The sequence below is a fragment of the Mobula birostris genome, chromosome 27 (genome assembly GCF_030028105.1).
Source record: "Mobula birostris isolate sMobBir1 chromosome 27, sMobBir1.hap1, whole genome shotgun sequence".
Classification (NCBI taxonomy): domain Eukaryota; kingdom Metazoa; phylum Chordata; class Chondrichthyes; order Myliobatiformes; family Myliobatidae; genus Mobula; species Mobula birostris.
In genome coordinates this window covers 46,786,185-46,930,363 of record NC_092396.1, presented here as the reverse complement: position 1 = coordinate 46,930,363, position 144,179 = coordinate 46,786,185, and the positions used below count along the sequence as shown (strand labels likewise).

General features: G+C 45.0%; 1 protein-coding gene and 1 long non-coding RNA gene across 9 annotated transcripts; one reads left to right on the top strand and one right to left on the bottom strand.

The window, feature by feature from the left end:
- Nucleotides 1-50,934: 50,934 nt before the first annotated feature.
- On the bottom strand, nucleotides 50,935-115,096 carry patl2 (PAT1 homolog 2). Of its 6 annotated transcripts, none has more exons than XM_072245353.1 (16): nucleotides 115,018-115,096; nucleotides 113,245-113,335; nucleotides 105,050-105,297; nucleotides 104,334-104,483; nucleotides 103,729-103,868; nucleotides 96,166-96,240; nucleotides 95,909-96,047; nucleotides 95,706-95,823; nucleotides 91,722-91,819; nucleotides 90,726-90,779; nucleotides 90,067-90,209; nucleotides 89,801-89,951; nucleotides 89,440-89,574; nucleotides 79,459-79,556; nucleotides 79,013-79,162; nucleotides 50,935-53,259 (listed from the first exon to the last, which is right to left on the bottom strand). In XM_072245353.1, exons 1-16 carry the CDS (start codon nucleotides 115,045-115,047, stop codon nucleotides 52,233-52,235), a joined length of 2,847 nt encoding a protein of 948 aa, XP_072101454.1. In that variant the 5' UTR covers nucleotides 115,048-115,096; the 3' UTR covers nucleotides 50,935-52,232. The 6 variants fall into 6 exon arrangements, with proteins under 6 accessions (XP_072101454.1, XP_072101459.1, XP_072101456.1 ...); XM_072245358.1 differs by lacking the exon at nucleotides 115,018-115,096 and adding an exon at nucleotides 114,901-114,966; XM_072245355.1 differs by lacking the exon at nucleotides 104,334-104,483.
- LOC140188752 (uncharacterized) lies at nucleotides 114,686-143,380 on the top strand. 3 transcript variants are annotated; one of them, XR_011883378.1, is made up of 4 exons: nucleotides 114,686-115,159; nucleotides 125,279-125,370; nucleotides 130,012-130,159; nucleotides 142,604-143,380. It is a non-coding gene; the product is annotated as an uncharacterized lncRNA (long non-coding RNA). The 3 variants fall into 3 exon arrangements; XR_011883379.1 differs by lacking the exon at nucleotides 142,604-143,380 and adding an exon at nucleotides 134,157-134,203; XR_011883377.1 differs by lacking the exon at nucleotides 142,604-143,380 and having other exon boundaries at nucleotides 130,012-130,596.
- The last annotated feature ends 799 nt before the right edge of the window (nucleotides 143,381-144,179 follow it).

Sequence of the window (144,179 nt, the reverse complement as noted above, 5' to 3'; positions counted from 1 at the left end):
AATCTGTTTTCACCTTGACACAAAGAGTCTTTTTCTGTTGATCAGTGTCAAAAAAAGCCAAATTAAATCCACTGATTCAATGTTGTAAAACAATAAAACTTGGGCGGGGGGAGTGAATATTTTATATAAGCACTGGATGTGGATGTGGATGTGTGGAAGAGAGTGTGAGTATAACTTTCTGATTGAGTGTGAGTGCGCATGTGAATGAGTGGTGAGTGAGAGTGATGCACATCCATGCATGTGTGTATATGTGTGAGAGAGAGAGAGAGGAGAGAGAGAGAGAGAGAGGGAGAGAGAGAGAGGTCTGCATGGGAGACGGAGATCATCTGCATATGTGTGCTTTCTCCTTCCTTCTCTCTCCCCTCTCTCTTCTCAATCTCCTCTGTCCACTCTCTCTGTACTCTCTCCCTTTCTCTCTCACTCTCCCTTTTTCTGTCCTTCCCTCCTTCTCTCTTGCCACACTGTGTCTGAATCCATCAGAGTGAAGGTCCCTTCACAAACTCCAATGGTCAACTCTCCTGTTGAGCTGTATGTTACAGGAGCAAAAATCCAAAAGAACAGCTGAAAGGAATGCTGGAAAGTTGGGGCGAATGTGAACTTCCTTTTTGGCAGTGGACTGCAATGATTTTCTTCTTGAAAGAAATCTGATTTACAAGATTTGGAACTATGTTTTTGAGTGCTGTGTGAGCGACAGTGACTGGCAGATTGCCAAGGATGGTTACTAAACTGTAATGGAAGCTGTGAATTGATTCCATCTTTAACAATGATAAACTCCCTCCTACCTGGATTTCTTCTCCCGAGATGACTGGGTGAAGAGCCTTCAGTGACTCCTTGGACCTTTGTGTGGTCTGGAGGAAGCTGTGTTGTGAAGTATTCATATATTCCTGCTAATCTTGGGAAAGCTCCCCTTTTCTGCTTTGGAGGACTAATTAATGGTGTGTTCCACTGGTTGCCTGACCAAGGAGCACGAATCTGTCATCAAGTGACTTGAGAAAGGCAGATATTGGGAGAAGAAGGAAGCACTCAGAGACTTGTAGATTGACAGGTGTTGAGGTGTTGATGTGATGTTGCAGGATTTGCACCTCACTTTCCCTTCTACTCTCCAGAACAGTGGCGAGGAATCCACAAGCAATTCATCTGTCATGGATCTAGTGGGAATTCTTCAAGCATCCGTCACCAGATCCATCCAGAGTGGATGCTCACAAAATTTTGTGGGAGGACCAATCTGAGGTCAGCCCCAACGATGTTGAGTGGCTGGATTCTGCCCTATCATTACAGGAACAGACCAGTACCCTCAACCACCTAGGGAGAGTAGGTTTGGGTCTGGATGGGCTTGCTGTTGAAATCCTCAGTGCCTCCTGAGAGTCAACTACACCAAGGTCTTGGGGGAAGCTTGGCCTCTGGTGTGGGATAGTCATAGTCCTGCTGCCCAAGAAGGGGAAAATGGTACTGCGGAGCTCAGGACAAGATCTTTGCCCAGCAATGGCCAATTTTCTGGGCTCCATTCTGGTTCAGATCAACACTGACCAGTCCCGTATGGTTCCAGGACAATCCATTTGGAACAACTACCTTAGTCTGGGACCTGAAGCACCTTTCTTGGGGGTATGAGAGGGTGGTTACTGGTCTCTCATTCATCTTTCTCTCTCAATCAAGGTCAAGTTGATTGTCATTGCCATTTAACTATATGCATGTATACCACCATCTGAGACAACATTTCTCCAAAGGAACACACACAGCCTGCTGGAGGAACTCAGCAGGCTAGGCAGCATCTTGCCTGACCTGCCGAGTTCTTCCAGAATTTTATGTGTGTTTGCAACATTTGCTGATTCTTTCGTGTTTGCAACATTTCTCCGGACCAGGGTGTAAAGCACAGTAGTACACATAACACGTAACACACATATAACACTCAGTAAAGTAAGAATTAAATCTAAAAAAGAATTACACATAGATAAAGAAAGTAAAGTTTATAACTTAAGTATTTAGCGTACAGTACAAATTATCTGATGACACTTCAAATACAATGTGGCAGGGAATTCAGAAGCTTAATGGCCTAGAAGCTGTTTCCCATCCAGACCATTCTTGTTTTTATGCATTGAAGTCTTCTGCCTGATAGTAGAATGTCAAAGAGGATGCTGGTTGGATTGGTGGGATCCTTGATAATAATAAGGGCCCTACATATGCAGTCCCTGACAAATGTCCCTGATGGATGGTAGGAAGACACCTATGATCCTGTCAGCCGTTCTCATAGTCCTTTGTAGGGACTTCTGGACCGATGCTCTGCTCCTCCCATACCTGATGGAGATGCAGCTTGTCTGGTCACTCTCAATGGTGCTCCTGTAAAATAGGTGGGGAACTGGTGGTGTAGGAGTCTCACTTGCCTCAATCTGTTCAGAGAATGGAGGCACTGCTGTGTTTTCTTTATTCAGGGAGGTGATATTGAGGGACCAGGTGAGGTTGTCTATGATATGAACTCCCAGGAACTTGGCGCACTTAACTCTCTCTATGGAGGAGCCATGTATGCACAGAGGAAGGTGGTTCATCTGCACCTTCCTAAAGTCCACAATCACTTCCTTGGTTTTCTCCATGTTTAGACTTCAGTTCAAGTTTTCGTTTATTGTCATTTAGAAATGCATGCATTAAAAAATGATACAACGTTCCTCCAGAATAATATCACAAGAAAATACAGGACAAACCAAGACTAAAACTGACAAAACCACATAATTATAACATATAGTTACAACAGTGCAAAGCAATACCATAATTTGATAAAGAGCAGACCATGGGCACAGTAAAAAAAAGTCTCAAAGTCTCGATAGACTCATCATCCCACGCAGGCGGCAGAAGGGAGGAACTCTCCCTGCCATGAACCTCCAAGTGCTGCCAATTTGCCGATGCAGCACCATTGGAAGCACCTGAGTGCAGCGGACTCTGAGTCCGTCCAAAAACTTCGAGCCTCTGACCAGCCCCTACAACACAGCCTCTCCAAGAACCATCCTCTGCCAAGGGCTTCGACACTGCCCCGGCCGCCGAGCAACAAGCAAAGCCGAGGACTCAGGGCCTTCTCCTCCGGAGATTCTGGACCACACAGTAGCAGTAGCAGCAAAGCAGACATTTCAGAAGTTTCACCAGATGTTCCTCCGTGCTCTCAGGTCTGTCTCCATCAAATCAGGATTGTGCATGGCACCCTACTTGACAAATAACAGACGTCACCACTGCAGTGGCCGCTGCGAGCTGCGTCGCGCCACCATTTTCCCCATCTTAGGTCGTTCTTCTCACAGCAATCCACCAGCTGCTTCATTTCCTCTCTGTACTCTGTCTCATCATCGTTGTTGATGAGGCCAACCACTTTTGTGTCATCCACAAAATTGATGATATAGTTTGAGCTGAATTCTGTGACAGAGTAATGCATCAGCAGTGTGATTAGCAGTGGGCTGAACACACAGCCGTGGGGACCAGGAGAAGACATTTGATAGGATATCTCATGAACATCTCATCAGGACTCTGCCCACATTCGGATTTGGTCCACGTTGTGTGGCCCATGTCTTATTGTTTTACACTGCTCCAAAGTTCCTCATGAAGATTAATGGTTCCATGATGGTGCCTTCACTTTAAGGGATGGGGTAGAGGTGTCCCATGTTGAAGCAGTTGCACTCTATTTGTGTGGAGCCATTCCTGTGTCTTCTTCGGAAGAGGTTGACAGGTCTGGTTCTGCAAGAACCAGACATGCAGGCCATCCTATTGGCTTACTCCGATGTCATTCTTTTCTCATTGACTGACCCTATTAACCTGTAGAGGATACATAAGTCCCAAAATGTTTTCCTGCTGCATCCCCTGCCAGGATCAACTGGAAGAATTGTTCTTGGTCTTCTGATGGGTCAGTGGCAGCTGGAGCTGAGACCATATTTGTGTACTACACACCTCCAAGACATAGTGGCCAAGTCTCTGGGACTAAGTCTGTCTCTGAGGCACAGAAGAAAAGGGCGGGGGGGGGGAGGTGGGAAAGGCAAGCACTAGTGATAGGGGATTCTTTGTTGAGGAGAACATACAAGAGGTGCTGTTGTCAAGAACAAGATTACTAGATGATACGTTGCCTCCCAGGAGTGAGGGTCAGGAACATCTCAGATCAAGACCATAGAACTCTTAAGAGGGAGAGTGAGCAGTCAGATATCATGGTCCACGGCCAAACCAATGACATAGGTAAAAAGGGTGATGAGATCCTGCAGAATTAGTTCAGGGAATTGGGTGCTAAGTTCAAAGACAAGACTCCAGGGTTGTGATCTCAGCTCGTGGGGCCAAAAAATAGGAAGATAATGCAGTTTAATTCTGACTAAAGAAGTGATGCGGGAGGAGGGCTTCAAACTTCTAGGCCAATTGAGTCTCTTTCAGGAAAGGTGAGAACTGTTCAGACAAGACAGTTTGCACCTGAGTGGAGAAGGACTAATATCCTTGCTGGAAGGTCTGAGGTGCTTTAAGTAGAGTTTCAGGGGGGTGGGAACTAGAATGCCAATGCAGGTATTGTTAAAACGTGATACAAAGACTGGGATTGCAAGGTTGAGTATGGTGGAAATGATATTCTGAGTTGTGTCTGTTTCAATGGTGTGGTTAAGGTGGATGAGGTTAGAGCATAGATCAGCATGTGGAATTATGACATTGTAGCCATCAGTGTGACTTGATTGCAGGAGGGGCAGGACTAGAAGTTCAATGTTTCAGGGTTCTTTTGTTTAGACTGGGAAGGAGGGGTGGCATTACTAGTCAGGAAAATTGTCTGCAGTTCTCAGACAGGACAGACTGCAGAGGTAATCTATTGAGGTTATATGGGTAGAACAGAAGAATAAGAAATAGATGACCACATTAATGGGGTTATATTATAGATCAGTGGTCCCCAACCACCGGGTCGCGGACTGGTACCGGCCCGCGAAGCATGTGCTACCCTTCCTCATTCCCTGTCATGCCCACTGTTGAGCTTCAACACACACGAGGTCATTACCTGCGCGTCATCCATGTCAGCGCGGGAAGGAGATCAACTCCTCGAGCTTGTAAATGACGGCGAACTGAAAAGTGTGTTTGATATAACATCTCTGCCAGCATTCTGGATCAAAGTCAAGGCTAAATATCCTGAGATAGCCACAAAATTACTGAAAACGTTGCTTCTATTTCCAACATATCTCTGGAATGATTGCAACGAAAACTAAGTTGTGGAATAGACTGGACATAAGGAACCCCCTTTGAGTATCGCTGTCTCCCGTCACCCCTCAATGGGACCGTCTTGTTGCAGGAAAACAAGCCCAGGGCTCCCACTGGTTCAACGATATTGGTGTGTTGCAAAGATTTTATATGTTCATACGGGGAAAATATGCGCTGTGTGTTTAATATCCAAACGTTACTTAAAATGTTATGATGCTATTGACTTATAAGTGACTTATATAACCATATAACAATTACAGCACAGAAACAGGCCATCTCTGCCCTTCTAGTCCATGCCAAACGCTACTCTCACCTAGTCCCACTGACCTGCACTCAGCCCATAACCCTCCATTCCTTTCCTGACAATATACCTATCCAATTTTTCTTTAAATGATAATACCTAACCTGCCTCTACCACTTCTACTGGAAGTTCGTTCAATATTTACTTCAAGCTCCCCTGTCCTCCCCGATAATTGACTATATTCATTTGAGGAAAATATGCGCTGTGTGTTTACAGTAATATTAAATTCGTTAGATAAACCCTTTCAGAATCGAAATTGAGTGTATTATCACCTATATTCCAGTCGTGATTAACACCCTCCCCCCACCCGAACAGAATCGTTAAAAACGATTTATAGAAAAAAAGCGGCACGTACACGCATGTGCACACAGGTGCCCGTGCAAGGCTTCATGGTCATGGTAGTCTTTCTTGGGGTAAACACAACGTACTTGACTGCTACTCTTGTCCGTTGGCAACCCTACCCGCCCCCCCCCACCCGGGGTCGGCTGGTCCGCAAGAATATTGTCAATAATAAACCGGTCCGCAGTGCAAAAAAGGTTGGGGACCCCTGTTATAGATCACCCAATAGTTAGTAGGGTTTAGAGGAGCAATACTATAGAGAGGTTGCAGACAGCTACAAGAAACATGTGAACATGTGGTGTGATAGTGGGTCATTTTAAACTTTCCCTATATCAGCTGGGGCTCCCATAATGTTAAAAGGCAGGGTGAGATAGAGCTTGTCAAATGTGTTCAGTAAAGTTTCCTTAATCAATATATTGAGATTGCAACTAGAGAGAGTGCAATACTGGGCCACCTATGAGGGAACAAGACGGCAGGAACAGAAGTGTGTGCAGGAGAACACGTTGGATCAAGTGATCATAATTCCATTATGTCAAGATAATTGAGGAGAACTGTTCCTTAGGTTGAGGTTCTAAACTGGAGAAAAGCTATTTTTGATAGTATCAGAAAAATTCTGTTAAGTGTGGATTGGGACAAGTTGTTTTCTGATAAAGATGTGCCTGTTAAGTGGGAGGCCTTCAAAAGTGAAATTTTGAGAGTACAGAATTTGTATGTTTCTGTTAGAATAAAAGGCAAAGCTAGAATAAAAGGTTTAGGGAAGTTTGGTTTAAGTGAGATATTGATGCCCTGGTTAGGAAGAAGAAGGAAGTGCATCTCAATTATAGGCAACAAGGAACAAATAAGGTACATGAGTGTAAGAAATGCAAAAGAACACTTAAGAGGGAAATCAGGATAGCAAAAAGAAAGCATGAGGCTGCTGGAAGCAGACAAGATGAAGGAGAATCCTGGGGCCTCTACAGATATATTAAGAGAAAAAGGATAGCAAGGGATAAAATTGATCTCTGCATGGAACCGAAAGAGATGGGGGAGATATAAAATAGAACATTTGCATCTACATTTTCTGGTGAGATAGACACAGAGTCTATAGAAGTGAGGCAAAACAGCATATACAGATTACAGAGGAGGAGGTGGCTGTTCTCTAAAGGCAAATTAGGGTGAATAAATCCCCAAAACCTGACAAGGTGTTCTGTCGGAGCTCGTGGAGGCTAGTGCAGAAATTGCAGGGGCTCTGGCAGAGATATTATAAAGTCCTTAGCAATGAGTGAAATGCCAGAGGATTGGAGGATAGCTAATGTTGCATTGTTGTATAAGAAAGCCTCTAAGATGAAGACAGGGAATTATAGGCTGATGTCAATAGAGGGTAAGTTTTTGAAAGCTACTCTAAGGGACCAGATATATAAAGTCAAAGTAAATTTATTATCAAAGTGCATACAGTATATGTTACTATATATATTCTTGTGGGCTTTTACAGTAAAGAAATACAATAGAATAAATGAAAAACCACACACAAAGTCTGACAAACAACCAATATGCAAAAGAAAGCAAACTATGCATATACAACAATAATAATAATCAGCAGCAGCAGCATCATAATAAGGCTAAAGCAATTAATTCAAATAGTAGAACTACTTCAAAAAAATTATAAACATGAACTTTGGACTAGGTAAGTGCAGAACATTAAACATAAAGAAAGGTGCTATAGTACTAGTAGAATATAAAACAGAGCCACAGGATACAATACAACCAATGGATGAATTGTGAAAATTTGGGATATCAGCAAGCAAAGAAAATCAATCACACTGCAATAAAGGGGAAACTTTTGACAGAATTTACTTCAAGACTTAAGAAAATCTGTCAAACAGAGGTCAATGATAAAAATATATCAAAGGCAATAAACACTTCAGCTATACCCATATTAATGTACTCTTTTGGCATAATATTTTAGTCTAAAGCCAATCTGGAAAATTTACATAGAAAAATAAAAACTGAAATGAAAAATTTTAGAAAACACTATGTACACTTGAAAACTTGTAAGGGTATATTTTCATCAATGAAAAGGATTCAGCACTCCATGCAAGCATATGCAATTCTGATAAGTATACATCACTAAACTCAAATGAAAGCATAACCCAGAAAAATGAAGAAATTATCACTACAAAAGAAAAAGTTGCAAATATATTGTTTGATTAAGCATTCTTTATTTATATAATTCATTATGATTTTATGTAAAAATACATAAATTGCCTTCATCATGACACTAGCATATGAATGACTGCTTGCTTGAATGAGTGCTTGCTTAAAGTAAAGAATGGACAGACTCGCATTCCTGGCTCTCTTGTCTTTCTTCCAATTTGTTTAATGTTTTGGAGTTACAAAATATAAAAGTCTGGTTATAATACTACAGGATAAACAAGCAAGAACAACTTACTGAATAGATATAGTCATTCCAAACACACAAATCAGGAAGTGAAAAACACCACAAATATGCTGAAATTACTGAAAGACTATGAACATGAACTGGGTATACATTGTCTCAATAGTATTATCTCCAAATGATATCATCACAAAGTCACTAAACAATAGCATTAAACAATTAGGCTTGCCTTGCAATATCTGTGTAAATCTTCAGAAAACCACAATACTGAACACCAGCAGAATAGTCCAAAATTTCCTAGCAACTAAGAAATGAATGTGCTTGGTTAAGCCCTACATCCACTGAATCTCCTTTTTCTATTATTTCACATTATTTCCTCAAAGTATTCCAATTGATTTATCAGGCAAGATTTCCCTTAAAGAAATCATGCCAACTTTGACCTATTTTGTCATGTACCTCTAAGTACCCCAAAACCTCATACTTAAAGTAGACTTCAACGTCTTCCTGACAACTGAAGTCAGGCTAACTGGTCTTTAATTTCCTTTCTTCTGCTTCCCTCCCTTCTTAAAAATGAGTGGCATTTGCAATTTTCCAGTCTTTTGGAACCATTCCAGAATCTACTGATTCTTGAAAGTCATTACTAATGCCTCTACAATCTCTTCAGCTACCTCTTTCAGAACCCTCGAGTGTAGTCCATCTAGTCCAAGTGACTTATCTACTTTCAGAACTTTCAACATCCAAAACACCTTAGTGATAACAATTACACTCACTTCTGCTCCAACAATTTCAAATTTCAGATACACTGCTAGCATCTTCCACAGCGAAGGCTGATGCAAAATACTAATTGAGTTCATCCACCATTTCTTTGTCCCCAATTACTACCTTTCCAATGTCATTTTGCAGTGGTCCAATATTCACTATTGCCTCTCTTTATATCTGAAAATATTTCTGATATCCTCTTTTATTTTGCTGGCTAGCTTTCCTTCGTATTTCATCTTTTCTCTCTTGTATTGGTTTTTTTACTTTCCTTCTGCTGGTTTTCAAAAGCTTCCCATCCTCTAACTACTAATTTTTGCTAAATTATATGCCCACTCTTTTCTTATTATGCTGTCTTTAACTTCCCTCGTCAGCCACAGTTGCCTGATCCTTTTACAATACTTCTTCATCTTTGGAATGTATTTATCCTGCACCTTCCGAATTGCTCCAGAAACTCTAGCCATTGCTGTTCTGTTGCCATCCCTGCTTGTGCCCCCTTTAAATCAACTTTGGCCAGTTGCTCTCTCATGCCTCTGTAGTTACTCTTTACTGCACTGTAATACCGATACATCTGGCTTTACTCCTCCCTCTCCAAGTCAAGTCAAGTCAAACTACAATGTGAGTTCTATTATGTTACCTTAATCAAATTTGGTTCATTACACAACACTAATCCAGAATTGCCTTTCTCCTAGAGATCTCAACCACAAGCCACTTTAAAAAGACATCTCGTGGGCGTTCTTCAAATTTCCTCTCTTGGGATCCAAAAGTAACCCAATTTTTCAATCTATCTGCATATTGAAATCCCCCATAACTGTGCTCTTTTTAGATGCCTTTTCTCTTTCCCATTGTAATTTGTACCCTACAAGCCAATTACTATTCAGGGCCCTGTACTTAACTCCCATCACGTTCTTTTTACCCTTGCAGTTTCATAACTCTACCCACATGGATTCTACACCATCCAATCCTATGTCATCTCTTTCCAAGGATTTTATTTTATTTCTTTTACCAAAAGAGCAACCCCGCTGCCTCTGCCTACCTGCCTGTCCTTTTGCTATAATGCGTATGCTTGGATGTAAAGTTTCAACTCTGATCTTCCTTCAGCCACGACTCAGTGCTGCCCACAAGATCATCAACCTTATTCTGTACTCTGTCTGTCTGAACATTGACTCTGCCTGTTTCTTGATTCTGGTTTTTGGATTTTTCTGGATGTTTTGATCTCTGCCAATCTCTAACTGTGCTACAAAATCATTAACCTTATTCTGTATACTCTACATTCAATATAAGAGCTTCAGTCGTGTATTCATCACCCTTTTCGATTTTGTCCCCATGTTACACTTCAACTCATCAAACTGACTGCAATTTTTCCCGATCATGCTGTGCTGAACATGTACTTACTTCAGAAATTACCTAGGGTTATCCATAGCCCTCTATTTTTCTAAGCTCCATGTACCTATCCAAGAGTCTCTTGAAAGACCCTATCGTATTCACCTCTACCACCGCCGCTGGCAGCCTATTCCACACACTCACCACTCTCTGCATAAAAAACTTACCACTGACATTTCCTCTGTACCTACTTTCAAGCACCTTAAAACTGTGTTCTCTTGTATTAGCCATTTCAGCCCTGGGAAAAAGCCTCTGACTATCCACACGATCAATACCTCTCATCATCTTATACACCTCTATCAAGTCACCTCTCATCCTCTGTTGCTCCAAGGAGAAAAGGCCGCGTTCACTCAACCTATTCTCATAAGGCATACTCCCCAATCCAGGCAGCATCCTTATAAATCTCCTCTGCACCCTTTCTATAGTTTCCACATCCTTCCTGTAATGAGGAGATGTCAGTACCTCCAGTTGAACTCTGTCTTTTTGTGTGTTTCCCCCCCAGCTGTCAGTCTGTAGTTTTGTATTACCATGTGCTCCTGTCCCTGCTCCTGCTCTACTCCAGCCTCTGTATTACTGAGTACTCCGTCTCTCATCTGCTTCTCATTATTACCTGTATTACTGCCACCTGTGTCTCATTGTGCTCCAACTATCATCTGCCTCTCTGTTTATTGCTCAGTGTATTTCAGTCCTGTGTTTTCACCTGTTTGTTGCCAGATTGTGCCAGTGAATTTTCCTGAGTCTTTCCGGCATTTATAACTGTACTCTGTCTCTCTGAATATTGACTCTGCCTGTTTCCTGATTCTGGTTTTTGGATTTTTCTAGATGTTTTGATCTCTGCCTGAACTTTGACGCTGACTTTGTTTGCACCTTGGGATTGTACTCTGTCTGTCTGAATATCGACTCTGCCTGTTTCCTGATTCTGGTTTTGTGGATGTTTTGATCTCTGCCTGAATTTTGATGCTGACCTTGTTTGCACCTTGGGATTTGTTACTTAATTAATATCCGGTTGGAGGCGCAGTGAGATCAGCGCTGGACTCCAGAGTGAAGGTTTCCGAGTTCGAATCCAGGTCGGGCTACCCCCCGCACCCCCCACCCCACACCGAGTATGCTTTCCATCTGTGCCAGGTTGAGTGTTGAGCTAGCTACTCGGCCTCGTATAAAAAAAACCAAAAAAACAAGGGTCAAGTCAGGAATGTTCATAACATGACCCAGTTAATCCTGACACCACGTGCCAGACAAGAATGACTGAATGTCTGGTATAACATGCTTAAAAAAAATAAACTTTGTGCACAGTACTGGGTCTGTGATTGGATCCCTGCTCCAGTGCCCTGACAATACAATCTGGACATAACGGATCCAGCAGACCCCGGTCGTCTGAGAGCTGCCCTGGAACAACAGGGAGTGATGCTGGGGAGACACCAGAACCAACTGGACTCCATGTTCAGGGCAGTGGAGTCGCTTTCTGCCAACGTAGCTGATCTTGTGGCCCAGACTCAGTCACTCCAGCTGTCCCAGAGCACCCATCAACATTCTGCGACTGCATCTTCTGCCCCGCCCTCTGTATTCTCGCTCACTCCTCCCGTCCAAGAGCCCTGTCTGCCTCCTCCAGAAAAGTACTCAGGTGAGGCTGGTACCTGCTGCTCTTTTCTTTCACACTGCACCCTCATTTTTGAATTGCAACCAGCAACATTTCGGACTGATCAAGCCAAGGCAGCCTACATCATCACCCAACTGTCCAGTTGGGTGAGAGAATGGAGAATAGCCATCTCGGAGGCAGGCTCCCCTGTCTGCAGTAGTTTTCAGTTTCTGAGGAAATGAGAAAAGTGTTTGATCGCTCCAAACATAGGAGAGAGGCTGCCCGTGAAATGCTGCACATGCACCAGGGGCTCAGATCTGTGTCAGATTACGCCATAGAATTCCGGACCCTAGCCACCTCCAGCGGCTGGAACTCGGAGGCACAGCACGACACCTTCCAAAGACATCAAAGATAAATGCGAGCTCCAAGCTGCTTGTCAGTCTACATTGCCTTGCCATTTGCCCCGTCTACAATTCCCGTTTCAGAGCCCGAAGCTATGAAGGTTGACTGTACCCACCTGACGCTGACTGAAAGACAAAGGAGAATCAGCACCCGTTCCTGTCTGTACTGTGGCCAACCAGACCACTTTATCTCCACATGCCCTCCGTGACACCACTCGCTTTCATACCTGCTTCTCTGGAGTGGAGCGCCCAAGGCGTGCAGGCTCCGTCTTGGTTGATTCCAGTGTGGAGGGGTGTTTTATCGATGCTGGCTGCCCAATGGGGATTACCCACGTCTGTTCTCCAATCACCATTAATGGCCAATGCCTTGAACTGTCAGAGACTGGCTAACATCACCCATGCCACGGGCACAGTGAGTCTCAGCTTATCCGGCAACCATCATGAACAGTTAACCCTTTATGTTATTGACTCTCCTCAAGCTCCCATTGTCCTGGGACATCCCTGGTTAGTTAAACACAACCCTTCACATCGACTGGCTCTCACTCCCACTGCCTCTGCCATGCTCAGATCCCCTTGTCTCCAAGCCCAGATCCCTCCAAGGAATTTCCCGACCTTAGTGTCATCCCTCCTGAATACATGGACCTCAAGGCTGTGTTCAGCAAGTCTCGGGCCGTTTCCCTACTGGCTCATCGTCCATATGATTGCGCCATTGAGCTCTTGCCTGGCACATCTCCCCCAAGGGGCCGCCTGTATTCCCTGTCCGTACCTGAAACAGAAGCCATGAATAAGTACATTCAAGAGTCTCTGGCTGCAGGCATCATTGGGCTGTCTTCCTCCCCTGCTGGTGCTGGTTTTTTCCATGCATTGATTACCGGGGACTGAATGAAGTCACTGTTAAGAACCGTTGCCTTCTTCCGCTCATGACTTCGACACGAACTACTACAAGGAGCCTCAGTTTTCACCAAGCTTGATCTCTGTAACGCTTACCATCTTGTCCGCATCCCTGAAGGGGCCAGCTGGAAGACTGCCTTCAATACCACCTCAGGCCATTACGAGTATCCAGTCATGCCATTCGGTCTCACCAATGCCCCTGCCATCTTCCAAGTCCTGGTAAATGACGTTCTCAGGGACATGCTGAACCAATTTGCTTTTGTGTATCTTGATGATATTTTGATTTTTTTTTTCTCCGTCCCTTGCTGAACACACAGGTCATGCCTGCAAAGTTCTCCAGTGCCTTCTGGAGAACCAACTCTTTCTGAAGGCTGAGAAATGCGATTTTCATCGCAATGCAGTCTCTTACCTGGGGTATGTAATTTCAGGCGGTTCCGTTCAGATGGACCAACAGAAGGTCAAGGCAGTGGTCAAATGGCCCCAACCCTCGACCCGTCGGGAGTTGCAACACTTCTTGGGCTTTGCTAACTTCTATTGCCGCTTCATCAGAAATTACAGTACACTGGCTGCACCACTCACTGCTCTTACCTCATTGGCTGTCAGATTCTCCTGGTCCCCTGCTGCTGAAAAAGCATTCTCTGACCTGAAGGAACATTTCACCTCTACCCTCATCCTGATTGACACCAACCTGCAGTTCATCGTGGAGGTGGATGCGTCTGACACTGGCGAAGAGCTGTTCTCTCTCAGCACCTGGCCGAGGATAAGAAGGCACACTCCTGTGCCCTCTCTCACAGAGTGGAATTACAATGTCGCAAACCAGGAGCTGCTGGCTGTGAAGCTAGTTCTGGAGGAGTGGAGGCACTGGCTGGAGGGAGCAAAGGTGCCATTCTTAGTCTGGACTGATCACAAGAACCTGGAATATATCCGTACAGCCAAGGGTCTCAACTCCCGTCAAGCTCGTTGACCCCTGGTTTTCTTCAGATTCAATTTTACTCTGTCCTCCTGCCCCAGTTTCAAGAAAGAAAACCTGATGCCCTCTCCCGGAGATTTCCTTCCTCTGAGACCCCTGAGGTGCCCGATGTCATCCTCCCTGCTCACTGTGTCGTTGGTGCAGCGCAATGGGACATTGAATCCATTGTGCAAGCTGCTCAACAGAGTGAGGCAGCCCCTAGTCATTGCCCCACTGACCGTGTTTATGTTCCCAGCTCTGTCTGCTCACAGGTATTGCAGTGGGGTCATTCTTCCCTGTTATCCTGTCACCCTGGAACCAAGCGTACTGAGGCCTTCATCAGTCCGCAGTTCTGGTGGCTCTCCATGGGAGCTGACATCCGCAACTCTGTCTCAGCCTGGTCAGTCTGTGCTCAAGGCAAGAACTCTAACCGGTCACCTGCTGGTCTGTTACAACCCCTGCCTATCCCCAAGGGACCCTGGTCCAACGTTGCCTTGGATTTTGTCACCGGTCTTCTCCCACCAGATGGTAATACCACCATTCTCAGAGTAGTTGATCATTTCTCCATGTCTGTACACCTCATTCCTTTACCTAAACTCCCCTCGACCAAAGAAACAGCCAAATTGCTAGTACTGCATGTTTTTAAATTACATGGTTTACCTGTAGATGTTGTGTCAGACAGGGGCTCTCAATTCACATTCAACGTCTGGAGGGCATTCTGTAATCTTCTGGGTGCCTCTGAATCTGTCTTCAGGATTCCACCCACAGACCAATGGCCAGACTGAGTGGGCCAACCAACAGCTAGAGACTGTATTGCAGTGTCTGGTCTCCCAGAACCCCTCCGCAGCTACCCTGGGCCGAGTATGCCATAAACTCTCATCTGTCCTCATCCACTGGTCTGTCCCCTTTCGAGTGTTGCCTTGGCTACCAACCTCCACTGTTTCCTGCCCAGGAGGAGGAGGTTGGTGTTCCATCTGCTGAGGCATTCATCCACTGTTATCAGCGGGTGTGGAGGCACACTTGCTCTGCCCTTCTCCGTGCCCCTGCCAGGGGCAAGCATCAAGCTGACCGTCATTACTCCAAGGCCCCACGTTACCGCCAGGGACAGTGTGTATGGCTTTCAACCCAAGACCTGCCCCTCAAGGTGGATTCTGTAAGCTCATCCCTCGCTTCATCAGCCCCTTTCCCATTGCTAAAGTCATCAGCCCTCCTGCCGTCTGTCTCAAGCTCCCCTCCACTCTCCGCCACATTCATCCCACCTTCGATGTGTCCCGTATCAAGCCTTTCATGAGCCACCCCCTGTGTCCTGTCCCCCCCTCCCCCAACAGCTCATTGATTGGTCAGAGGCCTTCACGGTGCATCCACTGCTGGATGTTCGTCGCCGGGGCCATGGCCTCTAGTGCCTTGTGGAGAGGTGCTAGGTCCCCACCCATAACATCCTGGACTCCTCTCTCATCAGGGACTTCCAGCACCCAGTTCTACCTGCCGTGATGCCAGGAGGTGTCCATGGGAGGGGGGAGTGGTGGATACTGTCAGTACCTCCAGATGAACTCTGTCTTCTTGTGTTTCCCCCTGGCTGTCAGTCTGTGGTTTTGTATTGCTATGTGCTCCTGTCCCCACTCCTACTGTACTCCAGCCCCTGTATTGCTGAGTATTCATCTCTTATCTGTTTCTCATTATTACCTGTATTGCTGCCACCTGTGTCTCATTGTGTTCCACCTATCATCTGCCTCTCTGTTTATTGTTCAGTGTATTTCAGTCCTGTGTTTTCACCTGTTTGTTGTTAGATTGTGCCAGTGAATTTTCTTGAGCCTTTCCAGAATTTGTATCTGTACTCTGTCCATCTGACTATCGACTCTACCTGTTTCCCAATTCTGGTTTTGGATTTCTCTGGATGTTTTGATCTCTGCCTGAACTTTGACGCTGACTTTGTTTGCACCTCGGGATTTGTTACTCAATTAATATCACTGTGTGCATATTGCTGGGTCTGCAATTGGATTCCTGCTCCAGTGTCCTGTCAGGATACCAGAACTGAGCACAGTACTCCAAGTGGGGTCTGACCAGGGTCTTATATAGCTACAACATTACCTCTCAGCTCTTAAACTCAATCCCATGGTTGATGAAGACCAATGCACCGTATGCCTTCTTAACCAGAGTCAACCTGCACAGCAGCTTTGAGTGTCCCATGCACTTGGACCCCAAGATCAATGGGGACAATTAAGCAATCAATCTCTACTCCCTTTCTTGAATGAGGGAACAACATCTGTAACCCTCCAATCCTCCGGAACCTTTCCCGTCCCCATTGATGATGTGAAGATCATTGCCAGAGGCTCAGCAATCTCCTCCCTCACCTCCCACAGTAGCCTGGGGTACATCTCGTTTGGTCCCGGATACTTATCCAACTTGATGCTTTCCAAAAGCTCCCGCACATTCTCTTTTTTAATGTCAATATGCTCAAGCTTTTCAATCCGCTGTAAGTCATCCCTACAATCACCAAGATCCTTTTCTGTTGTGAATACTGAAGCAAAGTATTCATTAAGTACCTCTGCTATCTCCGCTGGTTCCATACACACATTTCCACTGTCTCACTTGACTGGTCCTATTCTTTCACCTCTTATCCTCTTGTTCTTCACATACTTGTAGAATGCCTTGGAGGTTTTCCTTGATCCTGCTCACCAAGGCCTTCTCATGGCTAAGCTCCTTCCTGCTAGCATTATAATCTTCTAGATCTCTATCATTGCCTAGTTTATTTGTACCTTTCATAAGCTTTTCTTCTTGACAAAATTTTCAAGTCTTTGCACACCACGGTTCCTGTACCTTACCAGCTTTCCCTGTCTCGTTGAAACAAAACTTCTCAGAATGCCACACAAATGTGGGGGTAGAAGGGTGAGTTGGCAAGTTTGCAGACGACACAAAGGTTGGTGGTGTTGTAGATAGTGTAGAGGATTGTCAAAGATTGCAGAGAGACATTGATAGGATGCAGAAGTGGGCTGAGAAGTGGCAGATGGAATTCAACCCGGAGAAGTGTGAAGTGGTACACTTTGGAAGGACAAACTCCAAGGCAGAGTACAAAGTAAATGGCAGGATACTTGGTAGTGTGGAGGAGCAGAGGGATCTCAGGGTACATGTCCACAGATCCCTGAAAGTTGCCTCACAGGTGGATAGGGTAGTTAAGAAAGCTTATGGGGTGTTAGCTTTCATAAGTCGAGGGATAGAGTTTAAGAGTCGTGATGTAATGATGCAGCTCTATAAAACTCTGGTTAGGCCACACTTGGAATATTGTGTCCAGTTCTGGTCACCTCACTATAGGAAGGATGTGGAAGCATTGGAAAGGTTACAGAGGAGATTTACCAGGATGCTGCCTGGTTTAGAAAGTATGCATTATGATCAGAGATTAAGGGAGCTAGGGCTTTATTCTTTGGAGAGAAGGAGGATGAGAGGAGACATGATAGAGGTGTACAGGATAATGAGAGGAATGGATAGAGTGGATAGCCAGCACCTCTTCCCCGGGGCACCACTGCTCAGTACAAGAGGACATGGCTTTAAGGTAAGGGGTGGGAAGTTCAGGGGGGATATTAGAGGAAGGTTTTTTACTCAGAGTGGTTGGTGTGTGGAATGCACTGCCTGAGTCAGTGGTGGAGGCAGATACACTAGTGAAGTTTAAGAGACTACTAGACAGGTATATGGAGGAATTTAAGGTGGTGGGTTATATGGGAGGCAGGGTTTAAGGGTCGGCACAACATTGTGGGCCGAAGGGCCTGTACTGTGCTGTACTATTCTATGTTCTATGTTCTAATACCCCCTGAACATTTGCCACATTTCTGCCACACATTTCCCTGAGAACATCTGTTCCCAATTTATGCTTCCAAGTTCCTGTCTGATAGCCTCATATTTCCCCTGACTTCAATAAAATGCTTTCATAACTTATCTGTTCCTATCCCTTTCTAATGCTAGAGTAAAGGACATAGAATTATGATCACTATCTCCAAAATGCTCTCCCACTGAGAGATCTGACATCTGACCAGGTTATTTTCCCAATACCAGGTCTATTTCCCAATGCCAGGTCATGTAAGCCTCTCCTCTTGTAGGCTTATCTGCATGTTGTGTTAGGAAACCTTCCTGAACACACCTGACAAACTCTACCCCATCTAAGCCCCTTGCTCTAGGGAGATGCCAACCAATATTTGGGAAATTAAAATCTCCCACCATGACAACCTTTCAAGAAGTTATCTCCCTATCTGCTCTTGTTACTATTGGGTGGTCTATAAAAAGAAAAGTAGAGCTATTGACCCCTTCCTGTTTCTAACTTCCACCCACAGAGACTCAGTAGACAATCCCCCCATGAATTCCTCCTTTTCTGCAGCTGTGACATTATCTTTGATCAGTGCCACACCCATACCTTCTTTGCCTCCCTCCCTGCCCTTTCTGAAACATCTAAAGCCTGGCACTCTAAGTAACCATTTCTGCCCTTGAGCCATCCAGGTCTCTGTAATGGCCACAACATCATAGCTCCAAGTACTGATCCACGCTCTAAGTTCATCCGCTTTGTTCATGATGCTTCTTGCATTAAAATAGACACATCTCAAACCATTGGTCTGAGTGCATCCCTTCTCTATCACCTGCTTATCCTCCCTCTCGCACTGTCTCCAAGCTTTCTCTATTTGTGAGCCAACCACCTCTTCCTCCGTCTCTTCAGTTCGGTTCCCACATCCTAGCAATCCTAATTTAAAGTCTCCCCAATAGCCTTAGCAAACCTCCCTGCCAGAATATTGGTCACCTTCAGATTCAGCTGCAACCTGTCCATTTTGTACTGTTACGTAACCAGCAACAATGAATATCAATCGAGAGAGGTTATATAAAAACAAACAAACTTTTGTTAAACATGGATAAACAATAAAAAACGAACGAAAACCTTAACTGGAAGTTAACCGCTATGCGGCCATTCAACAAATCGTCACTCAGCACTGGTTCTTAGAGTGATAAATGCAAAAACAGTTCTTAAAGCAGTAAAGCCAAATACAGTTCTTAAAATGGTAAATTCGAAAGTCCAACAGATTTATACGGTCAATTGGGAGAGACTTCTCTAGAGAAGGATTTCTTCATAGACGCGACTTCCCTGCTGGTTCTGTCCAAAGGATTCACGAGGAAGGAAATAAACGGCTTAAAACAACTGACCTTAATTTCTAGAGAGCACTTTGCATGAACTTCCTTGCTCTTTTGGCAAGAGTTATCCTTGATGCTAGTCACTACTTCTTCAACAAAGACTCAATAAGGTCGATCCTTTATTAAACTGCCGAACGATACCAACCTCCCTTAATCCTTCAGGTCCTGTACTTCGATAAAATCTTCACTCTCCAATACTACTGAAAAGGTACAACAACAAATCTAGCAGAAATTGCCAGTCCAGCACTGTTATACCTTGCAACAGAACGTAACACTCCGTTCTCAAAATGAAACTGCGTCATAAAACAAATACAAAATGGAATGGAGACACTGACAAACGTTCTAGCTGGAAAACTAACTGCGTAACCAGAGGTCTTCCCTTTTATACCCATGGTGAACATGTCATCATGTGACCTCACATCGGCGGGAAAATTACATCAGGTGACCTCCAAAAGACTATTACATCATTCTCAAGAAAGTCACAAGATCTCCTTGAGGTACGTAACAGTACAGTTCACACCTACCCCAAAAGAGATCCTAGTGATCCAGAAATCTGAATCCCTGCCCCCTGCTCCAATCCCTCAGCCACATATTTATCCTCACTGTCACATGGCACAGGCAGTAATCTCGAGATTACTATCTTTGAGGTCCTGCTTCTCAACTTCCTTCCTAACTCCCTGTAGTCTGTTTTCAGGACCTCCTCCCTTTTCCAGCCTTTGTCGTCGGTACCAATATGTACCACAACCTCTGGCTGTTCACCTTCCCACTTCAAGATGTACCACAGCTTCTGGCTTCCCACTTCCCACTTTGTGGTCGTGATCAGAAACATCCCAAAGCCTGGCACCTGGGAGGCAAACTACCGTCCGTGTTTCTTTCTTGCGTCAACAGAATCACCTGTCTGGCCCCCTAACTATAAAGTCCCCAGTCATTGCTGCCATCCTCTTCTTTTCCCTGCCCTTCTGTGCCCAGGGCTAGACTTCGTGCCAGAGGCATGACCACCGTTGCTTCCCCTCCAACAGTACTCAAACAGGAGTACTTATTGTTAAGGGGACAGCCACAGGGGTACTCCCTAGTATCTGACTCTTGCCCTTCCCCCTCCTGACTGTTACCCACTTATGTCTTCCGAGGCCCGGGTGTGACTACTTGCCTATAGTGCTTCTCTATCACTTCCACACTTCCGCTGACCAGACGAAGGTCATCGAGCTGCATCTCCAGTTCCCTAGGGAACTGCAGCTCGACACACCTGGCGCAGGTAGGGCCTTCCGGGAGGCTGAGAGTCTCCTAGACATCCCATATCTGACACCCAGTGCAGAACACTGGCCTCACAGACATACTTCCTGTTTCTATTCTTCACAGGTAACTTACCTTGCCTCGCTCTATTATCACCTAAGCCCCGTTGAGCCAAAGCCCTCCTACTCTGTCTCCCTCTACTCTGATGCCTGCTCTATAAAGCTGTATTCCTTTTTAAACTCTTCCCGCTGGTTTAACTCACTGACATCCGTGTACGTGTGCAGTTGTGCCTCGAACATCTGCTTGTCCTTCCTCACAGTCTCATCTATTTGTCTACCAACTGCCCATCCTCAGACTTATCAGTCCAGTTCTCATTCCCCTGCCAGATTAGTTTAAACTTTCCCCAACAGATCTTAGCATATCTCTCTGCAAGTATTTTGGTCCTCTTTGGGTTCAGGTGTAACCCATCATACCATCCTCAGAACAATGATCCAGGAGACTGAATCCATGCCCCCTGCACCAAATCCTCAGCCACACATTCACCTGCCAAATCATTCTATTCTTACCCTGACTGGCACATAGCACAGGCAGCAATCCAGAGATTACTACCCTGAAGCTCCTGCCTGATCCCCTATGTTCTCTCTCCAGTACCTCAGCCTCTTTCTGACCTATGTTGTTGTACCAATATGTGCTACAGCTTCTGGCTGCTCACCTTTAGAAGGCTGTTAACCTGATCCAAGGCATCCTTGACCCTGGGAGGCAAAATACTATCCAGGTGTCTTTTCACATCTGCAGAATTTCCTACCTTCTCTCTAACTATGGAATTCCCTATCACTACTGCACTCCTCCCCCCCATCCTTCCATTCTGAGCCACAGAGCCAGACTCAGTGCCAGAGTCTCAGTTACTGAGGCTTCCCCTGGTATGTTGTCCCCTCGATATTAGAGGGAGAAGGATGAGAGTGGGATGTAAGGGAGGGAGGGGTGGAGAGAAAATAGTGAGATTATAATTCACTCCTGGGAATCTGTTATGCTTTATGTAAACCCCAAACCCCTGGATTAGATCCCACATATATATTATTCTATGTCTATAAACCCCCAAATGTCTGAATTAGACTTTAGCCTGTAACCCACCCAGGGGATCTGTCATTCTATGTATAAATTCTCCATACCTGGATTAGGTCCAGCTTGAAATGCTCCCTCAGAGATCTGTTATTATAGATATATATCCGTTATGGACAATCTGGCACACCATCTCCATGACCTACCCACAGAATAAGCCGTGGAGCACCCTTTCAAACAGACTAGTTCTGCTCCACTGTCACAATGATCCTACTAAATACAATAACCATATAAAACAGTTCATCTCTCTGTGACGGGAGAGCACACATCGTAGAACAATAGTCTCTGCTTTATTATTCTGTACATTATTATTGCACATTGGTATATTATTGTGTATATTATTATTCTGTACTTTATTATTAGTTAAGTGTGTTTTTAAATGTTGCTGCTGTAACAAAATAATTTCCCACTCAGGATCAATAATGTATCTATTATTATTATTATTATTATTATAGATACTTATATATGAACCCTCCAAATCCCTGCATTATATCCAAAACTGTATCTCATTCTAGAGGATAGATTATTCAATAAATAAACAAAGATAAGGTGACAGGGGGAAGGATCGGTTACAGAAACATGAACGGGGGAAAGTAGGTGAGGAAAGGACTCAGAAATGGGGAGGTGTATAGAGAAGGAAGAGAGTCATAATGGAGGGAGGGATCATGCAGATGGAGTGGGCTGGGCTGTAATAGAAGGAGGTGCTTACAGAGAAAGTGTGTTGGTAGATAATAAAGTGCAAGAACGTAACTAGACAGATTGGCAGGTCAAGAGACTGTTTTATTGTACGCAAAGACCATTCAATAGTTTGACAACAGTGCAATAGAAGCTGTCCTTGAGCCTGGTGATTCAGGCTCTCAGGAGAGACAAGAAAATGGTCATGGTGGGTGAGATCTTTGATTATGCTGGCTGCTTTATCATGGCAGTGAGAAGTATCAGTACAGTTATTGCAGGGGAGGCTGATTTCTGTGATGTGCTGAACTGTGTCCACAGCTCTTAACAATTCCTTGTGATCATATACCGAGCAACTACCATATCAGGGTGTGATGTTTCCATACCGGATGCTGTACATGTGTATCAACAAACATTGAGGAAGTAGACCATAAGACATAGGAGTCGAAATACTCCTATGCTCTGCTGGTAAAGAATGGCATAAATTAGTAGAAAGATGTGATATAGGATCAGAAGATGTTGAATCCTAGTGGGTTGAGTTCAGAAACTGCAAGAGGACATTGATGGCAGCTACATACAGACCTCCCAACAGTAACTGGGATGTGGACCAACATTGCAACAGGAAATAGAAAAGGCATGTCAAAAGGTCAATGTTATGATAGTCATGGAAGATTTCAAAATGCAGATCGATTGGGGAAAATCAGGTTGGTACTGGATCTCAAAAGAGTGAGTTTGTTGAATGCCTACAAGATAGCTTTTTAGTGTAGTTTATAATTGAGCCTACTAGGGGGATCAGCTACACTGGATTCACTGTTACATAATAAACTGGGAGTGATTAGGGAGCTTAAGGTAAAAGAACTCTTAGGAACCAGTGATCACAATATGATTGAGAACTTGAAATTTGATACAGAGTAAGTAATTTACAGTGGTATAAGAGAGGTGTTGACCAAAGTAAATTAGGAGATGCTGGCAGAGATGACAGCAGAACAGCAATTACATGAGTTTCTGCGCAAAATGAGGAAGGTGCAGCATAGGTGTATTCCAAACATGAAGAAATGCTCAAATGGCAAAATAGTACAACTGTGGCTGACAGAGGAAGTCAAAGCTAATGAAAAAGCAAAAGAAAGGGCATACAACAAAGCAAAAATTAGTGGGAAGATAGAGGATTGGGAAGCTTCTAAAAACCTACAGAGGGCAACTGAAAGAATCATTAGGAGGGAAAAAATGAAATATGAAAGCAAACTGCCAAACAATATCAAAATGGATAGTAAAAGCTTTTTCAAGTATGTAAAAAACAAAAGAAAGGTGAGAGTGGATACAGGGCCACCAGAAAATCAGGCTGAAGAAATAATAACGGGGGACAAGGAGTTGGCAGATGAACTAAGTGAGTATTTTGCATCAGTCTTCACTGTGGAAGACACTCGTAACGTGCCAGATGTTGAAGGGTATGAGGGAAGAGAAGTGAGTGCAGTTACTATTACAATGGAGAAGGCGGTCAAGAACCTGAAAGACCGAAGGGTACATAAGTCACCCAGTTCAGATGAACTGCACTCAAGGGTTACAGTAGAGACTGTGTTGACATTAGTAATGATCTTTCAAAAATCATTGGACTCTGGCATAGTGACAGACAACTGGAAAATTGCAAATGTCACTCCACTCCACAAGAAAGGAGGAAGGCAGCAGAAAGGAAAATTATAGACCAATTAGCCTGACCTCAGTGGTTGGGAAGATGTTGGAGTCAATTGTTAAGGAGAAAGTTATGGAGTACTTGGCGACACAGGACAAGATAGGACAAAGTCAGCATGGTTTCTTTAAGGGAAAATCTTGTCTGACAAACCTGTTGGAGTACTTCGAAGAGATTACAAGTAGGAAGATAAAAGGGGAGGTTGTATATTTGGACTTTCAGAAGGCTTTTGACAGGTGCCACACATGAGTCTGCTTACCAACTTCAGAGCCAATGATATTACAAGAAAGTTACTAACATGGTTTTTATGCTACATATTAATGATTTAGAATGATGGAGGAGACTCTTAGGAGGAGACAATAGCGCCGAATGGTGACTCCTTGGCTTGTATCCTTGGATACAGCTCTATTTCCATCTATCTTTCCCTTTTAGGGTTCTTTTGAAGACTCTGACCTGGAGTTACACGCTGACTTTGGTTCTTTGCGGGATTGGGACCAGCTCTTGGGGTTTCACGACTGGCCGTTATTCAATATGCCAAGGATGCAGCCTAGAGACCCAAGATCTTTAGGCACAGAGCTTGGAAAAAGTGATGCAATGGACTTTTAACATCGTAAAGTTGTCTTTGTCTTTGCAAGTCTGTGTCTTTGTTATTGCTTTGCTGCATGCTTGAGTGCTGATGTTTTTTTTGCTGGTGGGGGAGAGGGGATAGTTTCTTTACTGCTGCTTACATGTGGGAGGGGGAGCTAAGGGGACTTTGGGGTTCTAACATTTAATGGTCATTCATTCTTTGGGAGCACTCTGTTTTTGTGGATGGTTGTGAAGAAAAAGCATTTCAGGATGTATATTGTATACATTTTTCTGACATTAAATGTACCTTTGAAACCTTTGAAAACTTTGCCAAGTTTGCAGATGATACAAAGATTAATAGAGGGGCAGGTAGTATTGAGGAAACAGGTGGGCTACAAAACACAGACAGATTAGGAGAATGGGCAAGAAAGTGGCAAATGAAATACCATGTTGGAAAATGCATGGCCATGAACTTTGGAACCAGAAATAAGTATGCAGACTATTTTCTAAACAGAGAAAAAAATCAAAAAATCTGAGATGCAAAGGGACTTGGGAGTCATTCTGCACAACACCCTAAAGGTTAATTTGCAGTTTGAATCAGTGGTGAGGAAGGCAAATGCAATGTTAGTATTCATTTCATGAGGTCTAGAGTACAAGAACGGGGATGTGATGCTGAGGTTTTATAAGGCACTGGTGAGGCCTCACCTTCAGTATTGTGAACAGTTTGGGGCTCCTCATCTGAGAAAAGATGTGCTGGCATTGGAAAGGGTTCAGAGGAGGTTCACAAGGATGATTCATGGAATGAAAGGGTTATCATATGGGGAATGTTTGATAGCTCTGGGTCTGTACTCACTGGAATTTAGAGGATGGGGGGAGCTCATTGAAACCTTTCAAATGTTGAAAGGCCTAGACAGAAAAGATGGGGAAAGGATGTTTCCCATGGTGGGAGAGTTTAGGTCAAGAGGGCACAGGCTCTGGATAGTGGAGTGTCCATTTAAAACAGAGATGTGGAGAAATTTCTTTAGCCAGAGGGTGGTGAATTTGTGCAATTTGTTACCACAGGTAGCTGTGGAGGCCAAGTTGTTGATTGTATTTAAGGCAGAGCTTGATAGGTTCTTAATTGGACACAGCATGAAAAGTTATGGGGAGAAGGCCGAAGAATGGGACTGAGGAGGGGAAAAAAGGATTGACTGGCAGAGCAGACTCAATGGGCCAAATGGCCTAGTTCTACTCCTATGTCTTATGGTCTTATAGTCTCAAAAAACCATTCAACCCAGTGAGTTTGCTCTGCCATTCCATCACAGGTGATTTATTATCCCTCTCAACCCCGTTCTCCCGCCTTCTTCCTGTAACTTTTGAGGCACTTTCTGATTAAGAACCTATCAACTTCACTTTAAATATACCAAATGACTTGGCCTCCACAGCAGTCCACAGATTTAACACCCTCTGGCTAATTTATTCCTTCTTATCTTTGTTCTAAAGGTTTGTCCTTGTCTTCTGATTCTGTGTCCTCTAGTCCCAGACTCCACCACCAAAGGCAACATGCTCTCCACATGCAATCGGCCTTTCAATATTTAATAAGTTTCAATGAGATACCCCTCTCCCCCTTATTTTTCTAAATTCCAGTGAGTACAGGCCCACAGCCCAGTAGATGTGTTTATGAGCATTCCTGGCTATGGCGTTTACATGCTTGAATCAGCACAGGCTGTTGATGATATCATTTCCAAGGAACTTGAAGCTCTCAATATTCTCAACCTCAGCACCATTGATGTAAATAAGAGCATGTGCACTGCTCCCTTACCTGAAGTCAAGCTTTTTACTTTGTTGACATTGAGCAGAAAGTTGGATTATATTATGAGAACACTCAGTCCTCTTTTATTGTCATTTAGAAATGCATACATGCATTAGGAAATGGTACAATGTTTCTCAATGTGATATCACAGAAAACAAAACAGACCAAAGACTAACACTGACTAAACCACATAATTATACCATATAGTTACAACAGTGCAAAGCAATACCATAATTTGATGAAGAACAGTCCATAGGCACAGTAAAAAAAAAGTCTCAAAGTCCCCGAGTCAATCGACCCCCGAGTCCCCGATAGCGGTGGCAAAAGGGAGAAACTCCCTGCCATAAACCTCCAGGCACCGTCAACTTGCCGATACCTTGGAAGCAGCCGACCACAGCCGTCCCTGAGTCCATCCGTCCGAAAACTCCGAGCTTCCGAGCAGCCTCCCGAGCGCCATCCCCTGCTGAGCGCCTTCGACCTCTGACACTGTGTCACTAGATTCTCTATTTCTGTCTTGTACTCCAACTCATTCTATTTGAGATATGGCCCACATTGGAGGTATCATCTGCATATATATAGTTAGAACAGAATCTAGCAACAGATTCATGAGCATACAGGAAGCAGAGTAGGTGGCTGAGAGTACAGCCTTGAGGACAATACTGGCAGAGCTGTTGCTATCTATCCTTACTGATTGCATTCTGTTGGGCAGAATGTCAAGGAAGGTGTTGTCCAGGATTTGGAGATGAACTCTCTTAGAAGTTTGTGCTGTTGTTAGTAAACCAGTCTGAAAGGTAGGTCCTGATGAAGGGTCTCAGTCTAAAACATCAACTGTTTATGCTTTTCCATAGATGCTGCCTGGCCTACTGAGTCCCTCCACCATATTGTGTGTGTTGGTGTAAGGTAGGTGCCTTTGTTATGTAGATGTTGCATACATGAATGCAGGCCAGGATAATGGCATCTACTGTAGACCTGATTTAGTAGTGGGCAAAACGCAGTGGGTCAAGATTTTCTGGGAATAAAGACAACTGGAGGGAGGATAAAAGAGAAAGGGTTCAAAAACAGAGGAAGAGATGGGGTGAGAGAAAAGAGAGGAGGTGTCTTTCAGTCCCTCACTCTCAGGGGGATATCTGTACACTGACCAGTTTTCAGTCCCTCCCTTTGGGATGACCTATACACTGACCAGTGTCTGTCGGTCCATCTCCTAAAGGGGAACTTTAGTTTACAGACCAGTGTTTCTTTGTCCGTCTGTCTCTCTCTCTCTCCCCCCCCTTCCACCCCCTCCCCCTTCCTCTCCCTCTCCCTCCCTCTCTCTCTCTCTCTCCCTCTCTCTCACCCCCCCCTCTCTCCCCCTCTCTCTCTCCCCCTCTCTCTCTCTCCCTCCCTCCCTCTCTCCCTCAGGGGGAGTTTTGTACACTGACCAGTGTCTGTCAGTCTCTCTCTCTCTCTCAGAAGGATATCAGTAAACGGTGTCTGGAGTCCCTCATTCTCAGAGGGTCATTGACCTCCTCTGAGAATGTTCCCACTCTGGAACCCTCTCTCCCCCTTTGATATAACATCACCTTATGGTGTCACAATCCCTGACCCGTCATGACCAGTCACTGCTGAGAACATTTCAGTCCTCTTACAGACTGGCTTGAGTCAGGAGGCCGTGTGTGTGCCGCCAGAGGTAAGCCTCACACATCCCTTGAGGTTGTCAGCCCTCTTCCTCTCTCTGTGGTGAAGGCAGTGCTCCCATGAACCCGTTGTTCTCAAGTGCAAATCAGTGACACAGGCAGAACATTAGAGTCTGGCACTTCAGACCATCTGGGCAGAGGTGGGAATTTTACCCAAGGGTCCGCAAACTAAGAGCCTGTGTCTGCTGCACTCCTCTGTCACCCTGTCACCCCTCAAGTGTTAGAGCAACTGATCTTGGCTCAGTTCCCAACATATGGTTTGACCAATGCCCAACACCGTTCTCATTGGTCGTCCTTACATCTGTACAAAATTCTTTAAATCAGGAGACCTAAATATTATTCAGTGTACAGATCTCCCCCTAGGGAGAGGAAGACAAGGACACTGGCCAGTATACAGATCTCTCCCCAAGAAAGGAAGGAAGGAAATACTGGTCAGCATACACATCTCCTTCTGAGGGAGAGGAAGTGTGAGATATCGATTGGTGTATTAATCCCACTGAGGAGGGAGATGGGGAGACGTGAATCTTGACTGGTGACTGACATCTCTTCCACTTGCCCTGCTGTTAGGTGACTCGGAATCTCGGAGGAAAGTTATCGCCAGGATGTCGCTGGGCAGCCGATCAGAGAGAGGGATTCCAGCCGAGGAGAGGGACCTGCCAACGGGGTCACCCACGCTAGCCCCTTCAGACCCTACTATCCACAATGCCCTGGGCTTTCTCAGCCTGCCGCTGCCACCCCATCCACAGGACTCCCCCTCCTCCCCTGCATCGGCCCTCACCTCCTTGCCTAGCTTGACCCACCATCCTATTTCTGGCTCTCACTCTCAGCCTGGCTGGGAACGGGACTTCCCATCAGTAGTGAGTACTTCCTCCACCCAGCCCTCAGGACAGGTTTCGGAGATTGACTCAACTGCAAATGTAACCTCAGGTCAAGGATCAGTGGGCTCCCCATCATTGGACCAGCCCTTGCGTCAAGGATTAGGTGGGCATTCCCCATTGGATGAGCAGTTACGCCAAATACCAAAGGAAAGCTTGCCATTGCATGATCAACTAGATCAAGGATCAAGAGGGCATCTCTCTTTGGATGCACAGTTGGGTCTAACATCAAGGGAGCTCTCACCACTGGATGAGCAGCTGTATCAAGGGTCAAGGGAAAGCTTGTCATTGGACAAGCAGTTGGGCCAAGGGTCAATTGGAAGCTTGCATTTGGATGAGAAGATGAGTCAAGGGTCAAGTGGGCACTCCTCACTGGATGAGCAGTTGAATCAAGGGTCAAGCGAAAGCTTGCCATTGGATGAGAAGTTGGGTCAAGTGTTAAGAGGGTATACCCCACTGGATGAGCATTTGGGCCAAAGGTCAAGAGGACATCTGTCATTGGACAGGCCAAACCCCCTCTGGTTGACCCCCTTCTGGGTGATCGAGGACTTCCAGGCCCCCCGCCCACTGCCCCCTGGTACTCCCCTGTCCTCAGTCAGGATGCTTCAGCCAGTGGAGGCCCCCCTTTTCCCAAGCACCCAACAGTCTCACTCCCTTGATCCTGGAAATATGGGGGTTTTGAGGGGGCTTCATATCCTCCAACCCCCACCCCAGCCCCAGGTGAGGGACAGCGAAATGATGGATGTCCCACAGCAGGACCTGGAATTTTGGGGGACGTTCTATTTCGCCGGTGCCCACAGGGCTCGGGAACTCCTCCTGGAGAGGAGTGTAGCTGGTCACCCTTAAATAAAAACCCTCATTCATTAAAGGTGCTTCAGCGTTCCACTTCTCAGGTTTTGGATGAACTACTTAGTGGTAGGAAGGTAGAGGGTGGTAACGCACACCATGAATGGTAGGAACTACTGAGAAACAGAGGGATCTCAGTGTACAAGGTAGGACACACATGGTGAATGATCAGAAACATTGAGGAACAGAAGGACCTGATCCTGGTGTACAAGGCTGGGGCACAGATTGTGAATGGTCAGGAGCATCAAGGATAGAGAAAGCAACACACACAAATGCTGGAGGAACTCAGCAGGCCAGGCAGCATCTATGGAGGGACAGACACAAAATTCTGGAGGAACTCAGCAGGCCAGGTAGCACCTGTGGAAAAGAGTAAACAGTCAACGTTTTGGGCCGAGAACCTTCATCAGGACTGGAAAAAAGATGAGGTCAGAGCAAGAAGTTGGGAGGATTTAAGAAAGAACTACAAGGTGGTAGGTGATAGGTGAAACCGGGAGCTGGGGTGGGGTGAAATAAAGAGCCAGGAAATTGATTGGAGAAAGAGATAACGGACTGGAGAAGGGGGATTCTAACAGGAGAGGGTAAAAGACCATGGAAGAAAGGGAAGGGGAGGAGCACCAGGGTGAGGTGATGGGCAGGTAGGGTGATAAGGTGAAAGAGGGATACCGGAATGGGGGGAAGGTGAAGGGGGGAGCAATTGCTGGAAGTTCGAAAAATCGATGTTCATGCCATCAGGTTGAAGGTTACAGAAACAGAATATAAGGTGTTACTCATCCAACCTGAGTGTGGTCTCATCACAACATTAGAGGAGGCCGTGGAATGGAATGTTGGAATGGGAATGGGAAGTAGAATTGAAATGGGTGGCCACCAGAAGATCCCACTTTTTTCTGGCAGATAGAGCATAGGTGCTCGGTGAAGCGGTCTCCCAATCTACCGATATACAGGAGGCCACACGGGGGGTACCAAATGCAATAGATGACCCCAACTGACTCACAGGTGAAATGTCGTCTCACCTGAAAGGACTGTTTCGGACCTTGAATGGTAGTTTTGGGCAGGTATGTTGCTTGTTCCACTTGTAAGGCTAAGTACCAGGAGGAAGATCAGTGGGGAGGACGAATGGACAAAGGAGGTGGGTAGGGAGTATCCCTGTGGAAAGTGGAAAGTGGGGGGCAGGGAAAGAGGCTTGATGGTGGGATCCCATTGTAGGTGGCAGAAATAATAGATTTGATGTCTCTGGTGTGGCTTCCTGTATATCAGTGAGACTCGCGGCGCCGAGGCTGTGAACTGATCTGCCGGCTGTGTGTTTCTGCTGGTGTGAAAACTTGGGACCAAGGCACAGCTTGGGCCTACTCTGCCTGCTTCGGGAGCAGAACTGGGACTCCATCTGGTTCAGGATACTGGTGGCTTGCTTATATTGTTTCCATAATGTGTCTGTTTTTTTTTTCTCTCTTTCTCTGCACAGTGGTTTTTGTTTCCTTTATTTTCATTGTTTTATTCAAGTTTCTTGCTTCATGGCAGCTGATAAGCAAGCAATTTAAATGTGTATAATTTATACATTTTTTGATAATAAATATGCTTTTAATCTTGAATCATGAATGTATAGCAACGATCTGGATGATAATTTATTTATTGAGATACCCCACAGAGAAGGCCCTTCTGGCTATCTGAGCTGTGCTGCTCAGCAACCTCAATTTAACGCTCAGTTAATCACAGGAGAATTTACAATGACCAATTAACCTGCCAACCAGTACGTCTTTAGTCTGAGGGAGAAAACCAGGGTGCCCAGAGGAAATCCACGCAGTCATGGGGATACAAACTCCAGTGTCCTTGTCTTCCTCTCCCTCAGGGGGAGATCTGTACATTGAATAGTGTCCCTTAATCCTTCTCCCTCATGGGGATTTCTGTACACTGAACCCCTTTCCAATAATATTTAGGTCTCCTGATTTAAAGAGTTGTGTACAGATGTTGGGTGCGACAGGACGCCAGTTGTTCAGACATGTTATCTTGGTCTTTTTTAGGTACAGAAACAATGGTGGATGTTTTGAAGCAGGAGGGCACTCTACACTGGGAGAGGGAGAGATTAAAAATGTCTGTAAACACACCTGCCAGTTGTGCCATGCATATCCTGAGTATCCATCCTGAGATGCCGTCCGGTCCCGCAGCCTTGCGACTGTCCACTCATTGGAAACACCTGCGTACTTCAGCCTCGGTGATGACCGAGGTGCAGGTCACTTTGGTGGCTCTCCTCAGGGGCTCAGTGTTGGCGACGTTGAACCGAGCGTAAAAAAGATTTAGCTCATCTGGGAGAGAGGCAACGATGTTAGAAACTCCACTGTGCTTAGCTTTGTAGGCTGCGATGGTGTGTAGACCTTGCCATAAGCCACGTGTGTTGTTGGTGGACAGTTGTGTCTGGATCTTGTCCCTGTATTGTAGTTTTGCTGCCTTGATGACTTTGCGTAGATCGTTGCTGCATTTCTTGAGTTCCTGCTGATTACCGGCAACATAATTTCTGTGTTGCGCAGTAAATGTTGATGGAACTGGAACTGTTGATCCAGGGTTTCTGGTTTGGATAGACCCTAACCAATTTTTGGGGGAACAACGTCCTCAATGGACTTCTGGATGAAACTCGTGACCCCTTCTGTGAACTTGAGACATCCTCATCACAAAGACATTCTAGTTGACATCATCAAAGCAGTCCTATAGCATGGACACTGAATGGTTGGAACAACAGTGGACGGTTTTAACTATGGCCGCCTCTGGTTTCAGCTTCTGCCTGTACAGGGGCAGAAGCAGATGGAGGAGTGATCCGACTTTCCAAGCGGCGGACGGAGGAGCGCTCTGTAAGCATTGTGGAAGCAAGAGTAGCAGTGATCGAGTATGCTGTCTCCCGTGTGCTCACCTGGATGCGTTGACAAAACTTCAGGGAGACTTTAGTCAGCGACGCTCGATTAAAGTCTTCAGTGACAATGAAAGCAGCCTCCAGGTGTAGTCTCCAGGGTATATTCAAGTAAAATAAATACATATATACAACCAAATGAAACAACATTCCTCTGCACCACAGTGCCCCCGCAAAACATACATCACACATAGCACATAAACCAAAATATTACCATAAATAAGTTAATAAAATAAATTTCAAAATTTACTGTTTACCTGTTACAGTAGGTTAATTGGTCATTGTAAATTGACCAGTGATTTAATGGTTTGGCTCAGATTAAATTGGGAATTTCTGGGCAGCATGGCTCAAAGGGCCAGAAGGGCCTACTCCACATTGTGTCTCAATAAACACTTAAAACCAGTCACTTTGGGCAGATGAGTCTCATCAACCATGGTTGGCAGCTCACCTAGGAGAAGGAAAATTCTGATCTCAATCTCCACTGTCTTGTTGCTATATCTTCTCATGGGGAAGACCAAGGGAAAACTCAGAGCTGGATTCCCTAAGGCAGTCCTACACTGAGTTCAATGGTGACTAGCAACTCCTGCAACTCCTAGGTCCTTCTGTTCTACAACACTCACTGTGCAGCACCTTGTACTTGTCCAGATTAAGCTCCATTTGCCATTCCTCAATCCATTTATCCAGTCGGTCAACATTTTTCTGAAATTTTCGAGAACCATTTTTACTGTGTTTGTCTCATCTGTCTAAAACAGTGTTTTGGTGTTATCTGCAAGCTTACTAATACTGCCTTCTACATTCTCATTCAAATCATTAACATACTGTAGATAAGTTATAGAGCACTAGAGAACAGAAACAGGCACTTCAGCCCATCTGGTCTGTGCCAAGCTGTTATTCTGCCTAGTGCCATTGATCTGCACCTGGACCATAGCCTTTATACTCCTCCCATCCAGGTATACATCCAAATTTCTCTTAAGTATTGCAGTTGAACCCACATCCACCACTTCACTGGCAGCTGTTCCACACCACCCTCTGGGTGAAAAAATTCCACTTTAGTATTAAATATTTCAGCATTCAATATTAACCTATGACCTCTAATTCTAGTCTCACCCACCCTCAGTGGGAAAAGCCTGTTTGGATCAACACTCTCTCTACCTCATAATTTTCAATAAATCTCTAAGATCCCTGCAACTCAGGGCCTCAACTTTCTAAACTTTCGCTGCATTATTTCAAGCTTACTGATATCTTTCCTGTAGGTGGGTGATCAGAACTGCACAGAATACTCTAAATTCAGTCTCACCCATGGAGGAGGTCTGTGTGAGTGCCTTAGTAGTAATGGCAGCTCACCACAGCCAGGGTTTTTAATGCTGGAGTGCACTTCCACTTCCCAAGGGAGCTCACTGCCATTGTGATTTCATTGCTGTTTACACTTCCCTCCCCTATTTTAGTGCCGGGGAAGCACTGCAGGGGCTGTATGGTGCCATCAAAGCCACTAGTGCTGGTAACTTCAATCATGCCAATTTAAAAAAAGTCCTAATGTTTTACCAGCACATCAACTTTGCAAGCAGTGGAGAGAATTTATTAGACCTGGTTTATACCAACGTTTAAGGCCCTCACTTCTGATACTTAGACCACATATCCATTTTGCTAATCCCTGCATATGGACCACCAGTTAAATGAACCAAACCAGTTTTACAGGGAGATCAGGATCTGGCCAGAAGGTGCCAGCAGCACTTCAGGACTGCTTCGAAAACACGGACTGGAGCATATTCAGGGAGGCGATACCTACGATCATCATGTCAACATTGATAAATATGCAGGATTGGTGACTGGCTACATAGTAAAATGTATTAAGGATGTTACTGTGATTAAACACTACACTGCCAGGGCAAACCAGAAACCATGACTGACTGCAGAGGTTTGTGTACTTCTTGGCGGTCAGGATGACTCTAAGATCAGCAACAGCCGTACTCTCCTGTGCCATCAGGAAGGCAAAGTATGAGTATGCACAGAAAATTCACACTTTTTTGAGACATGAGGGACACGCGGCGCATGTAGTAAGGCATACAAAGTATAGCTCATTGGAAGTGCAATGACAGAGGAGACCCCCTTCCTGATAGGCTGAATGCCTTCTATGCACGCTTTGATGCATTGAATGATGTGCCACAACGAAAGCCAAGGATCCTAGCCATGAAAAGCTGCAGGGCCAGACAACATACAGCAACTGGTCAGGTGCTGAGGGACCGTGCAGCCTAGCTAACTGAGGTCTTAATGTATGTTTTATTTTTAACTTCAAACCATTAAACTAAATCAAAAGAAAACACAGAGTCTTAAATGTGAGTCTAATTTTGAGTTTACTTTAAGCGAGGTGCACACTATGCTAGTGTGATGACGTATGCAATTCATGTATTTTTACATCTAGCCTGTAATGAATTATTGAAATGGACAAGAATGTTTAAGCAAAATATATTTACCAGATTACTGAAATATTGCTTAAATATTAAATACGCAACACTGCTCCCTGCTTAGCTATTAACTCCAACTCAAGAGAGAATGCATCTCAATTATGTACACCATATGTTATGTAATACAACTACTATGTACAAACATCCACAGCACAGTAAATTCTAATTTGTCCCATTCAGGCCTAAGGATTTAATTGATGTGGAGGATTTCTTACTCTTGTGGGATAACATCTTTCCTGACAAGGGAGGTCATTCTGCTTGGCAGGAGAGACATGGCTGTGAAACCAATCTCAGGTTCTGGGGTCTCCTCCATGGCAGTTGCAATTGACCCTGAGACTACAGAAAGTGGTTCAGAGAGTGATAACCACCTTTTTTGTCATTTACTCAGCTTTTCTCTCCGGACCTACTTCAATCCTTGTTTCTCTGCTGGCACAAGGAAATCTGCAGATGCTAGAATTTCAAGCAACACACATAAAAGTTGCTGGTGAATGCAGCAGGCCAGGCAGCATCTATTGGAAGAGGTACAGTCGACGTTTTGGGCCGAGACCCTTCGTCAGCTTTGCTTTTAGATGAATGCAAATTGTGGCTGGATCTCCAATCAAATTGTAGTTGTCACTGCCAATCACGCCCCCCTCCTGTTTTTACCACATACAAGCTCAATGTGGCTTGTTGGTTGTTGTATTTCACTGTGATGATTGTTATTCCCATAAGAGTTATCTTTTCTCCAGTATAAGTTCTTACTTGGATATCCGCCGGCTTCAGTTTAGATTCTTTGAAATGCTGTTCAAACTCATTTTGTGCAATGACTGAAACAGTTAAAACTGTGTCCAATTCCATTTTAATTAATTTGCCATCCACCTCTGGCATAAGCCATATTGCTTGTCTATTGTTAGTTTTCACAATGTAAGTCATTAGGCTAGTCAGTCCTGTGTCACTCTTATCATTATCAGCTTTTCATCAACAGCATGAAGATTTGTGCTCTTTTTGAAACTGTAATTTGACTTTATTTTATCTTTTTCTCTTCCACATGCTCTTTGTGTGTGTCTGGTGTATGTGAGCCCATGCCACAATGGTAACACAATTTGTTCAGCCAGGCAGTACACCATCTAGATGCTGCAATTTTGTTCATGCTGACTTTCATTCCTGACTGCAACTCAATTGTGCCTGTGCCTGCAGATTCCATTGAAACAGCAATTTCAACTGCTCTCCTGCTGGCATGGGAGCAGTAAGCATTGGACCAGAAGTCCCTACAAATGACTGTGAGAATAGCTACCATCTATCAGGGTCATTTATCAGGAGTGTTGCATATGCAGAGCCCTTACTGTTATTAAGGATCCCACCCATCCTTCCAACATCCTCTTTGACTTTCTACCATCAGGCAGGAGACTCCATTGCATAAAAAGAACAGTCAGGATGGGACGCAGTTTCTTCCCTCCGGACATTAGGCTTCTGAACTCCCTGCTGCATCGTATTCAAAGTGCAGTGACAAGTTAGTCTGTTCTGTACTTTACAATGTTTAATTTTATGCACTTTAATTTGTTTATTTATGTGTAATTCATCTGTAGATTTTACCCTTACTTTCATAATTTATTGTGTGTTATGTGTACTACTGTGCTTTACACACTGGTTCAGAGAAACGTTTCATTTGACATAATACTTTTATATAGCTATATGACAATAAACTTGACTTGACTTGACTTGACTTTTAAATGTAAATTGTGCTTCAGTTAGGATATATTTTTGGATCCTAAGAGTCCACAAACCAAACAGTCTCTCAGTGTATCAATAAGTCCATTGATGAACTGACAATGCTCAGACAACTTCTTCAATTCAGCCACATATGCTGAAATGGACTCTCCTTCTTTTTGATCCCAGTTATGAAATCTAAAGTGTTCTGTAATCCACTATATCTTTGGTTCAACATGTTCTTTCATAACTTTTACAATAGCAGCAAAGCTCATTTCTACTGGTTTGGTTGGAACAGTCAAACTTTGAAGCAAACTGTATGCCATCTGCATGACCCAATGCAGTCAGCAAAATTGGTATTTGATATTGGCTATATCATTTGCTTCAAAATAGTGTTCAATTTGCACAGTATATAAAATCCCATTATCTGTAATCAAACATGTCTATCTTTTCTGCTTTTTTTTAATACAGTCATACAGTCATAGAAAAGTACAGCACAGAAACAGGCCTTTCAGCCCATCTAGTTCATGCTTAACCATTTAACTACCTACTTCTATCGACCTGCACTGGGACCATTGCCTCCATACCCCTACCATCCATGTGCCTATCTAAACCTCTCTTAAAAGCTGAAATCAAGTTCGCATGCACCACTTATGGCTGGCAGCTCTTTCAACACTCTCATGACCTTCTGAGTGAAGATGTTTCCCCTTATGTTCCACTTAAACTTTTCACCTTTCACTCAACCCATGACCTTTGGTTCTAGTCCACCTAACCTCAGTGGAAAAAGCCTGCTTGCATTTACCCTATCTACAACACTCATAATTTTATATACCTCTATCAAATATCCTCTCAATCTTCTACATGGTACTGTACATGGTTTCCTGAAAGTGGCATCACAAGTAGACAATGCAGAGTATAAGACGTCGACCGCCATGAGTCAGTTACTCAGTATTGAATTCAGTTTTGGACATAGGTTCATTGAGCAAGACTGCACAGATATAGGTCCTGCTGACCAACAATTCCACACTGCCCATGGTGCCTACGTGGTTAATCTCAGTTCCCATGTTTAGCCATGTTCCTCTATGCCCAAGGCCCCATGTGCCTGAGTACTTAAATGATACAATTGCACCTGCCTCAGCTACTTCTTCTGGCAGCTCATTCTGTATACTCACCACCCTCTGCATGAAAACGTTGGCTCTCAGGTCTCACTTAAATCTTTTTCTCTCAGCTTAAATATGCCTCCAAGTTTTGGACTTCCCTACTCTGGGAAAAAAAATCTGTATTCCTCTCATAATTTTCAACATTTCTATAAGGTTGAACCCCATTCTTCTTTGTTTCAAGGAGCAATGACCTAGCCTGGCCAGCCTCCCCCTGTAACTTAGGCCCCCTAGTTCTGGCAACATCCACATATTGTCTGCTCTCTTTCCAATTTTTCCCATAGCAGGACAACCGAAACTGTACACGGTTTGGCCTCAATAATGACTGATACAGCTGCAACATAATATTCTAACTCCTACACTCAACGTCCTGACTGATAAAGGTCAGCACACTAAACACCCTTTCTATCAGCATATACCACCGCTTTCAATGAACTGTGCACTTGTACTTCAAGGTCTCTGTTCCACTACATTCCATTGTGCCCTACCATTCATAGTATCAGTTCTCAACTGGTTTGACTTTCCAAAATGCATCACCTCCGTTATCTGTATTGAAATCCATTTGGTACTGAAGTTCAAGTTCAATTGTCATTCAACCATACATACTCATACTCACAAAACAGAATAAAGACAGAATAGCATTAGTCGGGGGCCCAGGTACACATCACAGTACCAACCGTTACACACAGCACAAGGCACAAACATCACATAAGAGAGCAGTAAAATACAGTCACACAAAAAAAAACTTAGTCCAAGCCTGAGTCCATGAATGTTGCAGCAGTCTGCAGCTTGTTTCTGCCGCGCGAACACTGGGGAGTGGCGGCAGTACTGACTGCAACATGATGCTGCACCACAGTGCTTCTGGCACTCCAGTGAAGTTGCCGAATCTGACACCTCCCTCTGGGCAGCTGCAAACAGTCGACACCATGACTTGAGACTGAGGCCATGCAGCTACCCTACTGTCCACCAATGAACTGTACTTGCAGCAATCCACACCAACAATGTCCAACAGGGTCTTGCGATCACAAGAAAAGTAGCCAAGATGATCAGTCACTATCAGAATGCACACCTCCTTCATGCACTTCTCTGCCACAGATGGTCCGCACCAACTCCTTCAGTTATTCCACCAGTGCACAACTTACTGCTGGAGTAGATCTGCAGTACTTTAAATTCTCAATGTCCAGCAGGGTCTTGCGATCATAAAAAATACATTTAAAAAAGACAATAACACCTCCTCAGGCAATACACATAAAAGTTGCTTGTGAACGCAGCAGGCCAGGCAGCATCTCTAGGAACGTGTACAGTCGACGTTTCGGGCCGAGACCCTTCGTCAGGACTAACTGAAGGAAGAGCTAGTAAGAGATTTGAAAGTGGGAGGGGGAGGGGAGATCCGAAATGATAGGAGAAGACAGGAGGGGGAGGGATGGAGCCAAGAGCTGGACAGTTGATTGGCAAAAGGGATATGAGAGGATCATGGGACAGGAGGCCTAGGGAGAAGGAAAAGGGGGAGGGGGGGGAAGCCCAGAGGATGGGCAAGGGGTATAGTGAGAGGGACGGAGGGAGAGAAAAAAGATGTGTGTATATAAATAAATAACAGATGGGGTACGAGGGAGAGGTGGGGCATTAGTGGAAGTTTGAGAAGTCAAAGTTCATGCCATCAGGTTGGAGGCTACCCAGTCAGAATATAAGGTGTTGTTCCTCCAGAACAACTGTCTGCCAGAGAAAGCAGGATCTCCCAGTGGCTACACATTTTAATTCCACGTCCCGTTCCCATTCTGATATGTCTATCCACAGCCTCCTCTACTGTAAAGATGAAGCCACACTCAGGTTGGAGGAACAACACCTTATATTCTGTCTGGGTAGCCTCCAACCTGATAGCATGAACATTGACTTCTCTAACTTCCGCTAATGCCCCACCTCCCCCTCGTACCCCATTTGTTATTTATTTATATACACACATTCTTTTTCTCTCTCTCCTTTTCCCCCTCTGCCCCTCTCACTATACCCTTTGCCCATCCGCTGAGCTTCCCCTCCCCCTTTTCTTTCTCCCTAGGCCTCCTGTCCCATGATCCTCTCATATCCCTTTTGCCAATCAACTGTCCAGCTCTTGGCTCCATCCCTCCTCCTCCAGTCTTCTCCTATCATTTTGGATCTACCCCTCCCCCTCCCACTTTCAAATCTCTTACTAGCTCTTCTTTCAGTTAGTCCTGACGAAGGGTCTCAGCCCGAAACGTCGACTGTACCTGTTCCTAGAGATGCTGCCTGGCCTGCTGCGTTCACCAGCAACCTTTATATGTGTTGCTTGAAATTCCAGCATCTGCAGATTTCCTCGTGTTTGGGGTTTTAAAATAACACCTCCTCACTTACTCAGGTACCAGAGGATTGGAGCATAGCCAATGTTGTTCCACTGTTTAAAAAAGGCTCTTATAAACCAGGAAGTTATAGGCCGGTGAGTCCAACATCAGTTGTGGGAAAGTTATTGGAAGGTATTCAAAGGGACCGGACGTATACATATTTGGATAGACATGGACTGATTGAGGATAGTCAGCATGGCTTTGTATGTGGTGGGTCATGTCTAATCAATCTTATAGAGTTTTCGAGGAAGTTACCAGGAAAGTGGATGAAGGCAAGGCAGTGGATGTTGTCTACATAGACTTTAGTGAGGCATTTGATGTGAGCCTGGTCAAGAAGCTTAAGTCGCTCGGCTTTCAGGATGAGATAGTAAATTGGATTAGACAGTAGCTTTGTGGGAGAAGCCAGAGAGTGGAGGTAGATGGTTGCCTCTCTGACTGGAGGCCTGTGACTAGTGGTGTGCCACAGGGATCAGTGCTGTGGGCCTTGTTGTTTGTCGCCTGTATCAATGATGTACATGATAATGTGGTTAATTTGATTAGCAAATTTGCAATGGCACCAAGATTGGGGGTGTAGTGGACAGAGAAGAAGTCTATCGTGGCTTGCAGAGGGATCTACATCAGCTGGAAAATTAGCTTGAAAATGGCAGATGGAATTTAATACAGAGAAGTGTGAGGTTTGCATTTTGGTAGAACCTACCAGTCTTACACAGTAAATGGTAGGGCACTGAGAAGTGTGGTGGAACAAAGGGATCTGTGAATACAGGTCTGTAATTCATTGAAAGTGGTGCCACAGGTAGATAGGGTCATAAAGAAAGCCTTTGACACATTGGCCTTCATACTGTAAATCAATGTATTGAGTACAGGAGATGGGATGTTATGTTGAAATTGTATAAGATGTTGGTGAGGCCTAATTCGGAGTACTGTGTGCAGCTTTGGTCACCTACCTACAGGACAGATGTAAATAAGGTTGAAAGAGTACAGAGAAAATTTACAAGGATGTTGCCAGGTCTGGACAACCTGAGTTATAAGGAAAGATTGGATAGGTTAGGACTGTATACTTTAGAATGTAGAAGACTTGATAGAGGTATACAAATTATGAGGGGTATATGAATGAATGAATGAAATTTATTTCGGTCAGTACAAACATATCAAAAGCATCATTTTCAACTATGATTTCATAGGACAAAATTACAACAAAAAAACATAGATATTCTTTAAAAACAGATCAAAGGGTGTAGGCTGAAGCTACAGCTTATTACACCTACCCTTCTTACTTATACAACAACATATCTGGCGTCAATCATCACATCAAAACAAAAAATTTCATAATCTTTTAACATAAAACCCAATTCCAAGTATCGTTTATTTACATTACTCCCATTTATTTTAAATCATGTAAATTTTATATTTGTTCATTAAATTATTTTTAAATAACTTTTTAAACTTGTTAAGTGTGGTGCATGTTTTTAAATTCTCACTACAACTGTTCCATAGGTTCACCCCTCTGACTGAAATACAATGATTTTTCACATTTGTTCTTATCCTTTGTTTCTGAAATGTACATGTTCCTCTCAAATCATGTTGACTTCCTCTCATTTTAAACAACCTTTGGATACTTTGTGGAAGCTGTCCATTTTTTACTTTATACATAATTTGTATTATTTTAAAATCTACGGAATCCCTGAATTTTAAAGTGTTTAGTTGAATAAATAGTGGCTCATAATAACGTGTCTTATTTACAATTCCTATGACTTAGATGCAGTGGATGTTGTATAGACGCAGTGGATGTTGTACAGATGCAGTGGATGTTGTAAAGATGCAGTAGATGTTGTATACTTGGATTTTCAGAAGGCCTTTGACAAGGTGTCATACATGAGGCTGCTTAACAAGATAAGAGCCCATGGAATTATGGGAAAGTTACATACATGGATAGAGCGTTGGCTGATTGGCAGGAAACAGAGAGTGGGAATAAAGGGACCCTATTCTGGTTGGCTGCCAGTTACCAGTGGTATTCCACAGGGGTCCGTGTTGGGGCCGCTTCTTTTTACGTGTACATCAATGATTTGGATTATGGAATAGATGGCTTTGTGGCTAAATTTGCTGATGATACAAAGATAGGTGGAAGGGCTGGTAGTGCTGAGGAAACAGAGAGTCTGCAGAGAGACTTGGATAGATTGGGAGAATGGGCAAAGAAGTGGCAAATGAAATACAATGTTGGAAAGTGTATGGTTATGCACTTTGGCAGAAGAAGTAAATGGGCAGACTATTATTTAAATGGGGAGAGAATTCAAAGTTCTGTGATGCAACGGGACTTGGGAGTCCTTGTGCAGGATACCCTTAAGGTTAAGTTGGTGGTGAAGAAGGCGAATGCAATGTTGGCATTCATTTCTAGAGGAATAGAGTATAGGAGCAGGGATGTGATGTTGAGGCTGTATAAGGCACTGGTAAGACCTCTCTTGGAGTACTGTAGGCAGTTTTGGGCTCCTTATTTAAGAAAGGATGTACTGACATTGGAGAGGGTTCAGAGAAGATTCACTAGAACGATTCCGGGAATGAGAGTGTTAACATATGAGGAACGTTTGTCCGCTCTTGGACTGAATTCCTTGGAGTTTAGAAGAATGAGGGACCTCATAGAAACATTTCGAATATTGAAAGGCATGGACAGAGTGGATGTGGCAAAATTGTTTCCATAGTGAGGGAGTCTAGTACGAGAGGGTATGACTTAAGGATGGAAGGGCGCCCATTCAGAACAGAGACGCGAAGGAATTTTTTTAGTCATAGGGTGGTGAATCTATGGAATTTGTTGCCACGGGCGGCAGTGGAGGCCAAGTCATTGGGTGTATTTAAGGCAGAGATTGATAGGTATCTGAGTAGGCAGGGCATCTAAGGTTATGGTGAGAAGGCGAGAGAGTGGGACTAAATGGGAGAACGGATCAGCTCATGATAAGATGGCGGAGCAGACTCGATGGGCTGAATGGCCGACTTCTGCTCCTTTGCCTTATGGTCTTATGGTCTTATGGACTTTCTTTTGGAGTAGAAAAATTGAGTTTGTATTTGTTTTGTATGTATTTCCCCACACCTCTAAACAGTAAGTCATGTATACCAGTGACTATAAGTGAACAGTATAATGTGTACAAGAATTCCTGATTTAAGAAATCTTGCGCTTTGTACAGTACTGCAATAGATTTTGACATTTTTGCTTTGACATTATTTATATGTATAGATAGGGTAAATGCAAGCAGGCTTTTTTCACTGAGGTTGAGTGGGACTAAAATCAGAGGTCATGGTTTAAGAGTGAAAGGTGAAAAGTTCAAGGGGAATATGAGGGGAAACTTCTTCAATCAGAGGGTCATGAGAGTGTGGAATGAGCTGCCAGCACCAGTGGTGCATGCGAGCTCAATTTCAACATTTAAGAGAAGTTTGGATAGGTACATGGAAAGCAGGGATATGGTGGGCTATGGTCTAGGCTGATGTGCAGGTCGATCAGTAGGCAGTTTAAATGGTTCGGCATGGACTAGATATGCTGAGGGGCCTGGTTCTGTGCTGTATTTCTGTATGACTCCATGACTCCTCAGCCTACTTCCTCAAATGATCAAGATTCCCCTGTTATCTACAATAAAATTTGTAATTATCAAATTTAATGTCAACTATAAACATACTGATCAATTCCTATGCATTGGCATCCAAGTGAATAAAGTTAAGTGGATGGTTTAGCGCTATATAACATACAAGCTCCCTTATCTGCTAACTGACTACCCCTCTGTAAAAACTACTGTTATCCACGTTGGCTAACATTCTCATCTGCTCAAACATGACTTTAGTAGTCTCTTTGAATAAGTGGCAAGGGCATTTTTAACTCTGGACCAATTCCCATTCTGGGTCACGGCTCTGGGCATTTTAGCAGGCTGCTTAGTTTACATGACTCCAGCAGCCCAATTAGCAATGAGGTTTCTCACAGGTCGATGACACTTGTTTAAAAGTACAGAAAGAACAAGTGGGGCAGCCACTGTTGAGAGTAGGCGTGTCAGGCTCGAAAGAGCTGTTGGTTCTGAGTAAATTTCTGGTTTGGTTCCCTTTTTTTCTCTTACTGTACCTAGTGTAGCAAATAGCTATTGTGTGTTCTTCATGCCCGGATATTGGAGTCCTGGGAGACCCAGAGTCTCCCAGGGAACTACATCTACACTGTGCATCCAGCTGAATCTCCTTGAAGACCGTGTTAGGGATCTGGAGCAACAGCTGGATGACCTCCATCTTGTACAGGAGAGTGAGGAGATAATCAATCAGAGTTATAGGGAAGTAGACACCCTGAAGTTGCAGGAGGTGAGTAGCTGAGTGACTGCCAAGAGAAATGGAAATGTGAATAGGCAGTTAGCACAGAGCACCCCGATGGCCATACCCCTCAATAATTAGTATTCCGTTTTGGATACTGTTGTGAGGGTATACCTCCCAGGGGAATGCCACAGAGACTGGATTACTGGCACTGAACATGAGTCCGTGGTGCAGAAGGGAAAGAGAGAGAAGAGGGGAGCAGTATGATAGGGCATTCGATCAGGGAAACAGAAAGGAGATTTTGTAGACATGAACGGGACACCCAAATGGTATGTTGCCTCCCAGCTGTCAGGGTCAGAGTTGTCTGAGATCATGTCCACAGCGTTTTGGAGAGGGAGGGAGAGCATATTGGTACCAATGAAATAGGAAGGAAAATCAAAGAGGTCCTGAAAAGAAAATTTAAAGAGCTGGGCAGAAAACTGACAAGCAGGACTTCTAGGATAGTAATTTCTGGGTTGCTGCCAGTGCGGGTAAAAGCAGGTTGATTTGGCAGATTAATGTGTGGCTGATAAGCTGGTGCAGGGGACGGAGCTTCAGCTTCTTGGATCATTGGGATCTCTTCTGGGGGAGGTATGACCTGTACAACAGTGATGGGTTGCACCTGAACCCGAAGGGGAGCAACATGCTCGCGGGCAAGTTTTTTAGAACTGTTGGGGACTGTTTAAACTAATTTTGCAGGGGAGTGGGAACCAGACTGGAGGGATTCAGGAGAGGATGGCTGGTAAAAAAAAAAGCAAAGATAGCTTGCAGTCAAACTGTCAGGAAGAGCAGATCAATGATAGGACAAAACTGCAGCCAGCAGAGTGACTATCAGTGCATTAGGAATGCAGAATCAAAAAGGGTAACAAATACAGTACTCACAGTGTTATATCTCAATGCACGGAGTATAAAAAATAAGGTGTATGATCTTGTTGCACTATTACAGGTTGCCAGGTATAATGTTGAGCCCATCACTGACTCGTGTCTGAAGGATGGTTGTAGTTGGGAGCTGAATGTCCAAGGTTACACGTTGTATCAGAGGGATAGGAAGGTAGGCAGAGAGGGTGGTGTGGCTCTGCTGATAAAGAATGGCATCAAATCACTAGAAAGATGTGACACAGGATCGGAAGACGTTGAATCCTTGTGGGTTGAGTTAAGAAACTGCAAGGGTAAAAGGACCCTGATGGGAGTTATATACAGACCTCCCAACAGAAGCTGGGAAGGGAAATAGAAAGGTGTGTCAAAAGGGTCACGGGAGATTAATTGGGAAAATGAGGTTGGTAATGGATCTCAAGAGAGTGACCTTGTTGAATGCTTATGAGATATCTTTTTTGAGCAGTGTGTCATTGAGCCTACAAGGGGATCAGCTATACTGGATTGGGCGCTATTAATGAACCGGAGGCGATTAGGGAACTTAAGGTAAAAGAACCCTTAGGAACCAGTGATCACATATGATTGAGTTCAACTTCAAATTTGATAGGGAGAAAGTAAAGTCTGACATAGCAGCATTTCAGTGGAGAAAAGGAAATTACAGTGGTATGAGAGAGGTGCTGGCCAAAGTAAATTGGAAGAGATGTCAGCAGAGCAGCAACAGCATAGGTTTCTGGGAAAAATGAAGAAGGTTCAGGATAGATGTAGTTCAAAACAAAGAAATACTCAAATGGCAAAATAGTACAGCCGTGGCTGACAAAGGAAGTCAAAGCTAATGTAAAAGCAAAAGAGAAGGCATACAACAAAGCAAAAATTAGCAAAAAGATAGAGGATTAGGAAGCGTTTTAAAAACCTACAGAAAACAACTAAAAGAACTATTAGGAGAGAAAAGATGATATATGAAAGTAAGCTAACAAACAATATCAAAGTGGATAGTAAAAGCTTTTTTTCAAGTATGTAAAAAAAGAGAAATGAGAGTAGATATAGGACTGCTATAAAATGAGGCAGGAGAAATAATAACAGGGGACAAGAAGATGGCTGATGAACTAAATGACTATTTTGCATCATCTTCACTGTGGAAGGCACTAGCAGTATACCAGATGTTCAAGGGTGTGAGGGAAGAGAAGTGAGTGCAGTTACTATTACAAGGGAGAAGGTGCTCAAAAAGCTGAAAGACCGAAGTCACCTGGACCAGATGAACTGCACTCTAGGGTTCCGAAAGAAGTAGTGGTAGAGATTGTGAAGGCATTAGTAATGATCTTTCAAACATCATTGGACTCTGGCGTTGTGTCAGAGGACTGGAAAATTGGAAATGTCACTCCACTCTTTAAGAAAGGAGGAAGGCAGCAGCAAGGAAATTATAGACCAGTTAGCCAGACCTCAATGGTTGGGAAGATGATGGAGTCAATTGTTAAGGATAAGACTATGGAGTACTTGGTGACACAGGATAAGAAAGGACAAAGTCAGCATGGTGTCTGTAAGGTAAAGTCTTGCCTGTCGAACCTGTTGGAATTCTTTGAGGAGATATAGTGAATGTTGTATATTTGCACTTTCAGAAGGCCTGAGACAAGGTGCCACACATGCGGCTGCTTACCAAGTTAAGAGCCCATAATATTACAGGAAAGTTACTAGCATGGTTAGAGCATTGGCTGATTGGTAAGGGGCAGCGAGCGGGAATAATAGGATCCCCTTCTGGTTGGCTGCCAGTGACTAGCTGTGTTCCGCAGGGGTTGGTGTTAGGACCACTTCTTTTTATGCTGTATATCGATTATTTAGATGATGGAATAGACAGCTTTGTTGCCAAGTTTGAAGATGATATGAAGATTAGTAGAAGGGCAGGTAGTGTTGAGGAAACAGGCAGGTTGCAGAAGGATTTAGACAGATTAGGAGAATGGGCAAGAAAGTGGCAAATGAAATACCAAGTTGAAAAATACCTGGGCATGCACTTTGGAGCCAGAAATAAATGTGCAGACTATTTTCTAAACAGAGAGGAAATCCAAAGATCTGAGATACAAAGGGACTTTGCAGAACATCCTAAAGGTTAACTTGCAGGTAGAGTTGGTAGTGAGGAAGCCAAATGCCATGTTAGCAATTCATTTCAAGAGGTCTCGAATACAAGAACAAGGATGTGATACTGAAGACACTGGTGAGGGTGAGGCCTCATCTTGAGTATTGTGAACAGTTTTGGGCTCCTCATCTAAGAAATGATGTGCTGGCATTTTAAAAGGGTCCAGAGGAGGTTCACAAGGATGATTCCTGAAATGAAAGGGTTATCATATGAGGAACTTTGACAGCTCTGGGTCTATACACGCTGGAATTTGAAAGGATATTGGGGGGGTCGGGGGAATCGCACATGTTGAAAGGGCTCGACAGAGTCGATGTTGAAAGGATGTCTCCCATGATGGGGGAGTCTAGGACAAGAGGGCACAGCCTCTGATAGTGGAGCATCCATTTAAAAGATATACAGATAAATTTCTTTCGCCAGAGGGTGGTGAATTTGTGCAATCTTTTACCAGAAGCAGCCAGGTTGTTGGGTCTATTTAAGGCAGAGCTTGATAGGTTCTTGATTGGACATGGCATCAAAGCTGGGGTGTGGGGCTGAGTAGGGGAAAAAAGGATTAACCATGATTGAATGGTGGATCAGACTCAATAGGCCAAATGGCCTAATTCTGCTCTTATGCTTTATTGCCTTATGATTGGCTTCCGATGCAATGTATAGCACTGAACTTTGGCTTCATGTTTAATCTACTTTGGGAATATGCCACATTTTTCACACCCATTGGTCTTTACCCAAACAGTTTGGGCTCACAGATGCTTTCCACAAACATTCCACTGCACTCTGGCAAACCTATGTGTATGATTATTTACAATCAATCCTTGCCTAACCACATCCTTCTCACTGTTCACCAGTTTGGTCTATATCCTATACAGACCATTGTTACTGGAAGGGTCCCTAGATTGAACTATTAAAGTATTAACAGAAATAACCTTCTACTCTTAAAATTTACTTTCCTTGCAGCAAGTGTCTGTCCTGTGGGAGGCGTGGCTTATTCTGATTGTTAAAAGTCGCCTCTCTCATGATTGGGTAGTTTAGAAACTGCAGCTGATTTTCCCATTGGATAGCTGCCTAGCATCCAGTTTCAAATATCCTAGATATATTATTTTCTTTACAGCAAGTGGTGCACTTAGCCATTGGGAAGGTTTGCTCTGTGCGCGCTTTTAACTAAGTATGTTTGTTGAATATTCAGCTTTGTAGTTTCTGTAACTTGGAAAACATGAAAGCTTAGTTGAATTTTTACTGTCTGTAAATAAATGGTTAATAGACTTATTTGCTGTCAGTGCTTCTGTCGCACTTTCTAGACCCGCGAACCTGATTCCACATTACGGTGTCTAACTTAGCCACTCATTGAAAGCCGCTCCCCGTGGGAGGCAGGTACTGACAAGAGCAAGGAGCATTGCATCCCCTCCCACGCGCTTCTGTTTAGCTTATGACGTCATGGCGCAGATAGAGTTTCAATCTAGCACGAGGTAACTATGTACCCTTTTATTGGTCTTTGGGTCAGAATGGACCAGGTAGTTGAGGGTGCCATGGTAGGTGGTATGCTGCAGTAAGGAAAGGCTGTGTGCACACTTTAGATAAGTATGTTTCCACTGTGTGTATGTATAGTGTAGTGACAGAACCTCGGAATAGAAGGGTGTTCTTTCACAACAGAGATGAGGAAGAATTTCTTTAGCCAGGGTGTGGTGAATCTGTGGAATTCGTTGCTGCAGGCAGCTGTGAAAACCAAGTCATTGGGTATACTTAAGGCAGAGGTTGTTGGATTCTTGATTAGTCAAGACATGAAGGGATATGGGGAGAAGGTAGGTGATTGGGGCTGAGAGGGAAAATGATAAAATGACAGAGCAGACTTGCTGGGTCAAATGGCCTGATTCTGCTTCTATATCTTATGGCTACATGGTCTTATGTTTTGTCCTGTCGCTTCGCCCGCTCAGTTCAGATAAGTATTTGTAACCAAGCTTAGCTTGAAGGGTTTTCGGAAAGTTTAGTGTCCATCTTGTCTTGTAAACAAATAGTTAAGTTTCTATGTAAGAAAGTTAAACTTTGTTGTCAAGCTTGACTAAATTATTACTAAATTTTCTATGTTTCTAAATAAGTATTGCTCAAGACTTGAGTCATGAGGGTGACAGGATAGATGCAGACGCTACCTCGCTTGTGCAAGTTAGCAATAGATCATGCCAGTTAAGAGGTTTTGTTACCATTTGTCTGAAATTATCTAGCTAATAGAAGAACTGACTGTAGACATGCAAATCTAATTTTGTGTATCACTTGGTAATATTTATAGACTTGCTGATACCCAACCAGTGCTTCTTGAAATCACTGACCAAGGATGTTTAGCTGTTGGCTATTGCCCAATATTTACTGTATGAATTTAAGATGTGATCTGACATTGATGAACATCTCCCCATGATCACGTATTAAAAGATTTAACCTTATACCGAGGTCTGCCTTTTTATTTCTGATCCCTAACAGAGTGAAGTCTCTCACAGTAATTTTGTGATGAAATTCTTTTACAGTAAAATACAATAGATCTGGGTAAATTCTTCGACAGTAATTTGGCGGCAAGGAAAGGATCCCGATGAGAAGGGATTCCGAAACCTTCCACAAGACTTGCTAGAATTGCTGGAGAGGATAGCGGTCAAGACCAGAATAGGGTGTAAGAATGGTGCCGGAGCTGCCCCTCACCGGCTACTGACCACCCCTGTCATACGGCGGTGGCTGGGAACGGACCCAAGTGCAAGACACAGACACTGAAGGGCTAGGGACAGGACTAGGATACAGGGTGAGGGCGAGGACATGGACACGAAAACCGGAAACCCGGAACAGGACTGGACAAGAGAGCTAGGAACCCGGGCTTGGACTCTGAGCCAGAGACTGGACAAGGACCCAGGACCTGGGTCTTGCCTCTGGCTTGGACCCCAGAACTAGGCAAGGATGAGGCTTGGCAGGCAGGCAGGACGAGGCTTGAGACTAGAGGCGAGGCTTGACAGGAGGCTGGAGTCTTCAGGCTTAAGGCTAGGCAGGAGGTTGGAGTCTTCAGGCTTGAGGCTAGGCAGGCTCCTCCTGGGCAGGGTGTGGATCACCACCCGACGGAGGCATGGGACAGGAAGGGACAGAACCAACCGCAGGTAACGGCAAGACGTCCTGTCTTACCTGGATGGAGGCAAGGGACAGGAAGGGAGCTAGGTACAGGTTGGCTCCAGGACAAGACTGGTTGAAGGTTGTCTCTCAGAATGGAGAGCAATTACTAGTGGTGTGCCACACAAGTCGATGTTGGGTTCCTTGTCATTTTTATTTATATAATATACAGTATATAATATAGCAGCTTATTTCTTCATACAGACGATGTAGTTCAAGTGCTTTATGGAGACCAGAACTGTGATAACCACTTCTAAATACTAGGTACTTCAAATATCAAAATTTCCAGCAGAACTTAACTGATTAAATTATTTTTCATGGTTTAAAAGACTATTAATTAACGTCATATACTCATATACAAATCATCACTTTATAGAAAATTAAGATGTCCCAATAAACATTTTGTGAAGTAGGGTGTCATTATGAGGAATTGTAGGACATAGAAGTGGACAGAGAATATGAACAACAGAGTTCAAAAGGTTAATAATTAACTGCACATCCTTGCTACAACATCACCAGATCAACATCCTGGGTATAACTACTGAAATGAAAGGAACTTTGTGCAGTTGGGTTGTGTCGGATTTTTCATCTTTATCTACGTGCATCTGACCTCTATGTGACAGAGAAATTGTCGACAAGAACAAAAAACATGGGACTATAGGAAAAAGAATATTTACAGTACAAGGATGTTGCAAGGACTCAGGGACCTATGCAACAGAGTAAGGCTGTTCAGGTTAGGACTTAATTCCTTGTAGTGCAAGTTACTGGCACAATTCCTGTCTCTGTATCCTACATCATAAGTCACCACACACAGATTTAGTCTCTATATCCCAAATGGTGTCTTATTGCACACAGATCCAGTACAGGGTGTTATACCACGTTATGAGTTCCTGTCTTCAGAGGAAGGGAGAGAGTGAAGGGACAGTGGGCAGAAAGGGGAAAGAATGAGAGAAGGGAAGGCAGAGAGGGGAAAGAATGAGAGAAGGGAAGGCAGAGAGGGGGAAGAATGAGGGAAGGGAAGGCAGAAAGAGTGAGGAATGAGTGTGAAGGAGAGAGGAGTAAGGATAGACAAGGAGGTTGGAGTAAGAGACCCAAGACCAACGAAGGCAGGGAGAGTGAAGGGCAGGTGATAGCAGAGAGCATAGGCAGGGAGAGTGAGGAATGAGGGGAGAAAGAGAGAGCAGAGGGGAGTGACAGGAAAGGAGGGAGTGGATGGAGAATGAGGGGAGAAGGAGAAAGGGGGAGGGAGGAAAGATGGATAGGCTCAGAGGGAGGAATGGGGTGGAAGTAGAAGGGTCAAGGGTGTGAAGGCAGAGAGGAAAAAGGGCAGTGAGGCGTGTGCTGTGTATTTCTATATCAGTAATATTGTAAACATATTGTTTGATAAAGCATTATTTATTTGTTTACATAATTCATTACGAATTATATATACACAAGTATAAAAGTCACCACTAGCCCTGCCCTTACCAACTACCAACAGGATGCCGTCCCGCTGAGCTTGGGGGCTGGCTGGAACGGGCTGTCAGGGGGCAAAGCCGGCCCCGGTGTTTCGGGGGGCGAGGGCAACCCCGAGTCTTCGCTGAAGCGGCGATCAAAGAGGCTGGCTAGCGAGCGGCGGAGACCAGCGCCCACCTCTCGGCTGGGTAGCACGTAGGCCAATGGAACTAGGCAACTTTTGACGTCGAGCAGGCAGACGGAGGAGTAGGCGGCCAGGTAAGCCCTGTAGCAGAACAACGGTCTAGCGGCCCAGCGCGCCTGGTAGTAGGTGAAGACAAAGACATGGTAGGGTGCCCAGCACGGCAGGAAGGCAGCGGCGTGAATGATCACGGCAGCCTGCAGGCGTGAGGCCTCCCGAGGCAGCGCCACGCCTCCCCGGCAGCCCACGTATGCGCTGGCCACGGAGAAGATGGTCATGGGAGTGCAGAAGCCCAGGATGAAGTCCAGCCAGATGGCGACCCTTTGCGGCACCCCATCCGAGTGGAAGCGCGCCAGCCCGTAAAGGACGCCTATGCCCAGACCCAGGACCAAGGAGGTGAAGCAGGCGAAGAGGGCTGGGGCCCGCGAGCGACCTAGCCGCCACCAGTGTGGAAAGGCGAGGGCAAGCGCCCTCTCGGCGCTCAGCCAGGCCAGCAGGAAGGCACTGCTGCTGTTGCAGGCCGTCATCAGGCAGCGGATCACCAGCAGCGTGCCGCCGGCTGAGATGCCAGCCAGCCGGCAGATGGTGTGTAGTGCCTGCAGCAACAGGAAGAGGAAGTCAGCCGTTATCAGGCTGATGACGTACAGGGCGAAGCGCGGCCGGCTGCGGGAGCGGGCACGGGCGCGGGACGGTTGCCGGGCCCCGCACACGTACCGCAGGGCCAGGCCGTTCAGGGGCAAGCCGACCACGGCAGTGAGCAGCAGCAAGCCTGAGATAGTGCGGGCGTGCGGCGGCAGTCGCTGGAGTTCGGTGCTGTTCGAGTTGTTGCTGAAGCACATCGAAGACATCGGGCAATCCGTCCTGGGTAGCAGAGAGGGACAGTAGGGGGATGTTTAGGGGTAAGCGGAGAGGGGGAGGAGTTGGGTGGAGTGGGGGTTGGGGACGGGGGGAGAGTGGGGGATGGGGATGGGGGAGAGTGGGGGATGGGGATGGCGGGAGGGGGATGGGGAGAGTGGGGGTTGGAGATGGCGGGATGAGAAGAGTGGGGGTTGGGGGATGGCGGGAGGGGGATGGGGAGAGTGGGGGTTGGGGATGGCGGGAGGGGGATGGGGAGAGTGGGGGTTGGGGATGGCGATGGGGAGAGTGGGGGTTGGGGATGGCGGGAGGGGGATGGGGAGAGTGGGGGTTGGGGATGGCGATGGGGAGAGTGGGGGTTGGGGATGGCGGGAGGGGGATGGGAAGAGTGGGGGTTGGGGTGGCGGGATGGGGAGAGTGGGGGTTGGGGTGGCGGGATAGGAAGAGTGGGGGTTGGGGATGGCGGGATAGGGAGAGTGGGGGTTGGGGATGGCGGGAGGGGAATGGAGAGAGTGGGGGTTGGGGTGGGGAGAGTGGGGGTTAGGGATGGCAGGAGGGGGGAGAGTGGGGTTTAGGGATGGGACGGCGGGAGGGGAAGAATAGGTGTTAGGGATGGCAGGAGGGGGAGAGAGTAGGGGTGGGGATGGTGGGGGGAGAGTGGTGTTAGGGATGGCAGGAGGAGGGAGTGGAGAGTGGAGTTTTGGGATGGGGAGAGGGGAAAGTGGGGGTTAGGGAGTGGAGGGTGGGGTTTTGGGATGGGGAGAGGGGAAAGTGGGGGTTAGGGATGGCGGGGGGGAGTGTGGGTGTTAGGGATGGGGGAGGGGATGGCAGGGGGGAGAGAGTGGCGGGGGGGGTGGGTAGATTGAGTCCGAGAGGGTGGAGGGATTGAGGGGGTGAGAGAAGGGAGGGCAGAGGATGGTCACTGTCTACTCAAGAGAACTCTCCCACACCCCACCCACCACTCCCCCTCTTCCCTTTTCCACACCACTCTACAACACCTAGATTCCCTCCCACTTCTACTTCCTGTCTCTCCTTTCTTGCTCTGCGTCTCCACCCTTCTCTCATCCATGTCATTAATGACCAATTTGCCTACTGATCTGTATGTTTCTGGACTGTGGGAGGAAACTGGAGCAGCTGGAGAAAATGCATGTGGTCAAGGGCAACATTTGAACCTCGGTCGCTGGTATAGTAAAGCATTGGAGCATCTGTACCTCCCACCCCCCTCCCCTGTATATTCAATAGATTTCCATCAGATTCCCATCATTCTAAACTGCAGTGAGTACAGGCCCAGAGCAATTAAATGCTCTTCATACATTGACCCTTTCATTCCCAGAATAATTCCTGTAAACCTCTTCTGGAGCCTTTCCAATGTCAGCACATCTTTTCTTCGATAAGGGGCCCAGAACTGCTCTCAATACTCTGTGCAGTCTGACCCATGCCTTATAGAACCTTGGTTTTATTTCCTAGTTTTCTCAAAAGGAATGCCTTTGCCTAATGCATTTGCTTTCTTACCACTGACTCAGTCTGCAAGTTAACCTTTAGGGAATTGTGGAAATGTACTTCTTGTAGCAAAATGACATTTTGTCTGGAGCAAAATGGAGCCTGTATTGTACCAGAGTGCTTTGCTAAGTGCTTGTGCAATGTTATGCCAATGGACCTTGAGTATATGACAAAGTGCAGAAAGATAAACCGATTCGGTTACTGGAAGAATACTAAGTACATTAACAGAATGCACCCTGTCATTGAACCGGCATGGGTAGGTGACCATAAGACATAGGAGCAGAACTAGGCCATTTGGCCCATTGAGTCTGCTTTGCCATTCAATCATGGCTAAAGGATTATTTCCCTCAACCCCATCCCCCAGCCTTCTCCTTGTAACCTTTGATGCCATGTGCAATCAAGAACCTATTCTAAATGACAATAAATGAGGACTGAGTGTTCTCATAATCTAATCTAATCTAATCTATCAAGCTCTGCCTTAAATATGGCAAATGACCTGGCCTCCGCAGCTGCCTGTGGTAACAAATTCATCACCCTCTGGCTAAAGAAATTTATCTGCATCTTTGTTTTTAATGGACCCCCTCTATCCAGAGGCCCTCTTGTCCTAGACTCCCCCCACCATGGAAAACATCCTTTTCACATCTACTCTGTCTAGGCCTTTCAACATTTGAAAAGTTTCAATGAGATCCCCTCTCATCCTTCTAAATTCTAGCCAGTACAGAGCCATCAATATTCTTCATATGATAACCTCTCATTCCCAGAATCATCCTTGCCTCTGAACCCTCTCCAATACCAGCACCTTTTCTTAGATGAGAAAGTTTAATTCAGAGAAGGAAGTCTGAGAACCGGAGCGGGAGTGCGGAGGAAGCCTTTTTTGAATTTTTCGTTTTTTTTCATTGGCATTGACAGAGGCGGGACTGTGCAGGTGTGTGATATTGGGGAGTGAAGCACGGAAGATTTAAAAGGAACACAGCCTTATTCAGCGGGCAGTGTAGTTTGTGGGCTGCGGAGGGAGCTGGGAGTAGAGTGAAGGCCTAAGGGCTTTGGCTCAACGGGCTTAGGCGGAAACGGGCGAGGCGAGGAAGGTTTGGTATTCATTTTTTGTTGTTATTTGAGGGAAGGGGTAAGTATGAGTGCGAGGGCAGCTTGTTGTTCTCAGTGCCGGAAGTGGGAGGTAGTGGAGTCTCCCAGCCTCCCGGACATCCACATCTGCGCCAAGTGAATCGAGATGAAGCTACTAAGAGACCGCATTAGGGAACTGGAGCTGCAGCTCGATGACCTTCGTCTTGTCAGGGAGAGTGAGGAGTTACAGGCAGGTGGTCACACCAGGGCCATGGGAGGCAGACAAGTGGGTCACGGTTAGGTGGGGGAATAGGAAGAATCAGGTAATAGAGAGTACTGTGGCTGTGGCCCTTGACAATAAGTACTCCTGTTGGGGGGGGGGGGGGACAGCATACCTGGGGGAAGCAACACTGGCCGTACCTCCGGCACAGAGTCCGGCCCTGTAGCGAACAAGGGTAGAGAACGGAAGAGGAGGGCAGTAGTAATAGGGGACTCAATAGTTAGGGGGGGTCAGACAGACGATTCTGTGGACGCAGTCTGGAGACCCGGGTGGTAGTTTGCCTCCCTGGTGCCAGGGTCCGGGATGTTTCTGATCACGTCCAAGAGATCCTGAAGTGGGAGGGAAAGGAGCCAGAGGTCATGGTACATATAGGTACCAATGACATAGGTTGGAAAAGGGGAGAGGTCCTGAAAGAAGAATATAGGGAGTTAGGAAGGGAGTTGAGAAAAAGGTAGTAATCCCGGGATTACTGCCTGTGCCATGCGACAGTGAGGGTAGGAATGCAATGAGGTGCAGGATAAATGCATGGCTGAGGGATTGGAGCAGGGGGCAGGGATTCAAGTTTTTGGATCATTGGAACCTCTTTTGGTGCAGATGTGACCTGTACAAAAAAGACAGGTTACACTTGAATCCTAGGGGGACCAATATCCTGGCGGGGAGATTTACGAGGGCTACTGAGGTGACTTTAAACTAGAATGGTTGGGGGGAGGGAATCAAATTAAGGAGACTAGGAGAGGGGAGGTTGGTTCACAAATGGAGAAGGCAGGTAGGCGGTGTGTGAGGGAGGATAGGCAGGGGACAGAGATCGGGAGCACTCAGACCGAAGGTGTAAGGGAAAAGGAAGAAAAAGATAACAAAGTTGTTTGCTCCATTAAGGATAAACAGAGAGTGGGAGGTGGAGAGTTTCTAAAATGCATCTATTTTAATGCTAGGAGCATTGTAAGAAAGGTGGATGAGCTTAGAGCATGGATTGATATGTGGAAATATGATGTTGTAGCTATTAGTGAAACGTAGTTGCAGGAGGGGTGTGATTGGCAACTAAATATTCCAGGATTTCGTTGCTTCAGGTGTGATAGAATAGGAGGGGCAAGAGGGGGAGGTGTTGCATTACTTGTCAGAGAATATATAACAGCGGTGCTCTGGCAGGATAGATTAGTGGACTCGTCTAGGGAGGCTATTTGGGTGGAATTGAGGAATAGGAAGGGTGTTGTGACACTTATAGGGGTCTATTATAGACCAACTAATGGGGACCGAGAACTGGAGGAGCAAATTTGTAACGAGATAGCAGATATTTGCAGTAAGCACAAGGTTGTGATTGTGGGAGATTTTAATTTTCCACGCATAGACTGGGAAGCCCATTCCGTAAAAGGGCTGGATGGTTTGTAGTTTGTCGAATGTGTGCAAGATAGTTTTTTGCAGCAATACATAGAGGTACCAACTAGAGAAAGGGCAGTGTTGGATCTCCTGTTAGGGAATGAGATAGGGCAGGTGACGGAGGTATGTGTTGGGGAGCACTCGGGTCCAGTGATCACAATACCATTAGTTTCAGTGTAATTATGGAGAAGGATAGGACTGGACCCAGGGTTGAGATTTTTGATTGGAGAAAGGCTAACTTTGAGGAGATGCGAAAGGATTTAGAAGGAGTGGATTGGGACAATTTGTTTTATGGGAAGGATGTAATAGAGAAATGGAAGTCATTTAAAGGTGAAATTTTGAGGGTACAGGATCTTTATGTTCCTGTTAGGTTGAAAGGAAAGTTTGAGAGAGCCGTGGTTTTCAAGGGATATTGGAAACTTGGTTCGGAAAAAGAGTGGGATCTTCAATAAATATAGGCAGCTTGGAGTTAATGAGGTGCTCAAGGAATATAAAGAATGATCTTAAGAAAGAAATTAAAAAAGCTAAAAGAAGATACGAGGCTGCTTTGGCAAGTAAGGTGAAAATAAATCCAAAGGGTTTCTACAGTTATGTTAGTGGCAAAAGGATAGTGAGGGATAAAATTGGTCCCTTGGAGAATCAGAGTGGATGTCTATGTGCGGAGCCAAAAGAGATGGGGGAGATTTTGACCAATTTCTTTTCTTCAGTATTCACTAGGAAGAAGGATATTGAATTGTGTAAGGTAAAGGAAACAAGAAGGGTAGTTAAGGGAAGTATGACAATTAAAGAAGAGGAAGTACTGGCACTTTTAGGGAATATAAAAGTGGATAAGTCTCCGGGTCCGGACAAGATATTCCCTAGGACCTTGAGGGAAGTTAGTGTGGAAATAGCAGGGGCTCTGACAGAAATATTTCAAATGCCATTAGAAACGGAGATGGTGCTGGAGGATTGGCGTATTGCTCATGTTGTTCCATTGTTTAAAAAGGGTTCTAAGAGTAAACCTAGCAATTATCAGCCTGTGTGTTTGATGTCAGTGGTGGGTAAATTGATGGAATGTATTCTTAGAGATGGTATATTTAATTATCTGGATAGACAGGGTCTGATTAGGAACAGTCAATGTCGATTTGTGCATGGAAGGTCATGTTTGACAAATCTTATTGAATTTTTTGATGAGGTTAAGAAAGTTGACGAAGATAAAGCAGTGGATGTTGTCTATATGGACTTCAGTAAGGCCCTTGACAAGGTTCCACATGGAAGGTTAGTTAGGAAGGTTCAATCGTTAGGCATTAATATCAAAGTAGTAAAATGGATTCAGCAGTGGCTAGATGGGAGACGCCGGAGAGTAGTGGTGGATAACTGTGTTTCAGATTGGAGGACGGTGTGTAGCGGTGTGCCTCAGGGATCTGTACTGGGCCCAATGTTGTTTGTCATATATTAATGAACTGGATGATGGGGTGGTAAATTAGATGAGTAAGTATGCAGATGATACTAAGATAGGTGGCGTTGTGGATGATGAAGTAGGTTTTCAAAGCTTGCAGAGAAATTTAGGCCATTTAGAAGAGTGGGCTGAAAGATGGCAGATGGAGTTTAATGCTGAAAAATGTGAGATGCTACATTTTGGTAGGACTAATCAAAATAGGACATACATGGTAAATGGTAGGGCATTGAAGAATGCTGTAGAACAGAAGGATCTAGGAATAATGGCGCATAGTTCCCTGAAGGTGGAATCTCATGTGTATAGGGTGGTGAAGAAAGCTTTTGGTATGCTGGCCTTTATTAATCAGAGCATTGAGTATAGGAGTTGGGATGTGATGTTGAAATTGTATAAAGCATTGGTAAGGCCAAATTTGGAGTAATGTGTACAGTTCTGGTCACCGAATTATGGGAAAGATGTCAATAAAATTGAGAGAGTACAGAGGAAGTTTACTAAAATGTTGCCTGGGTTTCATCTCCTAAGTTACGGAGAAAGGTTGAACAGATTAGGTCTTTATTCTTTGGATCGTAGAAGGTTGGGTGGGGGGGGGGACTTGATAGAGGTATTTAAAATTATGGGAGAGATAGATAGAGTTGATGTGGATAGGCTTTTTCCATTGAGATTCAAACAAGAGGACATGAATTGGGAGTTAAAGAAGGACAAAAGTTTAGGGGTAACATGAGGGGAACTTCTTTACTCAGAGAGTGGTAGCTGTGTGGAACGAGCTTCCAGCAGAAGTGGTTGAGGCAGGTTCGATGTTGTCATTTAAAGTTAAATTGTATAAATATATGGACAGGAAAGGAATGGAGGGTTATGGGCTGAGTGCAGGTCGGTGAGACTAGGTGAGAGTAAGAGTTTGGCATGGACTAGAAGGGCCGAGATGGCCTGTTTCCGTGCTGTAATTGTTATATGGTTACATGAGGAGCCCAAATCTGTTCACAATACTCAAGGTGAAGCCTCATCAGTGCCTTATAAAGCCTCAGCATCACACTCCTTCTGTGTAGAAAAGAGTGACTGCAGTGTAAGGTTTTTTTTTCCAAAGGTAGCGCTGGTTCTTAAGCGGTCATCTTCCCTTGCAGGAAGTAAAATAAACACATGATGATTGATCTACTCGAGTTAATTGTTGTCTGTTATAAGACGTAGTGAAAAGGTGTGGGACAATCCTGCGACTCACCTTTTGAATTTTCTCCCTGTTTAGAAAATAATAGAAAAATTCATTTTTTTTTTTAAACACTGCTTGGGGAGAAGGGTCTCCACTGCGCAGGCGCGTGACGTAGCGTGCCAAGGTTTAAAAAGAGAATATTTTCAATGGTTCTTGTTTCAGACGAAGCAAGCAGCTGAGAAGGGAGTGATGAACTCGGGTAGAAAAAGTCATGTTTTTTTTTTTAAACACTGCTCGGGGAGAAGGGTCTGCACTGCGCAGGCGCGTGACGTAGCAACGACCCTGACAACAACACCTGCAAGAAGTGCATCCAGCTGCAGCTCCTAACAATCCACGTTAGGGAACTGGAGCAGGAGCTGGATGACCTGCGGATCATTCGGGAGAATGAGGAGAATATAGATAGTAGCTACAGGGAGGTAGTTACGCCAAAGGAGCAGAGGACGGGAAATTGGGTCACTGTCAGGCGAGGGAAGAGGAAAGGGCAGGCAGAGCAGGGTTCCCCTGTGGCCATTCCCCTCAACAACAAGTATACCGCATTGGATACTGTTGGGGGGGATGACTTGCCTGGGACAAGCTGCAGTAGCCGGATCTCTGGCACTGAGTCTGGCTCTGCAGTGCAGAAGGGGCGGTGGGGGGAGAGGAGAGCAGTAGTGATAGGGGACTCAATAGTTAGAGGTGCAGATAGGAGGTTCTGTGGTCGTGACAGAGAATCCAGGATGGTTTGTTGCCTCTGGGTGCCAGGGTCAAGGATGTCTCTGATCGATTGCATGACATTCTGAAGTGGGAGGGTGATCAGCCAGATGACGTGGTGCACATCGGTACCAATGACATAGCAAGGAAGAGTGAGGAGGTCCTGGAGAGTGAGTATAGAGAGCTTGGTAGGAAGTTGAAAAGCAGGACCTCGAGGGTGGTAATCTCAGGATTGCTACCTATGCTACATGCCAGTGAGGGTAGGAATAGGATGCTCTGGAGGATGAACAAGTGGCTGAGGAACTGGTGTAGGGGGCAGGGTTTCAGATTTCAGGATAATTGGGACCTCTTCTGGGGCAGGTGGGACCTGTACAAGAGAGACGGGTTACACTTGAACCACAGGGGGACCAATATCCTTTCAGGGAGGTTTGTTAGTGCTATTGGGGAGGCTTTAAACTAGACTTGCAGGGGGATGGGAACCAGAGTGCCAGAGCTGACAGTGTGGCTGGGGTGAAAATAAATGATGTTAAAAGTTCAAGCAAATCCACTAATAGAAAGGTTGTGAGTGGTGGTAAAAATCTTCTGAGGTGTATATGTTTCAATGCTAGGAGTATTGCGGGGAAGGCGGATGAGTTGAGGGCGTGGATTGACACGTGGAATTATGACGTTATAGCAATTAGTGAAACTTGGCTACAGGAGGGGGAGGACTGGCAGCTTAATATTCCAGGGTTCCGAAGTTTCAGATGTGATCGAGGCAGAGGAATGAAAGGTGGGGGAGTAGCATTGCTTGTTAGGGAAAATATTACAGCAGTGCTCAGGCAGGACAGATCAGAGGGCTTGTCTACTGAGTCCATATGGGTGGAGCTGAGAAACGGGAAAGGTATGGCCACATTACTGGGATTGTATTACAGACTACCCAATAGTCAACGAGAATTGGAAGAGCAAATCTGCAGAGAGATAGCAGGCAACTGCAGGAAACATAAAGTTGTGGTGGTAGGGGAGTTTAATTTTCCATATATTGATTGGGACACCCATACTGTTAGGGGTCTAGATGGTTTAGAGTTTGTAAAATGTGTTCAGGAAAGTTTTCCAAATCAATATATAGAGGGACCAACTAGAGGGGATGCAATATTGGATCTCCTGTTAGGAAACGAGTTAGGACAAGTGACAGAAGTCTGTGTAGGGGAGCACTTTGGTTCCAGTGATCATAACACCATTAGTTTCAACTTGATAATGGACAAGGATAGATCTGGTCCTAGGGTTGAGGTTCTTAACTGGAAGAAGGCCAAATTTGAAGAAATGAGAAAGGATCTAAAGAGCATGGATTGGGACAGGTTGTTCTCTGGCAAGGATGTGATCGATAGGTGGGAAGACTTCAAAGGAGAAATTTTGAGAGTGCAGAATTTGTATGTTCCTGTCAGGATTAAAGGCAAAGTGAATAGGAATAAGGAACCTTGGTTCTCAAGGGATATTGCAACTCTGATAAAGAAGGGGGAGTTGTATGACATGAAAAGGAAGCAGGGAGTAAATAAGGTGCTTGAGAAGTATAAGAAGTGCAAGAAAATACTTAAGGAAGAAATCAGGAGGGCTAAAAGACATGAGGTTGCCTTGGCAGTCAAAGTGAAGGATAATCCAAAGAGCTTTTACAGGTATATTAAGAGCAAAAGGATTGTAAGGGATAAAATTGGTCCTCTTGAAGATCAGAGTGGTCGGCTATGTGTGGAACCAAAGGAAATGTGGGAGATCTTAAATAGGTTTTTTGCATCTGTATTTACTAAGGAAACTGGCATGAAGTCTATGGAACTAAGGGAAACAAGTATTTGAGATCATGGAAACTGTACAGATCGAAAAGGAGGAGGTCCTTGCTGTCTTGAGGAAAATTAGAGTGGATAAATCCCCGGGACCTGACAGGGTGTTCCCTCTGACCTTGAAGGAGACTAGTGTTGAAATTGCAGGGGCCCTGGCAGAAATATTTAAAATGTCACTGTCTACAAGTGAGGTGCCGGAGGATTGGAGAGTGGCTCATGTTGTTCCATTGTTTAAAAAAGGATCGAAAAGTAATCCGGGAAATTATAGGCCAGTAAGTTTGACGTCGGTAGTAGGCAAGTTATTGGAGGGAGTACTAAGAGACAGAATCTACAAGCATTTGGATAGACAGGGACTTATTAGGGAGAGTCAACATGGCTTTGTGCGTGGTAGGTCATGTTTGACCAATCTATTGGAGTTTTTCGAGGAGGTTACCAGGAAAGTGGATGAAGGGAAGGCAGTAGATATTGTCTACATGGACTTCAGTAAGGCCTTTGACAAGGTCCCGCATGTGAGGTTAGTTAGGAAAATTTAGTTGCTAGGTATACATGGAGAAGTGGTAAATTGGATTAGACATTGGCTCAATGGAAGAAGCCAAAGAGTGGTAGTAGAGAATTGCTTCTCTGAGTGGAGGCCTGTGACTAGTGGTGTGCCACAGGGATCAGTGCTGGGTCCATTGTTATTTGTCATCTATATCAATGATCTGGATGAGATAATGTGGTAAATTGGATCAGCAAGTTTGCTGATGATACAAAGATTGGAGGTGTAGTAGACAGTGAGGAAGGTTTTCAGAGCCTGCAGAGGGACTTGGACCAGCTGGAAAAATGGGTTGAAAAATGGCAGATGGAGTTTAATACAGACAAGTGTGAGGTATTGCACGTTGGAAGGACAAACCAAGGTAGAACATACAGGGTTAATGGTAAGGCACTGAGGAGTGCAGTGGAGCAGAGGGATCTGGGAATACAGATACAAAATTCCCTAAAAGTGGCGTCACAGGTAGACAGGGTTGTAAAGAGAGCTTTTGGTACGTTGGCCTTTATTAATCGAAGTATTGAGTATAAGAGCTGGAATGTTATGATGAGGTTGTATAAGGCATTGGTGAGGCCGAATGGAGTATTGTGTTCAGTTTTGGTCACCAACTTACAGGAAGGATATAAATAAGGTTGAAAGAGTGCAGAGAAGGTTTACAAGGATGTTGCCGGGACTTGAGAAACTCAGTTACAGAGAAAGGTTGAATAGGTTCGGACTTTATTCCCTGGAGCCTAGAAGAATGAGGGGAGATTTGATAGAGGCATATAAAATTATGATGGGTATAGATAGAGTGAATGCAAGCAGGCTTTTTCCACTGAGGCAAGGGGAGAAAAAACCCAGAGGACATGGGTTAAGGGTGAGGGGGGAAAAGTTTAAAGGGAACATTAGGGGGGGCTTCTTCACACAGAGAGTGGTGGGAGTATGGAATGAGCTGCCAGACGAGGTGGTAAATGCGGGTTCTTTTTTAACATTTAAGAATAAATTGGACAGATACATGGATGGAAGGTGTATGGAGGGATATGGTCCGTCTGCAGAAAAGTGGGACTATGCAGAAAATGGTTCAGCACAGCCAAGGGCCAAAAGGCCTGTTTCTGTGCTGTAGTTTCTATGGTTCCATGGTTCTAATAATAATACTTATAGTAAAGCGTGTACACTTCCTTGCACAATATTCCATCTGCCATTTCTTTGCTCATTCCACCAATCTGTCCTAAGTCCTTCTGCAGACACCCTGCTTTCTCAACATGGCTGCCCCTCCATATATCTTCTTAACATCTGCAATCTTGGCCATATAACCATATTACAATTACAGCACGGAAACAGACCATCTCGGCCCTTCTAGTCTGTTCTGAACTCTGACTCTCACCTAGTCCCACCGACCAGCACTCAGCCCATAACCCTCCATTCCTTTCCTGTCCATATATCTATCCAATTTAACTTTAAATGACAACATCGAACTTGCCTCAACCACTTCTGCTGGAAGTTCATTCCACACAGCTACCACTCTCTGAGTAAAGAAGTTCCCCCTCATGTTAACCCTAAACTTTTGCCCTTTAACTCTCAACTGATATCCTCGTTTGAATCTCCCCCACTCTCAATGGAAAAAGCCTATCCACGTCAACTCTATCTACCCTCTCATAATTTTAAATACCTCTATCAAGTCCCCCATCAATCTTCTACACTCCAAAGAATAAAGACCTAACTTGTTCAACCTTTGTCTCTAACTTAGGAGATGAAACCCAGGCAACATTTTGGTAAATCTCCTCTGTACTCTCTCAATTTTATTGACTTCTTTCCTATAATTCGGTGACCAAAACTGTACACAATACTCCAAATTTGGCCTCTCCAATACCTTATACAATTTCAACATTACATCCTAACTCCTATACTTAATGCTCTGATTAATAAAGGCCAGCATACCAGAGGCTTTCTTCACCACCCTATCCACATGAGATTCCACCTTTCACCATAAAGCCATCAATTCTGACTTCCAAATGATTGACAAATAATGTGAAGAGAAATGGTGCCTAAACCTTTCTCTTTCCTACTCGCACGCTTCCCCCATCATTTCTGTGTATCCTGACCACCTGCCCCTCACCCCCGCTCCAACCCTCTCCCCTTCCCTTTCTTCCCATTCACGCTCCTCCCCTCCTCCCACCTCATCTTTCTCTTTTCCTCCTCCTTCCAACCCCTCTTTGTCACATACTCTCCACCCATCCATTCCTCCTTCTCTCCCCGATTTCTTTCCCCCCTCCCTCTCACCCCTCATCTTTCTCTCGATGTTTCATTGCCCCTTTCTCTCGCCTACGACTTTCTCACCCTCTCATCTCTCTCCGTCACCTCTCCATCCACCCTCCCTCTCTCTTCCTCTCTGCACTCCCCTTCCATTCTCTTGCCTGTCCACTCTACTCCAACCTCATACCTCTCCTTTCTTCCTTCCTCCCCACTACCTTCTCTTTCCCCCTCCATCAATACTCCCATTACACCCTCTCTTCCCCCTCCTCACACTTCTCTCTCTGCTCCCCCTCGGCCTCCCCTCTCTCAATCTCCCTCCTTGCTCTTCATTCTTTCCTCTCACTTCCTTTCCTCTCCTCTCTCACTCCCCACTGCCCTTTCTCTTCCCTTCCTCTCCCCTTACCACTGCTTTCTCCCCCCATTCCTTTCACCCTCTCCCTCTCATTTCACTTAACATCCTACAACTTCTCCCCCACCTAACCTTCCCCTTCTCTTTTGCCCTTCTGTCTGTCCTCTGTCCCTTTCTGTTGCCCCCCCCCATCCCCCTCCCTGCAGGGCAGAAACAGTGAGTAGCTGAGGGTGTGGAAGAGATAGAACCACAGGAAAGTAAAGAGAGATCTGGAGAAAAGAGGGAAGAAAATGGAGAGGGGAGAGTTGGGTGAGCATAGTAGGAAGAGAAAGAGGAGAGGGGGTGATAGAGGGTAACAAAAGGAGTGAAATTGAGATAGAAGCAAAAGGTTTGAAGTGAGTGGGGACAGAGGTTAAGAAGGTGGAAGGAGGGCAAAGAGATAGAGAAGGGGAGAAAGTTGGGAGAGAAACAAAGTGGAGGGAGAGGAGGAAAGGGAGACAGGATGTGATAGAGAGGGGCATGAGAGGAGTATGAGGAGAGAAGAAAAAGGTGAGGAGGCTGGGAGAGGAGGGGTGAAAATGGAGGGATAGGGAAGAGAAGGAGGTGGTGTGTGAGAAGACAGGATGGCGGGAGAGAACGTCTACTGGAAGTTGAAGGAGTTGAGAGATGGGAGTGAGAGAGTGGGGAGATGCAGGAGAGGGGCTAAATGGAGAGAAAATACTGGGCTGGCAAGAGAAGAGAGCGTGAGAGGTGGGAGAGAAAGAGGAAGTGGGGACATGCAGAGTTTCTGTTAGTATAGAGGCACAGATAAGATCACCTGACTAATGCTGAATGTGAAATGCAAACAGCGATGTTATCTGATGGTTTCTTGTTCTCCGACACTAGACAGGGTATAGAGAGTTAAATCATATGTGGTATTCATGTGAGGAGAGGGGTGGGGAGTGTGTCGCAGGAGAAGGAGAGGGTATAGAGAGGGGTGAGAGTGGAGAGAGAGGAGATCGATTGAGAGTGGAGGGAGAGTCGGAGACAGACTGGGGAAAGAGGGAAGAGAGGGAAAGTGAGGAGGGGCAATTGTGTGCAGAGAGGGAGGGGTGGGATAGAGTGGCTAGAAAGTGGATGGTGACGGAGAGAATGTGGGCTGAGTGCAGAGGAAAGAGTCTGAGATTGGGGAAAAGGGAGAGGTGGGGGGAGCTAGAGAAAGTATTGTGTTGGGGTGAAAAGATAGAGAGCAAGAGGGTGTTGAGTGGGGAGGAGGTAGAGATGGGTGAAGGAGAGAGCTGAGAGAGTGGGGAGAGGAAGCGTTTGGGGAATGTGAGGGGGGCCAGAGAAGGAGTAAAGACTGCAAGAGGGTGAGGGGATGAAGAAAATTTTGTGACTGAGGGACCGGGTAGGAGAGGGAGAGTGTAGTTCACACCGAACCTTCCCTCCTAAACTACTTGCATATTAGCCCTCCCCCCCCTTACTTTTAGCCCTCCCAGCCTTGCGGTTCTCCGTGTACTTCCTCTTCCACAATGACTAGTTTCATAGCCCTCTCCTTCCTCTCCAGTCCTTCCCATTTCTGCTTGAGAACATTTTACTTTCTTAATGCCAGACTGACTTCAGCCCAGCAACTTTCTCCCTTCAACATGGGGACTTTTAGCTGGAGCATTGGCCAGGAACTTCGCTCCACTGGGTCTGTGTTAACCATAACGTTGAATTCAACTAAATCCCTTCTGCCTGCATTGACTTGCTTCTCTCTGTTCCCTGTACATTCATGTGTGAATCTAGGAGTCTCTTAAAAGCCTGTTGTATCAGCCCCCACCACCATGCCTGGCAGTGCATTCCAGGCACCTACCACTCTGTGCTTTTTTAAAAATAATCATGTCCCCACACATCTTGTTTAAACATTAACCGCATTTCCCTTCACCCCCCCCCCCCCCCAATCCACCTTAAACCTCTGCCCACCATATTTTAACATTTCCATCCTGGGTGATTAAGTTTTTGACACCATACTTGTACTCGGGTCTCCCCTCCGCATCCACTACTTTAGAGTCAACAACTCAAATCTGTCCAACCTCTTCCTTATAGTACATGCCTTCTAATCCTGGCAGCACTCTGGCAAACTCCTTGTGCCTCCTTCCTATAATGGGGTGACCAGAAATGCACACAGTACTCCCAAGTGCAGCCTAATCAATGTTTTATCCAGCTACAATATTACTCTCAACTCGTATTCAGCACCCTGATCAATGAAGAAAAGCACACTATGCACCTTCTTTACCAATCTATCTACTTGTGTGGCCACTTCCAGGGAACCAATGATGCTATATATCAAAGCTCTTTTCATTTGTTGTACATATTCCCCTTAGATTTGACCTCCCAAAGTGCAACACCTCACACTTGCCTAGATTAAACTCCATTTGACATTTTTCTGCCCCATTTCCAAAAACATCAATCTTCCTCACTCTTCAACCAATGTTTATTCCAAAAAGTACAAAAATGCCAACTCACTTGAGATCACTGATGACCCAATGCTCCCCTCTTTAAACTCCGAGACAGGTTGATGAAAGTTGCATGGCATTAACTTTGTGTTATAGCAGACACTTAAAACTGTGGTTACTTGTAAGGACAGATACTATCTGCTAACTTTGCAACAGCTCTACAATAACAAGGCCAGGTTCTCAATATTTTTGGATGCTACCCATCTCTCTCCTCTCTAGTTTCTTTCACTCTCTCTCCCTCTCCCTTTCTCTACTTCACTATCTGCAACTCTCTTCCTACTTGCCTCTTTCTCCTCTCCCTCCTCACTTCCCATCTCGTAATCTCTTCCCTCTTTTACTGCATCTCTCCTCCCTCTCCGTTGTTTCTCTCTTTCTTCCCTTTGTCTTTTTATGACTTTTTGCCCTACTGTGCTTTTTCCTCTTCTGCTTCTGTCTCTCACCATCTCTAATTCTCTCTCCGCCTTTCACACTCCTCCCCTTTATCACTTTCACTATCTCTTTTCATGCCTCTACCCTCTCCTATCTCCATTCCAAATCTCTCTTGATCTGTGCTTCTCTTTTCCATCTCTCTATTTTTACCTCTTCTTCCCATCTCTGCTTCCTCTCTTTCTCTCCCCATTCTTCTATCGCTATTTGTAACCTCCCCCACCTCCCCCTCTCCCTTCCACCTCCCCCCGTGAATAGTTTGGGGCACATTCAGGGGGAGTGTTGAGGACAAGACAAATCAAACTCACCTTCAGAATGGTTTAGAACAGCAAGCGAGGTCTCGGGCAGAGATGTCTGTCACCTGGATATCTGTGTTTTTATCTAAAACACTGCTGACTTCCTTCCTCCAAAATTTAACCCTGCAACAGCCGAGACCCAGCCTTTGTCAATGGTCCAGCACTCAGTGAGTGGGAGTGCTTTTGGGGAAAACCATGTAACACCCATAGAAAGAAAAAAACCACTCCCCTCCCAACTACACAAAGAAAAGGTCAAGAAGGGAGGGATGGATGGGATATTCAGGAGAGAGTTCTATGTATGTTAGTACTGAGTTACAGAAATAAGGAGGTTAAGGAGATGGGGAAGGGTGTAGGGGTTGCTGGGGAATTAGAGATGGACAGGGCTGAGGGTGAGGGAGAAGATATTACAGAGGTGGGAGGAGTTCATGTAGAAGGGGAGTGAGTCACAAATGGGGAGGTGTGGGGGCTGTAGAGACGGAAGGAGAGGGGGAGGGTTGTGGGAGGAGAATGGGGTCACAGACTGGGAGGGAGAAAGGGTATCACAGATATGATAAAGGGTATACAGGCTAAGGGGATGAGAGATGGGGAGGGGCATGGGGGAGGGACGGTCTCGGAGATGGGGAGCTATGTACTAACCCGGAGAGAGATTTATTGAACAGAATCAGTAAATCTTCTAAAAGGATGAGCTTGAGCAGAATGTTTGAACCACCTCATTTGTGGCTACTGCTGGTGCGTAATGCTTGCAAGATAGTTCAGAGATAGCGGAGTTGTATCTGCAAGTTTGTCACGCAGTAGCTTACACTAAGTTCCTGATGTTGCTGAGGAGGTCTGTCTTTCTGTCCACATGCTTCACGTTAATGTGCATTGGGTCAGGGAGAGTTCAGATCTCACCCAGATCAGAGTGACTGATGGATAAGGAGAGTTGTGCGGTGCTCCCTCTTCACTGCCACTTTCACTTCAGAACTCCCTCCGCATCATCCCTCTCCCACAGCGCTCTCTCCCTCTTCACTGCTCTTGTCCCATGGTGCTCCCTCCTTTTTGCCTTTCCCTTTCCTGTGCAGCTCCATGACCCCTCACTGCTCCTTCCCCTTGGTGCTCCCTCCCTCATCACCCCTCTCCCCCAGCACTCCATCCCTCATTACCATTCCTCTTCCCCCCAACTTTGCCTCACACCTCACCTTCCTCTCCAAAAGCTCTACACCCGTCCTTCATCTTTCCCTCTCCAGTGCTGCCCTGCCAGGCCTTGCTCCCCATCCCCTGGCAATCGATCCTTGCTGCTCTCTCCCTCTGCACCATTCCTATTCTGCAGCACTCCCTCTTCAATTTCCCCTCTCCCAGTGTACTTGCTCCTTACTATTCGCTCCATCCACACCTCTCCTGCTCCTTTCTGTTGTCCCATCTCCCTTGGCATTCCCTTCAGCCTTACCCCTCCGATCTCACAAAACTCCCTTCTCATCTTCCCCCTTCCTTTGCTACACCCCTCTCCCGTGGTGGTTCCTCCCTTCCTGCAGATCAACAATGTTTTTTGGGAAAGTCAAGTTCATAACACTCTAAAGTACAGGAGCAGAATAAGGCTGTTTGGCTGATCTAGAGTGTTCCCCATTGGACGTGGCTCACTTACCTCAACACCCTTCTCATGCCTTCTCCCCTGTAACCCTTAACCCATTTACTAATCAAGAAGCTATCAATCTCTGCTATAAATACACCAAATGATTTGGCCTCTGCAGCTCTGTGGCAATGAATTCCACAGTTACACCACCATCTGGCTGAAGAAATTCTTCCCCATCTCAGTTCTAAAGTAATGTTTCTTTTCTGAGGCTGTGCCCTTGGATCCCAGACATGGAGACACCCTCTCAAAGTCCACTGTATACAGTCCTTTCAGTATCTGGGAGGTTTCAATTAGAACCGCCCCCCCCCCCCCAATCATCATTCTGAACTCCATGGAGTACAGGCCCACTCCTTGTACATAAGGCTCTTTCATTTTGGGATAATTCTTGTGAACTTTCCTCTGGATCCTCTTCTGAGCTAGCACATCTTTCCTTCGAAATGGGACCATAAGTTGCTCATAATACAATACAGAGCAGTGCAACACTGGACAAGCCATTAGGCCCATGACATGCTGATCTTGCTGTCAATTTACACTAAATGTCCTCCTGTCTATTACCCATATCTTTTCATTACCTTCATATTCATATATCTATCTCATAGTCTTCTACTGCACTAAATTACCTTCTTCTGTTGCTATTCCGGGTAACCTATTAATTCATCCACAACTTGGAGTTAAAAAATAAGTGTGCTGCCTAACATAGAAAACCAATGGCACAATACAGGCCCTTTGGCCCACAAAGCTGTGCCAAACATGTCCTTACCTGAGAAATTACCTAGGGTTACCCATAGCCCTCTATTTTTCTGAGCTCCATTTACCTGTTTAGGAGTCTCTTAAAAGACCCTATCATATCCGCCTCCACCACCATCGCCGGCAGCCCATTCTGCGCGCTCACCACTCTGTTTTAAAAAAAACTTACCCCTAATATTCCAAGCACCTTAAGACTGTGCCCTCTCATGCTAGCCATATCAGTCCTGGGAAAAAAGCCTCTGATTATCCATCGATCAATGCCTCATCATCTGATACACCACTATCAGGTCACCTCTCATCCTCCATTTTGCCCTTCGAGCCAGCACAGCCATTCACTGTGATCATGGCTGATCATCCACATTGCCCTTCGAGCCAGCACAGCCATTCACTGTGATCATGGCTGATCATCCACAATCAGTATCCAGTTCCTGCCTTATCCCCATAACCTTTGATTCCGCTATCTTTAAGAGCTCTAACCATCTCTTTCTTGAAAGCATCCAGAGACTTGGCCTCCACAGCCTTCTGGGGGCAGAGCATTCCATATATCCACCACTCTCTGGGTGAAAAAGTTCATCCTCAACTCCGTTCTAAATGGCCTACCCCTTATTCTTAAACTGTGGCCTTTAGTTCTGAACTCACCCATCAGCGGGAATATGCTTCCTGCCTCCAGCATGTCCAATCCCTTAATAATCTTATATATTTCAATAAGATCCCCTCTCAGCCTTCTAAATCCCAGTCGCTCCAATCTTTTGACATATGACAGTCCCGCCATCCCGGGAATTAACCTTGTGAACCTACGCTGCACTCCCTCAACAGCAAGAATGTCTTTCCTCAAATTTGGAGACCAAAACTGCACACAGTACTCCAGGTGTGGTCTCACCAGGGCCCTGTACAGCTGCAGAAGGACCTCTTTGCTCTTATACTCAATTCCCCTTGTCATGAAGGCCAGCATGCCATTAGCTTTCTTCACTGCCTGCTGTACTTGCATGCTTGCTTTCAGTGACTGATGTACAAGAACACCTAGATCTCGTTGAGCTTCCCCTTTTCCTAACTTGACTCCATTTAGATAATAATCTGCCTTCCTGTTCTTACCACCAAAGTGGATAACCTCACATTTATCCACATTAAACTGCATCTGCCAGGCATCTCCCAACTCACCCAGCCTGTCCAAGTCACCCTGCATTCTCATAACATCCTCCTCACATTTCACACTGCCACCCAGCTTTGTGTCATCAGCAAATTTGCTAATGTTACTTTTAATTCCCTCATCTAAATCATTAATATATATTGTAAACAGCTGCGGTCCCAGCACTGAACCCTGCGGTACCCCACTGGTCACCGCCTGCCATTCCGAAAGGGACCCGTTAATCGCTACTCTTTGTTTTCTGTCAGCCAGCCAATTTTCAATCCATGCCCCCAATACCATGTGCCCTAATTTTGCCCACTAATCTTCTATGTGGGACTTTATCAAAGGCTTTCTGAAAGTCCAGGTACACTACATCCACTGGCTCTCCCTTGTCCATTTTCATAGTTACATCCTCAAAAAATTCCAGAAGATTAGTCAAGCACGATTTCCCCTTCGTAGATCCATGCTGACTTGGATCAATCCTGTTACTGCAATCCAGATGTGTCGTAATTTCATCTTTTATAATTGACTCCAGCATCTTTCCCACCACCGACGTCAGGCTAACCGGTCTATAATTCCGTTTTCTCTCTTCCTCCCTTCTTGAAGAGAGGGACAACATTAGCCACCCTCCAATCCACAGGAACTGATCCTGAATCTATAGAACATTGGAAAATGATTACCAATTCGTCCACGATTTCAAAAGCCACCTCCGTACCCTGGGATGCAGACCATCAGGTCCTGGGGACTTATCATCCTTCAGACCCAACAGCATTTCCTGCCTAATATAAATTTCCTTCAATTCATCCATTACCCTAGGTCCTTTGGCCATTATTACATCTGGGAGATTGTTTGTGTCTTCCCTAGTGAAGACAGATCCAAAGTACCTGTTCAACTCGTCTGCCATTTCCTTGTTTCCCATAATAAATTCACCTGCTTCTGTCTTCAAGGGCCCAATTTTGGTCTTAACTATTTTTTTCCTTTTCACATACCTAAAGCTTTTACTACCCTCTATTTACTATTTTGCTATTCTTTGCTAGTTTACCTTCATACCTCATTTTTTCTCCGCGTATTGCCTTTTTGGTTACCTTCTGTTGCTCTTTAAAAGTTTCCCAATCCTCCAGCTTCCCACTCGTCTTTGCTATGTTATACTACTCTTTTATTTTTATACTGTCCATTACTTCCCTTGTCAGCCACGGCCTCCCCTTAGGGTCTTTCTTCCTCTTTGGAACGAACTGATCCTGCACCTTCTGCATTATTCACAGAAACACTTGCCATTGCTGTTCCACTGTCATCCCTGCTAGGGTATTGTTCCATTGAACTTTGGCCAGCTCCTCCCTCATAGCACCATAGTTCCCTTTGTGTAAAGCACAGTAGTACACATATAAACGCACAACTTAAAGAATTAAATCTGCAAATGAATTACACATAGATATAACACAGAAGTTACAGATGTAAAGTGCATAAATTAAATATTGTACACTGCAATACAAATCATCCGGTGACACTTTGGATATGATGCAGCAGTGAGTTCAGAAGCCCAAGGGCTTGAGGGAATAAGCTGTTTGCCATCCAGACCATTTTTGTCTTTATGGATCAGAGTCTCTTGCCTGATGGTAGAATGTCAAAGAGGATGCTTGACGCATTGGTGGGATCCTCAATAATACCAAGGGCCCTGTGTATGTAGCGTTCCTGCTGACCGTCGTCAACGGAGGTTAGACACCCCCATATGATCTTCTCAGTCCTTCATAGGGACTTCTGATCTGATGGTCAGCTGCTCCCATACCGGACTGGAATGTAGCTTGTCAGGTTGCTCTCAATGGTGCTCCTGTAAAATGCAGTTAAGATGGGGAGGGTGGGTGTAGAAGGCTCGCTTGCCTCAATCTCCTCAGAAAGTGGAGATGCTGCTGTGCCTTCTTATTCAGGGAGGTGATATTGAGGGACCAGGTGAGGTTGTCTGTGATGTGAACTCCGTGGAACTTGGTGTACTTAACTCTTTATCGAGGAGCTGTGTATCTGCATAAGGAGATGGCTCATCTGTAACTTCCTAAGGTCTACAATCATTTCCCTGGTCTTTGCCACGTTCAGACTTGGGTTGCTGTTCTCACTCTAGTCCAACAGCTGCTCCACTTCGTCTCTGTACTCTGACTCATCTTGATGAGGCCAACTACTGTTGTGTCATTCACAAACTTGAGACACGGTTTGAGCTGAATCCTGTGACCAGTCATGCATCAGCAGTGTGAACAATAGCAGGCTGAGCACACAGCCCTGGGGAACACCAGTGCTCAGCATAATGGGACTAGAGACATTGTTGCCCACAAGGACTGATTGTGGCCTGTGTACAAGTATCCAGTTACAAAGGGAGTTGTTGAGACCCAGCATGGACAGTTCCACCACTAATTTCTATGATATGATGGTATTAAAACACCAAACTGGTCTATAAACACCAACCTGGCATATTAGACCCTATTTTCCAGGTGAGACAGTACAGGGTGAGGGTAAAGGCTACAGACTGATTCGAGTGATAAGCAAACTGTAAATGGTCTAATGTAGTCCAGAGAAAGGTTTTAATCACTCCATAACCAACTGCTCAAAGCATTTCATAATGGTTGATGTTAATACCACAGGACAACAGTCATTTAGACACCTCCTTTGGCACTGGAATGAGGCCTGCCACCTTGAAACTAAGGGGACAATGGATTGTCCAGAGAGATGTTGAATATATCTGTCAGCACCTCAGTTAGCTCGGTTGCAAAGTCTTTCAGAACCCCACCTGGTATGTTATCTGACCCCGGTGCACTGTGCGTTGACCCAGATGAAGGCTTCATCTTGATCAGCCACAGTAAATTACTTCATACTTTTCTGGCTTGAACTCCATCTGCCACTTCTCAGCTTAACTCTGCTTCCTGTCAATGTCCCATCATAACATACTACAATTCTACACCATCTACAACTCCACCAACCTTTGCTTCATCTTCAAACTTACTAAACCACTCTTCCACTTCCTCATTCAAGTCACTTATAAAAATCACAAAGAGGTGACCTGGAACAGATTCCTGCAGAACACCACCGGTCACCAACCTCAAGGCAGAATATGCTCCATCTACATCCACCCGCCGCCTTAAATGGGCAAGCCAATTCTGTAATCACACAGCCAAATTTCCCTCGATTCTATGCCTCCTCCTTTCTGAATGAGCCTACCATGTTGAACCTTATCAAACACCTTATTAAAATCCATATACATCATATCCACTGCTCTATCTTCATCAATGCACTTTGCCACATCCTCAAAAAATTCAGTCAGGCTTGTGAGGCATGACCTGTCCCTCATAAAGCCATGCTGACTATCCGTATTTAGATTGTGCTTTTCCAAATGGTCATAAATTCTGTCTCTAAGAATCTCATCCAACAAATTGCTGAATTAAGACTCACTAATCTATAATTCCTAGGGTTATACCCACTCCTTGAACAAAAGAATAATGTTTGACACCGACCAATCAGCTGTACTACTATGGCCAGTGAGGATGCAAAGATCATCACCAATGGTGCAGTAATCTCCTCCCTTGCTTCCCACAGTAACCTGGAGTACATCCTACCCATCCCCAGGGATTTGTTTCTTCGAATGTCTTTCACATTTCCAGAAGATCCTCTTAAACATCAACACGGTCTGTTTTACACTGAGCTCACATTCATCAAGTCCTATATCACTGGTGAATATTAAGGGAAGTATTTATTAAGGACCTTCCCTACCCCTTTTGCCTCCAGGCACAGGTTTCTTCTACTATCTGATAGGTCCTACCCTCAATTCTGGCCATCCTCCAGTTCTTCACATACATGCAGAATGCCTTGGTGTTTCCACAATTCCGTTCACCAATCCCTTCTCACGTCCCCTTCCAGCTCTTCCAAGTCTATTCATTCTTCGGTTCCTTCCTGGCTATCTTGCCAACCCTTCCCCAACCTGGGGTTCACGGACCCCTTGGTTAATGGTAGGGGTCTATGGCATAAAAAGGGGTTGGGAACCCCTGCTCTAGAGCCTTGTCTATTTCTCTTTTCCAAAACGTTTCTCTCTTCCTATTGACTAGATGTTGCACATCTCATCACCGTGGTTCCTTCACCCTGTGATTCTTTCCGTCTCAAAGGGACAAATCTATTCAGAACCCCATGCAAGTACTCCCTAAACAGACTGCACCTTGTCATTGTGTTTTTCCAAGCACATCCATTCCAAGTTTATACTTCCAAGTTCCTGCCTAATAGCATCATAATTCCCCCTTAAATACTTTCACATATCCTCTGCTCCTATCCCTATCCAAGGTTATGGTAAATGTCAATGTCTCTGAAATGCTGATTCTCTGAGACCAGACACCTGATCTGTTCATTGTCTAGCACCAGATACAGTATGGCCTTTCCTCTAGTCAGCTTGTCTACATACTGTGTTCAGAATCCTAGGACACACCTATCAAGGTGTAGCACCTGCTTAGCCCCCAACCAGAGTCACATGAAGCCATAGGAGAAGGTGGTGTATGGTCATATGAACAGTCGGTATATATCACAAGTCCTGGTTATGTGACCACTGACGCTAGGCAGACAATCTCTGAACAATATTGATAATGGCTGGGGACACCTATCTTGTAAAGACACTGCCCAGGAGGAGACAAACCACTTCTAAAGACAAATTTGCTAAGAACAATCATGGTCATGGAGAACATGATCGTCCATGTCATACGTCATGGCACATGATGAGATAGAAGAAAGCTCTGCAAAAGCAAGACCTTTCTGAAAGTAAAATATATTAGAAACACAGTATGAGGGACAGGCCCTTCAGCCCAGTGTATGCAAACATGCTAAATTAAGCGAAACCCCTTCTGCCTGCACAGGATCCATATCCCTTCATTTCCTGACTCAAACCACAGATGGATTTGTACCCAACACCTCCCCTGGCTCATTTCAGATAGCTACCACTGTTTATATATTTAAACCCCCCCCCCCACCACCTAAACATCTGTCCTACACTATTTTGACATTTCCGCTGTGGGGTTGAAAGATTCTGTCTATCTAAATTTAGTAGGGCACCACAGTAGCACAGCAGTTAGCATGACACTATTACAGTTAGGAGTTCAATTACAGCATCCTCAAGTATGTCCTCCCTGTGAATACATGGGTTTCCTCCCACAGTTCAAAAACTAGTTAATTGGTCATTGTGAAATTGTCCAGTAACTAGGCTAGAGTTAGATAGTTGGGCTGCTGTGTTGTGTGGTTTGTTTAGCTAGAAGGGTCTGTTCCACACATTATCAATAAACAAATAAAATAAAAATAATAAATGTAAAAACAAACCATTTTCAGGTATCCCCTCAGCCTCTGACCCTTCAGAAAAAAATGACCCAAGTTTGTCCTTACAGCACATGCCCTCCAAGGCAGGCAGTATCCTGGTGAATCCCTTCTGCAGCCTGTCCCAAACCTTCACACCCTTCCTATAATGGGGCAACCAGAGGTAAATGCAATACTTTGCAAGTAATCTGACCAGAGCTTTATAAAGCTGTAATGTAACTTACTGACTCTTCAACTCCATGCCTCAACTAAAGGCAGGAATGCCATACATTATCTACTTGTGCAACCACTTTCAAGGAGTTGTGGGTGTGGACCCCAAGATCCCTCTGTATGTTAGCAGTGTACTGTCCCTTTCCATTTTACCTCCCAAAGTGCAACATCTCACACCTACTTGATTAAACTCTCTCATCCATAACCACATTGTCTCCAGATGTTTCCAGTTTTGTTTCCCCATTGATCTACTGCCTGTTACTAGCTGGTCAGGGAGAACCTTCAATGGATGTCTGCAGTGACCTGTCCCAGGAAGTTGGAGGGGGCGGTTTCCCCACTCTCTTCTTCTCCCACCCATTCCAAGTACCCAGCAGGGGGTGGGCCAAAGCTGGAGAGAGACACAGGAAGAGGGTGAAGCCAATAAGCTTTTTATTGCACAGAGTGTGGTCTGTGAGCCTTAGTGGGGCAGGTACAGATTCCCCATACCCTAGCTTGTTAGAAAGCCTTCCACCACCCTCCCCCTCACCTACCCATTCTGCCCTTTCTCCTAGCCCCCATAGCTGCATCTCCATCTCTTCAGTTCCCCCCAAACTAGAGAGGGGGGAGAGGGAGCCTCAGACAAAGGGGACACTGTTGCAAAAATCTCCGCAGTTCAACAGAGGAATGGGGTTGTGGAGCCAGCCCATGCTATGTTTACGTGCGGGAACAGGAATCGGATACGCTGAATCTGTGGGAAAGAAAGGGAAGGGAGGGAGAGTGTCAGAAAACTTCAGACCCATCCCTGTCTCCACAGTCTCCTTCCTCCCTAAACCCACCACATCCTCAAGACCACCTCCCTATCCGTGACACCCCCACGTGCTGTTCCATGTTAATGTGACACCCTCCTTCCTCTACACCATGCACATTTCTGTAACCCACTTGCTACCCTACAGCCCTCGTCTCTTTATGCACCATGTGATGGGATAGTGTGGAGGGAGCCTCGGTGTCTGAGCCTGGGAGTGTGTGATGGTATAGGGTGGTGGGAGCTTCACCCTGTATCTGACACCAGGTGTGGATGGAGCCGCACTGGATGTAGAGGATACCTACTCAATCTTGTCCTCCAGTGTGTGGGCTGTCTGCTTGTCCACGTACCGGCAGAAGAGTGAGAGCAAGTTGCTAGGGAGCTGAAGGGGTTCAGCCATGCTTGATTTTGGGGTCTGCGAGAGTTCCCGGGCCACCAGGAAGATGATGTCCGTCCTTTGGAAGGAATCACAGGATTACACAGGCTGTGAGAAAGGGAAGGAAGGTATGGGGGGAGGGTGCAGAAATGTCTAGGTACCCTGAGCTTTGGCCCAGCAGAGAGTCAGGTATTCCCTGTCTCGTTTTGTCGCAGTTTGAGCAAAAGACTTGGGCATTACCATGAATGCTAATTTTTGGAAAAGCCTTGAGGCAGGACGTTTCCTCGATCCAGAGGGATGTGGTGATGGAGAGTGGGGGGAAAAGAGTGGGAACATGGAGAGCCTGGGGGATAAAGGAGAGACAGTGCTACTCACCAGTGCTGGAAATCCTCAACACAGGGCTCTGTGAGGCAGCTAAGTGTGAGTAGGGACTCTCCGTGACTCAGCAGGACATAGAGGAAGGAAAGACTGAACTAAAGGAAGAGAGACAATATCACGTCAGGCCCATATGCAAAAAGGCCTAAAATTCCTCCCACCCACTCCCCATCTCTACTTCCACCTCCCCCCTCTGTTGCTTCCTCCCCTTTCCCCCCCTCTTTCCCCAACTACAGAAGAATTACACCATTCACCCAGCCACTTGCTTAGTTGGGGGGGGGGGTGGAAGAGGAGAGAGGATATAACAGGGGGAACACTGAGTAGGCCAATGTTGGAATGGCTTTGGCAAGACTAGGTTTGAGAGGTAAGTATTTGGCAAGTTTCTTCTTCCTATTACTTTTCTTCATTCCTCATCTGTTAGAGCACAGTTAGTGCTATGAGCATGGCTCCTTTGCCTCTGTTTTGTTCTGTATGTGAGATACGGAAATTCTGGGACCTCTAGCCTCCCGGAATACTGATCTGCCCCAGGTACAGTTCCTCAGAGAACGTGTTAAGGAACTGGTACTGGAGTACAATGACCTTCAGTCATACAAGAGACCAAGGAAGTGATAGATAAGAATTACAGGGAAGTACTCACCCCTAGGTTGTAGGAGGCAGGCAACTGTATGATTGTTAGAAGGGATATGGTCAGCCAGTGTAGAGTATCCTTATGGACATTCTCCTCAGTAATAAACTTTCATTTAGATAGTGTTGAGGGGGTTGACCTACTGGAGGTGGGGGGCCACAACAACCAGGTTGCTGGCACTGAGGCTCAGAAGAGAATAGAGGTGAAGAGGACTACAGTAGTGATGGTTGATTTCATAGCTGGAGGAATAGAGACAAGATTCTGTGGATGTGATAGGGACACCCAGATGGCATATTGCCTCTCAGGGTCAGGTCAGGGATGTCTCAAATCAGGTCCACAGCATTCGACTGGGGGGGGGGGGGGAGGGGGGGGGGAGGAGGGAGGAGCGCAAGTCTTGGTACATATTGGCACTAATGACATAGGTAGGAAAGGTGAGAAGGTCCTGAAGAGAGACTTTAGGGAGCTAGGTAGAAAGCAGAAAAGCAGGGTAGTAATCTCTAGATTGCTGTCACCAGTAAGGGTAAGAATGGGATCATTTGGCTGATGAACACATGGTTAAGGAACTGGTGCAGGTGGCAGGGGTTCGGATTTCTGGATCTTTGGGATCTGTTAAAAAAAAAAGGATGAGTCACACCTAAAACCAAGGAAAACCAATACCCCTGCAAGCAGGTTTGTGAGAGCTGTTAGGGAGGGTTTAAACTAATTTAACACGGGGATGGGAATTGAGTGATAGGGCTGAGGATGGACAGTTGGTTTACAAACAGAGGCAGTATGTATGAGACCGCTAGCAAGAAGAGGCCAATGATAGGCAAAATTGCAGTTAATGGGATGAGTTGCAATGCAAAAGGGGGACAAAATCAAAACGGGTAATACGAGGGGTGATTGATAAGTTCGTGGCCTAAGGTAGAATTTTAGAAAACCTAGCACATTTATTCTTTCCTACATTTAAACACTTAGTCCAGTGGTCGTGGAGCATATGGATCCCTTCTTTGTAGACATCAGCATCTTGGACCTCTGGAAAGTGGTCCACAGCAGGGGTGATTGATACGTTCGTGGCCTAAGGTAGAAGGAGATGAGTTATTACCTTCAAACTTTCTGCATTTTCACTCAAAGAGCTGAACTGCACATGCATGTAACAAGAGCTGTCTAACTCATCGCCTTCTCCCCAAGGCCACGAACTTATCAATCACCTGTCGTAGACCACCTGGAGGTCCAAGACGCTCTCGTTACATGCACGTGCAGTTCAACTCTTTGAGTGATAATGCAGAAAGTTTGAAGCTAATAACCTATCTCCTTCTACCTTAGGCCATGAACTTGTCAATCACCCCTGCTGTGGACCACTTCTACAAAGAAGGGATCTGTATGCTCCATGACCGCTGGACTAAGTGTGTACATGTAGGAGGGGATTACGTTGAAAATTAAATGTGCTAGGTTTTCTAAAATTGACTCCTTCTACCTTAGGCCACAAGCTTATCAATCATCCCTCGTAAATACAGTACCGACAGTGTTATATCTGAATGCCACACAGAATATGGAATTTGTAGCACATTTACAGATTGGCATGTATGATATTGTGGTCATTAATGAATCGTGGCTAAAAGGAGATTGTAGTTAGGAGCTTAAAGTCCAAGGATATACATTGCATTGAATGGACAGGCAGATAGGCAGAGGAGCTCTGTTGGTAAAAATGAAATCAAATTATTAGAAAGAGGTGACATAGGATTGGAAGGTGTTGAATTGTTGTGGGTAGGGCAAGGAACTGCAAGGATAATAAGACCCTGATGAGAGTTATAACAGGCCTTTGAACAGTATCCAGGATGTGGGATATAAATTAAAATGGGAGATAGAAAATCCACGTCAAAAGGGCAACATTAAAATAGTCACGGAGGATTTCAATACACAGGTTGGGAAAATCAGGTTGGTGCTGGATCCCAAGAGGGAGAATTTGGAGAATGCCTATGAGATGGCTTTTTTGAGTAGCTAGAGGTTGAGCCACTAGGAGATCAACTATTCTGGACTGGGTGTTGTGCAATGAACTGGAATTGATCAGAGAGCTTAAGGTAAAGGAACCCTTAGGGACCAGTGATCTTAAATTGATAGAATTTGCCCTGCAATTCGAAAAGGAGAAGCTAAAGTTGGATGTAATAGTATTACAGTGGAGCAAGGGGTATTACAGAGGCACGAGAGAGGAGCAGGCCAAAATTGATTGGAAGGGAACGCCAGCAGGGATGAATGCAGAACAACAATGGTTGGAGTTTTTGGGAGCAATTGGCTGGAACTCAGTAATAAGGTGGTTTTTAAAAATCAATATGTGGACTGTCCAACAAAAGGAGGGGCAGTACTGGACCTGGTGTTGGGTGACAAGCCTGGCCAGGTGACTGACCTCTTAGTGAGAGAACAGTTAGGGAACAGTGACCACAACTCCTTAACTTTCAAGATGGCTACATACAAGAATGGGTATGATTCTTGTGGGAGAGTTTTAAACTGGAGTAGGGCAAATTATGAGGGCATTAGGCAGGAACTAAGAAGCGTTAATTGGGAACATCAGACATATGGAGTGTGTTTAAAGATCAATTGTACAGAGTACAAGAACAATATGTTACTGCTAGAAGAACAGAAATGGAAAGATAAGAGAACCTTGAATGTCCAAAGTGGTAATGAACTTAGTCAAGAAAAAAAAACTTCAGAAGTTAGGATCAAATGAAGCACACGTGGAGTAAAACAAAACTGGAAAAGAACTAAAGAAAGGAATTAGGAAAGCCAGGAGGAGTCATGAAAAGTCCTTGTCAACTAGGATTAAGGTGAAACATTCCAGGATAAAGGGGGGAACATTTGTGTGGATGCAGAGAATGTGAATGAGGTACTTAGTGAGTACTTTTGCTTTAGTATTTACCAAGGCAAAGGATATGGAGGACCAGGAGATCAGTGCTGAGTGTATAAATACATTTAGGCATTTCGATGTCAAGGAGGAGGAAGTGTTGGGCATCCTAATGAGTATTAAGATGGATAAGACCCCAGGGCCTGATGGGATTTACCCTAGGATACTGAAGGAAGCAAGAGACAAGATTATTGGGCCATTGACCAGTATCTTTCTTTCCTCTAGCCACAGGCGAGGTCCTGGAGGACAGGTCAATGGCTGTTATACCTCTATTTAAGAAGGGAACAAGGGAAAATCCCGGAAACTGTCTCACGTCAGTTGTAGGGAAATTGCTGGAGAGTGTAGAAGTGAGCATTTGGAAACCCATGGCTTAATCAGGGAGAGCCAGCATAGCTTTGTGTATGGCAGGTGGTGCCTTACCAGCTTGATAGAGTTTTTGTCAAAGTGGTGAGAGATTGATGAGGGTAGGGCAGTAGGTGTTGCCTACGTGGATTTTAGTAAGGCATTTGACAAAGTCCCTCAGATGGAAGGCTAATCAAGAAGATTAAGATGCATGGGATCTATGGCAAACTGGCTGTATTGATTCAGAATTGGCTTGCGCTTAGAAGACAGTAGTGGTTGAAGGATTTATTCGCTCTGGATGTCTGAAATTAGCAGAGTTCTGCAGGGATCTGTGTTGGGACCTCTGCTGTTTGTAGTGACCTGGATGAAAATGTAGATGGGTGGGTTAGTAAATTTGCAGATGATACTAAGACCAGTGGAGTTGTGCATAGTGTAGAAGTCTGGCAAAGAGTACTGCGCGATAGAGCAGTTGCTGATATGGGCAGAGAATTGGCAGATGGAGTTTAACCCAGATAAATATGAGGTGTTACAGCTCGGTAGGGCAAATGCAAGGAGACAGTACATTGTTAAGGGTAAGATCCTTAAACAATGTTGCTGAGCGGAGAGATCTTGGCGTCTAAGTTTATAGCCCCATGAAAGTACATAAACAGATGGTGGTTAAGAAGGCTTATAGAATGCTTTCTTTTATTAGTCGAGGCATTGAGTTGAAAAGTCAAGATGTTATGTTTCAACTTAATAAAACTCTGGTTAGACCATATCTGGAGTATTGCGTACAGTTCTGGTGACCCCACTGTAGGAAGGATGTTGGGGCTTTGGAGAAGGTGCAGAAGAGGTTTACCAGGACATGACCTGGTTTAGAGGTAATGCGCTATCACGAGAGGTTGGATAAACACAGATTGTTTTCTCTGGAGGCCAGAGGCCGAAAGGAGATCTGATAGAGGTTTACAAGATTATGAGAGGCATAGATAGCATGGACAGAGAGCATCTGTTTACCAGATTTCAAGTCAAGTCTAGTCTATTGTCATTTCGACCATAAGCTGCTGGTACAGTACACAGTAAAAATGAAACAACGTTCCTCCAGGACCATGGTGCTACATGAAACAACACAAAACTACGCTAGACTAAGTGAGACAACACAAAAACTACACTAGACTACAGACCTACACAGGACTGCATAAAGTGCACTAAACAGTGCAGGGCAGTACAATAATTAATAAACAAGACAACAGGCACAGTAGAGGACAAATTACAATATAATAATAAGTGATGTAGATGTCAGTCTAGACTCTGAGTATTGAGGAGTCTGATGGCTTGGGGGAAGAAACTGTTGCACAGTCTGGTCGTGAAAGCCCGAATGCTTCGGTACCTTTTGCCAAATGGCAGGAGGGAGAAGAGTTTGTGTGAAGGGTGCGTGGGGTACTTCACGATACTGTTAGATTTGCAGGTGCAGCGTGTGGTGTAAATGTCTGTAATAGCAGGAAGAGAGACCCCAATGATCTTCTCAGCTGACCTCACTATCTGCTGCAGGGTCTTGCGATCTGAGACGGTACAATCCTCAAACCAGGCAGTGATGCAGCTGCTTAGGATGCTCTCGATACATCCTCTATAGAATGTGGTGAGGATGGGGGGGAGGGGGGTGGGAGATGGACTTTTCTCAGCCTTCGCAGAAAGTAGAGACGCTGCTGGGCTTTCTTGGCTATGGAACTGGTGTTGAGGGACCAGGTGAGATTCTCCACTAGGTGAACACCAAGAAATTTGGTGCTCTTAACGATCTCTATGGAGGAGCCGTCAATGTTCAGCGGAGAGTGGTCGCTCCTTGCTCTCCTGAAGTCAACAACCATCTCTTTTGTTTTGTTCACATTCAGAGACAGGTTGTTGGCTCTACACCAGTCTGTTAGCCAACGCACCTCCTCTCTGTATGCTGACTCATCGTTCTTGCTGATGAGACCCATTACGGTCGTGTCATCGGCGAACTTGATGATGTGATTCGAGCTGCGTATTGCTGCACAGTCGTGGGTCAGCAGAGTGAACAGCAGTGGACTAAGCACAGAGCCCTGGGGGCCCCCCCCCCCCCCCCGTGCTCAGTGTGATAGTGTTGGAGATGCTGCTCCCGATCCAGACTGACTGAGGTCTCCCAGTCAGGAAGTCTAGGATCCAGTTGCAGAGGGAGGTGTTCAGGCCCAGCAGTTGCAGCTTTCCAATCAGGTGCTGAGGAATGATTGGGTTGAATGCTGAACTGAAGGCTGTGAACAGCATTTGAACGTACGTGTCTTTTTTGTCCAGGTGGGCGAAGGCCAGGTGGAGGGTGGTGACGCATCTGTTGAGTGGTTGGGATGGTATGCGAACTGCAGGGGGTCCAGTGAGGGGGGCAGCAGGGTCTTTATGCATCTCATGATAAGCCTCTCGAAACATTTGAAATGTCTAATAGCCGAGGGCACGCAATGAAGGTGAGAGGGGATAGGTTCAAGTGGGATGTGAGGGAAAATTTTTTTTTCCCCACTCAGAGTCTGGAATGTGCTGCCTGATATAATGGTAGAGGCAAATACATTAGAGGCTTTTAAAGAGATGTTTGGATAGACACTTAGATATAAAGATGATGGGGGGATATGGACATGGTGTAGGTAGGAGGGATTAGTGTTTGGGTGTTTTTGATTTGCTTTTTAGCTGGTTCGGCACAACATTTGGGCTGAATGGCCTGATCCTGTGCTGTACTATTCTACGTTCTGTGTTCTAATTTGGAAGTTGCAGGATAGATACATCACAAAATAGTATTCTAAAGGCAGGATGATGCATCTACGGCTGACAAGAGAAGTCAATGTCAACGTAAAAGCCAGGAGAAGGCTTTTATATAGAGCAAAAATTAGTGAGCAGTTAGAGGACTAGGAAGCTTTTAAAACCAACAGAAAGCAACTAAAAAATCATTAAGAAAAAGATCTAATATGAAAGTAAGCAAACTAGCCAATAATATTAAAGAGGATAGCAAAGGTTTCCTCAGATATATAAAGTGTAAAAGAGAGGCAAAAGTATATATAATTGGACTGCTGGAAAATGACACTGGAGAGGTAGAAATAGGGGACAAGGAAATGGCCGATGAACTGAATAAGTACTTTGCATCAGATTTCACTGTGGAAGACTCTAGCAGTATGCTGGAAGTTTGAGTGTTGGGGGCAGAAGTAGGCGAGGTTGCCATTACTAGGGAGAAAGCACTTGGGAAACTTAAGGGTTTTAAGGTAGATAAAGTCAACTGCACCAGGTAGTCCCCACCCAGGGTTCTGAAAGAGGTGGCTGAAGAGATAGTGGAGGCATTTGTAATGAACTTTCAAGAATCAATAGATTCTGTCAAGGTTCCAGAGGACTGGAGAATTGCAAATGTCACTCCACTCTTCAAGAAGGGAGAGAGATAGAAGAAAGGAAATTATAGGCCAGTTAAATTGACCTCAGTGTTGGGAAGATACTGGAGTCAATGTTAAGGATGTTATTTTGGTGTCATTAGAGGCACACAATAAAACAGGCTGAAGTCAGCATGGTTTCTATAAAGGAAAATCATGCCTGACAGTTCTGTGTGAATTCCTTGAAGAAATAACATGCAGCATAGACAAGGGAGAATCAGTGGATGTGGTGTGCTTGGATTTTCAGAAGGCCTTTGACAAGGTACCACACATGAGGCTGCTTAACAAGTTGTGAGCCCATGGTATTACAGGGAAGATTCTAGCATGGATAAAGAGTGGCTGACTGGCAGCAGGCAAAGAGTCGGAATAAAGGGAGCCTTTCTTGGTTGGCTGCAGGTGACTAGTGATGTTCCACTGGGGTCTGTGTTGGAACTGATTCTTTTTACATTATATGTCAATGATTTAGATGACAGAATTGATGGCTTTGTGACCAAGTTTGCAGACAATATAATACAGGTGGAGGGACAGGTAGTGTTGAGGAAACAGAAAGAACACAGACACCTTAGGAGAATGGACAAAGTAGTAGCAGATGGAAAACAGTTTTGGGAAGACTAGAGTAATGCACTTAGGTAGAAGTAAAAGCGTAGATTATTTTCTAAATGGAGAGAAAATCTAAGGTGCAAATGGACTTGGTAGTCCCCATGCAGAATTCCCCAAAGGATAATTTGGTGAGGAAGGCAAACAATGTTAGCACTCATTTTGAGAGGACTAGAGTATAAAAATAAGGATGTAATGTTGAGGCTTTAAAAGGCACTGGTGAGGCCTCAGTTGGAGCATTGAGAGCAGTTTTGGGCCCCTTATAAGACCACAAGATGTAGGAGCAGAATTAGGCCATTTGGCCCATCAAGTTTGCTCTGCCAATCATGGCTGATCCTTTTTTTCCTCCTCTTCAAGCCCATTTCCCAGCCTTCTCCCCATTACCTTTGATGCCATGTCCAATCAAGAACTTATCAATCTCTCAAACAACAGGAATTCTGCAGATGCTGGAAATTCAAGCAACACACATAAAAGTTGCTGGTGAATGCAGCAGGCCAGGCAGCATCTCTAGGAAGAGGTGCAGTTGACGTTTCAGGCCGAGACCCTTCGTCAGGACTAACTGAAGGAAGGGTGAGTAAGGGATTTGAAAGTTGGAGGGGGAGGGGGAGATCCAAAATGATAGGAGAAGACAGGAGGGGGAGGGATGGAGCCAAGAGCTGGACAGGTGATAGGCAAAAGGGATACGAGAGAATCATGGGACAGGAGGTCCGGGAAGAAAGACAAGGGGGGGGGGCCCAGAGAATGGGCAAGAGGTATATTCAGAGGGACAAAGGGAGAAAAAGGAGAGTGAGAGAAAGAATGTGTGTATAAAAATAATAGACGGGGTACGAGGGGGAGGTGGGGCATTAGCGGAAGTTAGAGAAGTCGATGTTCATGCCATCAGGTTGGAGGCTAGCCAGACGGAATATAAGGTGTTGTTCCTCCAACCTGAGTGTGGCTTCATCTTTACAGTAGAGGAGGCCGTGGATAGATATATCAGAGTGGGAATGGGATGTGGAATTAAAATGTGTGGCCACTGGGAGATCCTGCTTTCTCTGGCGGACAGAGCGTAGGTGTTCAGCAAAGCGGTCTCCCAGTCTGCGTTGGGTCTCGCCAATATATAAAAGGCCACATCGAGAGCACCAGACGCAGTATATCACCCTAGCCGACTCACAGGTGAAGTGTTGCCTCACCTGGAAGGACTGTTTGGGGCCCTGAATGGTGGTAAGGGAGGAAGTGTAAGGGCATGTGTAGCAATCTCTGCCTTAAATACACCCAACGACCTGGCCTCCACATCTGCATGTGGCAACAAATTCCACAAATTCAGCACCCTCTAGCTAAAGAAATTTCTCTGCATCTCTGTTATGTATCGACACCCCTTTATCCTCTTGTCCTAGACTCTCCCACCATGGGAAACATACTTTCCACACCCACTCTGTCTAGCCCTTTCAACATTCAAAAGGTTTCAATGAGATTCCCCCCCCCGCCCATCCTTCTAAATTACAGTGCTTATGTTCCTCATATTATAACCTTTTTGTTCCTCATATGATAACCTTTTCATTCCTGGAATCATCCTTGTGAACCTTCTCTGGACCCTCTCCAATGCCAGCACATCTCTTCTAAGATGAGGAGCCCAAAACTGTTCACAATACTCAAGGTGAGGCATCAACAGTGCCTTATAAAACCTCAGCATCACATCCCTGCTCTTGTATCCTAGACCTCTTATCTAAGAAACGATGTGCTGACTTTAGAGAAAGTTCAAAGGAAGTTCACAAAAATGATTCTGGGGGATTGAAAGGTTTATCATATGAGATCGTTTGATGGCTCTGGGGCTCTGCTCACCGGAATTCAGAAGAATGGAGGGAATCTCATTGAAACCCATCAATTGCAGGTAAGTCTCAATAAAGCGGATGTGGAGAGGATGTTTTTTTTTATGCCGGGAGAGTCTAAGACAAGAGATCCCCCAGCCTCTGTGTAGAGGGACATTCAGTTAGAATTTCTTTAACCAGAGAGTGTTGAACCTGGAATCCACAGCAGGATGTGGTGGGGAAAGGATGTGTGTATGGTGGTGGTGGGGGGGGGGGGGATGCAGAACAAGAAGCGGGAAATGGGTGGGGGGGGGGTGGGAGAAAAACAGAGAGACCAGGAAAAATGGAGCAGCACTTCCCTACCGTGTTGTGGAAGATGTGTTGGAGGGTGTGGGGAACACCCCCACCCCAGATCACTTCTCGGAGCAGGGAGATAAGTTGGGAGAAGGTGAGGCTGGAAACACTCCTTGTTAGTGCTGGGAAGAGGAGGGGCAGGGGCTGGGGGGGGGGGTGGAGGTGGGAAAGAGAAAAAAAATTGAGTTAACCTGGGATGTTAGCCCCTTTCTTTGTGCTCCCTCCCTCCGTCCTCTTGCTATTCCTCCCTCATTGCCCCCTCCACCAATCCTCCTGCGGTATTCCCCTTCCCCCAACCCTTCCTGTGGCACTCTCTCTCACTTCCTCACAGCCCTACCCCCACTCCCTTGTCCCTTCTTCCCATCCTCACCTCATCCATACCCTCCTTGCCCAGCTGATGGAGGGATGCAGCCACAGAGAAGAGGATCTCGGTGCAGCGGGTGGGAGGGAGCAGAGGCAGGAGACGGGACAGCAGTTTTATCCCCTTCCGCACCCTCAGTATCCTAAAAAGTTCTGAATTCCTGCAGGAGAGAGTGAGAAATGGTTGGCCAGTTACTAAATGGGGAGAGGGGATAGTGTTCCCGACACCTGGTCCAAGGGATGGGTGGTGGGGAGACAACAGTGCTGATCACTCACTCTTCCCTGATGCCCACATGGAGACGCTGGTAGAGTTGCTCCAGTTTCCTGTCCCTGAGTGATTGGTACATCAACCTCTTCTCCTCTGGCACAGACACCAGATGGGTCTCCATCTCCTCCAACTCCAGGAGCAGCTGGTACATCTGATTAAGTGAGGTGGTAGTTAATAACGTGTATCATATCTCAGTGGGAGAAAGAACTCTCCCTCCCTCCACAGAACCCCCCTCTGTCTCTGGTATCCCTCCCACTTTCCCTGACCTCCCTCCATCTTTTAGAAGGAATCTGCTTTCCCTCCATCAGAACCTCCCTTTAAGGGTCCCTCTGATTCCTTCCACAGGAAGTCCCCTTCGGTCATCATTCCCTCCATGGGATCTCTTCTTTCCTCACCCCCATGGAGGCTCCTCCACCCTCGGTAAAACACCTTCCTTCCACGAGACCTCTATTCTTCATCCCACTTATTGGAACCCCCGTCCCTCCCTCCACAGGAGTCTCCCCTTACCCCACCTCCTACCTTTCTCCCTCCATCCTGGGGATACTCCTCCTCCCTTTCCTCAATGGCATCCCATTGTTCCCACTGTCTGCATCTAATCCTACACTTTCTGGGATCCCTCGCTCCCTCAATCCTCATCCCACCCTCTCCCTCCCAAGAGATCACCCACCTTCTCGATGTTGTCCAGCAGATGAAGTCGCTGCCGACCTAAATTTGGTGGGTCCTGGGATTGGAGGTATGGGAAAAGAAAATGCCAAAATTCAAAATACAGCCAAGTATGTTACCACAAGATCAGCCAGCATCTATGAAAATTAATAAATAGTTGGCTTTTCAGGCCAAGACCCTTCTTCAGGACTGGAAAGAGGGATGATGCCAGAATAAAAAGATGGGGGTGGGGAAGGAGGAATGAGAGGATAGTGGACCATAGGGAAAGGGAAGGAGGGGCACCAGGATGAGGAGAAGAGGTAAGAGGCCAGAGTGGGGAATTTGAAAAGTGGGCAGGCAGAGGGAATAACATTACCAGAAGGAGAAATCGACTTTCATGCCATCAGGTTGACAACATTGTGTTAAAAGAGGATGCCATGGACCAACATCAGAATAGAAATGGGGATATTGCTCCAATATAGTACCCCTGTTCCATCTGCCAAAAGCAAAATTGCCCTGTGGTTAACCACTTTAATTCCTATCCCCATTCCTGTTCTGGCATGTCAGTCCATGGCCTCCTCTTCTGCCATCATGAGGCCCCCCTCAGGATGAAGGAGAACACCTCATATTCTGTCTAGGTAGCCTCCAACCTGATGGTATGAATATTGATTTCTTCTAGTAATTTTTCCTTACCCCTTTCCTCTTCTTCTATTCCTCACTCTGGCCTCTATCTCTTCTTCTCACCCGCAATTCACCCCCCCCCCCGATGCTCCTCCTCCTTCCCTTTCTTTCATGGTCTGCTCTCATCTCATTTCAGATTCCTTGTCAGCTTTGTACCTTCCCCACCCATCTGGCTTTACTCATCACCTTCTAGCTGGTCCTCCTTCCCCTTAATTCTGGCATCTTCCCTCCCAGATGCCACCCCACCCATGACTCGGCAGCTCCTCCACCCTCCCCATCTCAGCAAGCACCCTTCACTCCCACTTGACTCTTCCGCCCCATTCTCTGAACCCAAACACACCTCCTCCAGGGTTAAGACGTGAACAACATCTATGGCTCGACGAGGGCTGTAACATGTGGAGACAGCAACTTGTCCCAGGGAACCCTCGATGTGGACAACTGTGGGTCAAATAGAGAAGAGTTCACCTACTGAGAAACGTACCTCACCCTAGCACACACACCAGATGTCAGACACAGAGCGCAGCTCCTTCTGCCCTGTCTCATAACACATGCTCAATGCAGGGCACTCTGACTCATCCAGTTTCCTTTAGAACTCAGTCTCTCTCATTCTCCATAGGTTGGTGGACAAAGAAATTTATTACTCAAATATTCTCCCGAAAATCAATCAAAAACTTTGAAGCTAGTACCTGCTAGCTAGAAGCTAGGCTACTATTTGCCAAATATGTCAGATTTCATTCTTCCTCCTGCTGCTTTGGTTCAAACTAGTGATTTAGTCATAGCCATAGTAGTCATAATCATACTTTATTGATCCCAGGGGGAAATTGGTTTTTGGTACAGTTACACCATAAATAATAAATAGTAATAGAACCATAAATAGTTAAATAGTAATGTATTAATTACACCAGTAAATTATGAAATAAGTCCAGGACCAGCCTATCAGCACAGGGTGTCTGACCCTCCAAGGGAGGAGCTGTAAAGTTTGATGGCCACAGGCAGGAATGACTTCCTATGACACTCTGTGCTGCATCTTGGAGGAATGAGTCCCTGGCTGAATGTACTCCTGTGCCCACCCAGTACATTATGTAGTGGATGGGAGACATTGACCAAGATGGCATGCAACTTAGACATGTTTTTCAGACACCACCGTGAGAGAGTCCAGTTCCATCCCCAAAACATCACTGGCCTTACGAATAAGTTTGTTGATTCTGTTGGTGTCTGCTACCCTCAGCCTGCTGCCCCAGCACACAACAGCAAACATGATAGCATTGGCCACCACAGACTCGTAGAACATCCTCAGCATCATCCGGCAGATGTTAAAGGACCTCAGTCTCCTCAGGAAATAGAGACGGCTCTGACCCTTCTTGTAGACAGCCTCAGTATTCTTTGACCAGTCCAGTTTATTGTCAATTCATATCTCCAGGTATTTGTAATCCTCCACCATGTCCACACAGACCCCCGGATGGAAACGGGTCACCAGTACCTTAGCTCTCCTCAGGTCTACCACCAGCTCCTTAGTCTTTTTCACATTAAGCTGCAGATAATTCTGCTCACACCATGTGACAAAGTTTCCTACCGTAGCCCTGTACTCAACCTCATCTCCCTTGCTGATGCATCCAACTATGGCAGAGTCATCGGAAAACTTCTGAAGATGACAAGACTCCGTGCAGTAGTTGAAGTCCGAGGTGTAAATGGTGAAGAGAAAGGGAGACAAGACAGTCCCCTGTGGAGCCCCGGTGCTGCTGATCACTCTGTCGGACACACAGTGTTGCAAGCACACGTACTGTGGTCTGCCAGTCAGGTAATCAAGAATCCATGACACCAGGGAAGCATCCACCTGCATCGCTGTCAGCTTCTCCCCAAGCAGAGCAGGGCGGATGGTGTTGAACGCACTGCAGAAGTCAAAAAACATGACCCTCACAGTGCTTGCTGGCTTGTCCAGGTGGGCGTAGACACGGTTCAGCAGGTAGACGATGGCATCCTCAACTCCTAGTCGGGGCTGGTAGGCGAACTGGAGAGGATCTAAGTGTGGCCTAACCATAGGTCGGAGCAGCTCCAGAACAAGTCTCTCCAGGGTCTTCATGATCTGGGAGGTCAATGCGACCGGTCTGCAGTCATTGAGGCCCACAGGGACGAGGCAGGACGTCTTCCACAGTACAGGAACCCTCCGGAGCCTCAGGCTCAGGTTGAATACATGGCGAAGTACTCCACATAGCTGAGGGGCACAGGCTTTGAGCACCCTGGTACTGACACCATCCGGTCCTGCAGCCTTGCTTGGGTTGAGACGTTTCAGCTGTCTTCTCACCTGTTCAGCCGTGAAGCCCACCGTGGTGGTTTTGTGTGGGGGAGGGGTATAGTCATGAGAGCAGGGGGGCCTGTGAGGAGGGGTAGGAGGGGAGAGTGGAATATGTGTTGATTGGGGACCGACAACAGATGGCTCATGTGGTTAAGTTCGTTGGCCCTGTCCACACTGCCCTCAGCTCATCTGTTGCTAGTTTGTCGGAATCCAGTGATGGTCCTCATCCCCCTCCAGACCTCTCTCATGTTGTTCTGCTGGAGTTTCCACTCAAGCTTCCTCCTGTATCTGTCCTTTGCCTCCCTGATGCTGGCTTTCAGGTCCCTCTGTACTGCCCTCAGCTCCTCCGTATTTCCATCTCTAAACGCCCTCTTTTTAGCGTTCAGGATGTTCTTAATGTTCTTTGTCACTCATGGCTTGTTATTTGAATAACAAAGGACAGTTCTTGTCGGTACATTGCAGTCCACACAGAAGTTGATGTAATCTGTGATGCATTCTGTGAGCCCATCGATATTCTCTCCATGTGGCTCACAGAGTGCCTGCCAGTCTGTCACCTCAAAACAACCCTGGAGCGCCTCATAACCCTCCTCCAACCATTTCCTCACTGTCCTCGAGGTTGCAGGTTTACTTTTCACCAGAGGCACGTAGCAGGGTTTTAGATGCACCAGGTTGTGATCTGACCTTCCCAGTGGGGGGAGGGGAGAGGAGCTGTATGCATCCTTAACGTTAACGTACATCAAATCCAGAATCCTCTCCCCTCTGGTTGTACAGCTCACATACTGCGTGAAGTTGGGCAGTGTTCTAGCCATGGTAACCTGGTTGAAGTCACCCGAGATGGTAGTGAGGGCACTCGGGTGCTGGGTTTGTAGTCTGGCTATGACGGTGTAAATGATGTTACACGCCGACATCGGGTTGGCAGAGGCAGGGATGTACACAACAACCACAATTGCATGTGAGATTTCCCTTCGCAAATAACATGGCCAGAGTCCAACAGCAAAAAGTTCAATATCCAGGCTACAGACACGTTCCTTGATCGTAATATGCCCAGGATTGCACCATCTGTTATTTACCAGAACCACCAGTCCCCCTCCTTTACGCTTACCGCTCTCAGTGCAATTCTGGTCAGCTCGAACGGTCTGGAAGCCCTCTATGGAAACGCTTTGATCGGGTATGTCCTCGTGAAGCCACGTACCAGTAAAGCATATGACACTGCTCTCCCGAAATGTTCTCTGACTCCTGACAAGTGCCGTCAGTTCGTCAATTTTATTCCCCAGCAATCTCACATTTCCCATGATGAGAGAGGGGAGACACAGCTTATAACTTCTCTTCTCCATAAGCCTCTGTTGTCTCAACCCGGTCCTCTTCCCTCGTCTTTTTGATCCCCCTCTGCATCCTCTGTGTGTTTTCCTCCAGATTTCAGCCGGGATGTCCGCTGCTCTGTTCGCTAAACCAGCGGGCATGAGCGCAATCATTTGTTCCCTGGAATAAACAATGCGGCCATCCTGCTGCCACGCTAACAAGACATGTCCGAATGTAACTAATTCCAGCGCTAAAAAAACAAGTAAAACTCTCTCCACCAGCATGTTAGAGAGGGTGCAGCTTCAACGTGTTACCGTGTTAAAAAAAATACAACAAATAACTAAGTTAAGAAGTTTAAAAGTAAGAAATTACGGAGCAACTGTAACAGGCTGCATGCACGACCGGCGCATGCGCACTACTGTGCACATTTATCCAACTTATTTACAAAATATATGTAAATTATTAGTCTAGTCTCCATAAACAAAATGCTATGATTGATGAAGCAGCTTATCATAGTTTTGAGAACTAATCATTGTAGAATAATCTCATTTTAGGACCCATAAAGTCAAGACACGAAGTGAAGCTCTCTCCACTCCATGTTATCACACATACCTGGGGTCAGACTGAATTTAAGCACATTGCTACAGATTTACAAATCATTCACTGCCCCCATCCTAAAATCAGGTGCCCAGATATTCCAATATTCAACACTACCCAAAAATTCTGACTTACCAGAATCGTACATCTCTGCCTTCTGAACATATGGAGTGACCAACTTCTGAGGTTCCCGTTTCACATCCTTACCCAGCTCCTCGTCCTGAAGTTTGAGTTCAAGTTTCCGAAAAAATTCCTGTAAACAACACAGAATGTCACAGTATCTGCTGCTCGCCCCAGATGAGGCAGAGAACTGTGTCTGACAGTGTTAATGTCCTTACTTGGTAATAGTAGTCATCCAGATGTGGATTTTCACTCTGTAGCTGGATCATCTGTAATTTTATGATCCAAGTCTTTTCTTTATCAGTCATTAACTTGCCGAAAGCATCTACCCCAGCATTAGGCTCCTTAGTAGACTCTCTGTAGGAAGAGAGGAAGATTTCATATGTACACTGGTGTCTCTCTATCCCTCTTCCTCGGGGTTGATCTCTCCATGGAGTGAGGGTAGAGCAAGATCAAATGGTGTCAGTGTACTCACCTTCGCATGCGTTGCTGCCTTTGGCTGAGAATGCGACTGTGTTGTGGATGTAACTGTGTAACACGTCCAGGGAACCTGACAATAGAAGCAGCAGTGGTGAACCTGCCCTCTCACCATATCCCTTGATGGCCCAAACGTATGAACTTCCGCTTCAAATATACCCATGGACTTGGCCTCAACCGCAGCCTGTAGCAGAGCATTCGACATTCACCACTCTCTGGCTAAAAAAATTCCTCCTTACTTTTGTTCTAAAAGGTCGCCACTCAATTTTGAGGCTGTGCCCTCTAGTTCTGGATAACCCCACCAGAGAAATCATCCTCTCCACATCCACTCTATCTTGTCCTTTAAACACTGTGATCCCCATGCATTCTTCTAAGTTCCAGAGAGTACAGGTCTAAAGCTGCCAAACGTTCCTCATATGTTAACCTCTTCATTCTCGGAATCACCTTCATGAACCTCCTCTGGACTCTCTCCAATGACAATACAGCCTTCCTGAGATAAGGGGCCCAAAACTATTGACCCTACTTGAACTGTGGTCTGACTAGTGTCTTATAAATCTTCAGCATTATCTCCTTGCTGAAGATTTTCAAGGGGAATATATTCTATTCCCCTTGAAATAAATACAATTATTGCATTTGCCTTCTTTACCACAGACTCAACCTATAAATTAACCTTCTGGGAGTCTTGCACAAGGACTCCCAAGTCCCTCTGCAGCTCTGATGTTTGAATTTTCTCCCCATTTCGATAACAGCCTGCACTATTGTTCCTTTTACCATATATCATTATCATACATTTCCCAACAGTGTATTGCATCTGCCACTTTTTTGCCCATTCTTCCAATGTGTCTGTCCTGCTCCAATTGCAGTGCCTCCTCAGCACTACCTACCCCTCCAACTATCTTCATATCATCTGCAAACTTTGCCATAAAGCCATCAATTCCATTATCTAAATCACTGATAAACAACGTGAAAAGAAGCGGTCCCAATACTGACCCCTGAGGAACACCACTCATTACTGGCAGCCAATCAGAAAAGGCCCCCTTTATTCCCACTCACTGCCTCCTGCCTGTCAGCCACTCCTCTATCCATGCCAGTATCTTTCCTGTGACACCATAGGATTTTATCTTGTTAAACAGTCTCATGTGAGAGACCTTAGCAAATGCCTTTTGAAAATCTAAGTAAACCACACCCACTGCTTCACCTTTGTCCTGCTGAAGGGTCTTGGCCCAAAACGTCAATTGTACTATTTTCTATAGATGCTGCCTCACCTGCTGAGTTCCTCCAGGACTTTGTGTGTTGACTTTTGTCCACCCTGCTCGTCACTTATATAAAGAATTCCAACAGATTTGTCAGGCAAAATCTCCTTTTAGAGAAACCATGCCGAGTTTGACTTATTTCATCATTGATCTCCAAGTACCCTGAAACCTCATCTTTAATAATAGACTCCAACTTTCCCCAACCACTGAGGTTAGGCTAACTGGCCTATAATTTACTCTCTTTTGCCTTCCTCCCATATTAAAAAGTGAAGTGACATTTGCAATTTTTCACTTCTCTGGGGCCACGCCAGAATCAAAGGATTCTTGGAAGATCATGACCAATTCATCTGTTATCTCTTCAGCTACCTCTTTCAGGACTCTGGGATGTAGTCCATCTGGTTCAGGTGATTTATCCAACCTTCAGACCTTTCAGTTTGCTTGCACTTTTTTCTTTGTAATAAAGAGGGCCCTCACTCCTGCTCCCTGACACTCAGACCTCTAGCAGACAGCTAGTGTCTTCCACGGTAAAGACTGAAGGAAAGTACTTTTTCATCTGCTATTTCTTTGTCCCTCATTACTACCTCACCAACATCATTCTCCAGTGGTCCAATATCAACTCTCACCTCCCTTTTTCTCAATATAAAAAAAACTTGGTATCTGCTTTTTATTATCGGCTAGTTTGCCCTCATATTTAATCTTTAACCTTCTTAGATTTTTTAGTTGCCCTTTGTTCGATTTTAAAAACTTCCCAATTATCCGACTTCCCACTCACTTTTGCCCTTTCCTTGGCTTTTATGCAGTCCTCAACTTCCCTTGTCCGCCACAGTTGCCTACTTCAGGCATTTGAGAACTACTTCTCCTGCGGGGCATATTCTGTGCCTTGTGAACTATTCCCAGAAACTTCAGCTACCTTTGTCTGTCGTCATCCTCGCCTGTATCTCCCTCCAATCCACCTTGGTAAGCTCCTCTCTCATCCCCTTGTAATTCCCTTTATTCCATTGAGATACTGATACATGTGACTTGTGCTTCTCCCTCTCAAATTGCAGTATGCATTCAATAATATTATGATGCATGTACAGTGCTCAACTGGAGGGATGGGGTGGAGAGGGTTTAAGAATCACCCCCTCCCCCAAGGTTTTGGAGTGTAGGACTAGGAAGGAGGTCACAGCATTTATGATTGAAGCATTAGCCCTTCAATACAGAGATGAGGAGGATTTTTCCCCTCAAAAAGACCAGGGATATTTGTAATTACCTTGGATAAAGGCACCATTTCTGTTTTTTGGTACTGTTAACACAACAATTGATAGGGAAGCAAGGCAGCAGCCTCAAAAGTGGGGGGAGTGGGAAAGAGAAACATACACAGTGAAAGGGCAAACATGGAGCAAATGACATCTTGCAGATTTTCACAAGAATTGATTGAAAAAAGGGGTTACACAAGTGCCAAGCGTTTATGATGCCCTGAGAGAGGGAAGCCAGGTATCTGGTGAATGATTGACAGACAACTTCAATGAAAGTAGAGTAAGTAAGCAGCAGAGTCAGAAACATTTGAAGTTCTAGGGACATTTGACAGTTAAGTAAATGGGGAGAGGAAGTAATTGAGAGAGGTTGAATGAAACATTTAAATTCCATGGAATTTGAAAGTCTAGAAAATGAGGATAATAATTAATCAGGGAAGTATTGGACCCAGTTAGTTTCACAGGTACAGCTCTCCCCACCATTAAGGGAATATTAGACATAATAGTTATGGAAGGCAACATTCATCACCAGGGCCAAGCTCTCTACTTGACGCTGCAATCTGACTGGGGTTGCAGGAACCTGAACACCCACCCGTAAGGTTCACCAATAGCTTCTGCGCCACTGCCTTCAGGTTGTTGAACCAATCTGAGGCACTCTAACACTACCACCGACTGAAGTTCTGTTCTTTCTCTCTCAATCGTACACCTTTGTTGTTCAATTTATTGTGCAAGTCATGTATAATTTATGTGAATTAATATTATTGTTAACATGCTTGTCATGTTTGCAATATAATGTGCTAACTTTCATGGCATTTTACTCTATTCATGCCGATGATAATAAATTTAAAACTGAGTGAAATATTTCAGATCTGGAGTTGTTTTAGCAGAATCTAATAAGCAGGAGAACAAGTAACTGGCAAAGTTCACAAAATATGTGTGGAGCCAAAAGGATGGGGGAAGATCTTAAATGAATTTTTGCACCTGTATTTATGCAGGAGACTGGCAAAGAGTCTATAGGAATGAGGCAAAACAGCAAGGTCAGGGATCCTATACAGATTGCAGAGGAGGTGGTATTTGCTATCTTGAGGCAAAATAGGGTGGATAAATCCCCAGGGCATAACAAAATAAATCCTCAGCCCTGTGGGAGGCAAGTGCTGAAATTGCAGTGGCCCTAGAGAGATATTTAAATCATTCTTAGTAACAGAAGATTGGAGGATAGCTAATGTTATTCTGCTGTTTAAGAAAGGCACTAAATATAAACCAGGGAATTATACACTGGTGAACTTTACATTATCAGTTGTATGAAAGTTTTTGAAAGTATTCTAAGACACCAGATATACAGTGCCTATAAAAAGTATTCACCCCCCCCCCACCAAGTTTTCATGTATTATTGTTTTACAACATTGAATCAGTGGATTTAATTTGGCTTTTTTTTGACAATGATCAACAGAAAAAATACTCTTTCATGTCAAAGTGAAAACAGATCTCTACAAAGTGATCTAAATTAATTACAAATACACAACACAATAATTGATTGCATAAGTATTCACCCCCTTTAATATGACACAGCAAATCATCACTGGTGCAGCCATTTGCTTTTGGAAGTCACATAATTAGATAAATGGAGATCACTGTGTGCAGACCAGAACATAGAAGCAGAATTAGGCCATTTGTCCCATTGAGAGTGTTCCGCCATTCAATCATGGCTGATCCTTTCTTTCCCTCCTCAGCCCCACTCCCCAGCCTTCGCTGTGTAACCTTTGATGCCATGTCCAATCAAGAACCTATAAAGCTCTACCTTAAACATACCCATTGACCTGGCCTCCACAGCTGCCTGTGGTAATAAATTCCACAAATTCACCACCCACTGGCTAAAGAAATTTCTCCTGCATTTGTTTTAAATGGATATTCTTCTATCCTGAGGCTGTGCCCTCTTGCCCTAGACTCCCTGACAATGGGAAACATCCTTTCAACATTCAAAAGCTTTCAATGAGATCCCCACTCATCGTCCTAAATTCCAGTGAGTACAGACCCAGAGCTATCAAATGTTCAAATCCTTGTATGATAACCATTTCATTCCCAGAATCATCAAGGTGTTTCAATTGATTGTCATAAAAGTACACCTGTATCTGGAAGGTCCAACTGCTGGTGAGTCAATATCCTGGCAAAAACTACACCACAAAGACAAAAGAACACCCCAAGCAGCTCCACGAAAAGGTTATTGAAAAGCACAAGTCAGGAGATAGATACAAAAAAGTTTCCAAGTCACTGAATATCCTTAGAGTACAGTTAAGTCAATCATCAAGAAATGGAAAGAATATAGCACAGCTGTAAATCTGCTTAGAGCAGGCCAACCTCAAACACTGAGTGAAGGTGCAAGAAGGGGACTCGTGAAGGAAGCCACCAAGAGACCCATGATAACTCTGGAGGAGTTACAAGCTTCAGTGGGCTGAGATGGGAGAGACTACACACACAACAACTGTTACCCTGGTGCTTCACCAGTCACAACTTTATGGGAGAGTGGCAAAGAGGAAGCCACTGTTGAAAAAAAAACTTGCATGTAATCTCAGCTAGAGTTTGCCAGAAAGCACATGGGAGACTCTGAAGTCAGCTGGAAGAAGGTTCTATGGTCCGATGAAACCAAAACTGAGTTTTTTGGCCATCAGACTGAACGATATGTTTGGCACAAGCCAAACACCACATATCAAAAGCACACCATCCCCAACCTAAAGCATGCTGTGGAGATGCATCTCTGCAGCAGGCCTTAGAAGGCTTGTGAAGGTAGAGGGTAAAACGAATGCAGCAAAATACAGGGAAATCCTGAAGGAAAACCTGACACAGTCTGCAAGAGAACGGCGACTTGGGAGAAGATTTGTTTTCCAGCAAGACAATGACACCCAAGCATGAAGCCAAAGCTACATCATCGTCATTGTCTGGATCCCGTAGTGCCTAGGTGGCACATGGGACCTCAAAGCTACATAGGAATAGCTTAAAAACAACTTGAGTGGCCAAGTCAGAGTTCAGACCTCAATCCAATTAAGAATTGTGGTTGGACTGATAAGGGCTGTTCACTAACAATCCCCATGCAATCTGCCAGAACTTCAGCAGTTTTGTAAAGAAGAATGGGGAAAATTTGCCGTGTCTAGATGTGCAAAGCTGATAGAGACCTAGGCTGTAATTGCTGCAAAAGGTACTAAATACAGACTTCAAGGGGGTGAGTAGTTATGCAATCATTTATCCAATTTTGTGTTTAATAATTGTAATAAATTTAGACCAATTTATAGAAATTGGTTTTCACTTTGACACAACAGAGTCTTTTCTGTTGATCAGTGTAAAAAAAACACACTAAATAAATCCATTGTAATTCAATGTTGTAAAACAATAAAACACAAAATCTTCCAAGTTGGGGGGCGGGGTGAATATTTTTTTTATAGGCACTGTATGAGTATTTGGATAAATTAATCAGGGATAGTCAGTATGGCTTCATGTATGGTAGGACGTGTCAATCTTATAGTTTTTTTCAAGTAAGTTATCAGGAAGTTTGATGAAGGCAAGGCAGTGGATGTTGTCTACATGGACAAGGTATTCGACAAGGTCCCGCATGGGTGGTCGGTCAAGAAGGTTCATTTGCTTGGCATTCAGGATGAAGTAATAAACTGGACTAGACATTAGCTTTGTGAGAGAAGCTAGAGACTGCTAGTAGTAGATGGTTGCCTCTCTGACTGGACGCATGTGACTAGTGGAGTGCCTCATGGATTGGTGCTGTATCAATTGTTGTTCGTCATATATGTCAATGACTAGATGATAACGTGATTAACTGGATCAGCAGATTTGTAGATGACACCAAAATTGGGGGTGTAGTGGACAGGGAGGAAGGCCATCATGGCTTGCAGTGGGATCTGGACCAGCTGGAAAAATGGGCTGAAAGATGGCAGATGAAATTTAATTTAGACAAGTCTGAGGTTTTACACTTCAGTAGGACCAACAAGGGTACGTCTAACACAGTGAATAGTAGGGTACTGAGGATTGTATTTGAATACAGATCTCTAATTTATTGGAAGTGGTGACACAGGTAGGAAGGGTTGCAAAGAAAGCTTTTGGCACATTGGCCTTCATAAATCAAAGTATTGAGTACAGGATATGGGATGTTATGATGAAAGAGCACAGAGATAGCTTACATGGATGTTGCTGGTTCTGGAGAACCTGAGCTATAAGGGAGTATTTGATAGAGTTATGTAAATAATGAGGGATACAGATAGGGTAAGTACAAGCAGGCTTTTTTCCCCACTGAAGTTGGGTGGCACTACAACTACAGGTCAACTAGAGGTTAAGGGTGAAAGATGAACATGAGGAGAAACTTCTTCACTGGGTGGGCTGTGAGAGCGTGGAACAAGCTGCCAGCACAAGTGGTGCATACAAGCTCGATTTCAATGTTTAAGAGTAATTTGGATAGGTATGTGGATGGCAGGGCTAGGGAGAGCTCTGGTCTAGGTGCAGGCAGTTTAAATGGTTTGGCCTATTTCTCTATGATTCTTTGATTCATAGGATCATTTATCAAGGGGGGGGGGGGAAAGAGAACCAGGAACAGTAATAGCTGCTTCATTCAACAATGGGGGTTAATGCCTTGCGAGCAGTTCAGAGAGGATGAATGGACTGATATATCTGAACTGGTGCGTTTGTGTCAGGAGGAAGGAATGGACAGGCAGAGCTTGTACTGGTTGTGGTTGGGGAGGGACTACTGAACCGTACTGAAATGCCTCCGATGCAGAGGGCTCTTGAGGTGGAGTGTGAGGAGGGTGTTCCCTCTGTGGGAGGATCTTGAACCAGATGGAGGTTGAGGTGTCATTTAAAAACAATGGGCAGGCTACTTATAACAAAGAGAGACATGGGGGAAATGTTTTTTGTCTCCTGGGGAAAAACCACTGGTGCTCTCTCCCTCGAAATGAGGTGGGAGCAGAGCCCTGGGGTATTTCTGTGGGAAGGGAAATGGGCTCTGCATAAGCAATGCACAGAATCATCAGGGGAAACCTACACCAATGACCCACGCTTGTGGTACACCATGGCAGAACATACCGAAAGGCTTCGAGAAGTTTTGGCGAAGAACTGAAGTAGGCTGAAGGTGAGGGAGACCCAAATCTCATCGTCATCAGCTTCCTCCCAGGAAGCATAGGAGACAAAGGTCGGAATGGTAAAGGCGGGACACTTCCGGAAGGCTGGAAGAGAAAAAGGGAACAGTGAGCTCAAGTCACCACAACCCTGGGTCAACCACACCGGGAGTGCCAGGCACAGTTCCCTGTCTTGTTATCCCTGGAAGGTAGTGGTGTAAGGGAAAAAGGGATAACAGAAATGGGGACCAGTGATAGAGGGGCCATGGATGGGGAGGGTTGTAGGGGAAGGTAGGGATTACAGAAGTGGGGAAGGAGGGTGTTACTGAGACAGGGAGAGGGGTGAGAGACAGTGAGGAAGGTAAGTGGGGAGGCAGGTAATCAGATGGAGGGGTTTAGGGCAGAGAGGGCTTTTGCAGGGTGTGGGGGGAGGGCTGTACAGAGAAAGGTAGAGACGTAGGGGAGGGAGTGAGCTACAGAGACAGTAAGGAGTGCAGGTGAAGGAGAGGTTCACAGAGAGGGGTGTACAAAGGCTGCAGGGGGCAGTAACATTTCCAAAATCTGCGCCCTCACCATCCGCAGCGGGCAGTGACTGGGGGGACCTCTCTGTTGTCGTACATGTGGGCGAAACATTCCTGGGGAACCAGGGAAATGAGGAACCAGTGGGGAACGTGCAGTCTCCAGCATTGCAGTTTCCTCCATTGATTTCAGGAGAGCAGAGTCCTATGGTGAGAAAGGAATAAAGATTCGTTCCACATCTGAAATTGGGAATGCATGGTGGGATGGTGTAGAGAGCGCTTCATTTTGTGTGTAACACCAGGAGTGTGAGGTAGGATAGTGTGGAGGGAGCTTCTCTGTGTCAGATGGAACAGTGAGAGGGAGCTTCACTCTGTGTCTAACCATAGGAGTATGTGATGAGGTGGTGTATAGGGAGTTTCACCCTGTTCCTGACCACAGGAGTGTGTGATGGGGTAGTGTATAGGGAGTTTCACTCTGTTCCCGACCACAAGAGTGTGTGCAGTGATGGTACGGAGAGCCTGTCCAGAAACCTCACCCACCAGGATGTGGGAAATGTTAAATTCTTCCCAACCAGAGCAGACACCACTGTCCACTATTGCACTGTCCAAACTCTGTGGAAAGATAAAACAGTTGTATCAATTCTATTCCCTCAATAATCCCTGTCCAGTTCACTCGTCAGGGTACAGGGGTTGGGGAACTTCCCAGCATTATCACCTATCCCACATTGCCACGCCTTGAGCAGACCCTGCCCCCTTTCATGTTTCTCTCACCTCCAGACTGGGCTGCCCATGAATAGCTTCCACCACTGCTGGATCACTAAGCTCCTGGGCTGCGCTGGGTCCTTCCGATACCTTTGGATCTTGGTCTGGACTCTTCCCTACTCTCTTCTCTGGAAAAGGGTGCGACTCCAGTCCCACCTCTGCCTGAGGCATCTCTTCTGCCCCCTTGGAACGACTGGCTCCCAATGCCTCGCAGAGGAGGGACAGGTCCTCGGATAGCTCGGCTCCAGACTCAGAATCTGCAGAGAAAGATTCAGTCAGTGCGTGTTGGTGCAGGGGATGGCCATCCGTTGGGGTGAGAGGGTCAGGTCACAGGCATAGACCTCAAGATATAGGAGCAGAATTAGGCCATTTGGCCCATCGAGTCTGCTCCACCATTTCATCACATCTGATCCATTTACCCTCTCAGGGCCAATCTTCTGCTTTCTCCCCATATTCCTTCGTGCCCTGACCAATCAAGAATCCATCAACCTCTGCCTTAAATATACCCAATGACTTGGCCTCTACAGACACATGTGGCAATAAATTCCACAAATTTAGCACTCTTTGGCTAAAGAAATTCTACAAGGACATCCCTCTATTCTACAGAAGTTCCTCTGGTCATAGACTCCACCACTGTAGAAACATCCTTTTCACAGCCGCTCTACTGAGGCCTTTCAACACTCAAAAGGTTTTGGTTAGGTCACGCTATATTCTTTTGAATTCCATCAAATGCTCCTCATATAAGAAGCCTTTTAATCCTGGAATCATTTTTGTGAACCTCCTTTGAACCCTATCAAATGTCAGCATATCCTTTCCTGGTTGGTTGCCAGTGACTAGTGGTGTTCCATAGGGGTCTGAGTTGGGACCAGTTCTTTTTACATTACCTCTCAATGATTTGAACATAGAACACAGAAATTTACAGTACATTACAGGCCCTTTGGCCCACAATGTTGTGCCAACCATGTAACCTACTCCAGAAACTGCCTAGAATTTCCCTGGCGTATAGCCCTCTATTTTTCTAAGTTCCATATACCTATCTCAGATTTGGATGATGAAATCAACAGCTTTGTTGCAAAGTTTGCAGATGGATTCGGAGAACAGGCAAAGGAATGGTAAATGGAATACTGTTGGGAAGAGCATGATTATGCACTTTGGTAAAATAAGTGAAAGAATCAGAATCAGGTTTATTTGGAAAGCGGTGAAATCATCAGACACTGTCAGCATGGATTTGTGAAAGCAAAATCATGTCTGACGAATCTCATAGAATTTTTTGAGGATGTAACTAGTAGAGTGGATAGGGGAGAACCAGTGGATGTGGTATATTTGGATTTTCAAAAGACTTTTGACAAGGTCCCACACAGGAGATTAGTGTGCAAACATAAAGCACACGGTATTGGGGGTAAGGTATTGATGTGGATAGAGAATTGGTTGGCAGACAGGAAGCAAACAGTGGTAATAAACAGGACCTTTTCAGAATGGCAGGCAGTGACCAGTGGGGTACTGCAAGGCTCAGTGCTGGGACCCCAGTTGTTTACAATATAAATTAATGACTTAGATGAGGGAATTAAATGCAGCATTTCCAAGTTTGCGGATGACACGAAGCTGGGCAGCAGTGCTAACTGTAAGGAGGATGCTAAGAGGATGCAGGGTGACTTGGATAGGTTAGGTGAGTGGGCAAATTCATGCATGGCAGATGCAATTTAATGTGGATAAATGTGAGGTTATCCACTTTGGTGGCAAAAATAGGAAAACAGATTATTATCTGAATGGTGGCCGATTAGGAAAAGGGGAGGTGCAACGAGACCTGGGTGTCATTATACACCAGTCATTGAAAGTGGGCATGCAGGTACAGCAGGCGGTGAAAAAGGCGAATGGTATGCTGGCATTCATAGCAAGAGGATTCGATTACAGGAGCAGGGAGGTACTACTGCAGTTGTACAAGGCCTTGGTGAGACCACACCCGAAGTATTGTGTGCAGTTTTGGTCCCCTAATCTGAGGAAAGACATCCTTGCCATAGAGGGAGTACAAAGAAGGTTCACCAGACTGATTCCTGGAATGGGTGGACTTTCATATGACAAAAGACTGGATCAACTAGGCTTATACTCGTTGGAATTTAGAGGATTGTGGGGGGATCTTATTGAAACATATAAAATCCTAAAGGGATTGGACAGGCTAGATGCAGGAAGATTGTTCCCGATGTTGGGGAAGTCCAGAACGAGGGGGGTCACAGTTTGAGGATAAAGGGGAAGCCTTTTAGGACCGAGATTAGGAAAACCTTCTTCACACAGAGAGTGGTGAATCTGTGGAATTCTCTGCCACAGGAAACAGTTGAGGCCAGTTCATTGGCTATATTTAAGAGGGTGTTAGATATGGCCCTTGTGGCTAATATATAGAGGGACCAACTAGAGGGGATGCAATATTGGATCTCCTGTTAGGAAACGAGTTAGGACAAGTGACGGTAGGGGAGCACTTTGGTTCCAGTGATCATAACACCATTAGTTTCAACTTGATCATGGACAAGGATAGATCTGGTCCTAGGGTTGAGGTTCTGAACTGGAAGGCGGCCAAATTTGAAGAAATGAGAAAGGATCTAAAACGCGTGGATTGGGACAGGTTGTTCTCTGGCATGGATGTGATCAGTAGGTGGGAAGCCTTCAAAGGAGAAATTTTGTGAGTGCAGAGTTTGTATGTTCCTGTCAGGATTAAAGGCAAAGTGAATAGGAATAAGGAACCTTGGTTCTCAAGGGATATTGCAACTCTAATAAAGAAGAAGAGGGAGTTGTATGACATGTATAGGAAGCAGGGAGTAAATAAGGTGATTGAGGAGTATAAGAAGTGCAAGAAAATACTTAAGAAAGAAATCAGGAGGGCTAAAAGACATGAGGTTGCCTTGGCAGTCAAAGTGAAGGATAATCCGAAGAGCTTTTACAGATATATTAAGAGCAAAAGGATTGTAAGGGATAAAATTGGTCCTCGAAGATCAGAGTGGTTGGCTATGTGCGGAACCAAAGGAAATGGGGGAGATCTTAAATAGGTTTTTTTGCGTCTGTATTTACTAAGGAAACTGGCATGAAGTCTATGGAATTAAGGGAAACAAGTAGTGAGATCATGGAAACTGTACAGATTGAAAAGGAGGAGGTGCTTGCTATCTTGAGGAAAATTAAAGTGGATAAATCCCCGGGACCTGACAGGGTGTTCCCTCAGACCCTGAAGGAGACTAGTGTTGAACTTGCAGGGGCTCTGGCAGAAATATTTAAAATGTCGCTGTCTACAGGTGAGGTGCCGGAGGATTGGAGAGTGGCTCATGTTGTTCCGTTGTTTAAAAAAGGATCGAAGAGTAATCCGGGAAATTATAGGCCAGTAAATTTAACGTCGGTAGTAGGTAAGTTATTGGAGGGAGTACTAAAAGACAGAACCTACAAGCATGTGGATAGACAGGGACTTATTAGGGAGGGTCAACATGGCTTTGTGCGTGGTAGGTCATGTTTGAGCAATCTATTGGAGTTTTTCAAGGAGGTTACCATGAAAGTGGATGAAGGGAAGGCAGTGGATATTGTCTACATGGACTTCAGTAAGACCTTTGACAAGGTCCCGCATGGGAGGTTAGTTAGGAAAATTCAGTCACTAGGTATACATGGAGAGGTGGTAAATTGGGTTAGACATTGGCTCAATGGAAGAAGCCAAAGAGTGGTGGTAGAGAATTGCTTCTCCGAGTGGAGGCCGGTGACTAGTGGTGTGCCACAGGAATCAGTGCTGGGTCCATTGTTATTTGTCATCTATATCAATGATCTGGATGATAATGTGGTAAACTGGATCAGCAAATTTGCTGATGATACAAAGATTGGAGGTGTAGTAGACAGTGCGGAAGTTTTTCAGAGCCTGCAGAGGGACTTGGACCAGCTGGAAAAATGGGTTGAAAAATGGCAGATGGAGTTTAATACAGGCAAGTGTGAGGTATTGCTCATTGGAAGGACAAACCAAGGTAGAACATACAGGGTAAATGGTAAGGCACTGAGGAGTGCAGTGGAACAGAGGGATCTGGGAATACAGATACAAAATTCCCTAAAAGTGGCATCACAGGTAGATAGGGTCGTAAAGAGAGCTTTTGGTACATTGGCCTTTATTAATCAAAGTATTGAGTATAAGAGCTGGAATGTTATGATGAGGTTGTATAAGGCATTGGTGAGGCTGAATCTGGAGCATTGTGTTCAGTTTTGGTCACCAAATTACAGGAAGGATATAAATAAGGTTGAAAGAGTGCAGAGAAGGCTTACAAGGATGTTGCCGGGACTTGAGAAACTCAGTTACAGAGAAAGGTTGAATAGGTTAGGACTTCATTCCCTGGAGCGTAGAAGAATGAGGGGAGATTTGATAGAGGTATATAAAATTACGATGGGTATAGATAGAGTGAATGCAAACAGGCTTTTTCCACGGAGGCAAAGGGAGAAAAAAACCAGAGGACATGGGTTTAGGGTGAGGGGGGGAAAGTTTAAAGGGAACATGGGGGGGGGGGGCTTCTTCACACAGAGAGTGGTGGGAGTATGGAATGAGCTGCCAGACGAGGTGGTAAATGCGGGTTCTTTTTTAACATTTAAGAATAAATTGGACAGATACGTGGATGGGAGGTGTATGGAGGGATATGGTCCGTGTGCAGGTCAGTGGGACTAGGCAGAAAATGGTTCGGCAAAGCCAAAAAGGGCCAAAAGGCCTGTTTTTGTGCTGTAGTTTTTCTATGGTTTCTATGGATCAGGGGGTATGGAGGGAAGGCTGGTACAGGGTTCTGAGTTAGATGACCAGCCATGATCATACTGAATGGCCGTGCAGGCTCGAAGGGCTGAATGCCTACTCCTGCACCTATTTTCTATGTTTCTATCAACGGCATGTGTCATGAAATTAGTTCACTTAAGGAGCAGTATTATGCAATACATAATATAGAAAGAAAAATAAATAAATTACAGCAAGTACATATATTTTTGAATAGAGTAAAGATAGTGCAAAAACATAATATATTTAAAAAATAGTGAAGTAGTACTCATGAGTTTAATGTCAATTCGGAGGGGAAGAAGCTGTTCCTGAATTGCTGAGTGTGTGCCTTCAAGCTTCTGCAGCTTCTTTTCATTGTTTTCATTCAGGAAGAGGGCATTGCCTGGGTGAGGCGGGTCCTTAATAATGGTGGCTGCCTTTCTGAGGCACCACTCCTTGAAGGTGTCTTGGGTACTATGGAGGCTACTACCCAAGATGGAGATGACTAATTTTACAACTTTCTGTAGCTTCTTTCAGTCCTGGGCAGTAATCTCCCCATACCAGACAGTGATGCAGCCTGTCAGAATGCTCTCCGTGGTACACCGATACAACTTCGAGTGTTAGTTGACAAACCAAATCTCTTCAAACTCCTATTGAAATATAGCCATTGTCTTTATAGCTGCATCGATATGGTGGGATCAGATTAGATCCTCAGAGATCTTGACACATAGGAAATTGAAATTACTCACTCTCTCCACTTCTGATCCCTCTATGAGGATTGGTATGTGTTCCCTCGTCTTACCCTTCCTGACATCCACAATCAGCTCTTCCGTCTTAGTGACACTGACAGCAAGGTTGTTGCTGTAACACCACTCCACCAGCTGGTATACCTTGCTCCTCTATGCCCTCTCATCTCCATCTGAGATTCTACCAACAATGGTTGTATCATCAGCAAATTTATAGATGGTATTGAGCTATGCCTAGCCACACAGTCATGTGTATATAGAGAGTAGAGCAGTGGGCTAAGCACACACACCTGAGGTGCACCAGAGTTGAGCATCAGCAAGGAGAAGATATTATCACCAATCAGCAGAGATTCTGATCTCCCAGTTAGGAAGTTGAGGAAGGAACAGTGGCCCAGGTTCTGTAGCTTATCAATCAGTACTGGGGGAATGATGGTGTTAAACGCTGACCTATAGTCTATAAACAGCATCCTGACATAGGTGTTTGTATTGTCCAGGTGATCCACTAAGATTGCGCCTGCCATAGATCTACTGTGGCGACAGGCAAATTGCAGTGGGAAGCAGGAGTTGACTGGACAGGGTTCAAAGGAGGTTCACAAAAATTATTCCAGGATTGTTTCTTATGGTGAGAAAGGGTTAACTATTTTCTCAATGGAGAGGAAGTACAAAAACTGAGGTGCAAAGGGACTTGAGAGTCCTTGTGCAGGATTCCCTAAAGGTTCATTAGCAGTTTGAGTCTGTGGGGAGGAAGGCAATGTGAAGTCAGCATTCATTTCAAGAGGACTAGAATATAAAAGCAAGGATGCAATGTTGAGACTTTATACCGTTGAGGCCTCATCTGGAGTATTGTAGGCTGTTTTTGGCCCCTTATCTTAGAAAGGATGTGCTGAAACTGGTGAGGTTCACGAAAATGATTCCAAGATTGAAAGGCTTGTCATATTAAGAGTGTTTGATGGGCCTGTATTCACTGGAATTCACAAGAATTAGGGGTGATCTCATTGAAACCTACCGAATGGTGAAAGGCCTCGATAAAGTGGATGTAGAGAAGATGCTTCCTATGGTGGGAGAGTCTAAGACCAAAGGGCACAGACTCAATAGAGGAGCGTTCTTTTAGAATAGAGATGAGGAACTTCTTTAGCCAGAGATTGGTGCATCTGTGGAATTCATTTCTACCAACAGCTGTAACAGCCAGTGTTTATGTATATTTAAGAGGCTGATAGATTCTCGATTGGTCAGGGCATGAAGGGACACAGGGAGAAGCCAGGAGGTTGGGGCAGAAAGAAAAATTGGATTCGCCATGATGAAATGGCGGAGTAGACTTAATGGGCTAGTGGCCTAATTCTGTTCCCTGCTCTTATGGGCTTATCCTTTCTTAGATAAGAGGGCTAAAACTGCTCATAATATTCCAAGTGAGGCCTCACCAGTAGTTTATAAAGCTTCAGCATTACATCACTGTTTTTATATTCTAGTCTTCTTGAAATGAATGCCAACACCGCACTCACCTTCCTCACCACTGAGTCAACCCATAAGTTAACCTTCAAGGAAACTTGCATAAGGACCCCCAAGTGCCTTTGCACTTCAAATTTTGCCCATTCCCCCATCTGTCTGTCTTTTGTAGCCCCTCTGCTTCCTCAAAATACCCCCCCCCACCAATCTTTGTACCATCTGCAACATGGCCACAAAGCCATCAATTCCATCATCCAAATAATTGACATATAACATAAAAAGAAATGGCCTATCACAGACCCCTGTGGAACACCACTAGTCACTGGCAGCCAACCAGAAAAGGATCCATTCATTCCCATTAGTTGCCTCCTGCCAATCAGCCAATGCTCTATTCATACTGAGATCTTTCCTGGGTTTATAACTGGTTAAATAAACTCACAAGTGGCACCTTATCAAAGGTCTTCTGAAAATCCAAGTACACAACATCCACCAATTCTCCTTCATCTATCCTGCTTGTTATTTCTTCAAAGAATTCCAACAGATTTTTCTGGCCAGATTTTCACTTACAGAAATCATGCTGACTACAGGCTATTTTACCACGTGCCTCCAAGTACCCCGAAATCACATCCTTAACAATTGATTCCAATATCTTCCCAACCACTAAGGTCAAACTAACTGGCCTATAATTTCCTTTCTTTTGCCTCTCTCCCTTCTTGGGGAGACATTTGCACTTTTTCAGACCTCTGGTGTCTGCAGAATCTATTGATTCTTGAAAGATCATTACTGATGCTTCCACAATCTCTTCAGAACCCAGATTTATCTTTAGACCTTCCAGCTTCCCAATAACCTTCTCCCTAGTAATGGCAACTTCACACACTTCTGCCCTGATATGATGTATTGCTCGTAACATTGTTCTTTTGATATGCGTTTTCTATCTCCCGTTTTAATTTGAAGACCACATCTTAGCTGCAGTTTGGAGGTCTATATACATCTCCCATGAGGGTCTTTACAGTTTCTTTGCTCTAGCCACAATGATTCTACATCTTCCGATCCTATGTCACCTCTAAGCCGACGTGCCAGTCCTTTTGATACAATGTGTCATCATTCAGGGTGGGGGGTGGTGCAGTTGCTAGTAGGTGGGTGGGGCCATGCACCGTCGTTGGCATGGAGGCGGGGTTGTGGTTGCTGGTGGGTGGGTGGGGCTGCACTCTGTCGGTGGTGGGGGTGGGGGGTTGTAATCAGAGAGGGAGAAGGTTGGTATTCCAACAAACCAATTCCAAAAGTCTCCTCATTATACAAATCAATATCTTCATCATCTTTCACTTCCTGAAGATAACCTTCATCAGTGGGTAAAGGGAATTCCTGTTTCAGGAGAGATGTTCAGAATGTCAGAAACAAAAGAAAATGCATTCCCTCCCACCCCAGCACAGAGGAAGGTTCCCGAAATTGCTTCCTTGCCTCACTTCTGTACCCTCCCTCTTCCTCCCCCCTTTCCCACCTCACTCCTCTCCTGTATTTCCCTACTTTCCATTCCCCTCCCACCAATTCCCCTTTTCATAACTTCCTCTCCACTAGTCTCCTGCTTTCCCCTTCCCACTTTCCCAACCCGTCTCCTTAACCCAACTATTCCTTCCAAACTCCATTTCACAACCACCCCTCCCATCCACACTACCCCACTTCCCCTTGTCACCCTACACCTACACCCATCCCTCCCTGCCTTCCCCTTGCACTCACTCACTTCCCCCTCCATCCGCTCCCCGTCACTAGCCCCTAATCACTCCCCACTTACCCCTCGCCATCCCCTCCACACTTTCCTATTGCCTTCCCCCTCCTTGCCCATCACCCTCCTCCACTTTCCCCATATGCTCACAGGTTGCCAATCGCACTCACCTCATCCTTTCACTCTTCTCCTCTCCCACTCTCACCCCCCCCCCGAACACCCTTTAAACCTCTTCCCCGGCACACCCTCCAACCCTTTCTTTCTCCACTCATCCCCACTCCCCTCTCCCTGCATTCCCCCTCCACCTCCCCTTTGCACTCCCCCATCCCCCTCCCCCTCCCCCTCCCCCGGTACTCGCCCTTCCCCTCCTCTCCCCCTCCCCCGGTACGCGCCCTTCCCCTCCTCCGGTACTCGCCCTTCCCCTCCTCTGGTACTCGCCCTTCCCCTCCTCTCCCCCTCCTCCGGTACTCGCCCTTCCCCTCCTCTCCCCCTCCTCCGGTACTCGCCCTTCCCCTCCTCTCCCCCTCCTCCGGTACTCGCCCTTCCCCTCCTCTCCCCCTCCTCCGGTACTCGCCCTTCCCCTCCTCCAGTACTCGCCCTCCTCCGGTACTCGCCCTTCCCCTCCTCCGGTACTCGCCCTTCCCCTCCTCTCTCCCTCCTCCGGTACTCGCCCTTCCCCTCCTCTCCCCCTCCTCCGGTACTCGCCCTTCCCCTCCTCTCCCCCTCCTCCGGTACTCGCCCTTCCCCTCCTCTCCCCTCCTCCGGTACTCGCCCTTCCCCTCCTCTCCCCCTCCTCCGGTACTCGCCCTTCCCCTCCTCCGGTACTCGCCCTCCTCCGGTACTCGCCCTTCCCCTCCTCCGGTACTCGCCCTTCCCCTCCTCTCTCCCTCCTCCGGTACTCGCCCTTCCCCTCCTCTCCCCCTCCTCCGGTACTCGCCCTTCCCCTCCTCTCCCCCTCCTCCGGTACTCGCCCTTCCCCTCCCTTCCAGCACTCGCCCTTCCCCTCCCTTCCAGCACTCGCCCTTCCCCTCCCTTCCAGCACTCGCCCTTCTCTCTTTTGCTCCTTTCCTTCCCCTTCGTTCGTCCTCTCTCTACCTCCCTCTCCTCGCCGACCTCCCTCCTTTCCCCCTTGATCCCATATTTCTACCCCAAATATCGCTTTTCTTTTTCCCACTTTACCCTACTCCCTCCCCAGCACCAATTCCACCTTTTCCAGCTGCTGGAAGAACTCATCAATTCGAGCAGCGATTCCAGGGAGGGGGTGGGGCCTCGATTCATCCCGCGGGATCCCTCTGCCGACCCGTCATTTCCCGCGCGTTCTCACCTCCACCTCCCCGGACTCCGTCAGCTCCATCGTGCCGTCCAAGAACCACAGCCCGGATCTTGTTCCAATAAATTACCGCGGCATTGCCCGCCCCACTTAAAGGGACCCCGGCCATGTCTGTGGACTTGGTAGGAAGTGAGGGGTAAGTCAAGTCACTTTTTATTGTCATTTCTACCATAACCGCTGGTAAAACTGCACAGTAAAAACGAGACAACGTTTTTCATGACCATGGTGCTACATGAAACAATATAAAAACTACACTGAAACAACACAAAACAACACAAAAAGGGAGAACGAGAGATGAGGGAGGGAGAAAGAGGGGAGAAATTAGAGAGGAAGAAAGAGCGAAGTAGAGAGTGGTGATGAAGGGGAGGAAGTGAGAGGTGCATCAAGAGAAGTTACAGCTATAAAATGGCGTCCTTGGAGCAGTGTGTGCAATTCTGGTTGCACAGCTATATGAATGGTATGGTTAAGCTGGAGAGGGTTCAGAGAAGGTTCATCAGGATGTTACTGGGACTTGAGAGCTGGAGTTATAAGGAGGTGCTGTTTCCATGGTGCAAAGGAAGCTGAGGGGTGACCTAATAAATGTTTATGAAACCACAAAGGGTGTAGATACAGTAGGTGCTCAGTCTTTCTCCTCGTTGGTAGAGGAGCCTAAAACGAGAGGGCACAGGTTAATAGTGCGAGGGGAAAGGACAAAAGCGGCGGGTTTTTGACACACTATAGAAACCATAGAAACTACAGCACAGAAACAGGCCCTTTGGCCCTTCTTGGCTGTGCCGAACTATTTTCTGCCTAGTCCCACTGACCTGCACACGGACCATATCCCTCCATACACCTCCCATCCATGTATCTGTCCAATTTATTCTTAAATGTTAAAAAAGAACCCGCATTTACCACCTCGTCTGGCAGCTCATTCCATACTCCCACCACTCTCTATGTGAAGAAGCCCCAACTAATGTTCCCTTTAAACTTTTCCCCCCTCACCCTTAACCCATGTCCTCTGGTTTTTTTCTCCCCTTGCCTCAGTGGAAAAAGCCTGCTTGCATTCACTCTATCTATACCCATCATAATTTTATATACCTCTATCAAATCTCCCCTCATTCTTCTACGCTCCAGGGAATAAAGTCCTAACCTATTCAACCTTTCTCTGTAACTGAGTTTCTCAAGTCCTGGCAACATCCTTGTAAACCTTCTCTGCACTCTTTCAACCTTATTTATATCTTTCCTGTAATTTGGTGACCAAAACTGAACACAATACTCCAGATTCGGCCTCACCAATGCCTTATACAACCTCATCATAACATTCCAGCTCTTATACTCAATACTTCGATTAATAAAGGCCAATGTACCAAAAGCTCTCTTTACATAGAAACATAGAAAATAGGTGCAGGAGTAGGCCATTCGGCCCTTCGAGCCTGCACCGCCATTTATTATGATCATGGCTGATCATCCAACTCAGAACCCCGCCCCAGCCTTCCCTCCATACCCCCTGATCCCCGTAGCCACAAGGTCCATATCTAACTCCCTCTTAAATATAGCCAATGTACTGGCCTCAACTGCTTCCTGTGGCAGAGAATTCCACAGATTCACCACTCTCTGAGTGAAGAAGTTTTTCCTAATCTCGGTCCTAAAAGGCTTCCCCTTTATCCTCAAACTGTGACCCCTTGTTCTGGACTTCCCCAACATCGGGAACAATCTTCCTGCATCTAGCCTGTCCAATCCCTTTAGGATTTTATATGTTTCAATCAGATCCCCCCTCAATCTTCTAAATTCCAACGAGTACAAGCCCAGTTCATCCAGTCTTTCTTCATATGAAAGTCCTGCCATCCCAGGAATCAATCTGGTGAACCTTCTTTGTACTCCCTCTATGGCAAGGATGTCTTTCCTCAGATTAGGGGACCAAAACTGCACACAATACTCCAGGTGTGGTCTCACCAAGGCCTTGTACAACTGCAGTAGTACCTCCCTGCTCCTGTACTCAAATCCTCTCGCTATTCCTCTGTTCCACTGCACTCCTCAGTGCCTTACCGTTAACCCTGTATGTTCTACATTGGTTTGTCCTTCCAACGTGCAATACCTCACACTTGCCAGTATTAAACTCCATCTACCATTTTTCAACCCATTTTTCCAGCTGTTCCAAGTCCCTCTGCAGGCTCTGAAAACCTTCCGCACTGTCTACTACACCTCCAATCTTTGTATCATCAGCAAACTTGCTGATCCAATTTACCACATTATCATCCAGATCATTGATATAGATGACAAATAACAATGGACCCAGCACTGATCCCTGTGGCACACCACTAGTCACAGACCTCCACTCAGAGAAGCAATTCTCTACCACCACCCTCTGGCTTCTTCCATCGAGCCAATGTCTAATCCAATTTACCACCTCTCCATGTATACCTAGCAACTGAATTTTCCTAACTCACCTCCCATGCGGGACCTTGTCAAAGGCCTTACTGAAGTCCATGTAGACAATATCCACTGCCTTCCCTTCATCCACTTTCCTGGTAACCTCCTCGAAAAACTCCAACAGATTGGTCAAACATGACCTACCACGCACAAAGCCATGTTGACTCTCCCTGATAAGCCCCTGTCTATCCAAATGCTTGTAGATTCTGTCTCTTAGTACTCTCTCCAATAACTTACCTACTACTGACATTAAACTCAGCTGGGGATCTGGAAACAGCTGCTCATGAAATGGGAGAGGCGGGTAAATTTAAGACACGGGCAGGTACAAGGATAGGAAAGCTTTAGAGGGATATGGGCAAAGGTGAGTAAATGACACAAGCTTTCAAAGGAATCTTGGTTGTTTGAATAAGTGCCAGGCCACATTGGGGGAATTTGTGGTGCAGAGGGTCAGCAGCTTTAAATTGCTAGGTCCTGTGCCTCGTACATTAGGAAAGCATGCCAGCATCTTTACTTTCTTATGAGGTTAAGGAGGTTTGGCATGTCACCAAGCATTCTAACAAACTTATGGAACATAGAAAACCTACAGCACAAAGCTGTGCCGAACATGTCCTTACCTTAGAACTACCTTGCTTACCTGTAGCCCTCTATTTTTCTTAGCTCCATGTATCCATCCAGGAATCTCTTAAAAGACCCTATCGTTTCCACCTCCACCATCGCCACTGGCAGCCTATCCCACACACTTCTACAGACCTACTCTTGACTGGTTGCATTGTGGTCTGGAATGGCAATTCAAAAATGCAGAAATATAAGAAGCTACAGAGAGTAGTGGACTCAGCCAAGTACTTTACAGGCACATCCCTCCCCCTCTCCACCGTTGGTAGTATCTATGGGAGGAACTGCCTCAGGAATGCAACATTTATTATCAAAGATCCCCCCCCCCCATCCAGCCCATGCTTGAGGTACATGTAGTCTATAGTGAACTATTATTCTGTTCCTATCAACCTGCACCTGGATCATAGCCTTCCGTAACCTTCTCATCCATGTACTTATCCAAATTTTCTGAATTGTTGAAAATTGCAACCATCACTTCCACTGCTAGCTTGTTCCACACTTGCGCCACCCGCTGAGTGAAGTTCTCCCTCATGTTTCCCTTACACATTTCACCTTTCAGCCTTAACCCATGACCTCTAGTTTAGTCTCACCCAACCTCAGTGGAAATAAAGCCTGCTTGCATTTAGCCTATCTATACTCATCATACCTACGGTATATCAAAACTCCCCTCATTCTCCGATGCTCTAGAGAATAAAGTCCTAACCTATTCAACTTTTCCCTGTAACTAACAGCATCCTTGTAAATTTTCTCCACAATGTTTCAATCATTATTATCTTCTCTGTAGATAGGTGACCAGAAATACACACAGTGCTCCAAATTTGGCATCACCATCTTGTAAAACTCCAACATCCCATTTCCTGTACACAATACTTTGACTTATGCAGGTGTTGCAGTGTGTCAAACTCACCCGCTAATCAATAGCCACTCCCCAGTGGGAGGCAGGGATTGGCCCATCGTAGCCCCTCTCACTATCTGCCACTTAGCTAATGTCATCACAGTGGCAGTAGAGTTTAAATCTAGCATGGTAACCACACTTTCTCTTTTCACTCTCTGGTCATCGCAAGCTGCTGGCTAGTGCCATGGAAACAGGGCCTGGGTAAACACTTTAGATAAGGATTTGCCAATGTCTGCTTTGTCCTGCCACTTCAGGCACCTAGTTTAGATAAGATTATAACGGAGTGTAAATTGAAGGGTTTACTGAATGCTTTGTGTCTGCCTTGTCCTGTAAATAAATGGTTAACCTACCTACCTACCAGTAGTGAGTATTTTCTGTCTCCACTCATCGAACCCGTGAACCTGATTTCACACAATTGGCACTGCGATCAGGGTTTGGTGATTGAACTCTTGCGGGGTGAAAATGGGACACCACATATAATAAGGTAGAGTTCTCCAGGAACACAGAGGGCCAGAGGGCTGTTTTCTGGCTGCTGGCAGTCATAATAAGGGAGTAGTACAAGAAAATCTAACACAAGGAGGCGTTCAAAATGAAGGTACTAAACCAGAGATGTATTTCTATGGAGATTATGCTGAAGCTTTTTAAGATGCTAGGCAGGCTGCTCTTGGGGCATTGTTTTAGGCCCCTTATCTCAGAAAGAATGTAGTGTCATTGGAGGCAGTCCAGAGGAGGTTCTTGAGGATGATTCCAGGAATGAAGGGGTTGTAGGGACTCCTTAATTTCATTAGGCAGAATTCACCCAGACTGTTAAGTTTGCCGTGTATGTTATGTGTTACGCTGTACTTTAATTATGTTTTGGTCATATATATATATATGATGTCGCCATTTGCTTGCAGGGCAAATAAATGTACATTAGAAGTAATTACACTCGTGAATTTTTGTCAACACTCCTACAGGGTTAGCATATGAAGAGCGTTTGGCAGCTTTGGGCCTATACTCACCAGAATTTAGAAGAATGCATGGAGATCTCATTGAAACTTAACTGAATGTTGAAAAGACTAGATAAGGTGGATGAAGAGAGGATGTTTCCTGTGGTGGGGGTATCTAGAACTAAGGGGCACAGCCTCAAAATTGAGGAGCAACCCTTTAGAATGGAAGCAAGGATGAATTTTTTAGCTAAAGACTGGCGAATGGGTGGAATGCTCTGCCACAAACTGTGGTGGAAGCCAAGTCTGTGGGTATATTAAAAGCAGAAGTTGATAGACCCCTGATTGGTCGGGGCATCAAAGGATATGGTGAGAGAGCAGGTGTATGGGTTTGAATGGGATCCGGGGTCAGTCATGATGAAAGGACAGAGCAGATTCGGTGGGCTGATTGGCCTAATTCTGCTCCTGTGTCTTATGGGGAAGGCTGTCCAATCAGCACAGACAGTGGATAGGAGCACAGAGATGGCCTGTCGACTATTAAAGGTGCAGCAGTTAGAGGCTCGCCTGCACGACTGACTGGTGATGGAATCTGTTACGGGCTGTTGGGGAGGTGAACTCAACACATATGTAGGGTCGGGACTTTTGGTTAAGTGGTGAAGATGGGAAATAGAGGTTAGAAGAGAGTCTCAGGGTTCCCCCTCAAAGTGGGCATCCTTCTATCTGTGTAGATGCACCAGTACAAACCAGTGGTAATAATTACACTACCAGGGTAGGAGAGGCAAGGAGGTCGTTAAGGGAGAAGGCTCATTCTCCAAGCCGTCCCCCAATAAGAGTACCTTCCACAAGGTTCCTCACATTCCACTCAGGTTTTCTGAAAAAGGCACTGGAGGACCTTCAGCAGCAACAGGTGTGAGCAGTTAGGTGGTGCCTTACCTCCCCATTCTTATAGGGAGGAGGTCATTTGCCCTGCACACCTGCTATGATAAAGTGTGAATAGTTTGAGTTTGAAAATCGTTGCATGAGGTGTAGCCATATGTGAGTTCACTTGGGTGAGAGGGTGTCAGTGAATGCAAAGTCTGTCGTGTGTTAAATCTGTAGTGGAACGCAATTTAAATTAATTCTATACTTCAGCAGGAAAGGTGCTACTTGGTGATGTCAATTTGCAGGAGCTCTTATCTTTTAAGAGGGCTGTGCCTTTAAGAAGTTGTGTGAATGTGCAAACACATTGGGGCCCCACAGTCTCCCTTTGCTCTTTGGAAAATATGCTTTCCAAAGTTTTCCACTGTGGAAATTAACTGTTCTAAGATTTGCAGTTACTTGTAAAGGCTCTGAAAGAAGACAACTACAAACATGGATTAAATTTATTTTTTGGAGGGAGATTGGAACACTGGGGAATGAACAAACGCTGCTTTTCCTAAGAATGTTTCATAGGGTTAAAATACATATATTGGGTATTGTCAATGCACCTAATAAGTTTTAGTTCTCCTGGAAAGAACTTGAAAAGTTGAGACATAGTCCAGCATGTATTGGGTAAATGCAAATTAGTTCACCATTGCTGGCCGTAGAGAACTAAAGGGAGAAAGTGAGCCTGTCCACTAACAATCGCATAACATGAAATTTAAATAATGACCTCTTGATCAAAGAAGACTTATAAATGATTAAAAACAGGAACATGAATGCAGAAGACAGGGAACATGACAGCAAGATGTGAATATACCCCTCGATTCTGAAAAAGGTAGCTGAGGAGATTGTGGAGGCATTAGTAATGATCTTTCAAAAATAACTAGGTTCTGGAATGGTTCTGGAGGATTAAAAAATTGCAAATGTCACTCTACTCTTTCAGAAGTGAAGGAGACAGAGGCAAGAAAATTATAGCAAACACGAGGAAATTTGCAGATGCTGGAAATTCAAGCAACACACACAAAAAATGCTGGTGAACGCAGCAGGCCAGGCAGCATCTAGGCCTTCCGTCCCATGATCCTCGCCCTTCTCCAGCCTTGTATCCCTTTTGCCCATCAACTTTCCAGCTCTTAGCTCCATCCTTCCCCCTCCCGTCTTCTCCTATCATTTTGGATCTCCCCCACCCCCCCAATTTCAAATCTCTTACTATCTCTTCTTTCAGTTAGTCCTGACAAAGGGTCTCGTCCCGAAACGTCGACCATACCTCTTCCTATAGATGCTGTCTGGCCTGCTGCGTTCACCAGCATTTTTTTGTGTGTGTTGCAAGAAAATTATAGGCCAGTTAGCCTGACTTCAGTAGTTAGGAAGATGTTGAAGTCCATAATTAAGAATGAGGTTTCAGGATACCTCATTATTAAGGATGAGGCTTTGGGGTACTTGGAGGCATATGTCAAAGTAGGCCAACAAATGCTCCAACACTGACCCCTGAGGAACACCACGGGTCACAGGCTGCCAACCAAATAGGTCCCCTTTATTCCCACTCTTTGCCTCCTGCCAGCCAATCTTCTGCCCATGCTTATATCTTTCTTGTAATACCACGGACTCTTATCTTGTTTAGCAGTCTCATATGCACATTGTCAAAGGCCCTCTGAAAATCCAAGTAAACAACATCCACTGATTTTCCTTTGTCTATCCTGCCTGTTATTTCCTCAAAAATTCCAACAGATTCGGGCAAGATTTCCCCTCACGGAAACCATACCTACTTATAAATGCTGGGGCTTTATACGGCATTGACCAGTCTATACTTGGAGTATTATGAGCAGTTTTGAGTCTCTTGTCTAAAAAAAGGTGTGCTGGCACTGTAGGTGGCCCAGAGGAGGTTCATGAGAATGATTCCAGGAATAAAAGGGTTAAGTTATGAGGAGCATTTGATGGCTCTGGTTCTGGACTCTGGGGTTTAGAAGAATGAGGGGGGGATCTTATTGAGACCTATTGAATATTGAAAAACCTAGATAGCAGATGTAGAGCGGAGAGTATATTCCCTATAATGGATGAGTCTAGAACCAGAGGGCACAGTCTCAGAAAAACGTCCGTTTAGAACAGTGATGAGGAGGAATTTCTTTTGCCAGCGGGTGGTGAATCTGTAGAATTCAATACCACTGATGGCTGTGGAGATCAAGTCACTGGATATATTTAAAGTAGAGTTTAATAGGCTCTCGATAAGTCGGGGTATTAAAGGTTATGGGGAAATTGGGGTTGAGAGGGGTAATAAATCAGCCATGATGGAATGATGGAGCAGACTCAATGGACCAATATACCTAGTTCTGCATCTATGTCTTATGGTCTTGTCTTCTTATACACATTAAAATCTAACAGTAATAGTACTAGTTTTTGTTGGTAGGTAATTAGTTATATAGATCGGAATAGAAGGATATTGGGAAAATTGATGGGGGAGATCTAAGTTATGGCAGAGGCATCAGGTTCCACCCGTCATTCATTCCACAACCTCAATGGCAAGGCAGACTGAAAAAGAAGAAATTGCACACATTGTCATCAGGCAGCCTGAATAGTAAGTGAAGACAAATGAGCTGGGTCTTTTCCATGGTTGGGCTGGGGAGTTCCTTGCAGCTATTCAAATACAGCCTGCCCCAAAATCTCTGCCCATCTGTCAAGGTCATACTGATAATCTTCTGGCATGGCATGGAATGTGAACCTAAAACAAAGTTCCCTTGCTGTGTTCCTGCTCGCTATCAGAGAAGGAGCCAAGAGGATGTGATCTAATTTCTGGAATGTTTTACTGCCAGTTCTGCTCAGCCTTGTAGTTAGATTGTGTAGATTGTAAATTGTAAATTGTCCCATCATTAGGCTAGTGTTAAATTGGGTGGTCGCTGGCAGTGTGGCTCAAAGGGCTGGAAGGGCCTATTCTACACTGTATCTCTAAATAAAGAGAAAATAATATATGTAGGTACACATGAGGACATGATAGGTTAGTAATTAGCGAAGGGATCTGAAGTGAAGGGCATTTTCGCTGCCTATTTAATTAGATCCTCCCTAAAGTTTGGCCTTCTAGGGACAGATTTCGGTCCAGAGGCCAAGTGACCATAATGTACTCTCTCTGACTTCTATGTTGGCTTTGACTTCTCTTGTCAGCCATGGTTGCACCATCCTACCTTTAGAATACTTCCTCTTCTTTGGAATGTATCTATCCTGCGCTTTCCAAATTGCTGTCAAAAATTCTAGCCATTGCTGCTCTGCTGTCATCTCTGCTAGTGTTCCCTTCCAATCTATTTTGGCTAGCTTCTTTCACATGCCGCTATAATTCCCTTTACTCCACTGTAATACTGATCTATATGACTTAAGCTTCTACTTCAAATTGCAGGGTAAATTCTATCATATTATGATCACTGACCCTTAAGGGTTGCTCTACCTTAAGTTCTTGAATTAATTCCAGTTTATTACACAATACCCAATCCAGAATAGCTGTTCCTCTAGTGGGCTCAATTATAAGCTGCTCTAAAAAGTGACCTCATACACATTCTACAAGTTCCCCCTCTTAGGATCCAGCATCAACCTGATTTTCCCAATTTCCTTGCATTTTGAAATCCCCCAATACTATCATAGCATTTCCTCTTTGACATGCATTTTCTATCTCCCATATCAATTTGTAGACCACATCTTTTTTGCTGTTTTGAGATTACATCAGGGCCTTTCTAACTTTGCAATTCCTTAGTTGTACCCATAACCATTCTACACCTAATCTATGTCACCTGTTTCTCATGATTTGATTTCATTTTTTACCAACAGAGCCACACTACCCATCTTTCGATAAAATGTGTATCTTTGAACATTAAGCTCGCAGCTATAATTGTCTTTCAGCCATGATTCAGTGATGCCCACGATATCATACATTTCAATCTGTAACTGTGCTACAAGTTCATCTACCTTATACCATATACTGTGTGCATGCAAGCATAACACCTTCAGTTCAGTAGTCACCCTTTTCAATTTTGTCAGTTTTTTACATTGCAACTCATCCCTTTGACTGCAATTTTGCCTAATCATCAGCTGCTTCTTGCTAGCAATCTCATTACACACAGCTTCTGTTTGTAAACCAGCTACCCTTATGTCTTGTGATTGTATGTTCAATCTTGGTATCATCGCATATTTGCTGAACTGTTTTGTAAAATTTATTTAACTGTACAACTTATTGCTGAGAAGATAGAGCTTCAAAATTGTTAAAATCAATGTTTCCAAAGTGGGCTTTGCCATTTTCAAAAATAGTATGATAAAGTACCGTGTTCTAAATAACTTTATTTTATGTATTTCATGGTGCTGAATCATTTGTCAACACTTATTTGACGGTAGAACTTAACCCTGAGAATTTAGAGTAAGCAGTGTCACAAGAAGGTTGAGTGTCTTTTTGCTGTAGAGTAATGGAGTGTGAGAAGTGACTTGATAGAGGCAGGAGATGAGATTGCTGGGGGCTTGACTGGTTTTCTTGTGTCCTCTCTAGCCACAGGTGAGGTCCTGGAGGACTGGTGAGTGGCTAATGTTGTACCTCTATTTAAGAAGGGAACAAAGGAAAATCCTGGGAACAATAGTCTGGTAAGTCTCACAACGGTTATAGGGAAATTACCGGGAAAAAAATTCCAAAGGATAGGATATATGAGCATTTGGAGACCCATGGGCTAACTAGGGAGAGCCAGCATGGCTTTGTGACAGGCAGGTCGTGTCTTACCGACCTAAGTGAGTTTTTTTATAAGGTGATAAAAGAAATTGATGAGGGTAGGTCAGTAGATGTTGCCTACATGGATTTTAGTAAGGCGCTTGATGAAGTCCCTCATGGGAGGCTAATGCTGAAGATAAAGATGCATGGGGTGCACAGCAAATTGTCTGTTTGGACTCAGAACCACTTGTGCATTAAGGACAGAGGATAGTGGTTGAAAGGACTTATTCAAGCTGGAGGTCTGTAATTAGTGGTGTTCTGCTGGGATTTCTGCTATTTATGATGCACATAAATGACCTGGATGAAAATGTAGATGGGTGAGTTAGTAAGTTGCGGAAGATACCAAGACTGGTAGAGTTGTGGATAGCGTAAAAGACTGGCAAAAGTTGCTGATATAGGCAGAGAATTGGTAGATGTAGTTTAACCCAGATAAATAGGAGGTGTTGCACCTCATTAGGGCAAATGCAGGGGTATTGTTAAGTTAATAGTGCTGCTGAGTAGAGAGATCTTGGGATCCAAGTTCATAGTTCCTTGAAAGTGGTTACACAGGTCGATAAGGTGGTTAAGAAGGCTGATGGAATGCTTGTTTCTATTAATTGAGGCATTAATTAAAACGTCAGGAGGTTAGGCTGCAACTTAATAAAACTCTGCTTAGGTCACATCTGGAGTCTTGCGTACAGTTCTGATCGCCCCACTGTAGGAAGGATGTTGAGGGTTTGGAGAGGGTGCAGAAGAGGTTTATCAGGATACTGCCTGGTTTAGAAGGCATGTGCTATCATGAGAGGCTGGATAAATTTGTGTTATTTTCTCTGGAGCTCCGGAGGCTGAGGAGAGATCTGATAGAAGTTTATAAGTTAACGAGAGGCAAATATGGACAATATCTTTCTCCCAGGGTAGAAGTGTCTAACACCAGAGGGCATGCATTGAAGGTTCAAGAGGGATTTGAGAGATAAGTTTTTTACTCAGGGAGTCATGGATGCCTGGAATGTGCTGCCTAGTAAGATGATAGAGGCAAATACATTAGAGGATGTAAGGAAGATGGGGAGATATGGACATTGTGTAGCGAGGAGAGATTAGTATTTGAGTGTTTGGCACAACACTGTGGGTCTAATGGCCTGTTCCTGTCTGTACTGTTCCATGTTAATAAAGCTGAGTGGTAAATAGCAGATGGAAATCAATGCAGAAAAGTGTGAAGTGATATGCTTTGGAAGATCCAAGTTGAAGGCGCAGTACAAAATTAATGACAGGATTCTTAGAAATATGGAGGAACAGAGAGATCTCTGGACCAAGTTTATGTGATGATTGTAAAGACATATTGTGTACAGGACTTCCTTACTCAGGGGATAGAACATAGAAATCTACAGCAAAGAGCCACAAGGCTCTATAATACAGCTTTACACAATCCTGGCTAGACCACACTTGGAGTATTGTGTTCAGTTCATGCCTCCTCATTATAGGACTGATATGGAAACCTTAGAGAAGCTGCAGACAAGATTTACCAGGATTGTCTTATGAGGAAAAGCTGAGCAAGGCTTTTACATTTCTATGCTTCAAACAGACTAAATGGGTAATTACAATGCTGATTGGACAAATTGCTTCCATTACAATTTTATAAAACCAAGTAATGAGATAACTTGTTGTGAAGTACTTGATTTTATGTATTGAATGATGCTGATTTATTTGGTAACATTCATATGACTTGGCAGTTAATCTGGAAAGATTGAGCCAGCATAGGTGGTTGATGTGGTTTCAATGTCAGCATTTTAAGAGAAATTTGCATAAGTACATGGATGGAGGTGTATGTAGGGTTATGGCCCAGGGACTACGCAGAATAACAGTTAAGCAGGGAGTAGGCTTGTTTCTCTCATGCAGTGCTTTATGACTCTGAGAGCAGAAGGCATCACCACTCAAACTTAAAGCAAGCTAAATGGATGTTTGTAATGTGGACTGGAAAATAGATTCCATTGTAAATATGTGAAATAAAACAATGATTTAACTCATTGTAAATACTTTACTTTGTGAATGTTTTGGTGCTGAATCCTTCGGTAACATTTGTTTAATTGCATAAGTTCATCCTGAGAAGTTAGAGCCAACAGTATTAAAACAAATTCTCTGTTTTGATCATGCTTATTGGGTTTTGGCAATGTTGACTTGATAAATTAATTCCATTGCTATCATGTGAAGTAAAACAAAATGTAGCTGGTTGTAAAGTGTTTTGTGTTATGTATTCAGTAATGCTGAATTGCTTGGTAGCATTCATTTTATTGTACATCTCAGTCCTGAGAAACTAGAGCCAACGATGCCACAACACATCCTCAATGCTTCAAACAGGCTAATTTGGAATTGGTTTATTATTGACACATGTACTGCGATACAGTGAAAAACTTGCCTTGCACAATGTTCATACTGATCAAATCTTTACAAAATGCACTGAGATTGAACAAGGTAAGACAATAACAATTCAAATTAAGAGTAACAGGTACAGTGCAAGTGTAGAGCAGGACTGCGATAAGGTGAACAATCATGACAAATAGATTGTGAGGCCAAGAATCCATCTTCTCATATTAGGGAACCACTTAATAGTCTTAAATAGTCTTACTGCAGGGTAGAATCTGTCTTAGAGCCTGGCGGTTCAGGCTTTTGTATCTTCTACCTGATGGAAGAGGGGAGATGAGAGAACGTCTAGTGTGAGTGATGTCTTTGATTATACTAACTACTTTACTAATGCAGTGAGAAGTACAGAGTCCATGGTGGGGAGGTTGGTTTCCATCCACATTTATCTGCAGTTTCTTGCAGGGAAGAACAATAACCATATCAAGCCTTTGTGGAAAAAATTAGGAAGGATTGACAGGGCCATGCCAAATTTCTTTAGCCTCCTGAGGAAGTAGAGGTGTTAATGAGCCTTCTTGGCCATCGTGTCTATATGGTTGGCCCAGGGCAGGCTACTGGTTTTATCTTTTACTCTTAGGAACCTGAAGGTCTAACGCTCTCAACCACAACACCATTGATACAGATAGGAGCATGTGCACCTGCTTTCTGAAAATCAATCACCATCTCTTTTGCTTTACTGATATTGAGAGAAATGTTGCTGTCATGAAACCATGACAACTTTGTCACAAGCTCTTCCTTAAATTTGACTTATCTTTGTTTGAGATTCAAAGATTCGAAGTACATTTATTATCAAAGTACGTTGGCAGTATATAACCCTGAGATTCGTCTTCCCACAAGCAGCCACATAACAAAGAAAACCATGAACCCGCCCCCACCCACATGCAGAAAAAAACAAATCATGCAAACAGCAAAAAAAAAGGTGAAAAACGTAGAATATAAAACAGCAACTCACAAAGTCTTTGAAAGGATCCAGGCATATTCACTTCAGCTCAGTTCAGTTCAATCTAGTGCAGTGTCATTCATTACCTGCTGGCCGCCCCAATCAAAATCATACAAAACAGCAACAAAAAAGGAGTGACCAGAAACGAGAAAAACATCATAATATGAATTACAGAGTCCAATTCAGAAACTTCACGGATTAAACCTTGCCCAAGACCCAGGACTGACCATCCTTCAAAAGCATTGAGGGAGAGAGAGAGAGACCATTTGAACACAGGGACCTTCCTCTGGGACCAGTAAGCGAGAAGGAGAAAGACAGAGAGACTGTTACATGCAGACATCTTCCTCCGGCAGCAGTGAGAGAGAGGGAGAGGGAGAGGGAGGGAGGGAGAGACTCACACACAGATACCTTCCTCCGGCAGGCTGGTGGATGGTATGGAATGCCCACTGGCCTTCCGCTCTAGCCTCAATGATTTCAATCTTCCTCAATGGTTTAATCAGTGAGAAATGGAGGTGATCACAGGCTCTCCAGGCTACTTGGCCTCGAGGCTTGAAAATTCACTGAACACCCTTGGAGACAGCAAAGCACCAGATCGCTCAATCAACTCGAAAACACACCACCATGTAGACCACAGGCTCCAACAGTAGCAGAACCACATTGGAAAGAAAAAGAAGACATTAAAGAAGTGAAGAAAGTAATTTTGTGAACCACCTGAAGGATGGTTTGTTGCATTGTTTGCTGGTGCCATCCTCTTCACAGTAGAGGTGTCATCTATAACTTCACTCAACTTCACTCTCCCCATCATTGAAATGTTTCCACAGCCCAGGTCACTTTATCTCACGTTTTTGATATTTATTGCTTGCTTGCTTGCTTGCTTGTTTATTAATTATTATTTCTTCTTTTGTATTTGCACTCTGGTTGAACGCTCTAGTTGGGCAGTCTTTCAATGATTTTGTTATGGTTATTATGCTCTCAAGAAAATGAATCTCAGGGTTGCATATGGTGGCATCAATGTACTTTGATAAGAACATTTACTTTGAGTTAGAGCAGGATCTGGCCATGGCATTATGAGTATATTGTGTGTAGAGAAGGGAACTGAAGTCAAACCCTTATTGAGTAGTAGTGTTTTGAATCATTATGGTGGAGGTGTCACTGTCTATCTTTACTGATTGGGAAGTGTGGGATTCAGTTGCAGGTGTTGATTCCCAGGGTCCAGAACGTGATGAGTTTGTTTGGAATCATAGTATGGAAGATACAGCTCCAATCAATAAACATCGGGTGCTCTGGTGATGAGAGCAGGGCAAGGGAGATGGTGTCTGCTGAGACCTGTTTCTGTGGTAGGTGAATTACAGTGGTTCATTAGTGTCTGTGTGTGAGGCTGTAGTTAATGTGTGCCATGACCAGCCTCTCATTCCACTCTTAACTGAAATAAAACAATAAAGTAATTGGTTGGACACTGGATTTGATGGAGCCAATATTTATTTCATTGTACAATGTAATCCTGATCAGTTAGAGCTAACAACTGAAATATGAATGTGCAATGCAGACTGATTATGTTTCATTCCACTGTCATTATCTAAACAAAAACAATGAAGCAGGTGGTTGTGAGGAGTATTATTTTATGTGCCTCATGGTGCTGAATCACGTGGTAATGTCATTTTGATTGAATAACTTACTCTTGATTAGTTTGAGTGGACAGTGCACAACGAATACTGCAAATAGGCTAAGCGGACATTGTAGATGGCTCCATTCTACTGCCATTATTTAAAATAAAATCAAGAAGTAACTGGCTGTAATGGATATTACTGTGTGTATTTGGGTGTGCTGAATCAGTTCATAATTGTGTAGCATAATCCTAATTAGTTATAGCTAACAATATCACAAAGAATGCTACAAGGTTAGATTAGATTAGATTATGAGAACACTCTTTTATTATCATTTAGAAATGCATACATGCATTAAGAAATGATACAATGTTTCTCTGGAGTGATATCACAGAAGACAAGACAGACCAAAGACTAACACTGACAGAACTGCATAATTATAACATATACAAACGTTTGTAGTTACAGCAGTGCAAAGCAATACCATAATTTGATAAAGAACAAACCATGGGCACAGTAAAAAAAAAAGTCTCAAAGTCCCGAGTCGATCGACTCCTGAGTCCCCGATAGCAGGCAGCAAAAGGGAGAAACTCCCTGCCATAAACCTCCAGGCACCGTCAACTTGCCGATACCTTGGAAGCAGCTGACCCCGAGTCCATCCGTCCGAAAACTCCGAGCTTCTGAGCAGCCTCTCTGATACAGCCTCCCGAGCGCCATCCTCTGCCGAGCGCCTTCGACCTCTCCCCGGCCGCTGAAACACGCAAAGCCGAGGATTTCAGGGCCTTCAGCTCGGGAGATTCCGTTTACCACACAGCAGCAGCAGCAAAGCAGTCATTTCAGGAGTTTTCCAGATGTTCCGCTGTGCTCTCACATCTGTCTCCATCAAATCAGGATTGTGCACGGTCCCCTACTTGACAGATAACAGATATTCATCACCGAAGTGGCACCGCTGTCATCACGCCGCCATCTTCTCCCCCCCTCCCGAGAGGATTAGCTGACACAGCTAATAGCTGAATGGTATACTGTAGCTGAATAGCTGACACAGATGCTTTATTCCACTCTGCCATTCACTGCAGTGAAACAATGCAGTAACATTGTTTCCATGTGATGATGCCTAATCATTTAGTAACAACCACTCAGTTAGATTGAATGGTATAAAGAATATTTCAGAGGCAAAAAGGAATATTGCAATGTCGAGTGTTCCATTCCACTGCCATTCCTACAGAACAAAGTCTGTAAAGACTTGAGGTATTTTGTTGTGCCAATTTATTTGGTAACATTCATCTCATTCTCAACATAATCTTGATTATTTGTAGCCAACAATATCGCAGAGAATGCTTCAAATACTCTAAATGGCTACTTACAATGTGGACTGTTTCATTCCACTGCTATTTATAAAATAAAACAGTGAAGTATGTCTTTCAAGGTTTGTCTTTTATGACTTCATATTGCTGAATTACTTGCTGCAGGTTAGTGACTGTACAACCTAACTCTGATCATTTAGTATCAGAGAGCACGTAACAAGCAGGCTGAATGAGAGACGGAGATCTCGACTGGATTTGCCTTCACTGCCCTTATTATAATAAGATAATGCTGTAACTGGCTATAAAATTATTTATTTCATGTATTTGATATTATTGAATGATCTGGTAAAATTATTTTAAGTGGTCGTTAATCCTGATGAGTTATAACCAAAGGTATCACAAAGAATGCGGCAAATGTGAATTTACAATGTATTTCATTCCATGGCCAGTATCAAAAATAAAACTTTGTTGTTAACTAGTTGTAAGGTACTTTATTTTATATATTTTGTTGTGCTGCATCATTTGGGAATATTCATTTTTTGAACAATTTAATGCTGATGAGTTTGAGTCAACAGTTATCACAAAAAGTGTAGCAAAGGAAGGAGATACAGGAACATCAGGACTAGGACTGTCAGACTAGGTAACAACTTCTTCCCTCAGGCTGTGATGCTGGGATACTTCCTAGGATGCGCTGGGACACATCATCAGTGATGTAACCTGGCAACATCGGGTGTTTTGGGTCTTTCAACATCAGACACTTTTGCCCAGGTGACCTAGCAAAGGTTGATCAGGCCGGCCCTAGCTAGTGTCTGAGCAGCACTTGTCCAAGGGTCATGCCTCTTGCTCCATAGCTCTCTGAAGTCTCGCCCAGCAGCCTCTGTGACAGTCCTGATGGCTCTTTTCTTTGCAGCCCCTGTAATACCAAAGAGAGAGTAGGTTCTGGAGAGTTGGCAGCCAGCAAAACCTCTACACCCCACCTCTACCCCTCCACCCCTGTCTCTGGCACTACTCTACCATCTCCTGGTTTTTAGCTTTCTTAAACTCAAATGTCTCCTCAATCAAATCTTCCCAAGGAACTGTCAATTCTACCATGACCACTTGCTTCGAGGTTTCTGACAGAATAACCATGTCAAGCCTCAGGGATGATGATGTGATGAAGACAGGGAACTTTATTGCTTGCCAAGATCGACTTTCAGTTGCTGGTCAAATGCTGTAGTGAGCAAACCCATGGTGATCTTGGCTGCAACTGTGGTTGATCTCCAGCTTTTACAAAGGCCATGGGCTTTCTGGGTTAGCGGAGCTCCTACTATCGCTAATGACTGAGGAGATACTTTCTGCTACTGGTTTCAGCATCTGGTTATGACACCAGTGGTAGTGGCCTTCTTCCAGGTAACTGCTCTAGATATGTTCCAGCGTCCCTCTACCAGGGCCAGAGAGGACATGATGGTGCCTCACTTTTTCCCCAAGCAAAAAGGTTTGCTGGTCTAGGCAGGAAGTCATGCACAGCCTAGATCATGACCTTGATATGCTAGGGTTCTGCCTGCCAGATGTTGGCCCAGGAGATATTCCACTTCAGTGCACCCTCCCATCTGCTCCAAGCTTCCTGCTGCCCCTTTCCTACCATCCTGGTGGTATACGTTTTTTCAACAGTTGCTTGTATCTCTTCCTGAACAAGCTTCCACCTGTCCCTGACCTGGGCCCTATCGAAGTGTGTTGAAGGGAAGCTGCCAACCCCTTCATTACCAAACTCAGCATCCCCACTGCGACCTTGGCCTTCCATTTCCTGCCTGACTGGACCTCAATGCCTGCTGATGAGACTTTGGGGTTGCTGGAATCTTTGTCTAGCAGCAACTCTCTTGTATGTGGAACCAGAAACCCCTCATTCAGGCTGCTAAAGTGAAGTTGTAGTTTACTCCTCTTGCCAGACAGAGCACTGCTGCTCAGGTTATGCGGGAGGCCTAGCTATCTTTGAAGGTCATCTCTGGCTTAAAGTTCAGCCTTGCCCCTGAAGGATCCACCTACAACCTGGGACTGAGGTAGCTGTCACCATGAGGTCATCCATGATTGGGGGGGGGGTGCTGTCACACACCTGTCATAGTCAGAGGGCCTCTACACTCCACTTCAGTTGCCTTAACCAGCGTGTTCATGGTTAGGGAGAAGAGGCAATTGATACTGATGAACACCCTACCATCACTGAGGTCTCATCTTTAGAACAGTGAGCTATTTACTGTTTTCTGCTTTGTTTATTGCTTATTGTTTACCTGTGCTGTGCACTACAGCACATGTTTGGGTAATATTTTGTTTTATATGCTGCGTGTGATATATGTTTTGTGAGTGCACCGTGGTCTAGAGAAACATTATTCCACTTTATTGTACAGATGACATTGAACCTGAACCTGATTGTACAATTTACTTTGAACCAACAGTATTATTAAGGATTCTTCCAGTAGGCCAGATGGATGCTTGCATTGCAATTGGATCATTATCTAAAACAGGGATGGCCAACCTATAGAGCATGCGGCAGAAGTGGTGCATTGGATGATTGGAAGTGGCGCATTGTACCCCGGTGATAATAATAAAAAAGTAAGCCTACTCATCCAAAAAGTATTAACCAAAAACTGATTTGTAAAGAAAAATCTATAACAGCTTAGAGCTAGAAATGGGTTTTACTGGGAATAAATCTAAAGCTTAGCAATTATTTTTAGCGATTTTATTATTTTGTGCATACCTTTTGGCGAATGTTATCTTCTTTCACATTAATCTGTTTTCAATTTTAAAAAATATTCAATAAGTCAAACTAGGAAAGAAGGACTTTTGTTCTGTAGTCGTTCCATAACTGTTCAATGCACGTTTGATCCTGAGGCACCAGGTGTTTGCACCAGCAGTGCGTCACAGGTTTTTGCCAGTCAGGTTACAATTGACACTCGTGCGCTACAGACTTGTGCCTTGTTCGTCATTTGTGAACATTTGCAGTGTTGTACTTCTTCAAAAATTAAGCCTTGTTTTTACATTTAGTTACCCATCACAGTGCAAAAGAAAAATGAGGGAAAGAAAAGCAGAAAGTGATAGTAAGCGTGAATTCAATGAACGGTGGAAAAATGAGCTCTTATTTATATCGGGTCCATCAGGAAAACTGTTGTGCATTGTTTGTGAAAACACTTCCTCACATAATAGAAGACATGATCTTAATAGACACTATAAAACACAACATCGGACGTAGAAGGAAAACTGAAGCTAGTGCTTGGGTCTGAGTTACAGTCTGTGATTAAGAAAAAGGAAGAAATCAAAAGAAGACAAAATATATTTGTTAAAAGTCTCATTGAGGTAAGTAATGTTTATCTTGTTTTTATATTAAATCAATATATCATTTAAAAATACTAAATATGTCTATATTAACATATTTTTACAAGAATTGAATGGGGGTACAAGAGTTGTATGGCACATCTGAACTTGTGCGTGAAAAAGCTGACACATGGAATGTAAAAGGTTGGCCACCCCAATCTAAAATAGAACAATGCAGAAAAGTCACATTTTGTGTATTTAATGGTGTAATAATTTTGTAACATTTGTTTCATTGTACAATGTAATCCTGGGCTAATGTATCACAATGAATATTTGCAATGCAGACAGTTTTATTTCTCTTCCATTTTCTGCAATAAAACAAAAAATAACTGGTTGCAAAGTATTTTATTTTAGGATTTGGTGATGCTAAATTGTTTGCAATGTAATATTAATGGTCAGAGCCCATAGTGAGGTCAGTCTGCTTCAACCATTTATGCATAGTATGATCAGAGATAGCCAGTATGACTTGGTGAGGAGATGGTAATGCCTGATTGAATTCTTAGTGGATGTGATAAGACACATTAATCAAGGTAGAGCAGTGGACATGGTACATATGGATTTTAGTAAGGTATTTGTTAGAGATCCCAATGGCAAGCTTACAGAGTAGGAGGCATGACATCCAGGGAAACTTGATCATGGATACAGCATTGGCTTGCCCATAGAAGGCAGAGACCATAAGACCATAAGACAAAGGAGCAGAAGTCGGCTATTCGGCCCATTGAGTCTGCTCCGCCATTTTATCATGAGCTGATCCAATTTCCCATTTAGTCCCACTCCCCCGCCTTCTCACCATAACCTTTGATGCCCTGGCTACTCAGATACCTATCAATCTCTGCCTTAAATACACCCAATGACTTGGCCTCCACTGCTACCCATGGCAACAAATTCCATAGATTCACCACCCTCTGACTAAAAAAATTTCTTCGCATTTCTGTGCTGAATGGGCGCCCTTCAATCCTTAAGTCATGCCCTCTCGTACTAGACTCCCCCATCATGGGAAACAACTTTGCCACATCCACTCTGTCCATACCTTACAACATTCGAAATGTTTCTATAAGGTCTCATATGTTAACCCTCTCATTCCCGGAATCATTCTAGTGAATCTTCTCTGTACCCTCTCCAATGTCAGCACATCCTTTCTTAAATAAAGAGACCAAAACTGCCCACAGTACTCCGAGTGAGGTCTCATCAGCGCCTTATAGAGCCTCAACATCACATCCCTGCTCCTATACTCTATTCCTCTAGAAATGAATGCCAACATTGCATTCACCTTCTTCACTACTGACTCAACCTGGAGGTTAACCTTAAGGGTATCCTATACGAGGACTCCCAAGTCCCATTGCACCTCCGAACTTTGAATTCTTTCCCTATTTAAATAATAGTCTGCCCGTTTATTTCTTCTGTCAAAGTGCCTAACCATACACTTTCCAACATTGTACTTCATTTGCCACTTCTCTGCCCATTCTTCCAATCTATCCAAGTTTCTCTGTTTCCTCAGCACTACCGGCCCCTCCACCTATCTTCGCATCGTCAGCAAACTTAGCCACAAAGCCATCTATTCCATAATCCAAATCGTTGATGTACAATGTCAAAAGAAGCGGCCCCAATACAGACCCCTGTTGAACACCACTGGTAACCGGCAGCCAACCAGAATAGGATCCCTTTATTCCCACTCTCTGTTTCCTGCCAATCAGCCAATGCTCTATCCACGCATGTAACTTCCTGTAATTCCATGGGCTCTTATCTTGTTAAGTAGCCTCATGTGTGGCACCTTGTCAAAGGCCTTCTGAAAATCCAAATATACAACATCCACTGCATCTCGCTTGTCTAGCCTACTGGTAATTTCCTCAAAAAATTGTAATAGGTTTGTCAGGGAGAATTTTCCTTTAAGGAATCCATTCTGAGTTCTGCCTATCTTGTCATATGCCTCCAGGTACTCTGTAACCTCATCCTTGACAATCGACTCCAACAACTTCCCAACCACCGATGTCAAGCTAACAGGTCTATAATTTCCTTTTTGCTTCCTTGCCCCCTTCTTAAATAGCGGAGTGACATTTGCAATCTTCCAGTCCTCCGGCACCATGCTAGAATCTATCGACTTTTGAAAGATCATCGCTAATGCCTCCGCAATCTCCACAGCTACTTCCTTCAGAACACACGGGTGCATTCCATCTGGTCCAGGAGATTTATCGACCTTTAGACTATTCAGCTTCCTGAGTACTTTCTCTGTCGTAATTGTGACTGCGCACGTTTCTCTTCCCTGCCACCCTTGAGTGTCTGGTATAGTGCTGATGTCTTCCTCAGTAAAGACTGATGCAAAATACTCGTTCAGTTCCTCTGCCATCTCCTTATCTCCCATTACAATTTCTCCAGTATCATTTTCTATCAGACCTATATCTACTCTTACCTGTCTTTTACTCTTTATATACTTGAAAAAGCTTTTAGTATCCTCTTTGATATTATTTGCTAGCTTCCTTTCATAGTCAATCTTTTCCCTCTTAATGACCTTCTTAGTTTCCTTTTGTAAGTGTGACCAAGTTTTCAGAAGATGCCGATAAGAGAGATAAGAAAGAGACAAATGGGGGAAACATTCAAAATGCTAATAAGAGAGAGACGAGAGGGATTAACGAAAAGGAGACACAGTTCCGAGTATTGTCAGAGACCGGTTGCTTTGAACCTGAACTGTTTGAAGTTTGATGGACAGGCGATACCCCAGCAGGGGGATAAAAGGAACAGGTTCGCTAAGGCAAGGGACACACCACCACACCACGAGATCACGAGACAACGAGACCCTGGAAGTGCAGTGTGCCCCCACAAGTTGTTGTGAGTTTTGGAGTTCTGGTCGCGGGACCAACCATAGACGCACGGGGTGAGACAGTACGATCGGCGGGAACCTGGTGTGTGTGTCCACCCTTGCCTGGGTGCCGGGTTCACCGCAGAAGAACGATTGTATCCGGAACGGAGGGGTCACAGTTGGTGACCTCAGAAGACATTAAAAAGGGCTCGCGCCGAAAGCTAACTGCGAGGAATATCAAAGGTCTGTTGTATCTGATTTGAATATCAGCATTCGCTCTCTCTCTGTCTCTCTCCCCAACGGCACAATGGCGATTACTGCAAACTGAAACTGAACTGAACTCTGTGTCACTTGAGACTGATCATTTTACCCCTTGTTATGTACCCCGTAACTGGGTTGCCAAACCAGCAGAAATGGATCACTCAGTTGGAGTCTGGATTACTGGAACTAAGGAAGTTTTATTAAAGAAATAAGCAACACAGTTCTCTAATAGTAAGGATATAAATGCAACAGTTTAGCACTGAATAAACACACATGTACACAGAACTAGGATAATAGGATCAATCAAACTCTATCACAGTCTAGGGGTAAAATGTTCAATCACAAGTGACAGAGTTCAGTTTAGTTCAGTTCGCAGCAATCATTGTTGTGCTGTTGAAGAGAGAGAGAGAGAGAGTGCGAATGCTGATATTCAAAATCGGATTCAACAGACCTTTGATATTTCTCGCAGTTAGCTTTCGAGCGAGCACTTTGTAGTGTCTTCTGAGGTCACCGACTGTGACTCCTCCGTTTTCAGATACGATCATTCCTCTGCGGTGAACCCGGCACCCAGGCAAGGGTGGACACACACACCAGGTTCCTGCCGACCAAATCTTTCCACCCTGTGCGTCTATGGCTGGTCCCGTGACAACCCTCCAAAACTCCCACCGACTTGTGGGGATGCACCGCTTCCAGGGTCTCGATACCTCGTGGTGTCGTGAGTGGTGTCTCGTATGGTGTCTGTTGCCTTAGCGAACCCGTCCCTTATTATCCCCCTGTTGGGGTATCGCCTCTCCATCACTTCAAACAGTTCAGGTTCAAAGCAAACCAGTCTTGACAATACCCAGACCGTTGTCTCCTTCTGTTAATCTCTCTCGTCTCTTCATTAACATTTCCAAATGCTGCTCCATTGTCTTACTTATCTCTCTCCTGAAGACAGGTGGCAGATCAACTGTTGATCCCACTGGTGATAGCACAGGACAGTCAACATGTTAGTCTATGTGTACTTTCGTCACACCCTGGACTGCGATAGAGCTTGATTGATCCTATTATCCTAGTTATGTGTACATGTGTGTTTATTCATTGCTAACCTGTTGCATTTATATCCTTACTATTAGAGTACTGTGTTACTTATTTCTTTAATAAAACTTCCTTAGTTCCAGTAATCCAGACTCCAAATAAGTGGTCCATTTCTGCTGGTTTGGCAACCCAGTTACAGGGTACGTAACATAAGTGGGGTTCTCATCCGCGATTTTGAACGCTAAATTTGGGACTGGGTAAATTGATTGAGTTAAAATTCCCGAAAGAAAGAAAAGGCAAACAGCAGAAATGGAGATTGAGGAATTTCTAAAGGCGCCAACCTTGGAGGCATTAGAGGATGCCAGGAAAGTAGAATTGGCAGCTGTGGCCAAACGGTTGAATCTTTTTAAGGGGAAGTCGACAATGAGGAGAGAGAAGATACACAGAGCTATTGTAGAGCATTATGTATCTAAAGGTGTGTTTCCCCAAGGGGAGCTGGAGGTGATATCTATTGGAAAACCTGGTGGAGACGCAGTACAGGTGCAGATGGAAAAATTGAGACTGGAGCACGAGTTCCGGGTAAGACAGCTAGAACATGAAGAGAAACAGTTAGAACGGCAAGAGAGAGAGAGACAGTTAGAACGGCAAGAGAGAGAGAGGGACAAACAGTTGGAGCGAGAAGAGAAACAGAGGAAAAGGAAATTCGAGCTGGAGAGGTTAAAGATAAGGGCAGAGCAGGGGCCCATGCCGAACCAAGGTGGAGGGTTCAGGGCGACCCAGGAGGTTAGGCTGGTTCCCCCATTTGACGAGACCGATGTTGATCGGTACTTTCTCCATTTTGAAAAAGTTGCTGTAAGTCAGGACTGGCCGAGGGATAAGTGGGCTGTTTTGCTTCAGAGTGTACTTAAAGGGAAGGCTCAACAAGCTTATTCGGCTTTGTCCGCAGAAGATGCCCAGAGGTATGAGGTGGTGAAAGAGGCCATCCTCAGGATTTATGAGTTGGTCCTGGAGGCATACCGGCAGAGGTTCCGGAATGCGAGGAAGCAGTGGGACGCACGTATTTAGAATTTGCCCGTGAGCTGCAGACATATTGTGAGCGTTGGTGCTCACAATATGAAAGGGGTCAATGGGGATTATGATAAACTGCTACAGCTAATCCTGATTGAGCAGTTTAAAGGTTGTGTCCCTGAACCTAGATGAGAAAGAGGCAGACACTTTAGCCGCAACTGCTAAGTTAGCGGTTGAGTACGCATTGACACATAAAACGAAGTTTGCCCCGAGTAAAGGCTACCAGAAGGGTAGTCAGGACGGCGGGGAGAGTCCACCAGAAAAGTCAGAAAGTAAGCCGGGGACTAGTGAGAAGGATAAGGTAGACCCGGAGCAGTTTGGTAGGAAGTCCCCTGGGGTCATATGCTATAATTGTGGGAAAGTCGGACACTTTGCATCCAGATGCTTTGCCCCAAAGAAGGAGACGGGAAACGGGAAAACGGTGGTTCCGACTGGCTGTATTGAGCTGGTAAGCAAACCGCTAGGAGAGAAGAGGTCTGACAAAGTTCAGGAAGGGCGCGAGAGGTTTATCTCGGCCGGATTAATGTTGGTGAAGGAGGGGTTAAACCCAGTTCCAGTATGGATCTGGAGAGACACAGGAGCGTGTCAGTCATTGATATTAAAGAGTGTGTTAGACTTTAGTTCAGAGACCGAGACTGGGAAAGTCAGGGTCATAAAAGGCATTGGGAAAGGGACTGAAGCAGTACCTTTGCACCAGATACACTTAAAAAGCGACTTGGTCTCCGGACTGGTCACGATCGGGGTGAGGCCCAAACTACCGATGAAAGATGTGGAGGTCTTACTCGGTAATGACCTCGCCGGCGGAAATGTGTTCTCAGCAGTAAAACTGACAAGCCAGCCTGCCAGGATTGAGGCCCCGCCCATGGACTCACAGGTTTATACTGTTTGTGCAGTGACTCGACACATGTCGAGAAAGGCTGCCGAAGTAACTATAGAATTGGCTGAGACGTTTTTACCAGCCTTGTAGCAGGGGGGGTTAGAAAGTGAAAAGAAGGAGTGTAGTGAAACAGGAGGAAGTGGGGGAGTTGAGGCAGACTTATCATTAGCAAGGAAGGACTTTGTACAGACACAGGAGCGAGGCAAGGAGCTGATGGTTTTGACAGAGACAGCTCTCTCTGAAGCAGAATTAAAAAGGGAGCCAGTAGGCTATTGTGTGGAGGAGGGAGTGCTAAGGAAGAAAGGGAGACCAAGTACTGTGCCCGCAGATGAGGAATGGGGGATGGTGCCAAAAATTTATGGGGCTGAGATTCTTAACCTGGCCCACAAGATACCCCTCGGTGGACGTTTTGGGAGGAGGAAAACAGTCGGCGGAATCATGAAAGAGTTCTACTGGCCACGCAGGAGGAAGGATGTTATTGACTATTGTAGATGTGAGTTAACACAGTTAGAGGCTATTAACATGTTAAAAGCTCACCATGATCAGAAAACAGATCTAGCTGGTGATATCATGAAAATTATTGAGGCTAGGGTGCCACTTGATAAGGGGAGGACCCATTTTGAAAAGATAAGTGTGGTGCTGACCAGATGGGAGAACTCTATTGTGTTGACCAACTTTGCTGATGAGTTCTCTCACTTAATCCCCAAACAAAGCGACCCGCTAAGAGAGCTAATTAAACGGCACGCACACGTATGTCCGAATGTCCCGAGGCGATGCAGAGAGCCGGGACATGGGATTGTTGTCACATCAGGTCAGCCTAGTGAGCAACACCCCTATAGAATGATTAATTCAGTGACAAAAGGGCTAAAGAACACAGAAGTGTATATTGGCGATGTAGTGGTCTGGAGTGACACGTGGGAGGAGCACATTGTGGCACTGTTTAAACGGCTGTCCAAAGCCAACCTCACAGTGAACCTCGCAAAAAGTGAGTTTGGCCATGCGAAGGTAACTTATCTGGGATTTGTGGTAAGACAGGGGCAGCTGGCACCGATGCAAGTTAAGGTGCGGGCTATCTCTGACGTCCCAACCCCGACAGACAAGAGAGCCCTGAGAAGGTTCTTGGAGATGGGGGGGGAGAGTACTATAGGAAGTTTTGCAAGAACTTTGCGGATATTACCCACCCTCTTACTAAACTCTTGCCAAAGAATGCTAAGTTGGTATGGGACGACCCTTGTTATCTTGGTCCGGGACGAAAACCACTGAGAAGTTACACTGATCACAGCTCATTAGTGTTTTTGGCCACCATGAAGTTTGCTAAGTTGGAGCCTGGTCTTAGAGGATTATTAAAATAACACATATAAAAAGAACGGAAAATGTGATTGCTGACTGTCTGTCAAGGTGTTGGCAACTTAAAGTTCTCTGTGTTAGCCAAAGAGCTGATGAACATGTATATTTGTGTGTATCTAATAATGTATTCATGCCTATAATTTTAACCCAGTAAAAATCCTTTGAAGGGTAGGAGTGTGACCAAGTTTTCAGAAGATGCCGATAAGAGAGATAAGAGAGAGACAAATGGAGGAAACATTCAAAATGCTAATAAGAGAGAGACGAGAGGGATTAACGAAAAGGAGACACAGTTCCGAGTATTGTCAGAGACCGGTTGCTTTGAACCTGAACTGTTTGAAGTTTGATGGACAGGCGATACCCCAGCAGGGGGATAAAAGGAACAGGTTCGCTAAGGCAAGGGACACACCACCACACCACGAGATCACGAGACAACGAGACCCTGGAAGTGCAGTGTGCCCCCACAAGTTGGTGTGAGTTTTGGAGTTCTGGTCGCGGGACCAACCATAGACGCACAGGGTGAGACAGTATGATCGGCGGGAACCTGGTGTGTGTGTCCACCCTTGCCTGGGTGCCGGGTTCACTGCTGAAGAACGATTGTATCCGGAACGGAGGGGTCACAGTTGGTGACCTCAGAAGACATTAAAAAGGGCTCGCGCCAAAAGCTAACTGCGAGGAATATCAAAGGTCTGTTGAATCCGATTTGAATATCAGCATTCGTTCTGCCTCTCTCCCCAACGGCACGATGGCGATTACTGCGAACTGAAACTGAACTGAACTCTGTGTCACTTGAGACTGATCGTTTTACCCCTAGACTGCGATAGAGCTTGATTGATCCTATTATCCTAGTTCTGTGTGCATGTGTGTTTATTCATTGCTAACCTGTTGCATTTATATCCTTACTATTAGAGTACTGTGTTACTTATTTCTTTAATAAAACTTTATTAGTTCCAGTAATCCAGACTCCAACTAAGTGGTCCATTTCTGCTGGTTTGGCAACCCAATTACGGGGTACGTAACATAAGGTTTTAAAAACTTCCCAATCCTCTGCCTTCCCACTAATTTTTGCTTCCTTGTATGCCCTGTCCTTTGCCTTAACTTTGGCTTTGACTTCTCTTGTCACCCACGGTTGCATCCTTTTTCCATTTGAAAATTTCTTCTTTTTTGGAATATACCTGTCTTGCACCTTCCTCACTTCTCGCATAAACTCCAGCCACTGCTGCTCTGCCGTCTTTCCCGCCAGTGTCCCTTTCCAGTCAACTTTGGTCAGTTCCTCTCTCATGCCACTGTAATTTCCTTTACTCCACTGAAATACGGACACATCAGATTTTGCCACTTCTCTTTTTCAAATTTCACAGTGAACTCAATCATGTTATGATCACTGCCTCCTAAGGGTTCCTTCACCCCAATCTCTCTAATCATCTCTGGTTCATTACACAATACCCAATCCAGTACAGCCAATCCCCTAGTGGGCTCAACAACAAGCTGTTCTAAAAAGCCATCTCGCAGACATTCTACAAATTCTCTCTCTTGAGATCCAGTGCCGACCTGATTTTCCCAATCCACTCGCATGTTAAAATCCCCCACAAATAACACTGCCCTTCTGACAAGCCTTTTCTATTTCCTGTTGTAATTTGTAGTCCACATCCCTGCAGCTGTTTGGAGGCCTATAAATAACTGCCATCAGGGTCCTTTTACCCCTGCAATTTCTTAGCTCAACCCATAAAGATTCTGCACCTTCTGATC

Coding starts and splice junctions, on each gene's coding strand:
- patl2 (XM_072245353.1), bottom strand. CDS start 115,047: ATGGAGCTGACGGAGTCCGGGGAGGTGGAG. Junction 104,484..105,049: donor ATGGGCAGCCCAGTCTGGAG/GTGAGAGAAACA, acceptor TTCTCACCATAG/GACTCTGCTCTCCTGAAATC. Junction 89,952..90,066: donor CATGTGGGCATCAGGGAAGA/GTGAGTGATCAG, acceptor TCTCTCCTGCAG/GAATTCAGAACTTTTTAGGA.